At 46.7% G+C, this 124,134-nt stretch overlaps 4 protein-coding genes across 9 annotated transcripts; all 4 read right to left on the reverse strand.

Annotated features, from left to right (window-relative positions):
* Positions 1 to 11,335: 11,335 nt before the first annotated feature.
* On the reverse strand, positions 11,336 to 43,979 carry DHX35 (DEAH-box helicase 35). 4 transcript variants are annotated; one of them, XM_062610089.1, is made up of 23 exons: positions 43,840 to 43,979; positions 41,534 to 41,667; positions 41,077 to 41,169; positions 40,197 to 40,274; positions 37,746 to 37,850; positions 31,684 to 31,745; positions 30,969 to 31,038; positions 30,364 to 30,423; positions 28,184 to 28,296; positions 27,764 to 27,860; positions 26,538 to 26,696; positions 25,112 to 25,298; positions 24,191 to 24,315; positions 23,488 to 23,542; positions 22,161 to 22,307; positions 19,360 to 19,455; positions 18,911 to 19,005; positions 18,272 to 18,349; positions 16,986 to 17,115; positions 16,194 to 16,275; positions 15,573 to 15,644; positions 13,130 to 13,268; positions 11,336 to 11,566 (listed from the first exon to the last, which is right to left on the reverse strand). In XM_062610089.1, exons 1-23 carry the CDS (start codon positions 43,877 to 43,879, stop codon positions 11,522 to 11,524), a joined length of 2,262 nt encoding a protein of 753 aa, XP_062466073.1. In that variant the 5' UTR covers positions 43,880 to 43,979; the 3' UTR covers positions 11,336 to 11,521. The 4 variants fall into 4 exon arrangements, with proteins under 4 accessions (XP_062466073.1, XP_062466072.1, XP_062466071.1 ...); XM_062610088.1 differs by having other exon boundaries at positions 22,161 to 22,292; positions 25,088 to 25,298; XM_062610087.1 differs by having other exon boundaries at positions 25,088 to 25,298.
* Positions 43,980 to 45,456: 1,477 nt separating this feature from the next.
* LOC134159308 (protein FAM83D-A-like) lies at positions 45,457 to 51,671 on the reverse strand. The gene is made up of 4 exons (XM_062610091.1): positions 51,070 to 51,671; positions 48,906 to 49,073; positions 48,199 to 48,323; positions 45,457 to 47,957 (listed from the first exon to the last, which is right to left on the reverse strand). The coding sequence occupies exons 1-4, from the start codon at positions 51,520 to 51,522 to the stop codon at positions 47,582 to 47,584; spliced, it is 1,122 nt and encodes a 373-aa protein (XP_062466075.1). The 5' UTR covers positions 51,523 to 51,671; the 3' UTR covers positions 45,457 to 47,581.
* Positions 51,672 to 53,880: 2,209 nt separating this feature from the next.
* LOC134159309 (protein FAM83D-A-like) lies at positions 53,881 to 60,586 on the reverse strand. Its single transcript, XM_062610092.1, has 4 exons — positions 60,078 to 60,586; positions 56,349 to 56,516; positions 55,376 to 55,500; positions 53,881 to 55,015 (listed from the first exon to the last, which is right to left on the reverse strand). The coding sequence occupies exons 1-4, from the start codon at positions 60,528 to 60,530 to the stop codon at positions 54,055 to 54,057; spliced, it is 1,707 nt and encodes a 568-aa protein (XP_062466076.1). The 5' UTR covers positions 60,531 to 60,586; the 3' UTR covers positions 53,881 to 54,054.
* A 2,259-nt stretch (positions 60,587 to 62,845) lies between these two features.
* PPP1R16B (protein phosphatase 1 regulatory subunit 16B) lies at positions 62,846 to 120,453 on the reverse strand. 3 transcript variants are annotated; one of them, XM_062610100.1, is made up of 11 exons: positions 120,346 to 120,453; positions 100,483 to 100,886; positions 75,821 to 75,891; positions 73,662 to 73,807; positions 72,215 to 72,318; positions 71,771 to 71,895; positions 69,694 to 69,819; positions 69,263 to 69,338; positions 68,092 to 68,221; positions 67,187 to 67,355; positions 62,846 to 66,572 (listed from the first exon to the last, which is right to left on the reverse strand). In XM_062610100.1, the coding sequence occupies exons 2-11, from the start codon at positions 100,727 to 100,729 to the stop codon at positions 66,051 to 66,053; spliced, it is 1,716 nt and encodes a 571-aa protein (XP_062466084.1). In that variant the 5' UTR covers positions 100,730 to 100,886; positions 120,346 to 120,453; the 3' UTR covers positions 62,846 to 66,050. The 3 variants fall into 3 exon arrangements, with proteins under 3 accessions (XP_062466084.1, XP_062466083.1, XP_062466085.1); XM_062610099.1 differs by lacking the exon at positions 120,346 to 120,453 and adding an exon at positions 115,675 to 116,046; XM_062610101.1 differs by lacking the exon at positions 120,346 to 120,453 and adding an exon at positions 102,340 to 102,558.
* Between the last annotated feature and the right edge of the window lie 3,681 nt (positions 120,454 to 124,134).

A 124,134-nucleotide genomic window follows, 5' to 3' on the forward strand; every position in this document is an offset into this window, starting at 1 on the left:
TTTCAGGCACTTCAATACAAATATCCCCAGCTTTCCACTGTAAACTGATTTCAAGCCAGATTTAAGGCTCCTGGGACATCGCTAGCAGATGTGCAACGTTATCACCTCAGGAGTTCAGGCAGACAGGCTGAGACAGGAGCACCCATTTAGTTGTGCAGCCAGACTTTTGGGGTGTGAATCCATGTACGATTGCTGAGCGGAGCAGGTTGGCTCCTGCAGGTGCCCTGGCAGAGCTGGCAGCAGCAGCTTGCAGAGCTGCTGTCCCTCCCCAGCATTACCAACTCTTCTCTCCACTGCAAAATCCACTCAGTTTTCAAACCCCCTTTTAATAACACAGCAAACCTTCATGCATCTCAGCTCTCTGGCTGTGCCTCTCCACAAAGCTGCTTTGTCCTCTTTGCACTTAACAAGACAAAGAAGATGGTTAACAAGAACTTTTGCAGATACATTTTATTTTTAAGACCTTCGGAAGCCAGCTCATCTGCTCTCATGGGCTTCTTGCTGATACGTCTCACTTTATTAGTGACTTTGGCCTTGAGTGTCTCAGCTGTTTGATCAATACAGCAGGGGGTCAGTGATATTTTTTCACTTTTAGTGTCTCTCTGCCTTTAACTTTGTCACCTGATGAACAGCGCTACCCCGCAACACTTATCTCATATCGATTTTCTCCAGACTCCCGCTGCATTTCCCGCTGTCCCACCATCTCCCCTCTGTCACCACATGCCCATTTATTGTTAACTTATCCCTTTCTCCCCCCCACTCCTCGTCCTTTAGGGGTCTTTGGTCCTTCTCCCCCCCAGCAGTAGCACATTGTGGAAAACACAATTTCCTTTTCCCCCCTCCCTCAGTGTTTTCCTTCAGCCGTTTGTTGTTTGCAGTTTGTCAGCCAGCACCCACTGCCCACCACTGCACAGCACCTACCAAAGCACCACCTCCCGCCACATCACCCCGTACGGGATGGATGGGCTCAGGGTCACTGCAGGAGGTAACAGGGACCCCTCCACCACTGCCACATGTTTCATCCCAGCCTAGATCTGGAGCGACCAATGCCTGTTGTAGGCTCCAGAAAGCAGCTTGTCACATTTTGTACCTCTTGATACCGGAGAGGTGACCGACAGCTGCCAAAGTTCCATTTGTAACGGTGATGGTTTTAATACTGCTGGCCATAATCGTACCTGATACAGACTCCTTTGATAGTCGAAAGGGTCACAAATCACAGAATCCCAGCCTGGTTTGTGTTGAAGGGACCTTAAAGCTCCTCCAGTTCCAACCCCTGCCATGGGCAGGGACCCCTTCCACCAGAGCAGCTTGCTCCAAGCCCCTGTGTCCAACCTGCCCTTGAACACTGCCAGGGATGGGGCAGCCACAGCTTCTCTGGGCACCCTGTGCCAGCGCCTCAGCACCCTCACAGGGAAGAGCTTCTGCCTAAGAGCTCATCTCAGTCTCCCCTCTGGCAGGCTCAAGCCATTCCCCTTGACCTGTCCCTGCAGGCCCTTGTCCCAAGCCCCTCTCCAGCTTTCCTGCAGCCCCTTTAGGCACTGGAGCTGCTCTCAGGTCTCCCCTTGAGGAGCCTTCTCTTGTCCAGGCTGACCCATCCCAGCTCTCTCAGCCTGGCTGCAGAGCAGAGCTGCTCCAGCCCTCGCAGCAGCTCTGTGGCTTCCTCTGGAGCAGACGTCTCACCCATGGGTTTACACTGGGCTGGCTGGAAAAGCAGGGAAATGAGTACTGCAGCTTCACAGTAGCAAAAAGAAGATGTGATTTCCCTGTGGATTTTTCCTGACATCAAAACTTTTTCAAAAGATCCCTTGGTACAAACTCTGTCCCCTCAAGTCACACACATTCTCACTATAGAGCTAAGAGGATCGTGAGCACCTTCATCCCCAAAAGTAAAACTTTTCCTCCCATCTCTGTAGCTCAGAAAGCAAAATAAAATGACATTCATATGGCACAGAAAAATGAGCAGTGCTGCCACAGCTTCCACAGCTCTCTGTTTAAAGGACGCCAAACACCAGAGGTGCTTTGGGGAACACTGCAAAGGGCAGCCCTCCTGCAGGCATGGGGTGTTTAATCACCCTGTACCTGCCTAGAGGATGGAGAAGCCAGTCCAGCCATGCCACTGGCAGGAGGTTGCTCGTTTTCAGACTAACAAAATGCAGCCCCAGGGGAGTCAGCTCATTCCATGCTCAATATCTGAGAAACATTCCCAGGTACAGGAAGAGCTGCTCCTCCAACCAGGCTCCCTTTCAGAGCTTTGGCTTTCCCAGCACTCCCGCACGCTTCACCAGCAGTGGGATCTGTTCACATCTTGGGCTGGGAAATGTTTCTGGTGAAGGAACCTTACAATTGTATTTAAATTTGGAATTAACTAACCTGGAATAAGAAACTTGGTAAGACCAAACCCAGTATTTCCAATTTGGCATTCCAATAATAAATACAAGGTAAAAGATTCTTTACTTTGATGCTTAAAATTTAAAAAAAAAATCAACACAGTTCTATTTTCAGTCCCATTAAAGCCACAGAGGTGGGAGTCCATTGATTTCACCAGACCAGAACTGACAGGTTTCCATATTCTTTTCCTGTTGCAAACTCTGATATTTAGCCTTTTGAAATCCTGAGGTGCAGAGATGGTGAAAGGTCTCATCTGCTCCTTTGCTCCTTAAGTGGATGAGAACAATACACATTTCTAGGGCTGCTGGGCAGTTTGTCCCTCTCCTGCCTGTGAGAAGCTTTCAAAACCCCTAGGATCTCACTGTGCCTTCCTCCAAGGCATCCTGGAGGACAGAGCAAGACGGCTGAAGGCCCATCAGAAGCAATCCAGCCCCACACATCCCGACCAACACTGAGCATTTCCCTCAAGCAGCTTTATCGTGTTTCCATTCCTCAGTGAGGTGCAGCAGGGAAGCTGCATGACCAGTGCTGCAGAGCCCTCTCTTAGTCTCCTGGCATTAGACTCCCTGATTTAATGCACATGTGCTCTTTTATTCATCTAACAAGTTTATTCCTTTGTCAGGTGCAGCCTCATATCAGAGGGCTGTGCTGAGATGGGTACACGGGGAATTTACTGCTATAACAGGTTTATTCTTACAATAGCTATTCATTTATGCAGAATCCCCTCTTTGGCATCCCTTTTCATAAGTGGAGGCAGGCAGGCAGGCTCTGCAGCGTGAGCCTGCATTGCCCTCCTGCGGCCAGCCACCAGATCCGAAAGCCCCTACATTAATCATAGCAGCAGGAGTGTAAAATTCAATTTTACCTCTCCATTCATTCTGAGATGAGTTGAAGGCTGGCCTTGTACATATAAACCACACTTTACTTCATCAGAGCCCCAGTAACAAATGAAGTGTCTTCTTCGGGGAGTTTAACCATCAAAAAACACCGCGCCATTTAATTCCGTGTGTGCCTAGGGTCAAAGAAGGAGCTCTTGGCATCAGCAAATGCTTCAGCCCTCAGCTGCGCAGTAAACTATGTTTTAGAGATTGTTCCTCAATACAAAATGATCAGTCCATTTATCTGCTAAAGCAGCCTGTCTCTTTGCTCAGTCTCCCAATATTTTTTTCCACTGACCTGATCTGGACAATAAACCAAAGTCATCTTAAGATATTCACTGTTCAATTTGTTACTTGAGCACCTCTGAGCCCGCCTGTCCCTGCTGTCAGCATCATGGACCCTCCAGCCTTCACCATGGACCTGAGTGCTTGTGCCCAGCTCCCCTGGCTCAGCTCAGTGGGGACGGGTGGTGTGGTCCCAGGTATTGCTGTGCCCCAGAGCCCCAGCAAAGTGTTTTGCCCCGTGTCCCTCTCATGCAGATACAGGGATTTGGATGTCCTTGCTCCCTGGGGAGCTGCTGTTGCAGAGCTGCAGCCACACTCCTTCCCCCAGGCCAATGCAATACTAGTTACCTTTTACAGGAGGTAGCTGGTCTGTACTCAGAGAGTGCACCTTCAGACTCTCTCATGGCAGTGGGGAGTTTACCACCTTCAACTGAAGAGGCCTTAGAAGCCCCACCGTGGTCTCCTAAGTTAAGCACTGCGGCATCACAGAGGGTAGGATTTTACCATTATCTATCTCATCCTATAAATACCAAAATCCTAATTTTAACTGTTTCACAGCAGAGTGGTGCTGAGGTCCCAAGAGCTAAAGCCAGGAACTCAGTATCCTTACAGCTTTGCACTTACTAGCAAAGGTCAAAGAAATGGGGAACTTGGTCCATCTCCCTCATGCAGCTCAAGCACAGCTGAATCACTGCTGGCCATCAGGATCCCACTGACGTCTGAGTTCTGGGTTTCCAGTTTCGGAACTGATTCACCTATGTCTAACATCACCTTTGGGAGGCTTTTAGAAACTCAGTTCTGCGGGAGTTTTTACAGTACCCCAAAGAGCTGAGCTCCCACTGGTACCACCACCTCAAACTCACCATTCCCTGGCTGCCTTATGTGAGTGTCCTATCAAGCAAACTGAAACTTATCCTTTAGCATCAACAGTTCCTTTGCATTGAGTTGAAGATGAAACACCTACACAAGCCTGTGGTGTCCACTGCTGGAGCCAGACGTCCAGGAGTTAGAGCTGGCAGATCCCTGACTCACACCCAGAGCCCTTTCATGCACGTAGCTGTAAATAACTAATGCAAGTTTACACTACAGTGATCGCAGGCTTTAATCTTTAAAGATATTAAAAGACCTTCCAAACCACTGAGCCATACCTGCTACTCAGACAAGAAGCTGCTTGGAAAAGCTGCTCCTCATGATCATTAATTTTGATCCACTTCCCATTTTTCCTTAGGTACTTAACACATGTTGCTCCATTTGGGAGTCCCGTATTGCCTATTCAGCATCATGTAAGCACCAAGATTTGAGCAACAGCCTGTGGGCAGCAGGAGCTTTCTGATTCTTCCCACCCCCATTGCACCACACCAGCACTTCAGCAAACACAACACAGACATGAAGCAGCAAATGAGGAAGGCTGAGGGGGTCTAAAGCACTGACCTTTGATTTCATTATAAAGGCCCCATGAGTTGGAGAGCTGTGATTGTGATTGTGCAGAGCACAGCTTGGAGAGACAAAGCCCAAGTGGCTAGGCAGTTGCAGAGGGGCCTAGAACCCTTCTTCTTTCCCCCACCTCCTGGAAAATTTTTCATTAAAAAGGTTTTTATCTTTTTTTCTAAGGAAGATTCTAAAACTTTATTTATGCTTTGAAGTTTCTCTGTTTCCTTTTTTCCTCAAATAGAAAGAAAGGGAAAGCAACACACGCTTGCAAGGCTGCACCTTTCTGCAGAAGAAAAGCATGGGACGTGGCAGACTGGTTCCTGCCACTCGACTATGTTAGGAAAAAGCAGAGGTAGGAGACTCGCTTTCTTTACTACTTTTCCTTTAGTGACCATAAAGGAGGAATTAAAGGGAGACGAGTGACATAAATAAACCCCAACATATAAAAGAGAAATAGAAGAGAGGAAAACTGTGCAATTCAAATGAAGCACTGAGAGATCAGTGAGCACGGGGAAACATCAGACGTCAGCAATCTGCTAATGCTGGCTTTAGAAAGAAGAGTTTTCCCTCAAAACATTTCAGTCAGTTTTGGTGACAGAACTCCAAACACACAAGCACACTTGCCAAAATCGTTTCTGCCTTCCAGAAAGCATTGTGTTTGTGGGTGTCGATGTATCTGACAGACGTTATTCTCCTACTGCTGTAGGAGGTACAATTTCACTGTGTTTACGATTCAGTGAAATGAACTACAAGTGGATTTACCCAGTGAGAGACAAAGTCAGCAGCAAAATTCAGATGTTCCAGTTCTTTCTGTCTCCAATAGAAAACCCATTCCACAATAAAACACTGGAGGAGGAGGCAGATGCACAATGTTCATCTTCTAACTTTTGTAAACCCAAAGCACAAATACACACACAATGAGCCCACTGCAGAGCAGTCTGTTGTATCCCTGGGCTCCATGAAGGTGCTTCTCCCTGGAGAACCCACGTCAAGAGTCCTGTGCTGGTGCTGAATGCTGGCGCTGTACCTTCCACCACAGCTCCGCTGGGTGCTGTCAGCATGGCTCTGCCCTGCTCAAAGCTCCATTCGGCTCAGCTCAACTCTTCTCTCATTGCACCTGGTGCAGGAATTCTGGCAAAACCTAAAATACTCATCTTGCCAGAAATTATTGCCTGCTGAGGTACAAAGGTTCCTGGAAAGCTTCCAAACCCTAATGGGAACTTCACTCAAATCAGTAAGAACTGAGTAGTGGGTTTGCCATATATCCCAGCTTTACTGGTCCCTAGGATCTCCTCTTACAATACATCTTCCCTCTGTATTCCCTCCTCACACTGACAAGAAAACCCTTAAATAGACTCAAAAGGACTCGGTGACAAAAGGACAAGAATTAGGAGGCATCTATAAACAGCTTTCACATATGGAGAACAGCAGGAGGATGTAGAGCAGGTCCAGAGCAGCAGCTATTCTTATCAGGCATATACCTGCAGCCCTCCTTGCACCACTGTTCCCTTCATTCTTCACTTAATGACAAGTGTTGTCCACTTGGACTTCTTCCCTCATCTTCACAAGTCTTCCCTGTGGTCCAGCACATCCTCAGGAGGCCTTCAAATGGCACTTTAATGGAAAGGTGCAAAGATGGATTACAGTAATGATACACAGACCTACCATAGCGCGCGTTGCAGACATGCTCACATGCCGCAAATCCTGCCTGCAGAACAGCAGCAGTGGGGACATTTTGAATAGTGCCATCCTAGGGGCTCCCTGTGCTCTCAAGGAAGGGGGACAAGCATGCCTTCACCATGGCCATGTCTGTGCCCTGTTGTCCCACGTACCAAACTCTCATGTGCATACCCGCATATATAGAAATAGTCTTTAGCCTCCCGGAGAAGTAACAGGCAAGGGGAAGAATAGGAAGAAGAGAGTATCAACTCTGCCTTACAAACATCCTGCTCTTAGCAGCAGGACTGAACATGAGCCTGGCTCTTTCAGGACCTAGCTCACCTGAAAAGGTTCTTTCCCTGCTCTCGCTTCAGCCTGGCTGTTGCACAGCTCATGGGTCACTTATAAACAACCTGTTTGAGCAACCTGCTCCAGTGCAAGGTGTCTTTGCCCATGGCAGGGCGTTAGAACTGGATGAGTGTCAAGGTCCCTTCCCCAACCCAAACCAGTCTGTGGCTCTGTGAAACCGTGGTTATCTCACCAGATCCTGAAAAGAGAAACAGCACAAGTCCCATGGAGGATGCTTCATGGCATCAAAACATGCCCTGTCCAAAAGGATTATCTCTGTGGCAACAGTCACCTGCAATGAACAACCTATTTCTTGGCCTGAAGGGAGCCAAGAAACCATTGCAAGTTTTTGATCTATGTCCTGCTCTTCCTCCTGGAAGTTTTGACTTTACCCAGCAAAGTAGCACAGGATGGGGTGTACAGGGAGCCAGTGGGCGACCTCCTGGTCAGGTCTGAGACCCACTGACCTTACAGGACCCTTGCAGGCAGAGGCTGCACAAGCAAAGCAGGGAAGTCGTGCCTCTGGCTGCAGGGAAACCAGAGGGGCACACAGCAGTATGGGCTTTTCCACTGATCACCACACTACAAATTATACTTTATCCCACCCTAACGATAGCTTTTTCCTTTACCCTTTCTCATCCCACTTATCACTAAACCAGCCAAATGTGAGAACTGAAGGAGCAGGAAAACCCTTAGGATGAACCGGTCACGTACTTGGTCTCCAAAATAGAACCACTCGAAACCGTCGCCTGCCACCTACCGGCACCTTGCTCAAAGTGCGGTCAGGTTTGAGCCCAAAACTCTCATCTTTGAGAAAGCTTCCAGAAAAAGACGGAGTTTAAACTGACAGAAATAAAACCCCGTCCAATCTCCCAGGGACAAAACCTCTGCAAGTCTGAGAACATCCAGAAACTGGGTACAAGGACAGACTTTCCTGGTGGTTGGGGGTTCCATTACCACGGTCACACAAAGGACACAAGCACAGCAGTACTGGCTCGCTAATTCATTCCCAGTCAGCTTCTGGAAGCTGAGTTTCCCACTGACCAAGCCAGCAGCTCAGTAACTACCTGCTCAGCAGCACCCAGAGCAGTCATCAGCCAATGCCCTGTGTGAGCCACAAGGTGAACCCATGGTGAAGAAATCCTGCCCCTTCCCTGCAGACTCCGCTCTGCTGCTCTGCTCTTCCTTTCCCACCGCCAAGGCTCCCAGCAGAACCAGCGCAGCCCATCCCTCCCTCATAATCAGAAAGAGTTTGTGAAGAATACAGCTGGTTTTAACGAACATTTCTAGGGCTTCACATTCCCTATGCAGTTAACGCTGCTCCAGCGCTCCCACCTCAGCACCTCTGTCCTGTTAACATTTGCTGGGTCAGGAAACTAGTAACTGTCCTTGCCCAGGAGCCAGAAGGGATTTGAACCACCAGAACTAGAATGAGTTACACAGGTACCTGGTTCTGCTAAAGTAGGGGGGGTTGGTAAAAGATACATGCTTACCTCTTTTCCCAATGCCTATCTGTGCTTCTCATAGGACATGTCTAAAATGAACTCAGCTTAAAAATAAGTTACATTACCTTGATGAACCTTTAGAGAACATTGCTGGGTGATCACTCAATTACGTATCATGGAGTCATAGCCCGGTTTGGGGTGGGGAAGGGACATTAAAGCTCACCCAGTTTCAACCCTCTGCCACAGGCAGGGACACCTTCCACTAGAGCAGCTTGCTCCAAGCCCAGTCCAACCTGGCACTGCGTTATACAGGCACTTTTACCATCATGCACCAAGAAGAAACAGCACCTCTCCCTTATTTATTTCCCTTTTTTCATTTTAGTCTTTAGTCAATTGTCTCTGCCTCCAGAGGAACCAGGGAGATTTGTGTCTCTTCTTCCATCAGTATATCAGGATTATTTTTAGTCTACAAGAGGCAAAATACAGTCCAATTAATATTGTCTCAGCCAAATTTTATTCCAATTTAGCTACATCTTATTTTATAACAGACAATACTAAGGTCATGACTAGGAGCACTGAGAGCACTTCCGGATGGATTTGTGGAGTATAGCTTTTTTTTTCCTCCATGGTAATTTGACATTAATGGATTGCAAATTTACTCTTCAAAACAATATATCTCCTTGCCAGTGGTGGCATGACTTCTATTTCATGCCAACATAAGGCTTTTGATTCAAGACCCTTGTATTTTAACCTCACTCTCTAAAAGCCAGGTTTAAAATCTATAATCTGTTTCATAAACTCCTGACAACCATGTTCAAATGACTCTGGCCGCCCCCACAACAGCACAGACTCTTTATGCAGCAAAGAGCCAAGAACAAGGCACAGTTACTCATCTCCTCAGTCAAAGTTATTTAAAGCCTAATGTTATGTATAAATCTAGGTGAGAGACATAGGCCAGCATTTTACAAAGTAAAGAGATTTTCAGGTCTTCTATGTTTTGGGTCTCTGTCTTCAAACACCTTCAAAGAGTCCACATTTCTGATGCAAAGAGTGCTTTCTCTCCAGGGTACTCTCTTTAGACTGCCTCGCTAGTACAAAGTCTGCCTGTTCTGTGTCTGCACCTCTGGCAAAGCCTCAGCAGTTTGTAAAACTGCTGAAGACCCAAGGCTCAGTTTCTGGTCTTGTTTACAAAGACCTATTGCACTTGTTCTAAAAGCACAATTGCTCACAGCATGCCCGAAGCTGTACCTCCCTGGGTCTGAACTCAGCAGGACTCACAATCATTCCAAGAGAAAATCTGGCAGCTGCACAGCCAGGTAAGAGAGCACCCAGAGAAGAGAGTTTTCCAGAACCACCAGAAATGCCCAGAACCAGCAGCGAAGCGGTCATCCACTGCCATCCCAGCCCAGGTCAGACCAGCTCACTACAACTGTCCTGTATGCTGAGGAATCGCCCACTACTCAGGCAGAAGCGATGCACTCTCAAGCTTCCTTGATTCAATGGTTTTATTTTTCATCACAATACTTCCAGAGGACAGAGACATGCACATTTTACGTCTTCATCTTTAGCTCTTTCCCCAGTCCTTTAAGAGAAAAAAAAAACACCTGCAAATTGAATCTTCTTAGTAAGTGCCAACACTGTTCTGGGCTCTGGCTAGGAGATCTTCCCTGCCCCAAAGAGCTTCCACTCTAAGAGACAGAAATCCAAAGATGAGGTTTACAGGGAAACAAGAAGGAAGGTAATGTGGTTTGTCATGCTGCTGGTGCTATACATAGAGACTGGTACAGCTTTTTGTGCTGGCAGTCAGTACAGAGACACTGAGCAGACACACTGCACATGATACATCTTCCCTCTGCAGGTGTTTGGAAGGGAGAGGGTAAAGAAGCTCTCAAGAAAGTTCTAAAGGCAGCCCTGTGATGAGGAAGGCATTTGTTCTATGTAGAAATTTTTGCCTATGTACATCCTTTTTTTAAAAAAGAAATAAAATTCTAGTTGAGATGCCCAAACCCACCCATCACATCAGCTGCCTCACAAAAAGGACATTTTCAAACAATGTGTTTCTAAAATAAATATATGTATCCAAAATGTGCAGTTCCTTACTGAAAAGCAGCCATGGAGTCCGATTAAAGCAGCAACTGTTCAGAACACCTTTCTCTTCAATAACACATGAAGGAGAGTCCCAAGCAACAAAGAACAGATCCTTAATAAAAGAAACATATAGGATTGTGTTCTTTATAGGAAAGGACAGAGCATTTTCCTCTTTGCTAAAAAAACAGTGCTGCATGATAAACCCCTGCTCAAATCTTCTGGGGTTTCCAAGCAGTGAAGCTCCATCTTTTCACTTGCTAGGAAAAAATAATTTAAAAAAAAAAAGCAAAGCACTATCCCCTGACTGAGCAAAAACTTCATCTTTCTAAAAGAAACACTGAGCTGCTCTTTCTTCCTCTCCCCAAGCTGAATTCTTGTGTATGGGAACAAGACACTGTCCTACAGAAGGACTGTCACAGCACAGGGAGCCAGGGGCAGCTCGACCACAGCCAGGAGACTTCTGCTGCACCAGTTTGGGATGGTCCAATGTGGAATCAATGTTTTGCTGTCAGCACCTTGTATTTCAAGGGCTAGTCCATTGCCCTGAGCTCCTGCTGTCAGGAGCCAGGCTCAGTTTGGCCAGTATTAGTCACAGTGCTCTAGGTAATAGGAGGCAGGGTACCCTGTTCCGCATCTCATCAGGCAGCCATACCACTCTAGGAAATCAGTTTCCTTCTTGAAGGTTTCATTCAGGTTTTTGTGGTCTTGTATGTCCTCTTACTTTGTAAATTATTTTTCTACCTATTTAGGAGGAGCAACATGCCCAGATTAACAACAGTGGTCAAGTAGGCAAAGAATAAAATGTGCACAATGCAAGCTCTACATAGGTTTACAATGTGCTGGTCATGCATAAACCCCTACAGATCCTGGCAGGCATTTAAACATTTAAGTTGATGGAAAATCAAATTGCTAATGAACTGACTCCTGAAGGGACTGTAGCCAGCTTCAAATCACTGGTAGGCTCTGCATCTGATGACAGAAGACTTAAGTCATGTCAAATCACTGGTCTCCTACTTTAGCCCGTTTTGCTGTCAAGGAAAGATGCTGCAAGAAAAGAAAAGAAAAACTGATTAGCATATACAGCACAATTGGACTAAAGTTCAACTAGAATGTGTTCAGTCATTTCAAATTAAAGAAATTCTTATACAAGTATTAAAGACAACCCTTCCCAAGCTCTGCTTGTTACTGATATTGCTAAAATAAACCTATGAAATTGAAGACCTACAGTGTGATTCTGGCTTGGTATCACACAGTATCACAGTATGCTGGAGATTGGAAGGGACCTCAAAAGATCATCTAGTCCAATCCCCCTGCCAGAGCAGGAACACCTAGATAATGTTACACAGGAATGTGTCCAGGCGGGCTTTGAATGTCTCCAGGGAAGGAGACTCCACAACCTCCCTGGGCAGCCTGTTCCAGTGTTCCGTCACCCTCACTGAGAAGAAGTTCCTTCTCAAGTTTAAGTATAAAAAAAATGTTATAAAATACAATCTTCTAGTATTTCTGTAAAAATGCAGATAAAGGTGTGTGTGCTCCCAGCAACACAGCTGCACACACACTAGGAGTAGGTGCATGAAGTATAAGACTTTAACTAATGTGTTAACACTGCAGCCATAGTTGCACTGGACCGTTGAGCCTCCAGGCTCTTCAAGGCCTACCAAAGTGCAGAATGAAAGCATGAAGGAAGTCACCCCAAACTTAGCCCATGAAGAGGTCATATCATAAGGGGACATTATGTTGTGTATGGGATGTTGCAACATGTAAATACATGAGCCAAAAGGGAACAGATCTGATATAACTGGAACATGAGCTCATCTCCTTTTTACACCACACTTGCAGAATGCAACAGGACCAGGGGGAATGGCTTTAACCTGCCCGAAGGGAGACTGAGATGAGCTCTTAGGCAGAAGCCCTCCCCTGGGAGGGTGCTGAGGTGCTGGCACAGGGTGCCCAGAGAAGCTGTGGCTGCCCCATCCCTGGCAGTGTTCAAGGCCAGGTTGGACACAGGGGCTTGGAGCAAGCAGCTCTAGTGGAAGGTGTCCCTGCCTGTGGCAGGGGTTGGAGCTGGAGGAGCTTTAAGGTCCCTTCCAACCCAAACCAGTGTGGGATTCTAAAAGGTATGTGCATGCAACGGAATTTGTAATAAAGCCTTGCACAAATAGCAGCTTTCTTTTGTCATTTCAATTTTGAAAAGAGCAGATTTTTATTATTTTTTTTTAGTAAATATAATTAATGCTCAAAAAAAGGCTCTAAATCCACTCAAATTTGCAAAGCATATAAAGACTCTCCTAAATTATTATGTAACCTATAACCACTGCCTACCCATAGTGCTCCTCAGAAAAGTCCTACCAAGTGCCTATGGTGTAAAGTGTAAAATGGTTGAAGGCTTCGTTTACTAGTGATACTCTATTTTGTAAGTTTGAGATCATGTCTGTTGGCCGGATTATAGGGAAAAAGCTTTCATGAATCAATTCAGTATATTCCTTTTTATATTATAACCACTAAAATTAACAAAACCAAATTATTTTTGTACCATTAAATAGACAACAACAAAACACGAACACATTAGAAGTTCAGATGCAAGAGTTGCTAATACAGCAATGGTACCATTTGGGCTTTATGCTGATCCTGTACTGCTACTTGCTGGTAAAAATGAGGTGCCAGTTCCAAGAGCCATGCAGATTCTACAGCAGTCACATCTCTCATGTAATATTTCGCAGTCTGTATGACTTCATTGTAGACTACCCTAGGAGAAGGAAAATAAAATTTAAAAAGTGTTTGCTTTATAGCAATGAGGGAGAGAGATGAGAACAGCATTATGTTGGTGACAACAGCAAAAGAGGGACATGGAGCTGCCAGATCGAGTCCAGAGGGTGTCACAGAGATGCTGCGAGGGCTGGAGCAGCTCTGCTCTGGAGCCAGGCTGAGAGAGCTGGGCTGGGTCAGCCTGGACAAGAGAAGGCTCCTCAAGGGGAGACCTGAGAGCAGCTCCAGTGCCTAAAGGGGCTGCAGGAAAGCTGGAGAGGGGCTTGGGACAAGGGCCTGTAGGGACAGGCCAAGGGGAATGGCTTGAACCTGCCAGAGGGGAGACTGAGATGAGCTCTTAGGCAGAAGCTCTTCCCTGGGAGGGTGCTGAGGCGCTGGCACAGGGTGCCCAGAGAAGCTGTGGCTGCCCCATCCCTGGCAGTGTTCAAGGCCAGGTTGGACACAGGGGCTTGGAGCAAGCTGCTCCAGTGGAAGGGGTCCCTGCCCCTGGCAGGGGTTGGAGCTGGAGGAGCTTTCAGGTCTCTTCCAGCCCAAACCTGTCCGTGATTCTATATTTAGACTCGATATTTATACATATATCTAGTATGTAGTTTCACAGTATATACTGACAGATTAGTACTTACAGAATGACAAGGAAGTCTTTATGTTATCATACAAACTCTTACCTCCTTCCCTCTGGTTTTCAGAATACTTTACATTAATACAACCTTTAGAGTACCACTCAAAACACCTTTGCTTACTATTAGGACATCTGGATGAAAGGTATAGAAGAAAAAATATTTCTTACACTGGAGCCAAGGGGGACTCTTAACAGATACTTTGGAAGAGAGAATATTAGTTACTCTGTGATACCATTAATAAGGATTCAAAAGCACCAAAACCCTGGACCCGTAACAAGTAGGGCACAAACTACAGCATGACTATCTCTGGTGCCTGTTTACAGACAGTCAAGATAAGGATTAGAGGTAGAAAACACCTTTAACTACTACCAGAACATTTCCTGTAAGAGATTTAGAAACAGAAACCCCTGTGGACTCAATCACTGCTGCCAGCATGAACTGCTTGCCAGCATGGACAACCTATTTCTGAAGTCACCCTTCAGCAGGAAAAGAAATTTTTACCAAGGAAGTGCAAAGCCACGTTATCTGCCCTCTACACACAGTAGAGCTGCAAGCCCACAAGGTTTGGGGCCTCTCATTAACTGGCATTTTGCTCCCAAAAGCAAAGAGGAACAAGTCCAAAATTCTCTTCTCTGCCAAATGCAGCCAAGACACACAAACTAATACAACTAAAGAGAAACCTGAGGAAAAAAAAAACAAGAACAAGAACACATTCAATATACACCTGTAACAGAGAGATGAAGCCTTCAGTAGAGGATGGTTGCCCAGGCAGCAGTAGCACAGAAATCAGAGTTCCTGAGCAAGTTAAACTCCTGTGTTACAGGACCAAGGGAGCCAGTAGTGTTTTTCAGTTGGTTGTGGCAATATCACAAGACCTACAGAGCTACACGCTGCTTAACTCAGCCCTGAAGAATCAGTACAATGAGCTGGACTCATTTCTGCTTTGTGAGCCAATGTAATTAGTGGCCAAGTTCCAATCAGTTATACTTCTGTAAATCCAACACACCAGGTGGAGGAGTCCAATTCAAAGATAACAGATGACATTGGCCAAGTTTATCTTTCGAAGTCTCAGCAAGAGGCAAAGAAGGACAAGAGTCCAAACACCTCAGATTGATCATGCTGCCTGATTGTTAGGAATGCATCTATTTGTCATCTGAGCATCTCTGACACACAAAATGAAACTGTAAAATGCTCACTAACACAAAAGTACAACCATTTCTTTCCTCAACCTGCTAAACAGACAGAACTTGTTGCATCAGCCATTTGCAATTACTGCAGCACCTACCTGACAGAATATTTCATAGAATCATATCCCTAATAGGCTTAATAAAAGTAAATTAACCCTAGTTCTATATAGGTACAGAGACTACTCAAAGAGCAGCCTGCAGTGCAAGATATGGTGCCCATTAAAGCAGGGTTACCTGACTCTGCTTCCCAGCCTCTGCAGGTTTTTTTGGCAGCTAAATGTCACTCTATTTCCCTGATTTATTTGGACACTGCCTACACAAAAATTTGCAAAAGAAATAGCAATTGAATTCTCACCGGGGAACCATGACCTTCTACATCTATTCCTCCACTGATGGAGAAAGGTCATTCATGAAAATGTCTGGATGCTGAAATTGTCTTTCCAAGATCACAAAACAAGTGAAAGCAGTTTAACTTACCAGCGTGGAGGTTTCTCTGCATACAACACTGACGTGGGGTGGATATGAAGTTCCTGGTCATCACGGATAGTCCTTGAAAGCAAAACAGCATTTCAGACTGTACATCTATTCATTGTTTAACAGCTGTTTCCTTTCATCCCCAGTAAGAATGTTAATAAAAGGGAACAACAAAAGAGCTGGAGCAAATTAAACCCATTTGTGTTTAATGAACAGATGAAACCAAGCTTAAATCCTGCGCAAAGGAACAATTGACACTTTAATGTCCTAGGAGTTCTACCTATATTAAAATGAAAAAGCAGCATTTCAGGCTTTTATTGAGTGCCCCTGAAGTGCTTACAACACTGCTGCACTACAACTGTACTTGCTTACATTAACACAAACTAATTACCCTTAGAAACAGCTTCCCACTATCAGCAACTTTATTTACATTTGCCAAAGAGAAGAGATAAACACTAAAGCAGTTTGAAAATACAAAACTTCACATATTTAGTAAATCAACTGTCATGTGTTTCTTATTGTAATTGTCTAAAGAAGCATCTGTGTGTTGATTATACTCAGACCTATCCAGTCAAAGGAGCTTTTCAACTAAGCAACAGTTGCAATGAAACTATATATATTTACCTGTAAGCTCCAGTAGAGTGGAATTTAGCTGCGTTTGCAAAGAATCCAGAAACTATGCATCTCAAAACAGGATCTGGATCACCTGAACAGAAAAATTTTCCTCTAAAATGAGTCAATGTATTGGTAAAAATACCTAACATACCACTTAATCATCTCAAACAACTTTTTACAATGCATCATGCTTTAATAATGAAGGCTGGAAGGAAGACAAGCCTTGCAATCTCTTTTGACTTTAATTTTACAGCAAATCAAGATTACCACATAAAAATCTACTGTTGCCACTGGTGTCTCCCTGCAGATAGTTTCACAGTCCTAAAAGCAACCTTGCAGGACAGCTAAAAATCAACCTCTGATTTTTCAGAGCAGTTAAAGACAAGTGCTGAGAACTGTTCGTGGCCTCCCTGCATGCGCAGCGCAGCTGGCAATCAGCTTCCAGTGACTGTACATCATTTTGAACGTACTAGAAATATGGCTTATTGGAAACCCGAAAGAGGGAACAGAGTGATCTATTTATGACTCTTTTGGTAAATCTGTCCATTCAATATATAATCTGTGGCTATAATCTCTTGCTGGAAAACATAACTAATAAAGATCGGACTAAATGTTAATTGCAAAAATTGGCTAAAATGCTCTTCTGTGCTCATTTTTAGGAGAAAAATCTGGGTTTAGTTAACCTTATTTTTTGGCCAGGAAGAAAAGACTTCAAAGGTTACAAGAAAAGCACAAAGAGACTGTCAGTTTGAGAGACTATGATCAATATGTACTGGACAACAGGTTAAAAACAATGTTCACCTTCACTAGACTTCTTTGGCACTTTAAAGCGGACAAGAAGCTTTTTCAGCTGCTCTCTTACAACAGAAGCTCTTACAAGCCCTTTGTAGTTCAGAAAGTGCTCCTGACACCACTGAGAGCTCTTGCTGTGCTGTACAGTAAGAAGAATAAAAAAATCACAATGAGATACAATCAGCAAAACAAAAGCCAATCTCTTTGGATCACATAGCCTTGTTCTGCCTTTCTTCTGACTCCTACAACATATTTATTATTGTTTTCTTGAAAAGTACCTATCTACATAGAAACTAACAAGGATACCTAGCCCAAATAGCTACAAAACATATTTCAAACAACTTCTAAATAGTAGCAGAACAAATACTATGGGATATTTTCAAACAGATGCGCTTGTTTCTTCATATGTGGTGAAAGAACAGCATCAGTCATTCCTTTCTCATACATAAATGCACCATCTCAAACTAGTATGTTTTCAACCTCAAAATGTAAACAACCTTTTTGGTACACAGTTTTCACTGGTCTTCTCTATGCAAAGAACTATTTCTCCAGAAGCCAGCACTTACTCCAAGAGCCTCTCTCTGCATTTGGCTATTTCTAAGACAATTATGCAGATATAAAATTTAAAGGGCAAAAATTCAGTTGGTGCCTGACTGATTGCTTTGGGCCTGGGAAGAGAGAAGTCAAACACCTGTGTGGTTACACCGCAAATATATTAATACAGAAGTGCTTTATACCAGCAAAATATACTTCTCCAAAACAGGTCTAGCACTTCACAACAGTTAAGTAAAACCTGAGTTTACAGAGAAGTACTGAGATGGTGTCAAACCTTTGGGTAAATCCATAGGGTCAATGAAGAAGAGGACACGATTATCAACGAGGCAATTTTTTTACAAAAGACTGCTAGATTTAGATGCAGTTTATAATCAGTAAAACTCAGATATATCCAAAGAAAAGATGAGAGAGTATGAACTTCATTAGGAATCTGGATACCTGTTTTTCCAAGCCCTTTCAAAAATCCCAGTCTCCTTGTAAAAACAGTTGTCTATCCATGAGACTTCTGTGCTGTATCCAAACCAAATTGTTTCTATTCCCTGTTCAGAGGAACTACAGAAGGTCTGTGACAAAATATGACCAGAATATCTTTTAAAGCAGGATTATCACTAAATAAACTTGGTAAATCCTCAGCTTTGAGGAAGCTGTATCCAGAACTTCCAGAATCAGAAGTGAATTCAACCAGAACACTTCAAGTTCTTCCCATTCCTGCAAGTCCACATACACCTGAAGTGACTTACTTTGACAAAGGCTTCATACACATTAAGCATAGTGAGATGATCACCCTCTTCCACAGCAAACTTTCTGTGTCGCCTGGCCTAGAGAAGAGGAAATAGTTTTTAACAAGCAAACTGATTTTTGCAAAAATCGGTTCCCTTAATGTACATATTTTCTGGTGACTGTTGCAGTTCTTACCATACAGGGTAGTTCCTCTAGGCAACAGCAATGTTTTACTAGCCCACCTATATTCAGGAGCACTTCTAAAACTGAAATTAGAAAAATGAACTGAAAACGAACCCCCAAAATCCAAGAGAAGGATGCGTTAAAGTGAGGCTCCAGCTACATCCTAATACTTTGTTCTTAAAAGGAAGTGGTGTTTGGGGAGGTTTGGGTATTTTTAGAAAACCCATATGCTGAGCAATATTGGCTTATAAACTTTCATATCTCTAGTCTTCAGAAGGAGGCTTTTAACATTAGGAAAGATCTGCAACGTTCCCACTGTTACTCAGCTTCTTTTACCTATAACCAACAGGCACAGTTCAATACCTTGTTTTATTTTCATACAAACTTGCAATCTGTAACAGGTTTCAATAAAATACTTGGCAGAATTCCAGAAACATGGAACTAACCAGAAGAAAAGGAGACACAACCGAACTTACAGCCTGAGACTTTTGATTTGGAGGGATCACAAAGATGTTCTGAATCTGCATCATGGCAGCAATTGTCAAAATCTCCTGGGAGCAGCCAAAATTTCCTGAGGAGAAATTCAGTACAGGAAATCACCTTCCATTCAACTTACCCACATACAGAATAAAAAGGAAAAGAAGAATATATTTTATAATACATAAAACCAAAATACCTGAACTCCTGGATTTTTTTAGTATAACAGTGAATGTTTTAATGGAAAACTTTAAAGACAAATGTGTTAGATTTCTTAGAGACAGCCACAAGTTTAACCAATTTTTATCACTAAACACCATACCAAGATGAAGCATACAGTTTGTTTCAAATTTAGCAAATGTCTAGTATTACACTACCATTACAAGTGGCAGTGTCCTCCTCTCCTCATCACAAGACTAAGAATAAAATCTGATTTTTTTCCTCCTACCTGATTCCAGAAGCATCTTTGCAAACATAGGATTCAAAGGAAACTCTGCTATTCTCATTCCAAGAGGCTCTGTTAAACGGCAGTGCATATCCAAACCTGCAGTATATTAATCAATGTAGCAATAATACAGGCAAAAGAGCACAGAAAGTCTTCTTTAAGGATTTAATAAGTACTAAAAAGCAAAAATTACAACCTAAAATATACCAAATGCACCTAAGAGGTGCTGAATGTATATTAAACTAAGCTTTAAGGCACTCCTTAATACCCAAGGCCTTGGGTGATATGATTTAGTGTAAGGTGTCCCTGCCCACGGCAGGGGGGTTGGAACTGGATGATCTTAAGGTCCTTTCCAACCCTAACGATTCTATGATTCTACGATTTACTCTGCTGTGGGACAGTGGGTTGTTCTGGCTTTTTTCAAACGTACTTGAACACAGAAGTTTCTTCATTTTGACCAAGTTCCATTGCTACTGCCAAAGACTTAGCAAACCTACAGTCAATGCAAATCAAAGTCAATGCAATGTCCAGAGTGCCTATTAGCTGTTAGACTTATGCATCCCCTATTTAAGTATTTAGCAACATCTTTGTTCATGCAGATGGGAAGCAGAAGGAGTCCTCATGAGAATGAAAAAAGGCACAGTTATGGAACAGGCACAACTGTAGAAAGAGGAAGCACTGACGGTGTGGTGGGGTAGGGCATCATTTTTCTGAGTCACATCTGCTGAGCTCATGGAGGAAAGTATTTTAACTTTAATATAATCTAAACTAGAGATGTGCATCTGATGAAGACTGCCTACAGTTTAGTCTGCCTCATGTATCAGTAACTGAATTGTCAGCCATGTTCCAACTGTAAGCTTTTTACTGGCATTGGGACAGGAGATAGGTATGACAGCTTGCTTTTTGATTCCCAGCTATCACTGAGCAACCCTGCACATTTATCATTTTAGTTGCGTAGCTTCCTACAGTCAAACACCTGCAGTAAGGTTTACCCACACAAGCCACTAGGTCCTATTCCAACCCAGAGCACTGTGCTGAAATTTCAGGAATGATTTAAATGGAAAGACATTTCCTTTGCAAGAGGACAAAGGAAATAGAATTAATAAAAACAGCAAGAAGAAAAGAGCTCACTACAAAAGGCAGCAAAGAGTAAGAATTGCAAAAGAAAACTGCAAGTCAACCAAGTTGTATGAGGTACAACAAGGAGGCAGAGCACAAGAGAAAACCTAGAGTTGGGATGAACGAGAGCTCATGAATAGGACTTTGGAGCACTGCTGATTGCATAAGTAACCTTAGCAGAGAAGACTGAGGAAACACAACTGTGGCCCATGCATTATATAAACATTATTTGTCAAACCATGGTGCCAAAACCTCCACAGTTTTACTTCAGCTCTGCTTCCCAGAGAGAAGCAAAACCACAAATCAAGTCAAGGAATGCAATCTTTTATAACTCATGTCAGCATATCTAAAACCACACATACCTCTATCAAGTGTTTATTATTTGATATGCTATCATCTCACTTATTATGGCAACGTAGTGATTCACTTGCCACACCCTTACACTGTCCAACCAAACCTAATAGGCCTTTCAGATGTCACAATATTTTCCTCAGAAACAGGTATAAAAGGCAGCTTGTGTGAAATGATGAAGTGATATAAACACCAAGTCACAGACACTGCAAAAATGAAGGTCTGATAGCTTTCACTTAATGAGTGCAATATGAGAGGTTTAAGAGCTACCACAATTACCACCTTAGAATATGCAGTCTTTCATCTACAGAAGGGTAACGGCATTACTACTAGCAAAAAGGATAAATTCCCATCTTTTTAATTTTCTACATGTGCATCAAGCCAAAATCCTTTGGCTTCTGCTTAATCTTACAAATTTCAATGCAGTTTTGCTCATGCACAGATGTCTTTGCAGAGGTAAGCCTGCAATGGATACTAGTTCAGAACAGGTAAAAGTTGCCTTGAAATCATCCTGGAAGCAACCATTTTATTGTATCTATATAGGAAACTGGAGATCTTAGAAAAAGATGCTGCAAAGATTTTTACTGAAGATGCTCGTAAGAAACTATTCACTTACTGTGGCACTAGTATGTTACAGGCTGAGGGATTAAAACTCTATTTTTAGGTAGAGTGGTTGTTTCTGATAGGTGACAACTCACAAACGGATCTTCAACAAAACCTTGGATCTGAAGCGAAGCTAAAAATAAATCCATTTTCTACCTGCTTATTTACTTCCTAAATGATTCTTAAAAACAATAAACTCCAACTGACAATTCAGACTTTCAAAGCATCAAAGGAGAAGGCTGAGAAGAGATACCCCTGACGTAATCTGTATCACTGTAAAAATAATCAGTCTAAAAACAGTGATGTGTTTATTCAACAGAAGTATCTCAACCTGAAGAGCATCTGCTTTTCTGTTGGCACTGCACTGGCACAGTAGGGTCCTGACCCCCATTTGCATGCAATTACAATGCAAGTGTTGAAATACAGGTTCACACTTGCATAAGAGAAATGTAATCCTTACTGCAGCTGCAAACGCTTGGGCAGCTTCACCTCTGCAACTTACAGAAAATCTCCATAATAAACCATCTAACACCTTAAACTTCAGCAATGTTTAAGAGTGAATCTGAACACCACACACATTTCTTTACATCTTCATCAACATCAGCATTCCTCTGCTTTGCTACAAAAGCTGGGCAGCCAAGAGAGTAACAGCTCTGTACTGCTCTGTGAAGTTACCATGAGCATAACACTTTTGCCAAAACATCAAACAGCTAATCAGTAAGTTTTCTGACCTTCCCTCTCCACCTCCCCAGGTGTTTTTGGCTGTGAATTCATCTTTGAAACATGCTTCTGAGCCACTGTGAAGGTCCTTATTCCAAGCTTGGAAAGGTTGCCAAGAACCGAGTGCCTGAAGCAAAACCCTCCTTTGCAAGATGGAGCTGAATCAGCACAGAGCAAAATGACGGCCAAGCAGAGAATAACAGCTCCATGACAATAAGACAGCAGACTGCCACAAGTTACAACACAGCATTTCTAAGTGATGTCAAAATAGTCACAAACCTTTGGATGTTTCCAATGTTTACACAGTCTCCATCACACTACCCTTTTCTTCATGTTTATATTATAGGGCAAATATTGTTAACTTTGAATTAACTACAAACATTGAGTTACAGTCAAATTGTTTCACTTTCACTACTTCTTCTTGTGTCAAGTTGTTTTGTTTAAGTCTGCTGCATTCAAATAGATTAAATAGCTGTCAAATACCCCAACAATATAACAGCCCTTCCTATAAACAAAATCAGGCAGCATTCATTCCACTCACAACAAAAAGGAATCAAAACCTGTGTATAAAAATATTACTACAGTGTGACTTGAGTGTTACAGGTATCCAACAGCAGCATAATGAATAAAACAGAAATTAACACCTTTACAGTCATAGAATACCTCAAATTGGAAGGGACTCAAGAACCACTGAGTTGTGCTCCCTGCTCCTCGCAGGACTACCTAACACCAAACTACATGACTAAGAACATGGTTCCGACTCTCTACTGAATTTGAGAACAAGCTGTGATCAGTAATTCATAGAATCCTAGAACAGTCTGGGTTGAAAGGGACCCTAAAGCTCATCCAGTTCCAACCCCCTTTAAGGTCTGAAGAAACACAGAGGATCTGCCTAAGAGAATCACACCAACATCCTCATCAGCTCAGAGCCCTGTTCCTACCAAAGATAAATAGCTGGTTCTTCCAATGAAGGTGCAAGGAAATACACAGATAATAGCTATAAAATATGCTTGCTCAATCTAAACACTTAATCTGTAGTTTATACTCTATGAAATGGATTTATAGTTGCTCCCAGAAAATTACTGCTGCCTTTTGCTTGCTTACCTGTCTGAAACAACTGGAGGAAAAGAAAGTAAGTTCAGAGGAGACTTAGGTACATTTTAGAAACATGCCAACAGACAGCTTCCACCAGTCAAGGCTGCGTTATCTCTTTGTCAAAGCACAGCTCTCAAATGCAAGTTTGATTAATGTCCATCCAATCACCAAATCCAAATTAACAGGTTTTTTCATAACTCATGTAACTTAACTCTAAATAAAGCAAAGCGTAATATTTCTCACCTCCTAAGGCATACAGCAGTTCTAAAGCTTGCACCATTGACTGGGCAGGAGGTGGCTGTGGAGAAAAGAAAAAAAGCTCATTATTTAAAGCTATCATCACAGAACACAAGCTATCACAGAAATTCTTAGACCTTCCTCTTCTACAAAATCCTGAAGTTCTAATTACCTATCTTTCTACTCCTGTATAGCGAGGAAAGAGGTCTCAGACTCTTGCTTTCACCCTTCCACTGACTGCAATGCTGCGAGTCAAAATCATCTCAACAAGCTTAACTTCTAATGCCACCATGTGAGTTTTCCACATCAATACAAGAGTAGCTAGAAACTTTACAGAAAGCAAATCTAAAACTTGATACTGCTCTTTTTAACAAAACAGACAAGCACTGGTTTAGTTCTATAGGTATCTTTTCCCTTCCCCCCCTTTTTCTTCATAAATTCAATGCAAAGGGACTACAGTTAGTTTGCAGAATCTGTTTGTCTTTCTAGGCTTTTCTTGACTTGCCAGCAATCTCTAGAATACAAAAAGTTGTTGTTTCGAAGTTGTCACACACATTACTTGCACTAGTTGATTCCCAATGCCCAAAGCTGACAACAAGTTATGCTTTCCAAATTAACAGCGCAATGGTTCTGTGTGTTACCAACCAGTCATCTACTGATTTTCCTTCCGAGTAAGGAAAGACGACAGATTTTACAGCCTAGGACTCACTGAAAGAAAGGGGAACCTGAGCACATTGTCGATTCCCAAAGCCTTCAGCTGCAAGATGACGGGTGCAAGGTTACTACGCTGCATCTCGGGAACAGTGGACTTTGGCAACTTTTCAAAGTCCTCCTCTGTAATGGGAGAAAACAAAGCCATTCAGGACTGAGATTCAACTCCACCCTGTATAGTCAAGAACACAGAATCATACCTGTTTCAAGTTAAAATTATCAAGTATGAATTAACAGGTGTTAAAAGAACTCTAACTCAAAGATGATCTTTCTCCAACTACTGCATTTTAAAGATGATTTCTTTTAAACAGAAAATTCAATGGTTTTGGCTACACTGCTGATTCGGCAGCTGCCCCAACTGTACTTCTACTTGAAATGTTCTTCACAGAAATCTGCAGCAGCAGCTCCAGAAGTCCTTATATTAGAAACATAGAATCACAGGCTGGTTTGAAGTGGAAGGGACCTTAAAGCTCCTCCAGCTCCAACCCCTGCCACGGGCAGGGACCCCTTCCACAAGAGCAGCTTGCTCCAAACCCCTGTGTCCAACCTGGCCTTGAACACTGCCAGGGATGGGGCAGCCACAGCTCCTCTGGGCACCCTGTGCCAGTGCCCCTTTAGGCACTGGAGCTGCTCTAAGGTCACCCTTTAAAGAGCCTTCTTTTCTCCAGGCTGACCCAGCCCAGCTGTCTCAGCCTGGCTCCAGAGCAGAGCTGCTCCAGCCCTTGGAGCATCTTTGTGGCCTCCTCTGGACTCGCTTGTGCGTCTTTTATCATTTTCCTATCTACTGCTGAAAGAAAAAACACACTTTTGTTCTTTATCTAACACTAAAACCACTGTAAAGCAAAATGGAAGTCACATCAGCAAGTTCACCTTCCCTACATACCAGATTACTGACCTGTATAAAGCCTGTAACATTTACCAGAGCGGTTCCGTCCTGCACGTCCTGCTCTCTGATTAGCTGAAGCCTTAGAGACTGGAACCACCACAAGACATTCAATGGCTGTTTTGGGGTTATATGCACGAAGCTTCACAAACCCACAATCAATTACGAATACGATTCCGCGAACCGTGATGGAGGTCTCTGCAACGTTGGTGGCAACTACCACCTACAGACAGACACAGTGAGGACATGGTGAACTCCCCAGTCTCAATTGCACCATCAAGGCCTTGCATCTGTGAACCAGGACTCAAATACAAGCCACGTGAAAGATCTCAGTAACAGACAGTTCCAGTAAACACACTCTGGAGTACAGAACAATACAGTAATGCAGCAAACAGAACTGTCAGCTTGAAATAGCCCAGTTTTTACAGTTTCATAATCACTTTCTTATCCAAATTTATTCTCTCTTCGTAGAAGAAGATCTTGGCAGTGTTTGCAGAGGAAAATCATTGCTAAATAAAAACACCTGATTTACAGTCAAACTATGTGAGAACAAGTATTTTCTTTCTTCTCAGTTCTATTGAGCTGTTCCCTGTCACACTGGAGCAAGGCAGGGGATAGGAGGAGAACAGAGTTAAGTGTCCCATGTTCAGTATCCCTGGACAGATACACTTACACTTACTTCCTGAAATATCAAAAAATAATTATTCCCAGATGACAGAGAGAAACCTAGTCCTTATATCACCTGAAATTAAAAAAGTAAATCTTGGAAGTTAATTGACTAATATCATACCCTAGAGAGAAAAGAAGTATTCTGTGGTTCTGTGGTTTATTTATACTCAATGCTCTCCAACACCAGATGAACAAGTCTACTTTTTAGTCTGCAGTATGAACAAAATTATAAGAAGTCACCCTGTGTAATTCTGTGGGCTTATCTCAGCCCCAACACAGGCTCTGTCTAAGCAGAAAGCATTAATCATGACCAATTATATAGTTGACTATATATTTTTTTCTACTAAAACCAGGCAAGTTTTAACTTGTTTCTTAGATGAAAATACAGCACTTACCCACTCTAACACTAATTTTTCCATTAGAGGTAGGAAACAGCCATAGACACTTAGACCACAAAAAGAAATAAAACCAGGTAAAAGACTTAAGAGTATTAAGAAGCTGCAACTGGACATAGAGAAATATGAGGTTGTACAAAGACTCTTGAAAATTGAAAGTTGATGAGGTTAACAGGAAAGTTAGAATAAACGTCTAAGACTGATCAAAGGTGGTAAGGGAATCCAGAGAACATGCTCTTGGTTCAGTTTGAAAACTGATAGGCAGTGTTAGGAGATACAGAAAGACTCCTTCGGTAAGTGTTTGCAATAGTCTCATGATGTGAGCCAGATATATGCAATCTGTGTAATGCAGATACCCCTCTGGGTGGTAGAAATTGAGACATACACGGCAGCCTTACCTTCCTGACATTGTGAGAAACTCTCTCAAACACTTTCATCTGCTCAGGAGAAGGCAGTCCAGCATACATGGGGAGAACACGAAGGTGTCTTTTCATTCCAGTGCGAGAGAGGGCCCGAGCCTGTTCTATGAGCATGGAAACAACAGTCTCCACTTCCTCCTAGAGCCAGAGCATGACAGGGGACAGAATGTGAGAGGTTTCACTTTCATACCACACAGCTGTCACCTACATAAAAAAAATGCACCAAAATACCATAGTTCAAATTGTTCAAATCCTGGGATCTTCTGACTAGCTCAATTTTGTAATATTCTTACATAAATTGCTATTCATAATAAATATGTGTTCACATTAATATTTTTGTTCATTCTTATTTGAGACAATGTCACATCACAAATACATAAGCAAAATCACCAGGAAAGGACTGAACAAAGCTCAGGAGGAAGCAGGCATATTTTCCTCCATCACAACTTGTGAGAGCAAAATGGGAGGCCAATCTATTTTGACAGTGCAGAATGCTGTGGGTCTTGATCAGGAATGAAACAGTAACTTCATTAGCACCTATTGCTCAACCTCACACTTAATCTCATAGATCAACTGTGGCATCTCACTGGTAAACACAGACAACAAAGGATCAGACATTGCCTCCTGAGATACCCAATTCATTCTTCTAAAAATTACATCAATAGTGAAGACGAAGAATTTTTTTTTTTGAAAATATGCAAGATGTTGTTGAAGCTCTTCAAGGTAGCTCTTTACTGGAAAAATGATATGCTACTCCTCAGCTGCAAAGTGAGCTGACAGGCATAAACAGAGAGGAAAAGACAAGTAAATTTGTATCTCACAGAAATTTGTTTGTCTGTCATGTTAATGATGTTAAGCCCAACAAATGTAAATTCCATTTGCCTTAACTATTAGCAATGACTCACTGTCAATTTAACAACTTTGCAGGTGTGACTAGCACCAAAACCCCCCACACTATTCCATTTATTAACAAGGCTGAAAGTATTAAATGGGAAAAACTGTTCATCACTAGCTTTGACAAATTCAGGCCATACATTTTCTACGAGTCTTTGTGACTGGCCTAATTCAGCTCCCATCAATGTAAAAACGTCTGTCATCTTTAATGTGACTAAAAGAAGCACAGCTAAGGAAAGCAGGAGACTCAGGGCACTTTGCAAAGTCAACAATTCAGTGTTGTAACGCAAAAATATTGCTTATGTCTGTACCTGCCCAGTTAAAAATGCCAGTATATCACCATCATTCTCCATCTGGTGAATTTTCATTGCAGTTTCCACAGTTGATTTTACATAATCTGGAACAGGACTACAAGGAGAAAATAGGAGAGACATTAGCAGAAAAACAGGTAGAGCCTCCTCATTTCCATAAGGAACAAAAAGCAAGCTAGCTTTTGGAAACTACACAACAGCCATACCACATTTAGCTCATGATGAATCCTTGGGAATAAGCAATTAATTTGTTTCCTTTCCACTACAGCAAGCCTAAAAACATGTCAGCTGCTATAAGTTATATCCAAATGTTTGCCAGATTGAAGGTTACACCTTCTGGGAACATCTAAGCTCTAACATAGATCAAATGATACCACAGTTGCATACCATCCTAAGCACCATTGACAAGATCAAACACACCTCTGTATGTAAAAGATGTCCACTGGAAACGTTCTCCCTTCCACAGTAAGTATCACGCTGGTATCTTTGCTGGGGTCACCAGTATCATTTTGATTAAAGAAATTCTTGAATTTCTACATTAAAATAAAAAGAAATACTTTCAGTTTGATATTTCAAAGAATGAAGGGAGAAACCTCAAGACATGAAGAAGTTCAATTACTGCAATTTGGGTGTTTTATTCATAAATTTGACAGTGTCAATTTAAAAATTTTAGATTTAGGGTTTGTTGCCTTCTCTCCTGTCCGGGATAAGGCACTTGACACACACAGAGTCTTGCATGTTTATTGTTTTTGAGAAGCAAAGATCAAAAAGAGGTAATAAAGTTACTTAGAAGAACTGATGACTGCTGGAGAAAGCAGATATATAAACTTCATAATGGATCTATAACAGTAGCAAAGTCAAAGCTAAGAAGAACTTGATTGGTCCTCAAAGTTTTGGGTAGGGCTTGCATATTCTCCATTTCTGGATGAGCAAGTATATTTTACAGCTCTTACTGAACGCCACCATCTCACTTGGTAAAAGCATAGGCTAATTTAGGTTTTTGTCTTCTGCATTGCAAGACACCTTCATAAATTCAGTTTTATTGCCACAAAGTATTTTAAATGTGCAATAGCAAAAGAATGACAGTTAGGAACCCAAATAATCGATCTTGACTTTCATGACCATTATAGAGATACCATAAACTTTCTGTATTTAAACAAACGTTAATATAGTCATACTAACCATTTTGTTATTATTTTTACATTACCTGTAAGCTATTTGAAACATGCTATTTTTGGCAGTTAAAATTTTGCAAAGGCACAGTACTGTAGCATTATCTAATGTACAGAATACACAGCAGTGCAAGTGCTACCAGAGCTTACAATCAAAAATTTATGGCATATGATATTTGCCACTAAAGGAAATCTCAGTACACCCACACTTTCAGTGCTGCACACAAGCTCTCAACATCGCATCTCATGAAGGACACAGGGGAGTTAGGAAAAGTACAGAGAAACGCAAAGAACACAATAAAGGAAATGGAGCAGCTGCCTTATGAGAGACTGAAAAGGCTGGGGCTCTGCCTGGGGAGCAGCAGTTTGAAAACCCACACAGCTGAGGTGCACAGAATCAAAGGTGACAAAGTAAGTAAATGTAAAACTGGTGCTGGTTATTGTTGTGTTAAAAAAAAAAATGCGAATCCCATACTAACAGAACCAGGAGGTCCTTGATGAAACGAGCAGAAAAGGAAGAAATTAAATAAAGTACTGCATTACACAGCAGGTGGCAAACTCCTGAAAATTGCTCTCACATGATGTCCTGAAGACTTACAGATCTGAAGACAGATTAACAAACAGCAGGCCCATAAACACATACTAGAAGGAAATTGCAGGAATGCACTGTGTAATGTCCCTATTGCAACCACTGCAGGTGCTGAGGCAGCTCACAGAGAACAGACCCACAGCAGCTGCATGGGCTCCCACACTCCCTAACCAGCATGTCCTACTGCTGCTGCTGCTCCAGAAAGAAGACTGGGCTGGATGAAACACTTCTCTGATCTAGAAGAGCATGTTTTCTGTTCCTACTCAAAATTAAATTAACATTTTTAGTAAGTTACATAAGTTTCCACAGGCCACAAGTCAATCAAGGGAACTAGTAGGATCTCACTGCAATTGAATCTACTCATTTATCACTCATTTTTCCTGGTCTGTGGTTGTCTCAAATTACTGCCATCAGCAAAACAGAGATAAACCAATGTCTCTTACTAGACTAGATTAAGCCAAGGGAACATCTTTTCATGCAACAATACCAATGGGGGGCTGGAAGGAGTGGGGGAAGGAGGGGGAAGAAAAACAGACATCAGTATATGAGAAGCAGATTCATATTTATATTCATTTCCAAAAAAAAAGTTTGCTAATACAAAATGAAAACCAAATGCAGCAACCTAACTACTGCAGACTTTTTCCTGCATTCTTTCCTCTCTTCTTTGCCACTCAAACAGCAGTAATGTTTCACAAGAAGCAAGCCCCACAGAGAATATATATATATACACATATATATATTCATATACATATATATATATATATATATATATATATATATATATATAAGTGGAGTTTCCACTTAAGGTCAATTTATTTCAAACCACACTGGAGCTATACCTCTGCATCCAAGGTGGCTGAAGCCACAATCAGTCGAAGATCCCCACGCTTCTTCTGAATCTAGGATAGAGACCAAGAACACCCAGAGTAAAAACTGTTTTCTGAGATATAAGGCTACAACCAAGATTACCAATAACTGCTCTTTAAAAATACTTTGACAATACAAAACAGCTCAGGAACTGAAGCACACTCATCACTCCACAGATCTAACAGCCTAATGGCTGGAGGTTTATATATTCATTTTAAGGGCATTCAGCCTGTAATCATTATTGTTTACTCTTAATTTCTGGTAGGAGTCAGATCTTCACCAGGCTGAAAGTCAACAATAACCCCCTATGAGATCACTTCACATGATCAGCAGCAACAGAATGAAGAACACCTTTTTGCTAATAAGGAGACATTTCAGCACTGGGGGGAGGAAACACGAGGATCCTGAGTGACAGATGTCTACAGTAAATAGTTGGGCATGTACAACAGGCTGTAGGATAATAAGGAATCAGAAATCACCCTCTCTCAAATGGATTCACTAATCAGCCATCAGGATCAGAGGTTTAACAAAAAGGATGAAAATGAAAATGATTACAGAGAACATTAAAATAAATAACCTTTCTCAGTAAGCCAATGGCAATATCTGTATAAAGAGTCCTTTCATGGGCTTCATCCAGCATGAGGACACTGTGAACAAAGCAGAAAGATTAAGATTTCAAAAATGGCTTGACGATTGACACTAGAATCAGTGTCTTCCCATCTTCCAGAAATATCATTATTTTAAGTCTGCTACTGGACTATTACTGTGCACATCCACTTAGAAAACTGTGAAAGTTAAAAAAATAAAAATAAAAAAAATCACAAAACAAGGTAGGGAGAAAAATGTAGATAACGTGGCCCATACACACTCTTCTTTATTCATGCTAGCTTTTGGAAAAGAGTAGAAAAAAAGGGTCTGGCTTTACTGCACTGCACGGCTTGTCTGCATACTGGAATATGCCTGCTTTTGTTGTGATTATTTTTAATTTGATTGGCATCAGAAAGAAAGTTAATTTAAAACTAGTAAATTAAACAGTTCTTCTAAAACCCACTTAGCTTTTGTTCCAAAACCACAGCAGCAAATCTTGCCGAGTTTGGTGTTGCAATGATCAACTGATTTTCTTTGTCTTTACAACAGCAAGTAGTCAAACTCCTAAAGTAATTTTCAGATCTTTTGGTATTTAATATATAATAACTACACCTCAGCCTAAAAAAAAAAAAAAAAAAAAAAAAAAAAAAATCACTTATTTATCAAATTACAATTCAGCAAGCATTCATTCCACGGTTCCTTACCTATATCTTGTTAATAAAGGATCAGCCATCATCTCCCTCACCAGCATACCATCAGTTAGAAACTAAAAGTGAATACAAATTAAAATTTAAACAAAATCCACCAACTAGTCTGAATTAGCCACATGATTTTTATAGATTACCGTTGTGGTTGAAGCCCAGCTGGTACCTCAGAACCACCCAGCCATGCACTCACTTCCCCTCTTGTTCCCTCCCCACTCCTGAGGGATGGGGAGGAGAATCCAAAGAATGTAAACCCCACAGGTTGAGATAAGAACAGACCAGTAACTAAACTATAATGCAAAAATACTACTATTACCGCTAATAAAAATAGTGGTAAGAGAAAAAACAAGGGGAGAGAATATGAAACTAAAAGAGGAAAGGAAAAAAAAAAAAAACAGTAAACACAAGTGATGCCGAATACAATTGCTCAGCACCCAGCAACTGATACCCAGGCCTTGCGGGTGACTCCCCCCAGTTTCTATACCAGGCATGATGTGCTGTGGCATGGAATACCCCTTTGGTTAGTTTGGGTCAGGTGTCCTGTCTCTGTTTCCTTCCTGCTGTCTGTATTTCTGAATGCTAACCCAGAGGTGATCAGACTGACTGGTTTCTAATCAGTATTTAAGCTATTTTTATATTAAAAAATAAAATAACAGGTTGGCAGCACTGGAATGTGGCAATAGAAGTTTCTTCACTGTTGTCTGTAACATAGCTAAATCAGCTCTACCAGTAACATCCCGCATGTCAATGCAATGCTGACCCTCTCAAAGTAGACCACGTAATATCTGACCAGTACACAAACCTTCACATGTCAACAAAATGCAACATATAAATTTAATACTTCCTACTAGCCCATGGAAACCCAACCAACTTTATGTAGTCATCAATAGTTTGATCTGGGATTCCAAATGTGGCCTTGACCTAGGCAAGAACTGGTGTGCAAGGTGAAAACCTCCAGATTTCCAACTCCAAATGATTAATCATCACAATCAAAAAACAAAAAACTAAACCCAAATCCCAAAAAAAACTCTGAAGATTTCAGCTGCATTTAATGAACAAGCATCTCCAGTTCTTCCGCTTTTAAAAGGGCTACTAGCCTCAGTAATCAAAAATCTAACTAAACTGTCTCACTCATCATCATTGCTGTTCCAGCATAAGCAGACTCTCATCTGTACCAACACAAGCAACATTAATATTGCTCACAGTACTGAAGAACAGCTGCAAAACTTACTATTGAATCCACATCACATTGCACTCAGTCAGCCTACTCATCTCATGTTTTATCTGTGCTTTTAACCAAAATCTATTTTTAGGGTGGCAAGGATACTTCAGCTGTGATTCACTGCAGCCTTTCCCTATGACTTTGTGTGACGCATCAGGTCACACCAGCACCGTACCAATATCTGGTCACATCTCCCTTGAAAATACCCTTTAATTTCACAGTGTGGCTGCCAGTCTAGCAGAAAAGAACACGTACACACTTTAGTAAGGTTTGGATAGCCACAGCCTTTCCAAGCACACTTTCGGGATACCCACCTGGAAAACTGCAATCACAGTATCACAGTATCACAGTATGCTAGAGATTGGAAGGGACCTCAAAAGATCATCTAGTCCAATCCCCCTGCCAGAGCAGGAACACCTAGATAATGTTACACAGGCATGTGTCCAGGCGGGCTTTGAAAGTCTCCAGGGAAGGAGACTCCACAACCTCCCTGGGCAGCCTGTTCCAGTGTTCCGTCACCCTCACTGAGAAGAAGTTCCTTCTCAAGTTTAAGTGGAACCTCTTGTGTTCCAGTTTGTACCCATTACCCCTTGTCTTATCATTGTTTGCCACTGAGTAGAGCCTGCCTCCATCCTCATGACATTCCCCCTTTATATATTTATAGACACTAATAAGGCCACCCCTCAGTCTCCTCTTCTCCAAACTATAGAGACCCAGCTCCCTCAGTCTTTCCTCATAAGGGAGATGCTCCACTCCCTTAATCATCTTCGTTGCCCTGCGCTGGACTCTCTCCAGCAGCTCCCTGTCCTTCTTGAACTGAGGGGCCCAGAACTGGACACAATATTCCAGATGCGGTCTCACCAGGGCAGAGTAGAGGGGAAGGAGGACCTCTCTCGACCTACTAACCACCCCCCTTCTAATACACCCCAGGATGCCATTGGCCTTCTGGGCCACAAGGGCACAGTGTTGGCTCATGGTCATCCTGTCGTCCGCTAGGACCCCCAGGTCCCTCTCCCCTACACTGCCCTCTAACAGGTCGTTCCCCAACCTATACTGGAACCTGGGGTTGTTCCTGCCCAGATGCAGGACTCTACACCTTCCCTTGTTATATTTCATCCAGTTATTCCCTGCCCAACTCTCCAGCCTGTCCAGGTCTCGCTGGATGCCAGCACAGCCTTCTGGCGTGTCAGCCACTCCTCCCAGCTTAGTGTCATCAGCAAACTTGCTGATAGTACACTCAATTCCCTCATCTAAATCGTTGATGAATATATTAAATAATACTGGTCCCAGTACTGACCCTTGAGGCACTCCACTAGTTACAGGCCTCCAACTAGACTCCGCCCCATAGACTACAACTCTCTGGCTTCTCTCCTTCAGCCAGTTCACAGTCCAACTCACTACCTGATCACCCAGACCACACTTCCTCAATTTAGCTGTGAGGATGCTGTGGGAGACTGTGTCAAATGCTTTGCTGAAGTCAAGGTAGACCACATCCACCGCTCTGCCATCATCCATCCATCATGTTATTTCCTCATAAAAGGCTAAGAGATTGGTCAAACCTGATTTCCCCCTGGTGAAGCCATGTTGACTGCCCCTCATAACCCTCTTATCCTTGATATGCCTTAAGATGGCACCAAGGACAAGGTGTTCCATCACTTTCCCAGGGATGGAGGTGAGGCTGACCGGTCTATAGTTACCCGGGTCCTCCTTCTTGCCCTTTTTGAAGACTGCAGTGACATTTGCCTTCCTCCAGTCCTCAGGCACCTCTCCCGTTTCCCAAGACTTGGTAAAGATGATGGCGAGTGGTCTAGCAATGACTTCCGCCAGTTCCCTCAGCACCCGCGGGTGCATCCCATCCGGACCCATGGGTTTATGGACGTCCAGATTGCTCAACTGATCTCTAACCCATTCCTCATCGACTAAGGCAAACCGTTCCGTCGACCTGACTTCATCTAAGGTCTCAGGGGTACAGGGCTCTTCAGGACTGCCCGCAGCAGAATAGACAAAGAAGGCATTCAGTAACTCTGCCATCTCTGCATCTTCTGTCACCAGGGCACCCATCCCGTTCATCAGTGGGCCTACATTGCCTCCGGTGTTAGTTTTGTCTGCCATGTACTTGAAAAAGCTCTTTTTGCTGTCCTTGACCCTTCTTGCCAGGTTTAATTCTAAGGATGCCTTACTCCTCCTAGCTGCCTTCCTACATCCCCTAGCAGCAGCCTTATATTCCTCCCAAGTGGCCAGCCCCTCCTTCCATGACCTGTAAACTCTCCTCTTCCACTTGAGCATATCCAGCAATTCCCAGTTTAGCCACGCAGGTCTCTTGGCCCTCTTCCTTGACTTCCTACGTGTCGGGATGCTCCGATCTTGAGCTCGGAAAAAGCAGTCCTTGACTATCAACCAACTATCTTGGGCCCCTTTTCCTTCAAGCAGCCTTGCCCATGGGATTTCCCCTAGCAATTGCTTGAAAAGGCCAAAGTTTGCCCTGCTGAAGTCCAGGGTTGCAATTCTACTTCCTATTCTACTGGTCCTACCACACAAGATCCTGAACTTCACCATCTCGTGGTCGCTGCAACCAAGGCAGCTCTCAACCCTTACTGCTTCGACCAGATCCTCCTTGTTAGTGAGGATGAGATCCAGCAGCGCTTCTCTCCTGGTCGGCTCATCCACCATTTGCAGGAGGAAGTTATCATCCACACACTGGAGGAACCTCCTGGACTGTGGCTGGGTTGCCGAGTGGTCCTTCCAGCAAACATCAGGGAAGTTAAAATCCCCCACGACGACCACGGCCTGTGGCTGTGAGGCCGCTCTCAGCTGCCTGTAGAAGGCCTCGTCAACTTCCTCACCCTGATCCGGTGGTCTGTAAGAGACACCCGCAACAGTATCCCCCCTGCCAGCCTGCCCCTTCATTCTCACCCACAGACTCTCAACTCGCTCGTCATCTGTCCCCGGACAGAACTCGGTGCATTGTAGTTGCTCCCGCACATAAAGAGCAACCCCACCACCCCTCCTGGCTGGCCTGTCTTTCCTGAAGAGGACATAGCCCTCCATGACTATATTCCAGTCATGTGAGCTGTCCCACCACGTCTCTGTAATTGCCACCAGATCACAGTCTCCTGACTTAACACAGGTTTCCAACTCCTCCTGCTTATTTCCCATGCTGCGCGCATTGGTGTACAGACATGTCAGGGAGCGAGCTGAGCACACCGATTTCACCCGAGGATTATAGGAGGCCTCCCAGTCTTCATTAATTCTGGAGCGCTGCTCCATTGGGGCAAGCCCAGCAACAACCCCATCCCCCTTCGAATCTAGTTTAAAGCTCTCCAAATGAGCCCTGCTAATTCGTGCCCCAGCATCCTTTTGCCTCTGTGAGACAAACCTTTCTCACTTGACATTGTCCAGACTGGTGCCCTATAAAACCAGCTGTTATCAAAGAATCCAAAGCCCTGACTGCAGCACCAGTCTCGTAGCCAATTGTTCATGAACTGAATCTTCCCATTCCTTCCACATCATCAGTGGAAGATGGAAGGAGTGAGGAGAAGATCACTTGAGCCCCAGACTCTTTCACCATCCGCCCCAAGGCCCTGTAGTCTTTCTTCATCCCCCTCAGACTGCGGGAAGCAGCTTCTTCCCCACCTGTCTGGAAGACCAGCAGCGGGTAGTAGTCTGTCGGGTGCACCAGGTTGGGGAGCGCCCTGGTGATATCCCTGATCCGGGCTCCAGGCAGACTACACACTTCCCTATGATGAGGGTCAACTCTGCATATCGGGCCCTCTGTTCCTCTCAGAAGGGAATCCCCTACTACAATGACCCTTCTTTCTTTCTTAACAGAGGCAGTCTTGAGGTGCAAAGTCGACCCCCTTTTCCTATGCGGCCTTGTGGGCTGGCCTTGCACCACATTCTCACCTACCTCTCCTTCAAGATCCAGGGCCTCGAACCTATTACGGAGGGACACCTGGGGAAGCAGGGCAGGAAGGGGGGAGGGTTTCCCACGACGTCGAACTGGAACTCGCTTCCAACCCTCGTCGTCTTTTTGGTCCCCTACCTCTGCGCAACAGCTACAGGGCAGGGGCTGTCTCGGGCCATCCCCCTCTGTGTGAGAGGGCAGGGGGTCCTTCCCCTTTTGGGGGGTATCTCCCTGGAACCGTTCCAACTGGCACGCCAGGGAGTTACTCCACCAGTCGATCTCCCTTTCACACTCCCTGATAGTCCTCAGCGTTTCAACCTCCTCCTTAAGTCTTGCCACCAGGCTAAGCAGATCTTCTACCTGCTCACACCTCACGCAGGTGGAATGCTGTCCTCCCTCCCCCGGCAGCAGCAGGCTCTGGCACTCCCTGCATCCAGAGACCTGAACAGCCACGGTCTGGGACGGGGTCTCCGTCTGAGTTGCTGCAGTCACCTTACTGCAAGCTCGCTTTCTGGAGGCGACCATATTGGTCCGCAGCCTGGGACACCAGCAACACGACCAGCTTGTTCCTCCCTGCACCCGGCGGGCAGCGACCGGTCGCTGCCCTCTCTGAGGCTTTTTCAAGGCAAGCAGCAGGGAGTGGTCACCGTCACCGTGGGAACGCCCCCGCCACGTGAGCCTCTCTCTCGCAAGGGCTGCTGTGGCTTCGGGGATCGGAAGATGTCGGGAATCGCGATGTCTCTGCGCTCTCCTCTCTGATTTTCCTAATCTCCGTTGACCCTCGCGGTCGCTGAAGCGTGCCGGCTGTGGCTCTAGCTAGGCTAGCTCGATCAGCTGACTTTACTGGGCATCATAAGGTTCTCATTAATTTTGTAAAAGTACTTGGAGAGTTTCAGCTAACCCTTTCAGAGTAACCACACGCTGTTCATATTTCACCTTAATTCTTGTAGCTTGTGGATCCGTGCAGTCATCAAACCGAATACAATATCCAACTTCATGCCCCAGCACTGCACCTCTTTCATCAGCAACTCTGCTTGCAATCTGAGAAAAAAAAAGATTTTTACAAACAATAGACAGCTCACAGCACATTTCTTCACTGTATCATTATTTTTGTAGAGAATTGGCATCAAAACAGGAAATAGAGCTGATGCTTCCAAACAATTATTTGTTCTCATTCTAACAAAAAATTCTGTTTGACATAAACAGTGCATACTGAACATACAACTGGTAAATGCTTTTAAATATTTTAGTGTAACTTAGTAAATGTTTTAAGCTGCTTCTAATCAGGAAAGCCATGGAGATACCTTTCTGTGATAAGCACTCTGACAGACCTACAAAGGCAGTTACTCCACCAGTCACAATGCTGAGAAAGGACCTCCTCGCAAGCAGTTGTGGGAGTGCAGTTTAAGAACAGTCGGTATGCAAAAAGGGAATGAATGCAGGGATTTGGCACACAGAAAGAAGTTACCAGGTAAGCTGATCTGTCCCTGAACTTACTCAGACTTCCTTTTAGTTTTGTTTTGGGTTTTTTTGAATAAAGATGCTACTGTACTGTATAAAGATAATACAGAACCTTCTATGCAGAAAACATGACAGAAAAGATGACAAACTGGCAGAATAATTAAAACAAGCAACAGTACTACCCTGGACCAGTTTTAAGCCAATAGCTCCTTTAGCTAAAAATCTTGAGTTATTTAGACTTATTCTACGGATTATTAGATATTATCAGGCCATGGTTTCAGCAAGCTACAAGGACATTTAATACCTAACAGCACAATAAAACCCCACAATACATACATTAGTCCTAGTAGAATTCCAAGGGCAAGCTACTTTCAGTCATTTGAGTGACATTATAAACCATACCCACAGGCAGTGAATTCATGATTTCACTTAGTATCTTATCACTCGGCCACTTTCAGCCCAAGCGTTCAGGATAATTATCAGCCTGGGTAATCGAAGCAGAAGTTCAGGAATTTCTAAACAGTGCCTTATGCCTCTGCAACAACTTGCCTTTACTTCTGACACTCCCCCCCCCCCCCGCCCCATACTCTAGATGAGAAAGCAGATTAGCACACCTCTTAAAATAAAAGATCACTTTCAATTCAAGACAAAGCAATCATCAACTATATCTCTCATCTCCCTGTAAAAGCCATACAGTCCACACAGTTTGCAACAGCATTGCAAAGGAAAATCCTACTGTGTCTATCTATTAAGCCCTGCTTAAGTAATCGTTTTATTTTAGGCTTAAAAATAATGTATTAAGACATGAAAAAGAAATGAGAACCAAGTTTGTTGTGAGAAAACATTGCAGCATACACAACATCCCCTGTAGAACTATGCAGTGTCAGCTGGATGTTCTGTGAAGGAGAAAAGGGAGGACGCTGCAGGCAGACTGTCCAAAGCACAAGATGCAGATCACTGCTGTTTCCCTCTCCATGTTGGATACAATCAGAGAATACCGGATGAGATGAAAGGGCAAGCTGCACAGCAGCTCAGTCTACTACATTTTCATGGGAGGCATAAGCTGATTTGCTGCAGGTACACTTTAATACATTATAAAGAACAAGCAAAATGAGATTTACAAAACTGCACCACAGTTTTCTGTAAAAGGAACGCTGCAGCAGAAACTTCAGCCCACCGAGTCAGTGTTTGGCAGCAGTTATGAAAACAAGGAGTACTGGATGTTTTCCATACAGACTTTTTTTATACTTATTCTTTATTACCAGAGAGCACAATTTGTTTCCTTTGGCATCCCCTCTTCTTCTTCTTGTAGTACATCTAGCTGACATTATGCTTTCTCAGACCTCCTATGTATATATGTCTATATAGGAAAAGATATATATATATTTATACAGTAAAAGACTTCTCACAACAAACTTGTTTCTTTTCCATGACATTCTTACAAGGCAAAAAACAAACCAAAACAAACATGCAAATTAAAACCTACAACAAAAAAATAATACAGAAAAGAGATTCAAAAAGCTTTGGTGTGAATTGCTAGAAAGAGGTACACAACCTCCTCTTTCTTTCAACAGCTATGTTACTGTACACAGATTTACCATCACTACTTTACTTTGTGAAAAAGTTAAGGTTCACGCACAGTTCTTGTCCAGAATCAATCACAGCCCTGCACAGGTCTAACTTTCATACCCAGTTCTGCCGATTCCACCCAATTTTTTTTTTTCCAAAGCTTCTACACCTGCAATTCTGGACTTGGAATTTTTGGCAAGACCTACTAATCTAGTTGAATTCAGCATATAGTACCAGCAATTCCGTGAGGAAGGAAATATCTGCTCATTCAGGAGCACATGCCAACACCATTCCTGCTAATAAACTGGAAGTTATAATGACATTGAACTGGAAAAATAAGGACATGGAGAAACTCACTGAAACAGCAGCAACCCGACGAGGCTGCGTCACTCCAACAACTCTTCCTTCAGCTGCCCAGCCAGCTTCTGCTAGGTACTGCAAACAAATATTGAGTGCAAGAAATGAACTGGTCATGCTGTGACTGCAGTGAGGTGTTAGTTCTCCACACTGTGCTTTTTGCCGGTTGTGACACCATCTGATGCACATCCTCAGACAAAACAGTTACTTAAGAGATTTTGTGCGTTTATTAATCTCACCATTACAAGTAATACAGCATAATACAGTCTCTCCTAAACACATACTATCAGAAAGCACCTACGAGCAGTTCTTTCAGTTTTAAGTATTTTTTAACTTCTTAATTTTTCTCTTCTTTATTTTATTACCCCTTGAAGAAAAAAAGCTAAGCAGCACAAGCCCTGATGCAGATGACATTCATCACTGGTCTGCAATTTTCCAAGTTACTCAAGAACCAACTTCAAAACATTCTCAGACTTTCTACATTCCCTTCACAAATGAGAAAATTTTGCAAACCCGTGAAAAATACAACATTCCAAAAATTTCCAACAGGAAAGCTCCTAAAAAAAGTGTACTTTATTTCCCTACTTAAAAACATATTTTCAGCAAAATTTTAAACATTACTGATTATCAACACCTACTGCTGCACAGTAACTACTATTTGTACCAGAATAAACTACGTGTTGTCTCCGGTCCTTTCCTGTAGAGGAGGGAGGTTTTACATTACAGACATACCAGCTGCTTCTATTTCTCTCCTCTCGGTCGCACACACAAGCACAGGGGACTTCCCTTCTCACAGTACAGATCCGGGTTGCTGGTTTAACATTTCATGTAAAATACCCCAAGGGAGTACCTGATTTCACCAAGTTAAACAGACACTTACTTGTGGAATCTGGGTTGATTTCCCACAGCCTGTTTCCCCAACAAGCACCAGAGTTTGATAGTTCTCCACTAGATACAGAATGTGATTTCTTAACTGAAACAGAAGATGACATTCAAGTATCAAAACCAGACGTGTACAAAAATAAGAGACTAATTAATGACAACACTTACATATCAGGCAGAGACAGTAAATTCATTTTACATGGATTTACTGCCAAAAGCTAAACAGCCCTTTAGAAATCCATAAGTGACATATAGAACATATAGTAAATAACACAACCTGTTACTGACAGTTTTACAGCTGTCAACCAGGACAATCAATTCCAATAAATAAAGAGATCAAGGTAATAAAATTTTTACTTTATGTTGTAAAGTGATTCTATATTGCTCTTTCAAAAAAAGGCATAAGAGACAAACATCATACAACAGATCTAATATACCCAAAAGAACTTCTTTACCTTAAAAATAGGCAGCTTTTGTCTTTGTTGTTCAATAGAAAGGGAAGCATAAGGATTATAGATGACAGATATGCTACTGCTCTCAGCAGGATTCTGTCTCTCCTCTGAGACACTGACACCAGGACCTTCCGTGCCTAGATAACATAAGTCAGTTTTAACTGGAAGAACACACTTCTGTGTACCACAGTACAACCAAAATAATATATTCCTGATGAGTAGGAATAATGGGTAGCAGCATATATCAAAAGACTAACTTTCCTATTAAAATAGTCAAAATATCAACTACAGTAAACAAATGCTTTCAAATGAAATCTGTGTCTTCTGCTGGTTAAATAGAAATCTAATGTGAATAAGTATTTGGAATTTAAAAGGATGATAATTCAGGGGAAAACTACATAGGAAAAATATACAGCAAGATCTTGGGAACTTTCTTTTTCTGTGCAACAGTTCAGATACAACTTCAATACCCTTCCCAGAAGTATATCCATGAATTTTAAGCCACCCATTCAAACAGGTAACAGAACTTCCCTTAACTAATAACAACCATATAAACATTCAACCTTGCATGCTTACGAGATACACCAGTTGTTTCACATCTGAATTTACCTCAGTAAATTAAACTTAATTTATTCCTGCGGCAGGTTACCATAAAACTACTGACAATCAAAAATGCTGAATCATGCAAATTAACTAGAAACAAACCCTCAACTCAGTAAGAGAATGTACCACATCTCTAGCTACAGATTCAACTGGGAAGGTATGAGGGCAAGAGAAAATTCCCATGTTTTGCAGGATTTGCTTGTTTGGGCTTTTCCTATTTCTCCCACTGCTTAAAAACAGTTAGTCTTTATTCAAGTTTTATAGCAAACTGATTGAATTAGAAGAGTGATTAGCAATGATTCCAGGAACTATACACTCCCCAGGCACCCTGGTTTCCGCTGGGATAGTTAATTTACTTCCTAGTAGCTTACAGATGGAAAAGTTCAGAATCAGGGACTTGACTATCTGGATCTTGACAAATCAGCAGAATTAATGAACATTGCTGCTCATCACGTAACAATTTTCTTTCACAGCATTTTCTAGGTTTTTTTTTAATACACTATTGCCATCATGTTGCATACATATACATGTTGTATCTACAACATATTACTATGATATTCAAATGATTAAGAAGCTCTTTGCTAAACTAACCTTGCCTATGAAATACCTTTGCAAGTCACAGCATACCACAACACAGTGGGCAACGTTTTAAAACTGCCAAACTCACACCCACGAAGCTCCCCTTGGGGCAAGCAAATGGGAAGGTACCGAACTGCCCAAACCACAGGGGAACCATCACTGAGCCACAGCACAGCCGAGTCTCACAGGGAGCTCTGGAGGACTTCTAGATGAACACTGCTTACCACAGAGTCACTTACAGGGGTTGCTCAGGTCCTCAGCTGGATGGAGACCCCACAACCTGACTGACTGCTTGTTCCACAGCCTGACCACCCACAGAGCAGAAAAGGGTTTTCTTGTGTTTAAGCTGACTTTATCACATTTCAGCTTGTGCCCACTGCCTCTGGTACTGTCTGTAGGCACTACCAAGAAGAGTCTGGCTCCATCTTCTTTACCCTCCCCTACAAGGTACTTACATACATTGAAAGGATCCTCCTGAGACCCCTACAAGCTGCACAGTCCCAGCTCTCTGAGCATCCCCCGTCACATCACATGCTCCAAATTCTCAACCACACTCACGGCCCTTCACTTAGTGGACCTCCTTCAGTAAGTCCCCGTCGTGGTGCTGGGGAGCTCACAGATCACCCAGTGCTGAAGGGAGGGATCACCTCCCTCAGCCCAACAGCAACGCTTTTCCTCACCCAGCCTGGGATGCAGGCCACCTTCTCTGCTGTCAGCGAGCACCAAAGGCCCGCACTCAGCTCACGGCCCACAGGGCTCCGTGAGCTCCTTCCTGCTGAGGGGCTCTCCCTGCCTGTGGCAACTCCCAGGACCTCGCACCTGCCTTTAACTTCCTGAGGTTCCCCTGTGCACTTCCCGGAACCCGCGAGGGGCAGCGACCCCACCGAACCATCACCCCCCCAGGCTGAAGAGGGGCTGCACCCCGCCACCCCCGCTAAAGGGCAACGCCGGGCTGGAGCCACACAGACCCCGCCGCTCTGCAGCCCCGGCGGCAGAGAAGCAGCACGGTTATCCGCTGCCCTCGGGGCCTAAACGCCGTGCGACCCCCAGAAGCCGCGGGGGGCAGCGCTGCGGCCTCGGCTCAGGCCGGGGGGGACCCGCCCGCAGAGCCCCACTCAGCCCCTCACCCGGCTTCCAAAACTTCACGGGTCCCACGGGCGCCGCCATCTTGGGGTGAGAGGGTAACCGGAAGCGGTAGAGCGGGGCCTACGTGACGCGCCGTGCGTTGCCATGGTGCGGGCACCCCGCGGGGCTTGTCCCCGGCCCGAGGCGGCCCCGGGGCCTCAGGAGCCAATTGCTTTTGTTGGGGGAACCACAGAACCCCAGCCTGGTTTGTGTTGAAGGGACCTTAAAGCTCACCCAGCTCCACCCCCTGCCACGGGCAGGGACACCTTCCACCAGAGCAGCTTGCTCCAAGCCCCTGTGTCCAACCTGCCCTCGAACACTGCCAGGGATGGGGCAGCCACAGCTTCTCTGGGCACCCTGTGCCAGCGCCTCAGCACCCTCACAGGGAAGAGCTTCTGCCTTGTTTCTAACCTGAACTTCCCCTGTTTCAGTTTGAACCTGTTGCAGAATGACTCTAAGAGCAGGACCATAGAGCCCTGGAGGACTGTGCGAGCAAGGCAGGGGGTGGCCCCCACAGGTAACCGGGAACCGGACATGGGAGGAGAATGTGGAGGAAGCTGTGTGGGGCTGACCAATACTGTTGTGCCAAGGAGGAGTGGCTGAATACCACTCCTATATGTGAACTGCGTCACAAATAAAGTAGAAGTTTGCTTATCACCCATATTGGGTTGGCCTGTCTGCTTCTCCTCGCCGTTTACATGAACCCCTTGTCCTGTCACTGCAGTCCCTAACGAAGAGTCCCTCCCCGGCATCCTTGTAGCCCCCTTCAGATGCTGGAAGCTGCTCTGAGGCCTCCCCGCAGCCGCCTCTTCTCCAGGCTGAGCAGCCCCAGTGTTCTCAGTGTGTCTCCATACGGGAGGTGCTTCAGTCCCTCATCATCCTCGTGGCCTCCTCTGGACTTGTTCCAACAGTTCCATGTCCTTTTTATGTTGGGGACACCAGAACTGCACACAGTGCTGCAAGAGGGGTCTCACCAGAGCAGAGCAGAGGGGCAGGATCACCCCCATGACCTACTGCTCACCTGCTGTTGATGCAGCCCAGGATGTGAAAGCCAGCTCCTGTGGGAGCCTCGCTGGTGCAGGCAGGGAGCGGAGCGCTGCCCCAGCTCTCTGCAGGCAGGCAAAAGGCCCTGTCAGCTGCCACCCCTGCGTGTGATGGGGAAACCATGAAATGCTTTGGGCATTTCCCTGTTTTACCGGCAAGAAGGGCTCCGGGTTTGTAGCACCATGTCCAAGCCCCATGCTGGTAGTTCCACACGCAGAAACGGTGTTGCTGAGGACCACCCTTCCCCTCCAAGCCCAGAGGAAAACAGTAAAACAAATACTGCAGGACCAGGGCAAGTCTGAGCCAAGCCCTCCAGATGTGACTAAAACGTATAACCTGGGGGAGAAGCTAGGATTTAACAGAATTGAGAGATTGCCTAAAAAAGTCCTTGTCTTGTTGATCAAGTAAAACTAATCACCTCCCTGCTCCACATGAAGGATGACTCCACACTACACTAAAGTGCACCACAGCTGTGGCACTTTACACCAGGAAGCTGAAGGACTAGAAAGAAAACAGTTAACAGTCATTAATAGATCCAGTGGTGCCCTACCGCTGGCTCATTACAGCCCGTGACAGTGGCTGGTGGATCAAATTGAATGTAAATTTTGAGTTAATTAAGTATAGGCTGGAGTAAAAAAAAAGAAAGAAACGGCTTCCAGTAAGTTTAGTAATGCTGTCAAAATTAATGCTCATGGAAAATAAACACATTTTGTATACTTATTAATCACTCGCCTTCTTCGAGAATGACTGGACACAGTAGCAGTGCAGTTGTGGATTAACACAAAACCACACTTCCCAATGCTGTACCTCCACCGCCACTTTTTAAGTCAAGTCTAGGTATCACTTGAGAAAGAGGTTATTCAGTTAGAATTAAAGACATTCTTAAAATTCTGAAAAAACACATTGAAATTTATAGCTAGATTAAGTCCACTCTATCAGAAATAAACACAACTTATCACACTATTTTGTATCATCAAGATATTAAGCAACTATTGAGAAAAAGTCCTACTAATGGCACGTGGAGTTACCTGTTAAATGATGAGATGAATGATAAAAACTTACAGTTGAGAAAACATATACAGGTAATTATTGTGAAAATAGGATTGCAAAAACAATATTCTGCATAGAGTACAACATTGTATAGGTTTGGTTTGTGAAAAACACAGTTAAGAATAAAAATACATATATTTCAAACTTCTTTACATCTGGATGAAAGTCAAGACTATTGAACTATAAACTATTGAACATTTACAAATTAGGAGAGTCAGAACTATTACATTTCCATGAGCATTAAGTGCAGAAGAAAAGGGGTGCAGATTAGTCATAACCTAACCAGTACATCATTGCAGTGTCCAAAAAACCGTTTCTGTGAGCTCAACGTTTCCAGTTTAACGTTATCCTGGTGAGATTTAGCAGAGTTGCGTATGAAGTGCCCCAGCTAAGTTTTAACCTTCCCTTTTGAAGCTTAGAACCCACACAACACTTATGCAAGCATATACCTGAGTTTTTTGCAGTAGCAAGAGCCTCAAGAGCAACCTGAGGAACAGTGTGCCTTTGCTTTTGCTACAGCTGCCACTCGTTAGTTGGACTGACAAGTTTCTGCACTAGCAGGCTGCTGGGACTTCAGTGCCTGCATGCACAGCTGCCTGGGAGGATACAGATAGCCTATTCATTTGGGATTTTTGGTTTTCTCTACAAACTGATTAAAAAAAAAAAAAAAAACCGAACTTGCATGAAACCTTGAGAATAAATGGTTCTATTGCTGATTTTTACATTATTGCATGTCTGGTTGAAGTAAGGCTTTTGAGAAGCAGCAGCAGCTTCACAAATTTCAGGTCTACTCAACTAATAAATACTTTAGATATTCATTTATTGATTTTTATCTAAATTTTTCTAAATATCTATTTAGGTAGACTAGATATTGACTAGAAGTCAATAATGGCTTTCCAGGTGTTAAGAAAGGGTTTGGTGGTTTTTTTTCTAAAAATATGTGTCCATTTAGATAGATATTTATTGCAGGATGTCCAGCAAGCCAAGCATTCTTATAATTAAGAAAAGGTCATTTGGAATTCAATCAAAACCCTTGTTCACCTGTGTTACCTCATCCCGCCAGGCAGCACAGCCTCGCATAAAGATAATGTAACATTTGAGGACCAGTAACATGGTACTGATTTACCTGTTTCTAGGCTATGGTTACTCTGCTTCAGTTCTGTGTCATTAAAACATTCATAGGGAGCTTGTGCCACACAGGACTGATTCCAGTGCCGTGCAGCAGTCCTGCTATTCATCTTTGGAAGACTTTTAAGCAACATATTTCCTACACCTAAATTACTTTAAAAAAAGATTTGAGTTACTGAGCTAAGCCACTGGTAACCCATCAGCTGAATACATGTGAGAATGGCTGAAAAATTAAAATCTGACAGAAGACAGATACTAGAAGTCAATAATGGCTTTCCAGGTGTTAAGAGGGGTTTTGTTTCTTTTCCAAAAACACATCTGAGCTGAAGACAATACCCTAACTGCATGTGTTGATCTGCATTATAGTGGTCTTTGAACGAACCCACAATGCCAGGATCACTTCTCTCAGTTCAAGGTTTGTTTCCCAGCTGCTCTCACGGACATTCTGTGAGACAGCACTGGACATGGACAACTGGATGTGGTTCCTGAGGTTCTGCTTCTCCCACTGAGTGAACGTGCAATTCATCTCTCTATGATCCAGTGTGGCCTCATAACTAGGGAACCATTCCTCTTAGTCAGTGGAGGAGAGGCATGCATTGCATTATTTGACACGTAGACGGCCTCCCTCGAGGCATGCAGCCAGTTTCGCTTCCTTTTGAGATTCCCTACAAATGCTCTAAGATACAAAAACTCCATTCTGGTCAAGTCTCTGGAAGCCACTGTTATACTGACCACCTGGTCCAACACCTTATTCTTCCTGCAGCTGGATAACTCTTTGAGGTTGATAGGCTTTGACCGTGCATAAAGAATCCGAAATTCCAGGTCAAAGTGTGCAACTGCAGGACCTGACAGGATCAAAATGTTACTGCTGTTCAGCTTCCCATCTGTCCACGTGAAACTAGCAAAGGAAGGATGAGAAAAATTTGAGTTAATTCAAAATGAATGGTAGTATTAACTGAAAATTCTCTTTCATCATATTAAGTTAAATCATTCCTATAATCCAAATGATAGGCAGCGTGCACTTTTTAGGACAAACTTTACACATTTACTCTGACAAGGAAAGCAGTTTTGCAACACGGCTGATTTTCCTTTCCATGTAAAGAAATCATGCTAAGCAACATAAAGAAATTGGCACTTGCCTGTAGGAGCCTGTTGTCACTCTAATGCCATCAATTAACATGAACTTCTCACGGACTTTTCCAACAATTTTGGCACCCGACCTTGTGTAGTATATATTCCCCGTGATATTTCGAATTCTCATCAACTGTTAAAGATAGGTGTCATGTGGATTTCAAAGTAAACGATTGTGTTTAAAGGAGTAACACACAACAGTGATCACTGAGGAACTAGCAAAGGCTGCTCACAATGGCACAAGATCCACCCTCTACAAACCAAATGATAATTTTGTCTTTAGTAGGCAAAGAGATGGCATTAAGGGGCAAACCCATAAGCTGGTTGTGCAAAATCTGGCTGTAAAAACTCCTGTCACTTAACCTCAGAGGGAACAAGTTCCACAGAGCCCCAAGAACCTGCTTCTCCACCAACCTGCAAAGTCTCAGTGAGCCTGACCAACTCCACTCATGCTTTAGGAACTGGACATTCCTCCTGCATTGCCTTTAATATTCAATTAGTATTTGTGCTCAGAAAGCACCTGTAACATCCATTTACAAAGATTTCAGTTTCTCTATTCATTTCCTTCTTATGCTTAAATCTTCAAGAAAGAGCTATAGCTACATAAACCCCATTTAAATTGTGGCAGCAGATACAACAGTTTCTTCTTGTGATACCTCAAAGATCACAGCCATAAGAGGATCAAGTCTGTCCCTATGAATATGACAAGGCTCACCTTTTCCTGTTCAAGGTCAACTCCCAGATCCTTGCACATTTTTAGAAAGTGGGAAAATGAAGACTGATCTAGAAGGATATAGGCTTTAACTTGCCGCTGGCTACAAGCTTCCAAGAGATCTTTGAAGATATCAGTGTCTGTGAAGGAATCCATCACCAGGGCAATCATCTGCAACAAGTTTCAGAAGAGATCATTAGGCTGGTTCCACAGCACCCCAAGGCAGATGGCACAGGAGGCATTTGACCTTCAACTTAAATATCCCCCTATCTGTGTCTTCCCCCCCCCTTTTTTTTTATTGGTGGTTATGAAACATGGGGCAGACTTCTGTGATCTGATATATCCATTTGTTGTTCACAGGACCGCTGGAACATTTACAGATGTAATAGAAAGGAAAAAAGCTGATTAGAATAAATTTCTGCAAAGAGAAGGATGTTTTAGTAAAGGTGATGACTGAGTATAGTACACTGAGGTACGGGAGATACAATATACATCGCCCTTCACTATGATCCTGTCCCTGTATAAATCAGAAAAAAAAAACTGAGCTTATGGGCAGAAATTGTTGCTAAAGATTCTTTGCCCCAATTTTGCTATCACTTAACTGATTTATCATAGAATCATAGAATGGTTTGGGTTGGAAAGGACCTTAAGATTATCCTGTAATTTCAACAGTGGACATTGAAGCTTCTTTTGTTTCTGTTTTGGTTCCATAGTTACAGATAATCTACCCTGAAAGCCTATTGCGGAAAGACACCTTTTCTGTCTTTAAAAATCAGAGTTCATCATGAATTAGCAGCAGTCAGAGCTCCTGCATCTAGTCAGTTGCTCACGGGTTTTAATTAAGGTCATTCTAAAGCATTCCCTTTTTTACTACGTAACTTCACCTTCCAGGAAAAATTACAGAAAACTGAGTGTTTGCTCCTTTCCCCCCAACTCCAGAGCACTGCCAAGACCTACACAGGCAGAGAGACACTTGACACCTCTCCAAAACCTTAAGTGAGCTCATAAACAAGTATTTCACATGAGAAAAAGAAAGACATTTTGCTGCCAGTCTTCTTCACCCACATTAATAACTTGGGTGTAACAGGAGCACCGAGTTCAATGTGGATATGTTTGGGGTGATGGAATATCTTGGAAGAAGCACAACAGTAACAAAATAAGTGCATCATTGCTTCAAGTTTCTTCCTAACCCTGACTTCTGGCAAAACCACGCGTCTGCTTCTGTGGGAGGCAAATCTGGTCTCCGATTCCTTGGCAAGAGAGATTTTTTTCCCCCAGGAACAGATATTTTCTTCAAAAGCACTGCCAGAAGAAAATGATGAGCTGATTTCCAAAGTGTTCGTTCTCCAGAGTCTATCAAACTTTTCAAGTGAGAAAACAGTATAAGAAAAACCTAAACCAACAACAAAACACATAGACTGAACGCAAACGTTTGCCTGTACCCGGTGCAGGACATGGACACAAGAAGTGATTAAGAGAGCCAGGAATATGTCACTCTCAGGTGTCAAGTCCCTGAATGAGCTTTGTAATGCCTGTACTTTCATCAGTGTGGGAGAAAACCTTGATAAGAATAATAGAATCCCGGACTGGTTTGGGTTAGAAGGGACTTTAAAGCTCCTCCAGCTCCAACCCCTGCCACGGGCAGGGACCCCTTCCACCAGAGCAGCTTGCTCCAAGCCCCTGCGTCCAACCTGGCCTTGAACACTGCCAGGGATGGGGCAGCCACAGCTTCTCTGGGCACCCTGTGCCAGCGCCTCAGCACCCTCACAGGGAAGAGCTTCTGCCTAAGAGCTCATCTCAGTCTCCCCTCTGGCAGGTTCAAGCCATTCCCCTTGGCCTGGCTCTACGGGCCCTTGTCCCAACCCCCTCTCCAGCTTTCCTGCAGCCCCTTTAGGCACTGGAGCTGCTCTCAGGTCTCCCCTTGAGGAGCCTTCTCTTGTGCAGGCTGACCCAGCCCAGCTCTCTCAGCCTGGCTCCAGAGCAGAGCTGCTCCAACGAAGCGTTCTTTGCCCGACGGCGGTTCTAAAGCCGCTCGGCCCCGCTGAGCGCCACCCGAAGGGGACGCCCGTCGATGCCGTCGCCGATCCCCGTCCCGGGTCGCAGCCCCGCTGGAGCAGGGCCCCAGGCGCATCCGAGCACGCAGCAGCCCCGCCGCGCCCGCACTGACCTGCCGCGCGGAGCGGATCTGGCGCCGCACCGCCTCCTTGCAGCCGTAGATGCTGTCCCCGCAGCCGGGCTGGAAGTGCGCCTCGACCCGCGTGAGCCCGCGGAAGGCGCCGCTGGCGAAGCCCGGCCAGCCCAGCTCCAGGGCGGGCGGCTCCACGTCCGAGCGCTCGGGGAAGTAGGTGAGCGACGAGGCGTCGAGGGAGGCGCCGGCGAAGGGCTCGGCCGCCGGCTCCGGGGCCGCGGCAGGCGGCAGCGCGCCCCGCGCGATCGCCTGCACCTCGGGCTCCGAGAGGAACGGCGGCAGCTGCTCCCGCCGCAGGAAGGCGCGCAGCGCCTCGGGGCCGCCCGCCACCAGCTCCTCCAGCGCCAGCCGCTGCGCCTCGCTGTACGGCCCGGGCGGCCGCGGCGACCAGCGCCCGGCGCCCTCCTCCAGCCACCGCGACGGGCTCGCCATCGCGCGGGGCGCCGACCGGCTCAGCTCGGCCCCGGCCGCCGCTTTATAGCGGCTCCGCGGGCGGGCCCCACGCTCCGTGGCTCTTCTCCGCCCCCCCGCCCGGCCCCGCGGCAGCAGCGGGCGGTCGAGCAGGCTCCGCTCCCCCCGGCGGCTGGGATCAGCAGCCCAGGGAGAAGCATCCGCAAGCACACGGAGCTCGCATTAAGCGGGGAGAGTTAAGTACAGCCCTGGCGCTGCTGCCCCGGTGATCAAAGACCTGGTCCCCAGGTTGAGGAGGGCCAAGTCCCTCCCCCGGGCAGGCGCCCCAGCGCAGCCTGCTCTGCGAGGCCCGGGTAGCCGGAGGACGCCAAGCCCACGGACGTGCTTAAGAAACATCTGGGTCCAAAACAGCAGGCAGCAAACGCAGCTCTGCAACGATCAGGTGAAAACCCTCACGGCAGAATGAGTTGATTTGTAAACTGCTGCTTGTTCGTGTGAGAGCACCGTAACCGCCGCACAATGTAATAAAGGTACATAGCACGCAGGTTGATTTTACATACACAGAAGCACTGCTGAGCACAGGCACTCGAAATTGGCCTTGACAGTGTATCTCAACTCCCTTTCTGCTACTTACTTCACTCCCCGTGTTCCAGCTCATAGGACCAGTTTCTTACCTCTTTGAGCAGACAGAAATTTTCCTCCTCAGCCTGCACCTCTCGGTACATCTGCCCCCCTCCTCACGGAAGGAGTGGTTGCTTTGAAATCCAAGCAATAAAAGTAGCTAAACCTCTTTATCCTACATAGATATCTATATGATTTCAGAGGTGGGAACACCTAAGTTAGTAGAAAAAAGCATTTCTCTGTACACTGGAGTTGCAGCCTTTTTGTGGTTTGGATATTTTTCTTTATTCCCCCATTCTTTGCTGTTTACGGGAATATTAAAGACAACAGCTTAAATGTGCCATCTACTGGACACAAGTGTGGATAAACAGGAAAATACACAACCCAGACTCCAGTTTGACTTGGCTGAATAGGCCGGTTGGTCACTCACATGCAGGGCCAGTGGAGAACAGCACAGGTCAGGTCTTAACAGAACCTCCACGCTGCTCAGACCAGTAATCCAGCGAGCGCAGACACATGCACAGACTGCTGCTGGCAGAGCCACATCGTGTCCCTGCAAAGCAACTTAACCTAGGATGCATTTAATACTGAAAACAGAATATATTGAAAAACTAGAGCAACAGTGCAGCTCCTTAACCCAAGTTAGTAGTGGGGAAAGGATAAGCAGAGCAGGAAAGAGAGTTTTTATTTTCCTCACTCATACTTGTACAACATCACAAAACATAACCCATAACATTTTGTAGTGCATAATAGTTTGCTTTTAAGCAGGGGCCTTCAGTCATTGTCTCACCTCTACATTTTGTACAGGTCTCTTTATAGAAAAAAGATGGCTCATATGTTCCTAGACTGAGCCAGAGCTGGAAGCTGGTTTTACAGTGCTACAACTGAAACTGTTTACTCTGTGTAACAAGCTGTACAAGAGACAAAGTTCCCTGAAGTCATTCCAAAAGAGGAGTCTGACAGGTGTGGAACAGCAAGGTACAGTAAGATACCATAAGGATACAGCTGAGATACCATATCAGCTCCTCTCACAAGCACAAAACCCAACACTTCAGCAACACCTTCCCATCAGTAGTCATATAGGTCCAGCAGATCCATCTTTTAGTTCCAAATACTGAAAACATTTACATCAGGACTGTCTCTAAAATAGGTAACAGCTACAACAGTGTTAAGTTGCTACTTCCCCGTCCTGGTTTTAAAGTAATGCTCTTCTGAGAATGTGTGCATATATATATATATACACACAAACACACACATATATGTATATATGCACAAAAGTGTGTGGGTATACCTACACAAAAACATGAGGGGATGATCAAGCTGAAGAGCTAAATTAGTTCAGGCCATTTCAGGTTTGAACAATGGGCAAGGGACACAGTTGAAGATAAGAACCTGCAGCAGCTCCATTAGACCCTTCACAACTTTAATGGATGAGTAATGTATATATTGCTGAAGTCAGAATAAAATCAGCTTTATGGCTCTTTATAAAGGTTGTTTCCCCTCATGCTGAAGATTTTATCATGAAGATAAAATAGGTAAAAAAGCCAGTACTGAAAAAAAAAAAAAAAAAAAGGAGCATTTCTTGATGTCACTGAATCTGCCTCCAGGCAGGACCCCTCTGACTGCAGTTCTGCCAAATATACACAAAGCCAGAGCATTAGCAATCCTAGGACACAGTAATCAGTTTACTTTCCAGGTTGTACATCCAAAATTAAAATGAACCTTCACCACTAACACATAAGAGGAACAGGCAAGTACTTATCATACAAATAAACACCTCTTTTTTTATTGCTTAAACTGCATAGTATAAAACAAAGTACTGAAGGGGTATGCACATGTGTATTAAGAAAAGTCCTGGAAGGAAGTGGAATCAGCAGGAACAGAGTGACTGAAGTTTGAGACTGGTGATTGTGTGTTCTGCATCGAGTGGAGTCATCGTTTATTCTGAGAATAGAGGGAAAGGTCCCGGAGGCTGCGCAAGCTGGCACTGATGTCACGCCTCTGTTTCAAATGGCATCTTCCCACGTACTGGGACACGTAGCTTTCAGGCTCACGGCCCCTCCGGGATAGGATATGCACCATGTGGCTCAGCTTCGACCTGATAGTGGAGTAGTGGAACTGCCTCTCTTTGTGCAGCTTTTGGAAATACTCTGCCCTGTGATGGACAGGATATTCAAAGGACCGAAGAGAAGATGCCGAGCCAGTAGAGCTGGCAAGAGAGCACTGGGATGAGGACGAAGACAGTGACCACAGACTAGAACTTGATACAACCTTTCCAGACAGAGAAGATCCTTCTTTTGACAACTTTCTGTGAAGCAGCGGTGTTTCTGTGTACTCACTTTCCCTTGTCTGTGTCACTGCAGTTTTCAACAAGACTGAAGTCTGAGTGCCCGTCATTCTAGCAGTGACTGATGCCTGCGTGCCAGTTTCTGCTGTCACAAAATAGGTCTGCGTGGCAGCATTACACACAGTCACTGCCTGCTTCTCTTCCCATGGGCCAGTTTGAGTCGATGTGCTTCTCCGATCCACAGTGGCCACTCGATTGCTGAACTCGATTGCCTCTTCAGAGAGGCAAGAATGCCCCAGGTTACAGGAGTTTTCTCCAGAACTATCTTCAGCCTGATCTGGTTCTTTCAATAGTTTCTTTGGAGTACTGGACAATCTGGCAAATTCTGCTCTCAAGTTGCCTTCCACAGTATATTCTTTAGAGGACTCTATTCTGCTCACCAGGTGATTGAATATCCCGCTGTTCCTGCAGCTGGACAGACACTTAGGGCTGATGGGCATTGACTGGGCATAAAGAATCCTGAACTGGAGGTCAAAGTGTTCAACCACTTGCCCTGACAATAGCAGCAAGTTACTGCTGTTCAGCTTCCCATCGGACCATGTGAAACTATCAGGAACAAACCAAGAGCCACAGTTAATCTCCAGTGCATTTCAACACATACAGTTACAGATAGCAAGACTTAGCTTAGAACTGCTGTGCATAAAGGAGGGTATAAAGTTCATAAACTATTCATTCTCCTTCAGGAAGGACTCTATTTAGCCATGGCCAGGTGCTTTGCTAGCAACAAGTTGTGCAAAAGAGTTTTCCAAAGCTGTTTCCAGTTTTGCATTAGCCCCACGTAGGCTCAGCCAGTCCGCTTGCCATTGGCCTTCATTAATACCAGGCAAACAGCAAAGGTCATACATTCTTCTTGCAGAACCCCCACTTTCTGTAGCTTCACTAGCACCATCAGACCCCAATACTTGCCTGTAGGAACCTGTTGTCACTCTAATGCCATCAATTAACATGAACTTCTCGTGGGCTTTCCCAACAATTTTGGCACCTGATCTCAGGTAGTACGTGCTCCCCGTGAGGGCTCGAATTCTCAGCAGCTGTTTCAGAAAAGGGAAAACATAATATCAGATCTAAGTAACTTTCAAAAAGTTTTAGTTAGCAATTCCACCTAAAAGCAGCCATGCACACTATGGAAGGCAGCAACAAAATGAGCTTCCTCACACTGTCTGCACACGTTAATAGTTAAATTTCTGTTAGATTAGGAGAGTCTGTAAAGAGAACAGCCAGTTCTGATTCATTAGTGCCCAGGAGGCTAGAAGTGTTCCCCGTCCAGAGAAGCTCTCACTGAAGTGAACATAAGCCATACCAAGCCATGCTGTAACAGTTATGTCAGCCTATATTCCTCTGAATTAATAAATCACCCGGGTCACATAATCTAAACCTTTTCAAAAGAAAGTAACTGTGTATTAGGAAAGAAATGAGATGTTACCAGAGCTATACTACCCTTGAGCTGTGTTTCTGCTTCTTCAGCAAGCAGTTCCTTGAGCCAAAGAACAAAGCTACTTACATCTTCCAAAACTAATTGCTTCCTCAGGATGCGGATCACAGTGCACACCCAACCCAGCACAGGGTAGGCTGCAGCTCCTGCACACAGGGAGCATAGTGCAGGACATGTGCCTTTTCTGCGTGGCTTTTGCCAAGTTTGTGAGCAGTTTCACATGTTGTGTTAGAGACTGAAATAGTGAGATATTGAGCCTTGATCTTCAGAAGTTGAGAAACATGTCAGAAAATCTGCTTTCACATCAGTTACCAAACAGACAGGATGCTGTAATCTTCCAAGGGAGTCTGCTGGTTTACAGAAGCGTAACTTGGACATCCATAACCATAAACTGTAGCACAAAAAATAAAGCCAAACCACTCCCAGGCACCCACAGTCAGTACTTACTCTTTCCTGCTCAGGACAGACTCCCAGATTGTCGCACATTTCCAAGAAATGTCGTAGAGAGTCCTGGTCAAGAAGGATGTAGACAGGGACTTTGCGGTTGTTAAAGGCATCCTGAAGGTCACTGAAGATATCGGTATCTGTGAAGGCGTCCATCACAAGGGCAATCACCTGCAAGAGAAGTGACAACGTTTGTTTCAGGGCTTTACTTTACAGAAGGCCAGATCACTGCCTCCCCAGCCATCTTCTGCTTCCACCATTAAGGCCAGATGCACATTTCTTTGTCCTGCTGTGCAGGCCCTGGCAACTTATTGAAGATTTCTATATTCCCACAATGTTTCTGCAAATTCCTTGCGCCCTGGATAGCAAAGAATAAGCCTAAAGAGCTTTTTCCTCACCTCTGCTGCGGCTTTTGTACACTTTCACATCCTGCTTGCATACATAATCTCCTCTTCTAATGTGGCCTTTCAGTAACACTGTGGAAGCCATCACAGCAGAATCAAATTCCAGACCAGCCACCTCCACCTCCTGTTCTCCCAGGGTGCCATACCTCCTACAGGGAGCCACTGCCTGCAGGAGAATCAGCTCGAGTGACCTCCTCACTGTCACCACTGAGCATCTCACAACCCCCGACTGATTCCTTTATTTGGTAGGAAGGGAATGCTGTCCCTAAATAAGCTACCAAGACATAAGCTAGTTCTGTGACAACATACAAACTGAACACAGTTTCCAGACTTGGTGTGCTCCTGTTGACGCGGGAGTCACGGACAACGCAGAGACGATCAATGTGATCAAGCGATTGCCAAATTTATGACAAAGCCTTAACCCCTTATATACTATTTCTTACATGCACGTACAGTGATTTGGCATATTATGATTGGATACATGTCTTGAAGACCCTTAGTGACTAACATATAATTGCTTAAGCACAGGTGTGAGAACTTGACCTCGAAAGCTTGCCAACAGTCCACAGTTCTCGTTAACTCAGTGAACTCCAGCTTCTTATCTTGCTTGCTTAAGCTTCTTCGGGCCTCTCATGGCCTTGCTGTATCTTTCAGGATTATTCAGAGTTTATGTACTAATTATGCATTCTCCCGTGAGAACACTGTCTCCACATGCTCCAAGTTTCCATCGCACACCTTCACGAGAAATCTTCCCACTCACTCAACCATTCTCTACAGGAGGCAAGTCCTAAGATGTTCTTTCAGCAGGCCAAAGACAAGATGACAGTCCTGTGTTTATGAACCCCCTTCTCTAGAAAATTCAGAGCCAGATTGAACATCATTTTGGTGCAAGAATTCTCACCCTTCAAAATCAGGAGCACACATCGCTGTGGGACCCAAAGATGGGATTTCATGACTTTCCTATTCTCTGTCTATAAGAGCAGCATCGGGAACAATCACTGCTGGTACCCAGTGCCTGCCCTTGTCAGATCCGTAAGGCATCTGCACAAGGTGTGCCTGCTCACAACGCAGCTGCTCTGTGGGTGGCATTGCCTGTACTTCCCACAAGAACTGGCTAAGCTTTGCATTCCCACCTGCGTCATACGCCCTAAGGGATTGGCTCCATATGGATGGGTTCCTGGGCATAACATACACAGTCACATTGGTATTAGTTTATGCTTGTGCTTCTTGCATCTCTCCTGTGGCTTTCTCCACCCAATCACTTGTCTAAGTACCAAGGACGATAAAGAAAAATAAGATGGTTTCACAAGATCAGATGAGTAAGAAAATAACCCCTGAACACAGAAAAATTCACACTAAACTCCTTGGAAGCACTAATGCCTTCAAATGACTGTTCAATTAATGGTATACTTGGGTTCTAATCCTAGAATCAGCTGAAAAGAAATACACTTTTATTCAAAACGTGCAAAAATACAGTTATGTTTAGAGGAGGGAGAGAAAACCCTTTTCTCTACACTCATCCATTCAGGACTGCAGACGCAAGATAGCAACAGGGTCCCCTTTAATCACTTGAACTGACTGCATTTGAGTGAATTGAGAAGAACCTGTACAGCATCTGAAAGTCTTCCCATTTCTCAAGTTCACCCAAAGTATTCAGACATGACTGCGCAATATCACTCTGCAGCTGACAGCCAAAATTTCTCTCCATTCCATGTCTACAAAAAGCCTTCATGTATCAGACACGTACACGGCAGCAGCAGGAACAGTTTCCCTGGCTTTTGGTTTGGAGCAAGGGAAAGCGTTTGGCAGGATACTACATGCAAGAACAGCTTTTTGGATAAACAGGTATTTCCATGGAGTTTCCTGAGTCACCAGACCAGTCTCATCCACCTGACAAGATCCCTTGAGAACAGCCCTCCCTCTGTGACCGTTTCTGGCGAGAAGCCCATCGTTCACGTCATCCTCATACACACCCTAAGCTCCTGCACTCAGAAGGGGGCTAGGACCAAGCTCAGTTGCTGTGCAGGGTGTGCCATGTGCACACACGTTATGCAGAGCCAGGGCTTGCTTCACCTGGCCACTGAAGAGGAAGCTGTACATTTAAATTCTAGCTAAGCCCATTGAGTGGCTGCTCACCAGAAGGGTGGTTCCCTCTCGCGGGTTACAGTTGGAGGCTATAAACTCAGGTAACATTATGAGTTACAGAGAACAGTTAGAAGTCAGTACGCTGCATGACCTTCAAGCCATACTCTGCACCAGATCAAAACAATCCACTCCTGTAGGAGGGAAATCCTGCTAAGAGCAGCTCTGCACATTACTTAAAAACAGCCAAAGAGATGAAGAAGGGAAGAGGTAAAGAAAGAAGATATAATCAGAGGGTTATCTCTTAGTAAATAAAGTTTTTTAAGAAAGGCCTTTTTTTTGTGCCATCCCCTTTTATAACAGCAGGAGGTTTCTGCATGCAAATCCATTTTGCATAGCACATTGGTAAGGAACACAGAAAAGGAAACCTTCCACTTTGAACACGAGCAAAATAAGCATGTAAGCAATGGGTGGTTTGACCATGAACAGCAGCAGGGGATCTACAGGTCGTACTGGGGACAGAGAACACTTGGCCCAAGCCTTCTAGAGTGACAATAAGGAGGACAGCAAGATATCATGGGTATAGCACATCCACAAACACGGAGGAATGAGCACCAGTCGTGTATTTATAAGATTGTCACAGAATCACATCATAGAATCCCAGCCTGGTTTGTGTTGGAAGGGCCCTTAAAGCTCCTCCAGCTCCAACCCCTGCCACAGGCAGGGACCTCTTCCACTAGAGCAGCTTGCTCCAAGCCCCTGTGTCCAACCTGCCCTTGAACACTGCCAGGGATGGGGCAGCCACAGCTTCTCTGGCCACCCTGTGCCAGCGCCTCAGCACCCTCCCAGGGAAGAGCTTCTGCCTAAGAGCTCATCTCAGTCTCCCCTCTGGCAGGTTCAAGCCATTCCCCTTGGCCTGTCCCTGCAGGCCCTTGTCCCAAGCCCCTCTCCAGCTTTCCTGCAGCCCCTTTAGGCACTGGAGCTGCTCTCAGGTCTCCCCTTGAGGAGCCTTCTCTTGTCCAGGCTGACCCAGCCCAGCTCTCTCAGCCTGGCTCCAGAGCAGAGCTGCTCCAACGAAGCGTTCTTTGCCCGACGGCGGTTCTAAAGCCGCTCGGCCCCGCTGAGCGCCACCCGAAGGGGACGCCCGTCGATGCCGTCGCCGATCCCCGTCCCGGGTCGCAGCCCCGCTGGAGCAGGGCCCCAGGCGCATCCGAGCACGCAGCAGCCCCGCCGCGGCCGCACTGACCTGCCGCGCGGAGCGGATCTGGCGCCGCACCGCCTCCTTGCAGCCGTAGATGCTGTCCCCGCAGCCGGGCTGGAAGTGCGCCTCGACCCGCGTGAGCCCGCGGAAGGCGCCGCTGGCGAAGCCCGGCCAGCCCAGCTCCAGGGCGGGCGGCTCCACGTCCGAGCGCTCGGGGAAGTAGGTGAGCGACGAGGCGTCGAGGGAGGCGCCGGCGAAGGGCTCGGCCGCCGGCTCCGGGGCCGCGGCAGGCGGCAGCGCGCCCCGCGCGATCGCCTGCACCTCGGGCTCCGAGAGGAACGGCGGCAGCTGCTCCCGCCGCAGGAAGGCGCGCAGCGCCTCGGGGCCGCCCGCCACCAGCTCCTCCAGCGCCAGCCGCTGCGCCTCGCTGTACGGCCCGGGCGGCCGCGGCGACCAGCGCCCGGCGCCCTCCTCCAGCCACCGCGACGGGCTCGCCATCGCGCGGGGCGCCGACCGGCTCAGCTCGGCCCCGGCCGCCGCTTTATAGCGGGTTTGAATCCAAACAGCGCCGCGCCGCCAGTGGGGGCTCCGCGCCCTGCCCCGCGCCCCGGTTGGCTGCGGCGGAGCTGGCCCCGCCCCTCGGGCCCCGCTCGCTGAGGCCGCGGGAAGCGGCGGCACCGGCGGGGTCGTTCCCGCAGCCTCCGGGCCGCGCAGCCCCGGCAGTGCCCGGCTCGGGGCGCCCGGTCCCGGTCCCCTTCACCCACGAGGTGCTGCGGGCCCCCTGCCTTCCCCCGAGCCCAGCCCCCGCTAAGGACCCCCGTTTGGAGCGCTCTGACGAGCGCCTGATGTCTCGGAGAGGACGAGACCCGGGACACGCAGCCCCGGCGCCATCACTGCTGCTCGCCCCCATCCCACGCTGCCGCTGCCGGCTGAAAACTGAATGTTCTACCTACCCCCGCCTGGGTTTATTCTTCCAGACAAGTCCTGGAGCTGAGGGGGCGGCACAGACATTTAAGCAGAGTCCCCAAATGTAAACCCAGGAAATAAAACTCGGTGGCGTTTCTGTATTATTAAAACGAATTTAATATAATCTTTAAATTAAAAAAATCAATCTATTAAAGACATGGAGTCAGGTGCTAATACTGTCAGATATACCCTTTTGGCATGAGTTTTACATCAAGTTTACGATTTTATGCATTGCTTCAATATGTTAAGAAACCATCTTCATACAGTAGCAACAGTGTCAATTCCATACAATATCAAATATCCTTTTTTAAAAAAAAAAGTTTTAAATATATTAGACTCTGATTGCCAAAATGCCATTTTATACACAAAGCTGCTAATATCATGTACACTTCTTACATTTTTTTTTTTTCACATAAAATACATGTAATCAAGTTTTATTGGTACATCATTTACTACTGATCACCGGAATCACGCATTATTGCAGAGGGCTCACTGTCATCTGTGGCTACCCCAGACATGCAGCAGCACCAGGGCCACTGACACTCCCGCAGCCCGCTCGCACGCTGCAGTCTCACGGCTGAAGTCGCAGAGCTGACAGCGCTGAGGCTGCACCTGCACTAGTTAAAAACCCGTATCTGTGCCCCGGCTGCGGGTGGAGATAATTGCATTGGTGTAGGGTTGGGAACAGGTATGTTGAGCGGAGTCTCCTCAACCATTCAAACTGCTTCAGCGGTTGAAATACAGCAGAATATTCCAGTTCAGAACTGTGCGGCAAGTGCTGCCTGAAGAATCCAGCAGTACTCGAGCTGGGAAGTCCATTGCCAGTTTGGCCAACATGAGTACAGCAGAATAAAGCTGAAGAACAACCAGGGACCACAAGCTCTGTGGTACAGCCACAGGCAAAACAAAACAAAACAATGTACATATTAGCTGTGCTTTGTAGTAAGAGGCGAGACTGTTGCTACAAGCGTATTCTGGATTCTGCCTGCAGAGAACTGCTATAACAAAGTAGGTCAATGTGATTTGGTGAATTAGAATGAAGACCCTGTGCAGTTAATTTCTGTATATTTAGGAAGAGAGAGGAGGTTATCATGAAAGAAACAGAAAAAGCAAATGAAAACTTCAAAATCTGGTATGCTCTGAACTGTTCCCTTCCAATCTCTAGCATACTGTGATACTGTGAAAACATTCTTCTGTACAGGCACCACAAACCAACCCAAACTTCAGTGACTTCCAGCTACCGAGTCACCTTTAGCAAGTATGATAAGGCACAGAAATATCCAGACGCAGGGAGAACCCCTTCCAGCAGATGGACACCAGTTCATCTATGGCTCACTGCAGACCAGTGCTATTGCCATTTCAGTTAAGGTATTCCTATTTCATGGTATTGCTGATTTAGTTTCCGCAGAGAAGATTTGGGTAAACAGAGCTCTGACATTAAAGCAAAAGGACACAGAGCAAGTTGTAATGCCATTTGGGAGCTTGTAACTTCTTCAACCCTGTGAAGTAAGACTGCTCAATAAACTACAGAACTCGCCACCTCCGCTGAGTATTGCAGCACTTATTCCTTATTGCTATTGCCCTACAATGCTCTTCTCCTTCCCAACCAGGCGTTCCTCATCCATGTGTTTCTTCAGCCACTGTCTTCGAGATTGTATAGAATCACACCATCATTCCCAAGACTGGGAGGGTTTGATGATTTTGGAGCACCACAGAGACTAAGTAATCACATCACTTGGTATGTGAAATACAGAGCCAGGTCTGACATGAAACAGACCCCAATTATGGTACTTCAGCCCTTATTTAACATTCTGGGATTGGTTTGAACTCAATAAAGTAGAAAAACAATTTTGAGAGACACCTTTTATTTTCCATCTAAAACAAAGTCTTTCAAAATGAAAATAAAGCTGCTCTCATTAACCAGTGAGCCTGCTAGAAACAGTGTGACTGCAGCATAAAACAAGAGTTTGCAAGAAGGGTTATTGTTATGTGCAGCTCTGCCTGCAATAGACCCAGCAATACACCCACATTCTAATCTTTGTGTTTGAACAACTACAGCCTTTGGCTTACTGCTAACAGAAGTGGGCCTCTAATCTGATCTTGAATCTAAGTACAACTTCAATGTTTATTGAGCCTAAAGCCATGGAGTATAGCATAACTCTCCCCCCTCTTCCTCCCAGTCTTCCTCTAATAAGCCAAGTGGTCTTGGCAGTCCTGGGGTAGTGGTTGGACTTGATGTGTTAAAGGTCTTTTCCAACCCAGCTGGTTCTGTGATTCTATGTGCTAGATACACCAGTTACAGCATGATTTCTAGTTTCTACAGCTTTTTAGCAATGCTAATGAATGAAACAGCCAAGTGCCTTGTGCTATGTACCTCAGAGCTTTCCACTGGGTCAGCCTTTAAAACACTTAGATATTAAAAAACCACTACTGTTGTAACACGGCTAAATTTCATAATAAAAAGCCCTGTTCCCAGAGGCAGGCTCCTACAATGCACATATGAGAGTATCTGTGTGCTTGTTATTCCCGCAAAAGCCTGTTTGTCTCTACAAAATAGTTCACCAAAATCCGGTTAAATACCCACTTCACAGAATTGCTCATCCCATACCTACAACCAACAACTCTGCACGTGGCATGAACTGCCAGCTCCTTCCCTGAGCATATCTGCCAGTGCCCTACAGGCAGCGGCTGTTACATCCCAAGCATCACCAACACATAAGCATGAATCCATACTAGGTCACTCTTCAACTGCCTTCCAAGTCCCAGTCTGATGCAACTTCAACCCAAAGCCAGTGGCAAATAGGTGGCATGGCTGTGAAACATACCCTGGAAGAGTTATTGATTACTGACTCTCATCTGAATAAGAATTGATCATCAAAGAATTGATGACATTTGATCAGACACCACTGGACTTCAGTGAGCCCATTAGCTCACAGTGACAGAGCCAAAAGAGCTGTATTACAGCCAATTTTACAATTACAATACAATGTCCAATTAGGGGGATGTTTTCTAATCTAGAACCTGTAATATCTTTCTCCTGATAGAAAATTAATTGTTGGTTTGCTCAAGATCACAGCTGGAATAATTTAGGGGTCAAAAGAGTAAATTGTCAGCCTGGTAATAAACTCACAGGTCCAAAAGAGTTTCCTGCACCTCTGCAGCTTCCAGGAGCTGAGAATGAGAAGCCCAGAGCCTTGTATCATCATATATCCAGTCCCACTGATGGGCTCTGTTTGCTGGGGTAGCCCTTGACAGTCACTGGCAGCTTAAGTCATCTTTGTATAGTCTAGAAAAAAGGCAAGGCTGTGAGGATTCCCACGTGTGAAGTGGGAATTGATGTCTAATAGCTGCCAGCTAGAAGGAAGATGGGTGGAAGCTGCATTCACAGTTGCCTGGCTGAAACACAACTATGTGAGCTGGATTTAATCCACTGATGATTTACAGAGACCCAAACAGGCATCTGTTTTCAGAGCTTGAAATTTGAACTGCTCAAGAAAACATATACTCATGCAGGCAAGCAGTTATGTGTGCAACAGCCCCTCTGTGCAGAAAAAGGGTTGCAGATTTCAGTCAATTCTGTCGATACAACTTGTTAACCGTGGCCAGTCCCTCAGAGCTGTGCGGCCCAGGGCACTCTCTTCACACCTCCCCAGGTACGTAAAGACTTAACTGAGCCGGTGCCAGCGCCCCAGCTCATACCATGCTGGTGTCCCTCAGGCAGCCTGTCACAGCTCACATGAACCAAACTAAATCACTGGTGTTGGCAGGCCAACTGCTCAAGAGCAGAAACTTTGCTAAGTATTGCATGGTGCTAGGCAACTCCCTTATGCAGAGGCATTTAAGTCTTCTTCTGACAGCTATTAACCACTACTGATGACTTCAGAATGGGAGCTGGAAAACAGACCAAAAGAAACAAACCTCGTGCCCTGCTGCAGCGTTCAACTACCAAAGCAATGCTTTTACAGTTATTTATCAGCCAAAGGCTGCAGGTTAACGAAAGTGCTGTAACCCTAGGGGGATCAGAAATGCTTTCATGGTCCTTCTGGATTAGTGTCACAAACCGTTCCTCCTCATCCCTCCCAAGCCCTGTGGTTCTGGAAACCCAGAAGAAATCAGAACACAAAGCGTACTGCCCCTAGTATCTGTGCTGAGCAGAGAGTAAACAAACAGAATCAACAGGAATGTGGGATCACCAAAAGTCTTTTCAGTTTTAAACAAATTAAGAGTCTAAATAGTACAAATAAGCTTAAATTGCTTATCCCAATATAGACCTTTGTCAGTATTTTATTGCAGTAAAATTCTATTGCCAGGGCCCTGTATTGCAATATCAGTTTCAAAGCCTGTGGAGTGAAGCCTGTTCAGGAAGAGTTCTGCTTCAAACCTGATGGCAGTCTGCAGTGATGACTGTACTGCAGTGATGAGCAGAACGGGACCCAGCCAGTGCACAGTTTTTGTTGGTGAGCTGTCACTGCAAGGAGATAGCACCTTGCAAACTTCCTAAGGCAAGTGCAGCACCGGTGCTTGCTCATTGCTCAGGCTGTAAGTGCTGGATCCAGCTGTATGGAACACAGCTCTGTCCTTTCCTGCAAACCCATGCTGGGGTTGATCTCTCCTCCAGGATATATGCATCACCCAGAAGTGAACACTCAGGTCTGAACTGTCACCTTCCTTGGTGATTAACAGCAAGAGGCTCCAATGCAAAGATTTTCATTCAGATCCTTTCTTTGTTCCACGGCATCTCATGACTTCCCAAGGACAGGGAGGCAGAGCACCATACCTTCTTCCCTAGGGAGGAAGAGTAGGGCAACTCTTTTTACATCATATCAGTGTGCATCCCTTCCTCTCCTAAGAGCCTTGCACCACCTGCATTACTCATTCTACTGCAATGAAAGTAATTGGCAGGGTAAAGTACAATTTGAGATGAACGTGCTCGCCACAGTCAGGATGTCCATAACCAGATTCTCCCTTTGGAATGCAAACAACCTGGCCTCTGTGATAGATCCAACCAGCCTACCCACGCCCTGTTTCCTCTGGGGTGAGAAGCAGATGAGACTAGGAAATCCTGCAGCACCCATGCACCTTCTCTTCCATTTCCTCCATGGGAGCTTTGAATTTCAAGAGGGGTGGATCACCACTGGACACTGTGTAATACACTGAGGTCCCATTGGAGCTGTAGGGAGAAGTCCTGGATTCGATTAGGTGCGACTTGGCCTCACCCACATTCTCGGCAACACCTCCCATGCCGCTGCCAAAGTGGGTGCTGAGGAAAGGGTGGTTGAGGAGTTTGGCTGCAGCCCGCTGCCGCTTCAGTTCAGAGAGCGTCTGATGGTTGTGCTCCTTGTAGACACCCCAGAACTGCTCCGTGTCAGGGAGCCCGGGGTTGCTGTAGGGCAGCATGTGGCCTGGATTGCTCTCAGGGTCAGCATGCATGCTCCAAACGTCCCCATTGGAAAAGGTGTACTGGTAAGTGCTGGCAGATGCCATGAGTCCGTTCTGGAGGGGGATTTCAGAGTCACACTGGGTACTTTTGTTTGCTAGCTCCGGAAGGAGGGAAGAGTTCTCCAGCAGTGAATTCTGTAACAAGAAGACATGAAAGAAGAGCATCTTCTCCCATCCCCCCTAGCACAGTTAATCCTTGTGACAACTTCCTAAACCTGCTCACACTCAGCCTTTCCACCAGACAGGTACTGCAGCACAGACACTGAATTCACCCACTTAACAGGACCCTGTAACGCTGTGAGCCCCAGCCAGGAGCTGCTTCCCCACTAGGAACATGGAACATTAACTCAGAAGGACTCACTTTGGAAAAACCCAAATACAGTTAAATAAGCATATTAATTAACATGACAATAACCAAATTAAATGAATAACTGCAGAACAAGGTTACAGTTCTTTTGTGATTACCAGTTTGTTACCTATAAAGAGAAATGCACACGGCATTTTTCCTGAACTTCCAGGTTCCCTAGGGCCTTATCTCAAAACCAGACAGCTGTAAATCCAGCACCATCTTTCCACTTTTAATGGGCTGTGCCAGTTCATCCCAAATGAGGATTTGGTCTTCAGCTTACATCTGATGGATGAGATTTACAGATTTTTCAGCCACCTCCAATCCCAGGGCACTCACTGCTACTGAACCTGTGCTCCCTGCCCTCCTTGGTGACTCCCAGAATAGAGAAGAGATTCCTTACGGGGTCTGTATTCTCCTGGTCAGGCCGAATCTCCCCAATTTCTCCAATTAGGCCCGAGTTTCTTCCTTCTTCTGCTGCCCCCAGTTGCTGCCAGACAATGGCCTCTTTCTCACATTCCTTCCTGTAAAGGTTTGTTCGGTCCGAAAGGCTGGCCCTCCTCACCACCTTCCTGTGGGACAGGGGAGAGGGGCATCGAAGCCGTGAGCAGGACATGACAGTTCCTCTTACCCCATAGATCTTCTCACCACCTCCTCATGCTTTACAGCCTCTTCCACTGCAGTGGAATGTGAAGTTAGCTTCCTGGCACCCACGCAAAGCAAAGGCACTGGTGTGGATATTAAAAGTGGGAGGAATTTTAAGGAGCTTTAAAGTAGTAATTGCAAATTTGTGTTAGATCTGAGACAGCTCACCCAATGATCTACTCTGCAACCAGTGGAGGAAATGTAGAGGGAAACAGGCCATGAGCTCTTTAGAGAGCTTGTGGTCTGCAGGACTGCTTTGGTGTCTAGTAAACATCTTCTAAAAACCTGTATCTGAGCACAGATCTTGGCCACGAGACATATTATTGAGAAGCTCAAGTTAATCCATGTGAAGCACTGATTCTCCTACACCAGTATCAGTGGTTTAACAGGGTAAATTCTCACCACTTGCTCCTCTGCTTGGAGCAGTTCTTAAACCACGACAGTGCAAAGCCATTTTCCCCCAAGAAATAACACCTCTTTCTAGTGAAAGAACCACCCTTCAAAGGAGCTCTGCCCTCAGCAACCAAAGTCAGCTTCTGCCTTTCAGAGTTCATTCAGGAAGGACAGACAAGTTTTTCTCACACCGACCCCAGGGTGTTCTGGAGTCACATCTGGGTGGCCAAGCTGCTGCCCTCGGTACCCTGTGGGATACAACACACTTACCCCCGGCTGCCAGTGCTGGACGTCCTTCGGCTCAGGGAGGATTTATGCCTCATCTGAGACTTCATGATCACATCATGTTTGTGTTTCAGCTCCAGAAGTAATACTTTGAATTCCTCCTCTTCACACAGATCTATGGCACACACAAACCAAGTTGTTAATCAGACAGTTCAAATGTGGTACCATTAACACTGGTCTGCCTTTCTAGTATATACAACTACAAATGCTAGAAGGAAGAGAAGGGAGATTTAAGCAGAATATGCTTAAGCACATTAATTTCTAAACAAATTAGGCAAGACAGAATGGCTTGGACACCTTAACAGGAGCAGAAAACAAGAGCTGCTGATTGTGACAGGGGCTCAGCTTTGCAATGATCCAGCTATTCAGCTGGATCCAGCTATTCAGCTGGATCATTTGTCCCATTCCTACAGGATGTTATGCCTTTACCCATGAAACATGTGAGTTCACCACTGTACCAATGCTTCAGGATGGGAGTACAAGAAATTTCTGTAATTAACAGAGTGCAGTTCCCCTGAATACAGCACTTTTTTACTTAAGCCTCCAAAACAACAACAACAAAAAAACCCTAAACTAGAGCAGGACAGAAGACAAGAACTTCCAACCTTCCAAATGAGATGCACAGATTTTTCAATAAAGACTCAAAAAGCAAAACTAGCACAAGGTTACAATACACAAGGCCAGATGCTAGCATTTGAACTTCCAATCTGTTCCAACACCTGTGTGTGCTTTCCCCTTCCTCTCCAACCCCTCAGAGCTTAGCACACTTCACTGCACCAAGGCAAAGTTAGACACCCAAGTATTAGGGCTGCACTCAACAGCTGCTCAGATCAAAGACTGCAATGGAAGAGCAGGTACCTGTACCTAGCACAGGTACAGAGGGATAACATGAGTGGAAACACATGGGAGAAAGACTTGGTGCTTGAGAAATGCATTCTCTTTTGGGTTTATGAGCAGAAAGAAGCATTTTCAGAAGGACCAGAGTAGGTGCCTTAAAACTTCGGTCCCACTTAAATAACAGCAACTTTGATTCTAAAGACACCTGGAAAATTACATTAATGCTTCTGAAAGCACCATGTGAAGACTCCAGCATGCTCAGGGGGAAAAGGGCTTTTTTGTCTTTTTTGTCTTTTTTTTTTAAGCTAAATAAACTCACCTATTGGCATCTCATCCAAAGATGTCCTGGCACTCAAACTGGCCCCATGGGACACAAGCAACTCAGCCATCTGCATCTAAAGGAAGGAAAAGAAAGCCAAGCTGATAGAGGTATTTTAGGCAATCACTTTCTTTCTCAAAGCTGAAAAGTTGGAATAAGATAAAAAGCAATGGCCTGCATGCTCAGCTCGCCTCACATTATTCTGGCACATGTATGGACATACTTCCCCACATGTATGGCCACTGCATGGACATACTTCCCCTGAACTTTCTCAGCAGCAGGTTCTTTTCGACACCCCAAGGACCTCATCTGATGCTGTCCAGAGAGTGCAGCCCTAGTACAGGTTTCTTCTCCGTGCAGAGTACTTTATAGCTTGCCCAGGCAAAAAGAAACGTTACCCTTATACATGACACTTGCCACAAAATCATTACCTGTCCCCAGAAAGCAGCAGCATGAAGAGGTTCCCAGCCGTCCCAGTCCTTAATATCCAGGCTTGCCCCCTGGTCAAGGAGGACTTCAGCTGCATGCAGATAACCATTGGCTGCAGCTATATGCAGCTAGGAGATAAGGAACAGAGCATGAACCACCTGCAAGGACCACGAATGGTTTTATACACCAAGTTTCAGTGGAATTTCTTGGATAATGTCTGTGTCTAGATCTGGACAGGCAGCACATTCCACATTTGGCAGACGCCATCAGGTCAAAAGCAGGTTGTTCCTGTTACTAAAACTCAGTATTACCTGCATTAAACATGGGCTTTTAAATGCTGCCCAATTTGTAAGGAAACAGCACCATTAAAATGCAAGCCTGCAATGGGGAACATCACCCACTGTAAACTGCATTTCTCATGGCAGAGGAACGTCTCCTCTGCCCCATTTAAGTGCCATAGATGTCATTTTTTTTTTATCACATTTTCAGCCTGCTTTGGTCCCGATTCTCTCTGTGCAATTGCGCTTCCACTCATACTATAATTATTTTCACCATTTCAAAACCAAATCCATTTTAATCCTTGGCTACTTTTACTTAATGAAATACGATTTTTCAGATATTGGCTTCCAGCTACAACCACCACTTTGGAGACACCAATAACAGACTCCTTTAGTCCCCCACAACACTTCATGTCTCTGATGGTTTTCATAACTGTGGTCTGCTGTTGCATCTCTGAGCAAAATACTAACCTAAGCCTTAATCTGAACTCCAGTCAGCACCCATCCTGCTTCAGCCGTGCTGAAGAGGAGAACGAAAGCTTCTTCTCAAGAATTCCCCTGTGGATCCCACCACCCAAAGCTGAACCCTTGAGTGGAGATGAACTGTGATGCTTACTGTAATTCAATTAATTTCTACATAAATTTGATAGCACTGGGTCATACCCTCTAGAGGCCACGTGAATTAACAAGGAATCACTTGGGGGTGATATTAAAAGGGAGGCCAAGAGGTCTGCTTAAATTTATGTATATAATCCATGTTAAAGGGGAAAGCATGCTAAAAAATAAGCTGGGAAAAAAGCTTCAGTCATCCAAGTTTATCTTGGAACGAGCCTGTGCTCCCCTTACACTTCTGGTATATGCTACAGGTGACAATTTAGATTAAGAAACCTGAATACACTGCCATAGTCTGACCATCAAGCAGATGTTCACATGTGGTCTGTGTATCAGTTATGTCTGCACCCAAGTATCCAATGACCAAGGTTGCATGCAAGTCCGAACACATACGGTAGCACTACTGAACTTTCCCTGGGTTGGGACTTCCATAAGCAAGGATTTAAGAGACACTTTTTCAGCTGAAAAAGGAGGGAACAGGACTAGGATTGTTCAGCATTCTTGGTCCCTGGATGACAGCATCCAGTCAAATCAGATGCCAGCTTGCTTTCTGCTGTACATTTGTCCTGGTCGCTCTCCTTGCCCAGGGACAGGTGCCATCCTATATGAATAAACATCGCAGTCCACCAACTGTGCATGAGGCAGATGCTGTGCAAAGCAGAAAGAAGAGGCAGAAAGTCTTCAGATTGCCCAACACCAGATCCTGCTCTCACGAAAACCAGAGGACTCACGTCTGCTCCACAGGAGTCAGATCAGACTACACGACTAGTGAGAAGCAAGAGGTCACCAGAACATCTTTCAGTCCTATCTCCCCACGGGTTAAGTACGAGTGCTGCAGTCTGCAACTCCTCACTGTGGGATTTCTTGCACCTTTTTTTTGAAGCTGCTGCTATCGGCCACTGTCAGACAGGAGCCTTGCTGTGGGACCTGAGCTGCTGCACAACTGGCAGAGCTCACATAGACAAGGGATTTGCTTCAAGAAGCGCAGGGTTAGACACTAGGTTATGCCAGCTGTACTCATGGACAGCTATGTGACAATAAACTAAAGCATGGAACAAGATCCAAACAGCTTCCTCGCTCCTCCCAGTGACCTGCACATGTTGATTTTGTGTAGCTCCTGCCACAGGGCAGGTTTCATAACCTCCAGGCTGAAGGAAGGCAAAAGTGAAGCCGCCAGAGTTTTACTCACCAGTGTGGCACCTTGGGCATCAGTCCTGTTCAGGTCCTGTCCCGTCGCAAGTATGTCATGAATGTCACAGATCATGACCTGCTCCGGAGCAGCCCGCATCTCATTGATTCTTTCCTGTGTAATCCCTGTTAAAATTCCAGTTAGAGAGAGGAGAGTTGGAAAGGCCTGTCCTTCTACTACTTAAGAAGAATTAGATTTATGATTCCTGGTTGATGTGACCTCACATCGTTTTCAGAGGCTTTGTAGGTGAGGGGACTGTCCACTGTCCTTCACCCTCATCATTATTTAGGAATCAGAGAAACGAGATGGAGTCAGGCTTAAGAAATTGTGCCAGGCAGCAGCATCCTGCTTTTCTCTAGAGGCAAATCATGAGCTGAGAAACAAGGTAATTTTTAGTACTTCATTGACCCATTTTTGTATTTTACATGAACTCAGTCTCCTTACCTTGGTAGGCCATGCAAGTCTCAATGACATCCAGAGTTGGCTCATCTTCACAGAGGTCGTACGGCATATTGCCATCAGCATTCACTGCCAGCAAGTCTGCTCCACTGCAAGGACAGAACTGAGTTACACAAGAAAGGACCTCAGACATCCTAGAGCAGACAATGCCAAACACTGTGATAAATGCTTATGAAAAACTAACTGGGGTTTAATAGTTGCCCAAATGCCACCAAGGACAACTTTGGTTGTAGCAAAACAAATTAAATCTCCCCCATTCCTCAAAAGGCCCAGGGAAGACTGTTTCTGAGCTTGGGATCATGACATTAGGCTACCAGAGCCTGAATTTGATGGCAACTACTCAATACAGGGCAACCTACAACAATTAAGTCCATAAGCTCTAGTTCCTCACCTGTCAGCCATCCCTGTGACACTCCCTTACCTTCATTCAAGACTCAGGAATGCACTTTGTTGTTCCACATTTATTTCCTCTGGTTTTATGCCCCCCATTCAAAAATTGTCTAACCCAAGTAGGAACATCCTCCAAGGGATGACTGTTGGCATCTTCTGCTCCACTTCCATCATTATACTGCCAAAGAAGGGGCAAATTGTCAATGCCAGTGTCCCTAATGACAGCATCACAGGGAAAAGTCTCCCTTTGCAAAGGAGGAGCAGCAGGCACTGCTGTGCAAGGCAGTGGGTTAACACTCTGCTCTCTACACCACCACTCCAGGAAATGGGGGAGAGGGCTCCATTACAGAGCCAGGACTACCTACTCCTTGCAGGAGTCACAGCAGGTGCCCATTAAATGCTGAGCACGGTACAGCTCAAAGCACATCTGGTTTCTTCCTCTTTACTGACAGGCCTAGAAGAGGTTTGAGGCTTTGGTCAAGTCAAGTGGAAGGTCCAATGCAAAAACCTCATGTCCACACCCTGGGAAACAAACATTACAAGAAGCTAACAGGTTACTAATGAAGAGCCAGTAAGACAGGTCACAAAGTTCACTCAAGATTTTGAGCTACGCAAACATGCTGCTCTCCTACCTCAGTGTCTCTCTGACTACAGCTGGAAGACCTGAAGTCGTGTTTAAGAGCTTGAGGGTGCATTCTGCTGCCTGCTCCTATTTCTACCTATCCAGCATGGTTCAACAAGCACAAACACAGACACAGCAGAATACAGGTCAATTGTGGCAAATTTTGGCCCAGTCTCCAGAAGCTTCATGAAACAAAGTCAAGTCACCTAGGGTTTTACTGTGTGTCCTCAACCTTTCTGCTCTTCCTCCTCCACCCTCTTTTCCCCCAAGCAGGAAGGAGTCCAATGAATAGCTTGAAAGCACGGAATAATCACCACTGCTGCAATCTGGCAAGGCACTAAGCAGTCTCAGTTTCCATCCACAGAAGCTGTGGGTAGAATCAGATCTGTAGAAAGGGACAGACACAGAAAAGCCACCTACTGCTGGATGAGGATCTTCACCAAGTTGATATGACCACATGTAGCTGCTGCATGCAATGGAGTCCACAGCTCGTTGTCCTTCGCATTGACATCAGCCCCGTGGCTTAGGAGAAGCTTGACTATCTCTTCATAGTTATCTATGCAGCACTGGTGAGGAAGAGGTACAGACAGATAGGGTTTTTTAAACCTTGGGAAGATAAGGGCGCACACCTGCTCACTTATACCAGGGCACCCAGACATGGCAACCTGCAGTGCTTGGCAACAAGCATCTCCAACAGTTAAACACCAAATCAAGCACAAGTGGTGAGAAAGGTACCATGCAGAACACCTATGCTGAGCACACTGAAGGTCACTGGTGTTTTACAGGGCCTTCTGGTTTGGGGACAGAACCAATAAGAAATAATAGCAAATGTGCACACAGCTTCTGTTTCGGCTAGGTCTTCCATATTCAGGAGCAAACATAGCAGAAATTCACCGTAACCAGTATAACCACATACCAAGGGATGAACTGACAAGCTGACATTCCCTTTTCTTAGGGAAAATTCCACACACTGGCATGTGATGAGTAAATATCTTCTCAGCAGCTCACACTACCTACCATGGTTATCTCAAGAGATGTAAGTTGGATTCTCAGATTATGAGGTACTTCAAAGGGCAACTTTTATTTCCTGAAATAAATCAGCATCCTTGATGCATCTACACCACAGTCCCAGGGGCAGCCAGCAAAGAGGAGCTCAGTCGCTCTCCTTCAGGGAAGGTGGAATCTGCTTTCTGATCCATCTTGCGCTCACTTCTTGACATGAAGTGAGTATGCTAAAGACACTAAAATAAGATTAACTCTTCTGCAAGGAGCCTGTTTGTGGCCTACACATTAGTGCAGACCCCCACAGCAGACTCACAGCTCAGCACTGCAGGATGGGCTTGTCCTGGGGCTGAATTACAATCCACAACAAGCATTTTTGTAGCTGAGTGTCAAGGACCCTTTATGCATTTCTATTTCTTATTTGGATATGGAGGTGAGGTTAAAATCATGCCTGTTACACAGCCAAGTTACCACAGGAGTATAACTGCATCTTTCAGTGGGAGCAACTGCTTATGGGCAATAACGTTCACTTAGGAGCTTCCCTCTCTTCAGCGATTCAGTTAATTCTTGTGGATGCAAAATCCCCACCTCAGCTCCCAAATGCACCTTTACAATAACTTAATGTTCAGTGGGCAAGGTGTGATTCTCCATGGATTCAGTACCTAGAGGGGAAAGTGATGAGGCTGTCAGCATTTCTCCATATGCAGAACAACATCTCTTAGGAGAGGTGGTGCTGGTGGTGGGGAACTTTTATTCTTCCAGAAGCCAGTTTGCATTTTTAAGCAAACATCCATCCAGCTTTGAAGAGAGCAAGTGACTTGCAGAAGAATTCAAAACCCAGAGTTCACAGGAGCATTTACAGAAGGGACAAATGGCAAGAAACCCGTGAGTCCCTGTCCTGCACTCAGAGCAAGTGTGACAGCTGCACTTCTGTTTCCAATGGCAGTGGAGGTGGCTGTTCTGGGCACAGCAAGTCCCATGGGCCTTCTGCAGCTACTGAGAATGAGGACACATGAGGAGGGGTGGGGATGGGGGCCTTAAGAAGACCAGAACAACCCTTATGGGATCAGTGGAGAGCCCTGAGGAAGGACAGACACACACCACTACAGCAAGTCTGTATTTTACTGCTGATACACAGACTTTGGGGAGTCCCTGAGCCTACAGAGGTCATCAGCCAGCTCTCCAAGCACCCTGGGCATCACTTATTTAAACCAGTTTCAAAACTCATCAGTTGCCAAAATCTCTAAATGTGAGCCAATCTGCTTTGAGAGTTTATAACCCAGCCCTGCAAGAACTAAAGGGTGGGAGAAATGTTGTTCATGTCTGAAATCCAGCCCTGCTCCCTGAGCATTTATTACGATCGAACAAAGTCTGGGATATAGCAGCAGCAGGGTCCAATCTCAGTTTGCTCCCCAGGAAACGGCATCACCAGCACAACACAGTGAAGTTTCACTGCTGTGACTGAGCAAAACAATGAAACCCAAGAGCTCTCTCCTTTTACCCTGCAGGTCTGCTCAAAGGACAGTGAGAAGGTACACAATAGGAGCAGCAGGGACCTGTGTCCTCCTCCTCCTCACCTGATGCAGCGCAGTTAATCCGTCTTCATTGCACAGGTCTGGGCTGATGTTGCTCTTCAGCAAGTAACACACTGCAAGGGAAGGAAACAGGAGGAAAGGAGAGTCAGATCACTAATCCTAACACATCTCTCAGTCTCAGCTAGCCCTGGCCAGCTCAAGGCAAAGGCAATCCACACCATCAGGGTATTCCAGTGTGTTCAGAGCTGGAGGAGACCTCGCACCCAGGGCTGATGTCAGCCTGCAGCCACTACAGTGCCAACCAGAAAAATGCCTTCTTGGTTTTATCCATGTCCTTGGTTCAGCAGTAGCAGTCATTTTCCTCCTTCTTAGTAGCTGGTGCAGTGCTGTGTTTTTGATTTTCAGCCTGGGAACAGTGCTGATAACACCGATGGTTTTAGTTGCTGCTCAGTGATGTTTAGTCTGATGAAGGACTTTGTGAGCCTCATGCTCTGCCAGGGAGGAGGGGAAGCCGGGAGGAAGCAGAGACAGGACACCTGACCCAAACTAGCCAAAGGGTGTTCCATACCACAGCACGTCATGTGCAGTATATAAACTGGGGGCAGTTACTCGGAAGGGTTAGATCACTGCTCGGGTCGGGCTGGGTATCGGTCAGCAGGTGGTGAGCGGTTGTATTCTCTTCCCTTGTTATTTCCCTTATCATTATTGGCGGTAGCAGTAGTGATTTGTGTTATACCTTAGTTACTGGGCTGTTCTGATCTCAACCGTTGGGAGTTACATTCTTTCCATTCTCTTCCCATCCCTCCAGAAGTGGGGAGAAGAAGGCGGGGGGAGTGAGTGAGCAGCTGCCTGGTTCTGGGTTACCTGGGCTTAAACCACGACAATCCAGAAGAGAGCATCAGCACACAAGCTTCCCCAAGCTCCCCTCTGCACAGACTGCTGTCACAGCCAGCATTGTCACAGGGTTGTGCTGGAACAGTCTACATTTTGATCTTGTGCTTGCAACACCTGAGCACAGCCCCCGCACACTGCAGCCCGGCAGAGCTCAAGGGTAACCGGTGGTTTGGGCATCTGAATGAAAACAGTAAGAGAAATCTCACAGAGGGAAGGCCGAGGTCTTCCCTCAAGAAGTTATCAGTCTGGAAGTTCAGGGACCTGCCACACCTCAGGCTCACAGGGGTTGCTTTGGACAGTGCACATAAACTGTTGGGTATTTGAAGAAAGCTTCACAGAGGCTTTATTTTGAAACTCCTCCTTTGAGGGGAAAAGATAAGATTTGTTCCGTCAAAATGTACATTTCTGAAACATGTGAGAAGTCACCTGAGGTGAGAAATAAGGTTTGCTCTGAGGCACAGATCTTGCACCAACAAGCCTGGCATAGGGCATAAATAGCAATGGGAACTGTTCAAATTCAACACTGCTGGCAGATCTGGATGATCTATACCCATCTTCTATTGTTTACTTCTTCATTCCCTGCTTTTCCTCCAGAGATTTCCCTACCTTATGCTTTTCCCACCTCAAATGTCACTGACAGCACAGTGGCATTGATTATGAACCAGCCAGAGGTAATGGCACAAGCCAGAAGTTCATAATCATCTCCCTGGGCCATAGTAGCAACAGATATCCAAGTCCCATCTCATTCGATGGCAAGGATGCAGCCATTAAGTGAAACCAGAGCTGCAAAGTAAGGAACACTGGCAAAGCTGGAAGGGCAATAACCATCTTCAGAGCTGGCAATCCAAAGAGCTGCAGGGCTGGTGACTCCCAAAGCCTCCTGCAGCCTCTGCTTCTGTAGACATGCTGTTAGAGGGAGCTCTTTCCCCAGCATATCCATAGGGAAACCCATTGGCAGGGCTGTCCCTGGGCACAGAGCACCTCTGGCATCCAAAGGGGACCATGGAAAACATCTCCACAACGACATCATTGTTGATTTATGAAGCTTTGTTTAAAAGAGCCGGAAAACACACTCACAAGGAAAGCAAACCGAAAGCAAAGTGGAATTCTGTCTGGAAGCCGCCAGTCTGACGTTATCAAGCCAGCAGCAAAGCCCAGAGGAGGGAAACAAACCAACTGCCACGCATCCCAAACCAACCACACTGCATCACAGGCTGTTCCATCCTGCTCGGAACGACTGCTGGCATGCATGTTTGCTGGCAATCGTACCAAAGCTTTGACACGTGCTCGAGGAAACCGACACAAAACAGCAGGAAACAACAAAGAGCAGAACTCACCCCCCACAGGAGCCCAAACTGCCTGACGTGCTCCAGCTCAGAGGCTGGGGCTGGAAGCCCACACCTCCGCCCAGCTGGCACCCCAGCACTGCGTGCCCTACAGGAACAGCAGCACTGATCCCATTTCATGACTGTGCTTCTACTGTTTCTGGCCAGCCCCAAGCTCCTGCTCTCCTCATCCAAGCCGACTGATAGAAGAGTCATTCACCAGTGGGTCAGTTGTCTCTTATTTACTTCGGATCCTCTGCCATCAGGTTTTAATTGAATCTCAGTCATTTAAAAGCCATTATGTACTAATGATGTACAGCTCCATAATCATGCTTTGCCTGATTATGGAACTTTGGACAAGTTGATGCTGGCAGATTAACCTTACAAGTGCTGTCTCTCCATGGGAAGAAGCAGCATAAATCTCAGCTTGCTCTGGAATATGGGGGTTTGAAGGCTTTGCAATCATGGCTTGACAGAGCTTGTAAGAGTTCTTGAAGGGTTAAGATTCAAAGAAGGATTTTTGAAGCCTAAAAAATTGGGGCTGTTCAGCCTGGAGAAGAGAAGGCTGCATGGAGACCTTCAGTGCCTGAAGGGGGCTACAAGGATGCTGGAGAGGTGCTTTTCATCAGGGACTGCAGTGACAGGACAAGGGCTGATGGGTTCAAACTGAAACAAGGGAGGTTTAGGTTGGATACAAGGCAGAAGCTCTTCCCTGGGAGGGTGCTGAGGCGCTGGCACAGGGTGCCCAGAGAAGCTGTGGCTGCCCCATCCCTGGCAGTGTTCAAGGCCAGGTTGGACACAGGGGCTTGGAGCAAGCTGCTCTGGTGGAAGGTGTCCCTGCCCGTGGCAGGGGGTTGGGACTGGATGAGCTTTAAGGTCCCTCCAAACCAAACCATTCTATGAAAAGCACATTTGTGAGTTTCCCATTGCCTTAGGAATAGGAAAGGGAGGTCACAAGTGTGACAATTTGCAGTGCTGGGAGCTAGACCCACCAACTGACTCCACTGCCTACAGCATGAAACAACATAAGGGAAAGGGACCTGAGCAAGCAAAGTGCTTCTCCTCAAGCCAGCTGGTGCCGTGTGCCTCACTGTGCAGCCCAACACCTCCTCCAGGCCCAAATGATGCCAGGCAGGTAGGAAATGAACACTTCAGCTCACGAGGCCACAACAAACTTGTCACCTTCTGTCAGGTCAAGCCTCAGCACAGCACTTGTGAAAGGAAGTTCCACACACACCATAGACACAAGGCAGAGCACGGAAACAGGTCTTCTGCGAGCTCAGGTCACCCCAAGCCAAACAGAATAGGCTTTTATGGGTCACATTAGCAACTACAGCAGACAGCAGCCTCCCTTTTAACACTTACCATTGACTTCTGAAAGAGAGCTCAGTGCTTAAAATACCAAGCTCAAAATCTGTCCTCTGCATGTAGGCGAGGGGCAGGTGGGCAGAAGGGGCTGGATGCGTGGATATACTTTATTACATGTCAAGCACAAGTGGTGGGAAGCAGTTTCAAATGTATAGCAAATGAAGGAATGAAAATGATTACAATAGGAGCTCAGTGAACAAATTGTTGTGAATAATTCATTGCAAATTATATTAACTGAGCAATCACTCACATGTATTTTCCATTATTCTGCTTGCTCTGCCTATAATTGAACCTCTCACATGCCATGATGGTGCACATTAGTCTTCAGTTTATAGTTTATAATTTACATCTGTGCTGTGTTAAATGGAAAAAACTCCCACAGCAGCTGTGAAAATACAGCCCTGGTTTTCAGTCATCCTCCGTCATGTGTCCTGGGGCAGCCTCAGACAGATTCTCCTCCCTGGACACAAGCAGTGCCCGTCTCAGGAGCTCCCTCTCCTCCCAGGCATGTCCAAGCCTCACTTGTCTTCCACAAAACCTATAAATCAGGGGTAAGAAAAAACCCCAACAATGCTCAGGCCCTAAGGAAAATCGAGAATGGGGTAACCAGCTCTCACCTGACAAGACGCAACAGCACCATTGCTTTTCATTGATGTTACTTCCTGATGAAGTTTGCACTAGAAAAAGCTTTCCCAGAAAAGTTCCTGAACCAGATGAAGATTTTTCCATGGAGAAAAAAACACCTTTGCTAGTGCACTTCATCCTAAGTCAATAAGCTACACCGTAAAATTCTGGACACTGTTACACTCCCATCTATACCCAGCATTTGCATACCACAAATACTAGTATCTCATAAGAGAAAAAAACAACTGAAATGGATACAGATACCACAGAGGGAAAAATACCAGCAACCAACCGCCTTTCTGATAGGAGGTCCTGATTCATCCCAGAACTGTACAGTGGCCAACTGTCCATGCTGGGAAGCAGGCTGCCCTGAGTGCTCAGAGCATACATACACACAGCCCTCTGGTTTCACAAATTCAGGCTGATTTTGTCTTTTTCATTTGCTGATTGCTTCCTGAAAGTATTTAAACTCTTCTCATTCACTTCCCCATTCTCAGAGCACGTTTAAAAGCTACAATTACACTGATGCTCTGTGGCACTAGAGTAATTCCTGTATGTTTATACCTGTTACACACTCAGTAATATGAAGTGTCACCTGGATTAAGAAGGGTGCTTTTACACACTGCTGGAAGCCACTTCCTCTCAAATGTAGCTTTAGTGAAAATCCCAGCGTGGTGGTTGCTACTCTTCCCAGCATTACAGTGAGACACTGGCGGTGTCTGTGCCCCATCAGTGTTGGCAGAGGTGTCAGAGGCTGATCCTAGCCGGCGAGGCACGGTCCTGCAGATGGACTCAGCTACTTCAAAGCTGTATTTTTACTGCTATGGTTTTGCAGAGATATTTATTACACAGGAGAAACATTGCCAGGAAAACAACACTGAAGGTATGAGCACCCTGCCAGGAAAGCATCCAGCTTCCTAACTCCATGTACTAGGGTACTGATATTTAAAAGCGTATCTAAACCCTGAGCAATAACAGGATGAATTTACTCAGCTTTAATCCTCCAGTCACTGCAAAGTACAACTGAGAGCCCATCCTGGCCCCTTGTTAAACTCTGCATCTTCCTAAAGCTTTTTGAAAGACAAAAGTCCCCTCTGCAAACAGAACCGCACACTCTGGGGCTCAAACATTTAGTACACCTCAAAACAAATACAGCCCAGTTTGCCTGCTGGACCAGCAACTGAGACATCCCCTCCACCGTGACCACCATGCTTGCTCTGGAAGGTTCAACGCCTGTTAAGACTCTTTGCACCTAGTTTATATGCCTACAAAACCTGGAAAGCTTGGAAAGAGACCAGCAGAGCCCCATCTGCTTTGTGCCATGTTCATACAGGCAGGGATGTTTCATGCAGCTACACTCAGCCCAGGTGCTGCTTCTCGCAAAGAAAAGCTATTTCTGGTTTTGATGCTTTTTGCCTACAGAGGCATTCACCTCCTGAGCCCCAGGGAGTTGGGAAGCTTTTCCTGCGGAGCCTGGGCCCAGTTCAGCCATATTTTATTCCAGCAGGTAAGAGCTGTCAACAACTCCTATGTTTAGTTAATGCAGAGTCCAATTCTTTCTACCCTCTTTGTGTCTGTTTCAGTCAATTTTTGCTTTATGTTTTACCCCTATCCACAGCACAAGAAGAATGCTATAAAGGGATAACCACCTACGGCAGTGCCTTGGATGAATGGCCAGGTGTCCAGCCCTACTGCATCCCACATTTCTCCTGCCCTGCATCTATAGGACTTCACACTCTTTCTTCAATGGCTGCCATCTACCTGGGATTGCTCAGATTAGTAACAGTGCGCAAGTTACCCATCGGCAACCAGCAATGCTCAATGGATGCAACAGATACAAAGCCAAATTCATTTCAATAGGGAAAATAAAAGTTAGAGGATGATGCCATCTGACAAGCCTTTCTAAATATCATGTTCAAAAGCATCATCATCCTTTCCTCCTGCTCAGACTAACAGTAAAATTGGTCCATGCAGGAGATACCAAACACGAAAGGAAAAAAGTGGTCAGAGATTATTTTCTGGGTTTTCCATTCCTCATCTGTTATTGGAAGAATAACTAAATTATGTCAGTGTGGTTTTTAAACAGAGGATGGGCTTTAGAAGGGATGAGTGCTTTATACAACCTTCGGGCTCAGCTGCCTTCAGCAGGATTTCTGTGGGCAGGGAGCCAGGAAAGCAGATTCCCAACATCATTGTGACAGGGACACCTGGGCTGCCAAAAAGCCTCTTCTCTCTTTAGAGCAGGTATGTGAGTGGTGTCAATTTAGAGTACATAGAAAGCAAAAATTAAGTCAGACTTATGGATGTACGGATCAAGGAGACCAAGGCCAATTTTCCCAAGGATGACTTGGAAGCTGTAGCGATGAGCAGGGCAATACTGCCTTTTAGGGTGCAGTGGTGCTCGGCAGAAAGCACTGACCAGGCACAGAGGGAAGCGTCCCACTTCGAGCAGAGCCACACGAGTCAGTGTCCTGAGCAAGGAACACCAACAGAGAGAGAGAGGGAGGAGGGACAGCCACGTCCGCCAGGAGCAGCTTGATAGCAACTTACACACGAGTCTGCACCGGAAACGGTGGGTGCAGGCAGGCAAGCAACACTCTTGCTTCTCTTTGTGTTTCAGGCAGAGTTAGCTGAAGGTCACCTACAGAGTCAGTAAAGGCTCAACAAGGACCTCCGGTTCTTCTACTGCTCTGGCTACTGCCAGCTTTCTTCCTGCAGAAAAGCTCTTCTTGGAAGTCACAACAACACACACAAATGCACCCAGACAACACAACATCAAAGCCTTTTATCTGAGGAGCACAGAGGATCCTGCTTACATACCTGTTCAGAGACTACTTTTGATGTAGTAGACCAAAATCTACCTACTGAGACATGCAGCAGTCTTCACCTGTGATATCTGTACTAAGCTTATTAGAAAACAAATCAAAAAAAGGTACCAAAAAGGAAATGCAGAAAAAAAAAAAAAAAAAAAAGAGAGAGAAGTCTTTAATAGAAATCACAGCTTCAGAAGTGTTCAGATAAAAGAGAGAAGTGGTGTCAGGAGGTAAACTTCTGCAGTTGTCTGAGTACAAGAAGAGCTTCCCCAGTCACATTAACACAACAACAGATGATCTGAGGAGCAGCACTGCAATAACTCCCAAGCTCCAAGCAAAGCCAGTTGGCCAGTGTTTGCAAGAGGATACTCTAATACGCTCTGTGCAGCAGGAAATAGTTCATATTGCCATCTGAAAGTGTTACTGGGTTCCAGAGTCAACAGCCTCTGCCCCAGCTCGTATTTCAGGCACCGTGCGGCCTCAGCTGAGCAGCTGTGTGTTGACCTGAGCCACATGAATGTTTTTAAGAGTCTCAATTATAAAGCAGGAAACTTTCTATTTAGAGTAAGGGAAGAGGTGCTGGTGGCAGGGTGGGAAGCACACATCTGCCTTCCAAGCCGCCATGAATTAATGCCAAACAATTCCCGCAGCAGCAGCCTGCTAACCACAGCCCAGGAGCTCGCCCAGAAGACCGGGCTCACCCCTTTGCTGCTCCTCAGGTCCCACTTCAGAGACCCCTTTTCTCTGTTAGACTCACAGAATCATGTAGGTTGGAAAAGATCTTTAAGATCACAGAACAGAAGGGTTTGGGTTGGAAAGGATCTTCAAAGCTCTCTCCTCGCTCTTGGCAGCCAACAAACCCTTGTCAGAGAAGTCGAGAGAATTCATTCGTGAACATCATCCTGTAAGGCACCCAGCACTGCATGGAAGCCAGTTTGTACATTTAAGAACTGAATCAGAACTTAGCATCTGAGCTTGGCAGAAATGCAGATTCTTCACAGTTACGATACTCACAATGTATGAGACAGGCCAGAGAGAAGGTACAGGAGAAATCTGTGTGACAGCTGCTGTGCACAGAGGACACTCATCCCCCAAGCCAGGGGCTGAAGCTGGAGACCATCCAGGGCCTTGGGCCTGATCCAGCTGAGAAGGGTCTACTCAATAAAGACCATGGCATAAGTTTGCTGCAGGTTGTTTGTTGTGCAACCCAAATTTAACACAGTTATCTTGAGCATCCAAGTTTAAAAAAAAAATAGTAAACAAAAAATTAAATTCTGTAATATTTCTTAATTTCATTGAAGAAGGTTTGAAATCCCATTCCATGAGTCCTCAGGGACTGCATATCAGCCCTTTAAATTAGGTCAAAACAACTTGGCACGCAGGGACATGACCTGGGTTGGTGGACACCCTGATTCTCAAGTGCTCTGCATGCAGACCTTGTTTAATCTTACCTGCTTCATCACACACACGTGACAAATCACTCAGACTTCTCCTGTCACAAGTTCTACATGACTTCTGCTTCCCACCACCTCAGGTAGGAGGTTCTGAGTGCTCCCAGGCTGGATGATGCAGTCTGTGTGATGCTGGGAGGTAAGCCCATGGGAAGCAGCTTCAAAGCTCGACAGCTCATTTTGACTTTTCAGAAGGAAAAAAACAGTCCAGCCTGTTGCCTTCCCCCATCCCTGCCATTCCTACAGACACCAAAGCATCGACCTTGTGCAAGCTCACAATGACACAGCTTGTGCTGCCAGCTCTGCTCTGCTGAGCTTTACTGCAGCACAGCATAAGGAGAAAGAAGCTGTGCACAGGGTCAGGAGCAATTTCCTTTTTAATGAGTGGCTCCTTCACTTTCAAAGCCACCTCAGTCAGCTTAAACCTTTCATTTGCGGAATATGACTTGAATTGGGCAAAACCCTTCAGATCTGAGCTGGTTGGAGAGAGAAAACCAGCTCCCCTTCACAAAGCACTGAGGAGTCATAATGATCTTGAGGTTCTTTCCAATTATCATCATCCTATGATTCTGTGTACATCATGGCAGAGGAAGAAGGATGCTCCCTGAGGGGAAGTCTGGGGTCCAAACCGACAGGCACAGCTCACACCAGGGATGTCAGATCAGGACCCCCAAACATTTACCCACAACAACGTTTGGGGTCAGCTGAGGAGTCTTTTACTTAATGTAAAGAGGAAAAGAGCTAAAATTCTCTGCCTTAGTGCTTCAGACCAGGTTACTGAGCACAGGATGGTTTGTGTTGGAAGTGACCTTAAAGCTCATCCAGTTCCAACCCCCTGCCACGGGTAGGGACACCTGGTTGCTCAAAGCCCCATCCAACCTGGCCTTGAATGGTTCATGCTGTTTGAGATGAGCACTTTCACCTCAGCACAGAGAGGGATTTGGGTTTTTTATTCTTTTTTTGTGTGTGTGTGTGTATTTTCACACTGAGCTCATTGATACTGATACAATACATGGGTTACACCACCACATTAAAAGACTCCTACAGCTCTTATGCAGGTTTAAAGCATCCCATTTATCACACTTCGAACGTTAAGGCAAGAAGAAGAGCCAGGCTTGAGCTTTGCATCCTCTCCCATCAATTCCACAGTATAATATTTTGACTTAAAAACACAGTAACAACAAAATGCTTCAGTACCTACCACAACCTCAATAAGTTCATTACCACCACCTTAATAAGTTCATTAATTGGCTGCTTACACTGCTCTGCTGACAGCAGTTACAGGCTGCAGAGGTGGGTCCCAGTGACAGCACAGGGAACCAGGAGCTGGTCCTGGGATGATGTGCAGTCCCCATGCAACCAACTGCTTGGGCCAGATCCAGCACTCCCTGCCTTTTTCCTGCTACCAAACCTGAAATTCAGTATCTCCAGTGTGACTGCCCACTTCAGCAGCTTATGGTGAGAGAACACATATTTTTCTGCTGACCAGCCTCCAGCTGAAGAAGCCTGCAGCATCTTGCTCAATGCCCTTCTCAACAACAAGTTGCTCAAGAGCAGGAGTGGGGGTGGCTAGCTGTGGTACAGAGCCCTTGCAGACCATCATGAGGACAAGATTCAAAGCACTCTGGTCCATGGAGATGCCATGGACCACTTTATTCCCCATGAAATAAATTGGGAGGGTTGCACTCTCATTCACTAAGCCAGAGGTACAACCTTCCTCACACACAACAGTCCTGTCCTTCAGACACAGGCAGAGATCCACATGCTCAGTGCACTTCATGCCAAGAGCACAAGTACCTGTTTTGGAGATACAGGAGATCTGATCCTCGTTACTACATCTGTGACCAGTTATAAGATCCCTCCTCAATTGTTTTTGGCCCTACCTTTGTCTGTAAAAAACACAGTCTTAAAAAAATTCCTTCCTCCCAAGCAGCTGTTTGTGACAAGTACTTCCGAGAAGTTTCCCGCATTTCACAGACTGAAGCAAATCCCAATCCAAGCTGCCATTACCACCCAAGGTAGTGTTACAACAGAGAGAACCTGTTTCTTTCTGTACATCTCATCATAAAGAATAACTCCCAGGGAAAGAAGTCAACTAGAACAGGAGCTCCCAATGAGGTCTGGATCTCACACAAGCAGCTGCAACCAGTACAGTTATATAATGGAAACCTGACCTACGAACTTTGAACCAAATTCTAGCTATTCCCCTTTGAAAAGCGAGCACATGAAGGCTGAACACTGCTTCTGGCCAGCTCTTATAGCTGTAACCTCTGGCTTGGCTCCATGGACAGGACCATCACCGTTCTTCTATCCAGCACACCTGGAAAGAAGGGGATCACCATCAAAAGGAGAGTTAAAATGGGCCTTGGTTGTGTAAATTGCATAATCTGTGCAACCTATTAGTAGGGAACAGAGCGCATTTTGCCGGCCAAGACCTCCATGCGTCATCACCTACTTAAGACACAAGAAGGCTCTGGCTCTACCTCTTCCACCTAACAGGGCACTAGAAGCACCGAAGGAAGGGACAGTTTCCCAACAAACATTCACCCCTTGTAGATCAAATGGTCGCATGTGGTGCTCTGGGGACAGAACAACTGCGGGGCCTAAAAGGAGCAAGATGACAATTAAGGCTTGGCATGAGGCACAGATAGATTTCCATTAACCTCTTCACTGCTGAAGCCTTGCTCCTCAGCGGAGCTGTTCTCCAAGAGGGTTGTTTCTCTAGGCAGACCCACTAAACCAAACTGGTTTCAGGTGTTCTGTGCCTGTCATGCACAACAGCATCAAAGAGACTAAAATTGGGCAGTCACACCACGGATCAGAAACCCAAACAATCATAAAAGCAAAGACGAAGGCTCAGCACGCAGAGGAGAGACCATCCTCACCACAGGGAGAGGAACAAATCACAGCAGCTGGGATCTGCAGAGGCATCCTGGGAAGGGGACAAGGCATAGGGCAAAGCCACTTCCTCCACCACAGCACGAAGCCCCGCAGAGGTGGGAATTCAGACAGACCTGAGCCCCAGGGCAGCCAGGTGAGATGTGCAACCCCCTTTGGATTCCTGTTCTGCAGTGAAATTCCAAGAGCATTACAGAGGTTCTTCAAGGAACTGTGGGAGGAGCAGGAGGAGCTCTTACAAGGAACTCCTTGCATTGTTAGCAGTTTCAAGATGCTTCGTAACTGTCTGGTCCCTCCTCCCTCCACCCAGAGTATTTAAATCACGGAGTTTCTTCAGACAGTGGACTAGATGTGAGTGACAAGACTTCTCCAACTTCTTGGCTGGCAATGCCTTCCTTTCCAATATTCTCACCTGAAATAAGGAGAAATTTGCTGTTGAAACGAAGCACGTCCCCTAGGACTAAAACAGCAGCGAGACACAGGGGCCAGGCTACACTGACCCACTGACGGGTCTCATTTGGCCACATTTCTGGATCAGCTGCATGTGTCCACAACACGCAGGACACTGCAGCACCCCTCACACAGAACACTTCCCTTCCACCAGAAGCATAGCTTGATAAAAGCTGCTGACCCCAGTTCGACTTCTCACAGGAGCCAGACGAGCCCGGGGTCAGGAAGGGGCTATGTGAGCCTCTTTGGAAGATGCCCCTTCGCCTGCAGCCGCCTCTCCAGGCAGGCAGTCCGCACGTGGCAAAGCCGGCAGGGGCACAGCCAGGTACATGCTGGGCATGGCACGGGACTGCAGTAACTCTCCCCAACCCCGATTCACCCCACGGCCGCAGCGGCAGAGCCGGAGGAAGCCGGTGCCGGGCGGCCGCTCCATGCGACAGGAAGCGCAGAGGCAGCAGGTGCACCGAGATTTCCCCCAACTATTCTTATCTTGTCTCGCAGTAACTCGAGGCTCCTTTCAGAACTGAGGCCTATTCAGCACAAACAAACAAGCTGCTGCATTCACTAACCCCTGCTGTGTCCGGGAAAGCGCTGTAAATCACACGCACAGACGGGGTTTACATGCAGAAAAGACAAGGAGCACACATCTGCCGTGATTTTATGCCATACCGGCACACTGAATGGTTTTATGCTCCTAAAAACCAGGGAGTTAAATTCCAGGCTCTCACACATTTTAATCCTGAGCTAATTTTTCTCTCTTCTATGCTGTAGCATATATCACCATCATCGAAAGAGCAGAACTCACCAAAACCAGATTTCCTGAAGATAAGAGTACAAGAAAATGATGTTTTCTACCGCAAATCAGTTCAGCAGAGGCTCACTAAAACATAATTGACAATTGTTTTCTTTTTGACAGCTAGTAGCAATTGTCTTCTCCTTAAATCCAGTGCACTTGCCAATTTAAAACTAATCTGTCCAAACAGGAAAGAAAACATCGGGCAAAAAAATTCCCAGTGAATATTGGCTAAGATTTACAAAGTTATACACCAGAGCATCAGCAGCTACAGCACCAGACAACTCAACAGCAATCAGGGTAAATCCAAGATAGCCTTGTGGAAAGAGACATCAGGCAAATGGAAAACGAATAGGAATAACTAAACCAGTTTAGATTACCCTGACAGAAGTAGATCAGAAGAAAACTAACTCGATTAGAAGGGAGAGAGACACTGCTCCAGATTCATCAAGAAACGCAGAACAGCTATGAAGTGACATTTATGGTCTCTTTCCTTCCCAGGGTGGCAGAAAGCAACCAGCACGTACCGGTGAATCTGGCCCAGATTTACAGGCTAAGGGTAGACCCTTTTTAAATAAGGCCAGCTTGCCAACCCAGCATCTTCCAGGTTAAACAGCTTCCAAAACAAAACAAAAAAAAAAAACAAAAAAAAAAAGGCCATAAAAAAAAGCAGACCCACACCCCCTGCCCCAATTTAATTCGATCAAGTGATGCTGGTTGCTTGCTGGCACTGGGCAGGCCCGAGCCGTATTGCCAGACCAAGGCTTTTGGCACAGCTCATTTCAGCCTCTGGGAAGAGGACGGTTTTGTTCCAGCACTGGCTGTGCCCACACACGAGTCCCAAGCAGCCTGCCTCCAGGATGCCACCATGGTGGTGCAGTCCCTGACAGAAGCCAGCACTTGGACTAAGGCAGGACATGCTGGTGTTCCCCTCGGGACGCTTGAAGTGCTGAACCTTGCAGGAACAGGGAAGCCCAAAACACATCATGGATACTGGTACCTGGACCAGCTGAGGCAACTAGAAGCCACCAACTTCTCCATCTCCCCCATGAGACTAGCTCATGCACAGCTACCACCACTGCTTACAAGTGTCTACTGTGCACTAAGTGTGGCCACCCAGCGACTTGCTGGGTACCTGTGCTCCTGCTCCACTGATCACCCATAAAAGGGTTTGGGTTGGAAGGCACCTTCAAAGCTCATCTAGTCCAACCCCCTGCAATGAGCACAGGGACATCTTCAACTAGATCATGTTGCCCAGAACCACATCCAGCCAGGCCTGGAATGTCTCCAGGAGACAGGGAGACAGTGTATTACAAGGAGAGGTTTTAAACAGATGTGAGCAGCTCAGTGGGATCCCTATTTCTTTCCTGTTCCGTGGCTGGAAAACCCACAGGCCCTTCCACATCTAGCTGCAATTAAGGCTGTCAATCCCACATCACATGAGGAAGTCAATCAACAAATGCTGCCCTTCAACTAGAAGACAAGTCTTTGAATATAAGTGAAGGAAGAATATTTCCTGTTCTCTTGTTCTCCTTAGGATAACTGGACAGATCAACACTGCAAACATTCCTGTTACTAAACACTTGAGAAATCTTAGAGCAGTGGGTGATACAGTGCAACGATGACCCAAACCTTGAATCCAACACTACAGATTCAGTACTGCCCAAACCTCAGATGAGTTTGCCTTGCTCTGAAGAGTGATAGAAAACTGGCACCGATGAGAATAATTTGGGTCAGGGGGTAGAGCAGCAGCTTCTTCACAGCTATTTCACAGCCTCATGATTAAAGTGATGCAAAATAAATCTACTACGAAAGCACACTTCAAATCCTACTTAGATGCCCTTTAAGATCAAATTTAAAACTCACTGGCCCTTCTAATAAAAGCAAAATGGATTTCCAGCATCTCTCCATGACCCGCTGTCACCTACCAACCCAGATACATTGTGGTTTTGGCACAGCATCCAGCAGCAGGTTGGAAGTTGACTGGTTATGGCTTAGACTGGAGCTTCATATCACATTCAGGACTCGCATCATTGTTTTGACAGCAACAGCTTTAGGAGGAAAGAAAACCCTGTAATCAAGTGCCTGACAGCCAGGAGGATGTCACTGCAGATCCACAGGGACTGGCTGGAGCTCTGGCTCTTTCTAATGTCTGCTATTTCAGGTTACCAAACACAGATTTTAATTAAAAGAAGAGTCCCATTTAAGCTCCTGTGGAGCCCTGCTCTTGCCTTGCAAATACAAACTGACAGGATCTGAAGTGAAAAAAAACCCAGGTCTGAACAGTTCAAGAGTCACGGAAAGGGTCTGAGCTCCTAAGGAGGTTGGAACTTGTTCTCTGTGCTGTCCAGCTCCAGGTCTCTAAGTTAGGTCCTTGTCTCTAGAGCTGACAACCTCTCCAGAGGGTTAATCACACACCCCAGTTCATATCTCACCTGTCTCCTCTGACAACACATGAGAATTGAACCCAACACTGGTAGACAGATGGAGAAAGTGCTCTTCTTTCCACATCCTTAACATGAGTGAGATATCTGTCTTCTGCTGCAGGATCATTGCTCATTTCCAGCTCCAAAAGGCTGAGAGCTGGGATGGATTTCCTGGCGACTTCCTTCTCACAAGATGCTGGGCAGACTGTAGACGCTGTAGATGTCCCACATCAATGAAACTTTTGTGCAGCAGAGCTGTTTATGCCTGTGCAAGGACTTCATGATTTTCATTCAATAATATTCTGACATTAAAATTTTGCTTTTATTGAACTAGGTCATTTTGATACAGGGAATCCTTCAGATTGGATAATTTGAAAGACTTGAAATCTTGTCTCGCTACATTCAAGCCTTATCATCATCAACCAGAACCATGTAAGTATCAGCAGTTAACCTCCAACGTTCGCTGCTCTGAATCAGACCAGACTGGAAATATTTTGAAGGTCCTAGAATCGATCCCGCCCACTCAAAAGGTGGCCGTTTCCAGGCAGATGTAGGTGCAACACAGGACAATGTACAAGCTGTGTGCAGATAACGCTCCTCTACTGTGGAAACCATCAGCTGCCAGCCATGGAAAACAGGGCTTGGTGCCTGTCAGGGTAATTCCTGCTCTGGAATCCCCTTTTTAGAGGTGGACACTGTAGGAGTAGCTCTAAGGAGGAAATAAATAAATAAATAAATAGTTGGTTTTGGTTTTGTTTCCATGGGGGAGGTGTTGGTTGGTTTTTATAATTAACAGGATTTCACTTGTCAGCCCAGGTAAAGGCATACAAAGATAAATGAGACTTTGGAAGTTTCCTATTGCAATTCAGAGCTTGGTGCTCTTACACTCAAGGCAGGGACCCCTCCTCTGTGCCACTGTGAAAGCAAAGCTAGGCAGAGCAGATGAGACCACCAGGAAAAAAGGAACTGAGACCTCCCCTGAGATCCTTGGACAAACTGACAGATGCTGCAGATTACAAAACGCATACGGAGCACGAGAAACACAACAGAGCAACCAAATCCTGTTTCCTACATGAGTAACCTTTACAGGCAGTCTCTACCTCACTTCCTGGGGAATCCAGAAGCCAAATTCAGCAATAAGCAGTTGCAAATTGCAGGGACCTCAGTGGAAACTGCATCTGCTTGCAAGTAGCTGCACATGGGCTCTTGTTCCCTGAATTCAAAGGAGCGCAGGTTGCTTGATTGCATCTTGGCTCTTGATTGCAAATGCATCAGCAGACAGAATTAAACAGTTCGCTTCCTGGCCTCGCAGCATGCTCTGAGTGACGGGCTGGAGGGTAGGCAGGGCTCAGAAGAGGTTTCTAACAGTTGGGCCAGAATCTGACTTTTTTGATTTCCTTTTATTTTCTGTCAGTCACTAACAGTGGGTGATGAGGTTCCTCAGAGCTCTGGCCAGGCTCCAGGGGAAAAACAAGCAGGGAAAGTGGATGTAAAAGCAGCTCTGCACTAGGTTATAAGGCACCACCTGAAGCAGCTGCCATAGAAACTGCGATTAAAGAAAGAATTAGAGCATTCTCCACAGAAGTAGGAAAACTCGCAGTCAGTAAGTGTGAGGATGGGATGTAAAGAAAACAGGAAGATAAATATAAGCAAGTAGGAAAAATATGCAGAACTGAATGAGAAGCAGGGCCACTCACACAGGTAAATGTGCTCGTGTTGTGGACATGCCTATAAATACACTAAGATACCTAACTCCAGCCTCATTAGCAAGCATTTTAGTTACAGTTGATCCTGCCTTGGGGCAGGAGGTGGATTACATCCCAAGGCCCTCTCAACCTCTATTTTCCATGATTCTAGGAGGAAGAAATCTATACCAGCTGAACTGAGCTGGCCTAAATCCAGAAAGGCAGGAATTTAAATCAGGGAGGGAGGAAAAGATGTAATACACTCTTCAAGTTCTCCCTGACCAGAAGTGGCAGAAAGCAAAGCCTGCAACCACAGTTCACAGCCAAGTTCTCCCTGCCTGGAAACATGTTTTCAGCTGTGTCAGGGTAAAGCAGACAAGTGAGGTCTAGCTCTGCAGGAAGCTTCACCTGCAAAAATATTAATTTCCCCACCAAAATTCATTGCAAAGAAGAGTTATGTGCTCAGCTGCAGAGCTCTGACTTTGGGAGGAGGTTGGGTTTGGAGTTTTGGGGTTTCTTTTTTGACGAAATACACCTGAAAACAGAATGATGCTGCAAAATGCCAGGTACCAGTAAGCCCTCACGAGTGATCAGGCTCGTGTCGTGCATCCTTTTGCCAGAATTGTGTTAAATATCGTAACACAGCACCACAGCAAGACAGAGCCTTGGCTATGGGAGGTCACAGCCAAGGTGGGAAGACACACAATATTTTACTCCAGGTTCCTACTGCTTATTACCCACAAGATACCAGAGGTCTCCAACTGAGCTACTATTTATACTTTCTAGTTTCTCATTATTGGAGTGGGACAAAAGACATGGCTAATTGGAGCACAGGAAAAAGCACACACCTGGAGGGCAGCCAGGCAGGCAAGAAACACGGTGCCTGCAAGAAACCCCATGTCACAGCCCCTGAGCGAGGAGCTGGTGGGGCTGTAGCATCAGAATCTCTGCTCTGGAGCCAGGCTGAGAGAGCTGGGCTGGGGCAGCCTGGACAAGAGAAGGCTCCTCAAGGGGAGACCTGAGAGCAGCTCCAGTGCCTGAAGGGGCTGCAGGAAAGCTGGAGAGGGGCTTGGGACAAGGGATGGAGGGACAGGTCAAGGGGAATGGCTTGAACCTGCCAGAGGGGAGACTGAGATGAGCTCTTAGGCAGAAGCTCTTCCCTGGGAGGGTGCTGAGGCGCTGGCACAGGGTGCCCAGAGAAGCTGTGGCTGCCCCATCCCTGGCAGTGCTCAAGGCCAGGTTGGACACAGGGCTTGGAGCAAGCTGCTCGAGTAGAAGGGGTCCCTGCTCGTGGCAGGGGCTGGAGCTGGAGGAGCTTTAAGGTCCCTTCCAACCCAAACCAGTCTGGGATTCTGTGATCAGCCCTTCCATGGCATTACCCTAGCAAGCAGGCAGTCAGGCGCAGTGCTTTTTGTGCTTGATCCAACCCATACCTATCTCCACACTCACATGCCTTGGTCCCCTTCATGCAGATGGCAGGCATTGATGCCACTGGAACACCACAAAGACAGCCAAGCTGGGAAGTTACTGGCTAGAAAAAGCTACCAGTAAGCATTATCAGGTTCGGACTGGGAAGTTCTAGTTTTGACATTTGGCAGCCTGTAGTTATCAGAAAATAAGCAGCCATATAATGCTGCCTCCACACCCTTGGAAGCAGAGCAGCCAGGCCAGGGAAGGGAAAGGTTAAACACCTTGGTTGTATGCAGGAACATCTCCTGGCTGAATTAAGGTTCTGTTGATAATCTGCCCTTGGCTGACCATATCCTGACGTTCCCGGTGAAGGCAGCAATTGTGTCCTGAGCTCTCCCTGCTGTGATTTGGCCCGGCAGGGTTTGTAGAGCAGATGGTGACCTTACATATCCTACCTGCTGCACCTTGCACACACAACCCTAAGAGTTCCAGCCTTTGCTCCCCATTGCACAGACATCATTTCAAAAGGGAATACTCCTTACTCACCAAGGAGCAGCCACTGAAAATATTAACAAACCAAAAAAAAAGCTCCATTTGCATTTAGGTTCCAAAGTTTCCCCTCCTGAGCACATTGCAGCCACATTTTGGAAGCCAACTAAGTTATTTAAGCCTCTTCCAGTAAAAAAGAAAATCTATGATTGGCAACAGTCATTGGCCAATTCCTGTTTGATTTTAAAGCACCTTGAGTCCAAACAGACTGTCTTTACTGGAGGGACAAGTCATTGAATGCAATATTTATGCGCTCTTGTAATGCTACTACAAGGAACATAAGAAGCATTTTCAGTGGTATCAGAACCAGTGGAAGCTGGTACATGTGTAAAAGCCAGAAACCGAAGCAATGTGAAACCAACCCAGTTGCATCTCACACACACTGAGAACGCATGCTCTGCCCAAACAAGGTGCACACAGAGAGATGTGCCCATGGAGGTGTGGGCTGCTGCTTAAGTTTTGATCAAAATAGTTCCAGGCAGGATCCCCACATCACCATTTCTCAGCAAGGACATTCGTGTACACGTTTTCTAGCCTTGTTTTAGTCAAGGAAAGCAACTGCTGACTGTGTGGGGGATGAAGGGAGACTGCTTGCACTATGACACTTGCTGGGAGTCGAGAAACTCAAAAGGTGCACAATTTCTAGTCTGGAATGAGTCTGTTTCTCAACTCACACATCTTGAAACAGCAAGCAGCAATGCTTAGTGCATGTGGCAGCCAGTGCCCAAGAACAGACACCTCAAAAGGGATTATGAAGACACTTAGCAGAGACCAAAGCTCTTCTACAGCAGCTGGTGTCACACTTTATAAACCACATTCTGAAGTTCAGGAATGTGTTTTATCTCATTTTGTTATTTATTTTTTTAAGTATTTCTGATCAAACTTTTTTGATTAAAGAAAGTGTTTGAAAAAGAATGTTTGGTTTGGGGAGGGCAAGGGCCTCATCCCAGGTAAACCCAAGATGGACTTTCAGCATTAATTTCCAAACAGAAATCTTGGCATTTCAAGCTCTTACAGAAATGGGAATAATCATCCCACGGGACTGAAATCCCACTATGCCAGGAAAAAAAAAAAAAAGAAAAGAAAAAGATCATTTACTTGTTATGACAACAGAGAAAGTTGCATTTTCAATATCGCTCGTGCTCCCAGATGCCAGCTAGTTAGTGCCATATGCAAGCAACCCCAGGTTGGCATCGTCTCCAGATTGCAGGAAAAAGCCAAGTTAAATGTGGCCAAATATGTGAATCTGCTTTTGGAAAACATACCAACCCCCATTAACAAAATTAGCAAGATCCATCATTGCCAAGGGCTCCCACATCCAGCTTTCCAAGGACCACAGCCTTCATTTCCACACCTATGGAGTTTAAAGCTCAAGAAGCACCCTTGTTATTGAACTGAAACTTTTCATTTCTGATTCAAGGCATTCCCCAAACACCCAGATACACTCAGGCTGCTCACAAGAAAGAGAAAAATTTTGGGTCCCCCCCTGAGCCCTTCAAAGGGCACCAAAGCCAGGAGAAAAATCTCAGACAGAAAATCTCTCTATGCACTTGCTCATAGATTTGGACATAGGAACCCCATGTAAAAAGCTTCAGGAGACTAATAATGTGGGTGGAAAATTAAAGCACCTCATAAAAGGTTTTTAGTAACAAGGGAACAGATCACGTCACCTTGTAAAGGTTAAAGACAGCAATTTATAGACACTAATTAGGGCCTCTTTTTAAAGTGCCTTTCCAAATGACAAGGTTGGATTTATTCCAGAAGGGTGCAAAGGGAGCACGGAAGGAGGTGCCTGGGGATGGCTCCTAAAAGGCTTACCATGCTCATCATTACCGCAAATGTACAGTACACTTAAGGGTCTGCAAGAAGTGAAACATGGGGCTGTACTGCTATGAACAAGCTGTGCAATGCTTGTAACCCTCCCCAGGAAATCCTCCCCATGCCAGTGCAGAACACAGCCAGCCCCAAGCTTGAGCCTGCTGCTCTGCTAACAGGGCCCATTCTGCTGGATGCCAAGTCCAAGGCCAAACCCGAGTCTTCATTCACGTTCTGTTCACCACCCCAAACGACCAGCGTGTACACAGTTGAACTGCTGCAGAAATGCTGCTTTATGCAACGCTCTGGCACTGAGAGTTTTGCAGGATGAAGTGCCAGAAGGTGGGAGCTGAAGGACTTTGCAGCGATGCTTCCCAGAGCCACGGCTGGGAGGAAGCAACTCTCACCTAAGAGCAGGAGAAAGGGCACTTCCAGTGCTGCTGAAGGTGAACCAGTCCTTCAGGGGCTTTATTTCACTGTTGGCTAGCAGAAGGGAACGCAGTTAACCCACCAGCCAACACCAGCACCACCAGCTTCTGCAGGCAGCAAATCACACAACAGCAGATCGTAGCTTCTGCCTAAGAGCTCATCTCAGTCTCCCCTCTGGCAGCTTAAAGCCATTCCCCTTGGCCTGCCCCTACAGGCCCTTGTCCAAAGCCCCTCTCCAGGTTTGTTGTTAAACCCCTTTAGGTCTTGGAAGGCTGTTACAAGGTCTCCCTGGAGCCACACGTCTGTAATGGCAGCCACTTTACCCACCTCTGAGATGTCAATGTATGAAACACCAGTTCCTTTTCCCCTGCTCTGGAGTTGCTTTTACAGGAGCTCAGTGATGCAGAAAGACCTGGACACAACAGCTCTGCAGCCACCAAGGCTGCTTTTGGGGCCGCCATGCTTCCAGGGAACAGCCTCCTCACCATGGTTTCAGTCCTTGCAGGACAGCTTGAAGGGCCACAGCCTTCATCAGCTCTCACAGCTCCTTTGCAAAACCACCCGGACACATTCCTGCTCTGGGGGTTGGACTGGAAGGGTCCTTCTGACTCTAATGGTTCTGTGATACTCTCCAGGATCTCTTGCCTTCACTCCTGCTTTGCCACCATGCTGAGAAACAGCATGTTCTGAGACACACCAGTCACCCATGGACCTTGTTGGACACAGGGGCTTGGAGCAAGCTGCTCTAGTGGAAGGTGTCCCTGCCCGTGGCAGGGGTTGGAGCTGGGTGAGCTTTAAGGTCCCTTCAACACAAACCGAGGTGGAATTCAAAGAAACCTGCATTTCTTATATGGGAAAGATGCCCTCTCCCTCAAGGCTGTCACGTTTGCCACAGGCTCGGTGGGAAGCTGGAGTGGCCCAGCACAGTGGCTGTGCCATTGATGGCAGAAGGAAATGGGGGCTGGGATAGCTCTGGGTGCACAGGAGCTGCTCTTTCAATAGCATCTTGGCAAGGCACAGGCAAAGGACAGTGAAGTGAGGATGTCCAGGTCCTGAGGGACACAGGGCTGCTTCCTGGAGGGCAGGGCAGGGTTGTGCAGCAGGGACTCCATCTCACAGGGCTCAACCCACTGCCTTCATCAGGAGGTTACATCGCAGCACAAGACACCTCCTGGACAAAGAGCCAACCCACTAACTAACTTCATTGTCTCTTCCTCAGCTTCACTGCAGACCCCCTCTGCCACTGCAGGAGTGAGAGAGTTCCAATTAAACAGACAAGTACACAATCACACAGGATGGAAACACAGAGCCGGAGCGGAGACACGTGCCCGCTGCACCCCCAGCTCTCCAGCCTGCCTCACGCCAACTCCTCAACTTCTTCATCATTTATACTTCACCTCCCCCTCCGCTTCCCACACCCAAGAAAAGATGATTCATCCACCAAAACAATTACCTGGGACCTCCAAGAGCCCACAGATTCCCCCACTTTGGCCTCACGCACTGGATAAGGAATATTCCCAGTCTGGGATCTTTGTTTGGCTCTGTCCCCTCCTCCCCTTCACACTGGTTCCACGGCACAGGGGGGATGGAGCAGGGACAGAAACTGGCCACACACTCTTTGTAAATGACCACAAAACAAATCAAATTTAAAAATGTGAGGCATCTGAAAAACCCAGCTCCAGACTCCTGCCCTCCCCACTGTGTGGAGAGGTTGATTTTGCACCAACAGGGAAGTGCCTTTATCACATTTAGTGTAACCAGCATCACTTCAAAGAACAGCCGATGGTTAAAGCCAGCTACATGGGCTTGCCTATGGAAAGAGGTCAAGTGTGAGCAGCAGGTCAAGGGAGGGGATCTGGATGAGCTTTAGGGTCCCTTCCAACACAAACCATCCCGTGATTCTGCCATTACAGTACCAAGAGACCTGCAGCAACGGATTTTGCCTTACAGGAAGAAAGGAATGAAGCTGTGAGCTGAAAGCTCAACTCTTGCATGCCCAACAGCCAAGTGTCCATGTCCACACGTGATGCAAGACCGTTGTCCACAAGACCTGACACCAGTCCATTAGCACACCAGCCCTGCTCACTGTCACCAGCGTGCACAGCCAACCTCCTCCAGTGCCATGTTTGCACACGCCTCTGCCATTTGTGCATCTCTCACAAAATACAAAAGACAGACAACGAAGGAGCTTCCCCACCTCCAAACTGTCCAGATCCAGAGCCAGAAAGCACAGAAAGCAAAACTACATGGTCGGGCCTCTCAAAAACCCATGGCCCCATCACACCCTCCAGCCCAAGCACTGAGCAGGGGCAACATCACCACATGAAGAGGATGATGAAACACTTGTTATCCACTCCAATGCTGTGAGCTGTCATTTACAGGCAAGCAGCTGGGTACCAAACCCAAAGCCATACCCTGCCAAGTATCTACCAGCACAGGCAGAGTTGGAACAAGTCCTAAATCTGTCATCTCAGGCAACATTTACAGACACAATTTCACAGTAGGGCTCTCGGGGGCTTCGCTGCCGGAGCTCTCCTAGAAGACTACAACAGCTCAGAATACAGGTTCACTGGAGCAAAGAGCCGGAAACAACTGTTAAACCTTTATAGCAAGGAAGAGACAAATAAAACGCTGCAATTTCCAGGACATTACCCCAGGTCTGCTCTCTCAGAGAGGCTACAAATACACCAAAACCATGGACATGCAGCAGGGTTTGTCAAACACACTGCCCAGGCCATCAGTGTCCACCACCACAGTGCTCCAGTCCCAAACTGCTGCAAACACGCACACAAGCACAGGTTACAGTGCACAAAAGGCCTTCTCAGAAACAGGGACATGACTTTGGGGAGATTCCTCACAAGAAAAGACAAGGTTCTTGCCTTCCATCCACCTATCAGGGAACTATATAGTGCTTCCTGCAAAAGATGCTGGAAACTAGAGCAACGTTCCCCACCAGAGATGCAGCTCAACTGGCCGCATTTCCTTGGCATCTCCCTTGTCTCCACCATGGCAAAGGATCAGGTAGATCACACCGATAATAGCACCTGGCAGAGCAGCAACCCCAAAGGCTGCTCCCAATGTCCTCTAAGAAAGACTTATACTTCTCTGCAAAGAAGTAAGCTCCAGCTCCGCAGCGCTTACAGGTTTCCCCCACACTTTGCTGAGGTTAATGGAGATCAACTTCTAGACTTTCTTCCCTTCCTCACTTCAGATTTTGAAGCAAAAGCAAAGCACTTTGAAGTGGTGCAATTAAACCAAATTGTGAACAATTTGCAGTTCTCTTCTATAGGAAGCATTAAACAAATCTGTGCTATTTTGAATGAGGAGGGAAAAATCATACATCCCTGTAGCTCTCATTCCACCCCCCCAAGCAGGGAAGCTGAAGAGATTTACACTGACATGTAAAACTCTGTGACAGACTTCCATAAAAACCACTAAAAGAGGCACACCCAGAAGGCAAAGAAATGTTTCACACCTTCTGTAAGCAGAAAGTGTGAAAGGGAAGATGAAAGCTGCCTCCTCTTCCCCAAAACCTCGGCCATAACCCCTGCCCTATCCTGGCATTCATGTGCCCACTCCTGATGTCAACCTAGGTAATGCTGGTGTCACACAGTGTTTTGAGCACTGCACAGCTATATCAGAGATGGCAACACTCTAGAGACCAACACCACGTCAAGGGTAGTCCAGTGCACGGATGCCAATGCAGATGCCTCTGAACACCAGAGCACAACACAGACCTCACAAACAAAGCAATTCCAGACACAAGTGTCATACCTTCCTCCAAGTCATTCCTCAGAGAAGCCTCCAGCAGAGCAACGCTGGCTTCAAACGACACTTTCTTTCGGTTAACAGCATTCCTCTTCTTCTCATGCTTCCGCTTCTTATGCTGCATCTCCTTCTCATACTGCGCCCACTTCTTCAGCTGCTGAGCCCTCCGCTTCTGCGCTGCCCGGAGCCTTTCCAGCGTGGGCATCTTATCCAGCAGCTGCAGCTCTGTCAGGAGGTCCACATGGGCATCCATGGCTTCTGCTAAGAGAGGGAGCAGGGCGAAGGATGTCCCAGTGGGAAACGATGCTCACCGCAAGCCTTCTGGATCGCAGCTGCCCACTGCTATACCATCATCCTGGGGTCAGGCAGGGAAAGGCCCATCACAGTGACCAGTGTAATGTGCTGGAAACCTGGAACAAGGAGGAAGGCATGAGGCATCAACTCATCATCCCCTGCGAGGAGCAACCAAGACCAGCCTGCTGGAACACAGACAGGCAGCACCTACCAGTTGAAAAGGCAGCTCATGTAACTGCACTTTAACTGCTTGAATTGAGCAGCAATACAGAGAGCAGAGGGGACCAAGGCTGCAGTGGCAGAGCCCAGAGCAGACACAAGCACAAGATGGGGCCATCCCAGCACAAATAACCCAGAAGGAAGAGGCTGCAGATAAATGGGGATCCTGGCGCACCAAGGCCTAGCAGGTTTTCCCACAGGAGTTCTACCCACCAGGAGCATCACCTGTGCTCTTCTACACCTGCCACCAGAGCAGCTTGCTCCAAGCCCCTGTCTCCAACCTGTCCTTGAACACTGCCAGGGATGGGGCAGCCACAGCTTCTCTGGGCACCCTGTGCCAGCGCCTCAGCACCCTCACAGGGAAGAGCTTCTGCCTAAGAGCTCATCTCAGTCTCCCCTCTGGCAGGTTCAAGCCATTCCCCTTGGCCTGTCCCTGCAGGCCCTTGTCCCAAGCCCCTCTCCAGCTTTCCTGCAGCCCCTTTAGGCACTGGAGCTGCTCTCAGGTCTCCCCTTGAGGAGCCTTCTCTTGTCCAGGCTGACCCAGCCCAGCTCTCTCAGCCTGGCTCCAAGAGCAGAGCTGCTCCAGCCCTCGCAGCATCTCGGTGGCCTCCTCTGGACTCGCTCCAACAGCCCCTTCTCACCCCAGCCAAGGGCAGACGGACAGCACATGGCTCTCAGGGAGGCATTACTAACACTTAAACCACCTCAAATACTTACAAACACAGGGGCTTGTGTTCATTTCTCCCTTCAGGTTTGTTATTTACGAAATGCCAGCTCATTCTGGCTCCACTGTACAGACTCCATAAGTGCATCAACAAGAGCAGCTAAATCACAGCCCCAGACTCTCTGTGACCAGAACACCAGAGACCTCTGAGCAGCACTATTCACAGAGCCATCAACTGGGTGACTCATGGGCAGCATCCTCTGCTGCACAGGAGGAAACATGCCCCAGATTTAAGAAGCAGCAAGGAAAGGTGCATTTGAAGTGAAGCAATATCATGAGCAAATTGTATGAGTCCTTTCCAAATTGACCTGCACAAAGCAGGCTGAATGGCCAGGTGAGCATGCCTGTGAGCTGAACTGTAAATAACCATGTAAGAGAATAGAGATGTTGTGGTTCAGCCAGCTTGAAGGAAGGGAAGGGGGGGAAGAGAGACCATGGAGAGCTTAAATATTCACAAGCACCTGAGAAAGCACCAACAGGGCAGCTGAAGCCATTACTTTGTCAACTATCCTGCTCCAAAGGGGAGGAAGAAACAGTCTCTCAAGCAGTGAATACAAAGCATCTATGGGTAAAATAGCAGCAGAAGAGGGGTAGCTAGAACAAGATGAGAGACATGGTGAGGATACAGACCTTACTCCACCCAGGAAAAGCCACCGTTCACCCCCTTTCAGAGGGCGAAGCAGCCCAGTCGGAGAGGCTTTACCCTGGGGAGCTGCAGGGAAATGTCCATGCCATGCAGCACATCCACCACGTCCCAGTAAATTCACAAGGTTGAGACATCCACTCCTTGCAAACACCGCTACAGACCTTTCACAGTGGTTTGACCTTACCTATAAATATCCCAGCTGACTGACAGCAAGACACACCATTTCCTCTGGAGATAATTGGTTTGAGAATTGAAAACAAACAAACTCAGCCGGAGCACACACAGGCAGGTCTGAGCAGTCTCTTTAGCCAGTAAGTTACAGAATCCTAGAATCAGCCAGGCTGGAAAAGACCTTTAAGACCCAACTGTTCCCCAGCACTGCCAAGGGCACCACTAACCCATGGCACCTTGGGCCTTGTCTCCATGCTGTGTGAACACTTGCAGGGACGGTGACTGCAGCCCTGCCCTGGGAAGCCTGTTCCAATGCCCGAGCACCCTCTGGGGCAGGAATTGTTCCTCAGCTCCATCTAAACCTGCCCTGGTGCAGCTTGAAGCCGTTTCCTCTTGTCCCATCCCTTATTCCTTGGGAGCAGAGCCCAGCCCCTCCTGGCTCCATCCTCCTGTCAAGTTGCTATAAAGAGCAAGAAGGTCAATAGAAGGCCAAGGGCAGCTTCAGCAGCACCTCTAAGCCATGTTTTGAGGGTTTCAGGATAAACTCAAATAAAAAACCACAGCAACTGTGTTCCATCCCATAAGAACTTAAGATTGCTAAAAAAATAAAAAAAAAAAAAAAAATGCTTTATGCTTTAGTTCCTCATAGCAACAAACCCAAATCCTTGCAAAGCTTTTTATAAGAGAGATACTAACCTAGAAATCAAACACTTGCTTGAGATGGAAAATACCAGCTCATGACTGGGAATGTCAGGACACAAGGAAAGCGTTCCAGGGCTGCTCCATGGCACGAGAGCCCCGCACAGCTCTGCCTGCCCACAGGGATTCACAACAGCCCCCAGACACCCTGCCCACATGAGCGGTGGAAACGCAGCTTTCCAAAACACTTTCCTTTTGGGGCAGGCACGGTTTCCAAGCACAAGCACTTGGCTGGAAAGTTCTTCAGCACCCCCGTGAGCTCTGCCCCTCACAGGCATTCCTGGGGAGGTATCTGCCTTGGCGATCTCCGCTCCAGTAACACAGGCTGCAGATCTGAAGCCCTGTTCACAATACCTCGAAGGAGGGGAGATAAGGGCAGGAAATGCCTCTCAGCATAAAACATGCGGCACTCCCACCCTGCTCCTTTTCCAGGCCACTTCTGCCATTGTTTGCTGAAAGATGAACAAATATTTTCCAAAACACACCTGAAGCAGAAACAAGGACCTACTTCTGCAGGGCTGGGTTTTCCTAATAGCAAAGAAACCTTATTTCAGCATTTCCTTGTTTACTCAAAAAAGGCTGGAGTATTTCTTGGTGGTATTAGGACTGCACCTTACAAAGAGCAACAGGACATTGATTTATAAAGAAAGGAGAAGTGTGGCTTGTTCTGCTTGCCCGTGTTTCAGCTTTCCTGCACACACCTTGTCCTCTAGCAGCTCTTCTGCTCTCACACCAGAACAAAAGGGAGATTCGAGTGGCCTACAGAGGGGAATAACCTGGAGAGATCGGCAGACACCAAGAGATTTCTGAAGTACCAGCCCCCAGCGTCTCTTCAGCCCAAGCAGCAATTGGATCTCTAAAGGATGAGAGAGTTCACCCTGCAGAAGACACCGCTCAGCTTCTTCCAGACTGAGGTACAAATCCCTTCACCATCCATGGGCCCCAGAGCCTCAGAGAGGCTTTGGCTCCATCACTCCAGCTGCCTGTTTCCAGGGACCTAGTTTCTTCCTGTACCAAACAAATGGCGCATTGACTTCGTACGGCACAAACTGGTGGGTGTAACTATAGCCTAGTTTCAGGCCCCAGCATTCGTTTACCTGCAGAGCGACACAGAAGCTGGCTGTGTCGCTGTGTGGGTGCCTGTGGTTTGCAAGGCATCACATTTTGGTTCCTGCTTTATTCAAAGGTGGGGGAGGGAAGAACAGCGATGTTCCTCATGTGTGACAGCCACGTTTCCATGAGCTCAGCGGATCCGAGCTGCCATGCCGCGCACATCCTGCCAGGCTCACACAGCCCCGAAGCGACAACGGACCATGCCTTCAGGGGCCAAGAGGGAGGCCAGATGCTCACAACTGTATTGTGCTTGTGCCATCGCCACCCTCTGGGTGCTGTGGCAGAGCAAGACCCACTCCAACCATGTCAAAGATCAGCCCCTACAAAGGGCATGCAAGGGAAGGCAAACACCTTAGTATGAGATTCATCTCACTGAGCTCAAGAGGACTTTCGGGGCACTGGTTACTCGCAGTACAAGAAGAGATGGCAATGCTGCGAAGTGAGAGTTTACAAAGCCAGTGGTTGCTACAAGCTCCTCACCACCAGCCCTGCCTGGAGCAGTCCTTCAGCTCCTCTGCACATACTTCTCTCCATGTGGCATTTAGAGGCTGGCATTTGCCTCCCACAAAGGAGAAAACCGAGTGCACTCATCTTCGTGTTCCAGCACGCACTCAGAGCTGCCTCCCTTGACCTTCCTACAAAGCTTTCAACTTGCAGACACTTTGCCATAACATTGCCAAGGTTGGAGCTGGATCCATGAAAACAGCCACACTGCTGAGGGATGCTGGGGAGACTCCTCATCTCCCCATCAGACAGTGAAGCTGGAGCAAAGACCTCCCATCTCCCCAGGGCACTACTTAAAACACAGCATGACACTGAAGCAGAACACAAACACTTCAGGAGTCCTTCACTTAAGTGTCATCAATTGATTTTGGTTTTATTCCACTTAAGAATGAATACAAACCATGGAAGAGCAACCCTTGAATGAGACACCTTGAAATGAAATAGTTTAGCAACTAAACAATTCTTTTGGGTCATGCATCTTTCAAACAAAGATACAATTCAAGATCCAGATATGTGAGCAGGCACTTCTGAAGTCAAGGAAATTGTTCCTACTCCCTGGATTGCTTGTGGAAAGGCACCTGCAGGATTGGGCCCAGCCAATTAGGTGAAGCATCTGCCTTCGCAGCATAAAGTCAAGTGAGTGGCACAAAGAGCAACACCCCAAGCTAATTTTCTCTCACTGGAGTAGTTCGAAGCCAAGAATGAAAGCCTACAGCAAGGATAGGAGCACATAAGCAGCCTGCAGAAGAGGTGGCTGCCCCATTTATTTGTTTCACCAAGAGTCAACTCCTGCCCCATGGCATGGTGAGGACCTGCCAGATTTACCCCTTCTGATTCCTACGAGGGCAAAGGCCAGCCTGTTCTATTCCTGCCCCATGACATGCTAACTGACAGCCCACTGCAGCCTTTTGCTGAACCCATCCTCCAGGCTTCTCTGTCTGGCGTCACATCCAGGATTGTCACTGGTGACACAAAGCAGCCAAAGACCCATGTTCTGCGTTGTTGTTTCTGCTGTTGGCCAGGATCACCCGGAGGTCTGGAGGAAGCAGCAGGGCAGCTCTTCGCTGCTTGATCCCCCATGAATGGAAGAGCTCAGTGGCAGCTCAGCAGCCGTCACACTGTCCAGAGACAGCCAGAAAGCCAGCGAGAGGAGGAGGTGACAGAAGGAGTGACAGGCACGAGCAACAGGGAAAGGCAGGCACAGGAGTTCAACTGTTCCCCAACAGAGAACAAGGTAGAGGACACAGGGGGGCTGCTCAAAGCATGGATGTGCCATGGGGCTGGTCATGCACAAAGAACTGAGGTCCATCCCCTCCCTCCCTGCAGCCAGACCAAGGCTGAGAAGGGCAGCAGTGTCCCCCCGCCCTCCCGAGAGGAACACACTCCAAGTCATTCCCTGACCCATATCCCGGCTGAGCACGTAACAGTGCTGGCTCTGCCAAGGCACTCCCCACGCTCACAAGCTGCTCCCTGCAGCATCCTGCAATACCTTTGGGAAGACAGGAAGCCAAAGCTGCCCTCTGACTTGTGGTGAGAAGAGCCAGCCCTGCTCTGGAGTCAGAGCTCTGGGGTTTGTAGGTGTTTTGGTTTGGGCTGTTTGTGCCCAAGAGGGTCTTTCATGCCAAGACAACTATAGCCCAGAACCAGGGTTTCCTTCCTTACTACAACTGCTCCTCTCATCTCCTGCCTTGTGGAAAAACATTTCACTAGAGCATTGCCCACAAGGACACTGCATCAAGCCCTAGCACCCAACTACCCAAACTGTTACAGCCTTATATACCCACAGCAGGGGACTCAGCCACTGGGTCTTCCAAATGAAGAGAGACAGTCAGATACCAACAGCAACCATACAGTAGACTGTGAAGGGGAGTTCAACTCACAAGAGGCATACCTGCCCCTCTGAGGAATAATGGTCCCAAAACACTTGTTTTCACCTGCAGTGCTCCAGGACAGCCATGTTTCCTACAGAGCCCAGTGAAGGAGGAGAGGATGCTCGAGGTGAGAGGCTGTAGGGGTGAGCACTTCAAAGCACTGCATTTCCAACCTCCTGAGGGGTTTGCTTTTTTTTCTGAAATGGATTCCGTGATTCTCTAATATCACATGCTGCCAGACAGGTTGTGCCACATCCTCTGTCTGGCAGCGGGCACTGACCACCATCTCCTCCAGAATGCCAGGGCTGGCAGCAAAGCTGAAGTGGGAAACTGGTAACACACACCCTGAGAGCACAGCCCAGGGCTGGGCACTAAACCACAGCCTGACAATACAGCTACACCACTACCTTCAAAATAATATGCAACAAAGCCTCCTCCAGAGCTCAGGAGCATCCAGTGATGAACAGATGAATGCAGAACAGGGCCACCTGTCTGACTCCAGGCAGCAAACTACTGCAAGAGCTCCACTCCCACCTCAGGATTATTACTTGTAGTCCTGTGCTGCAGCCATGAGTGAAACTTTACTTGTCCCTTGGTGCAACTCTAACAGCTCTGACTGTTGCTTCTGGTAGCAAATTCTTGCACGCTGCATGCGACGCTCCCTGCACCATGCTGCAAGCCCTACAGCACCCACAGGTTAACCACATGGAGGAGTGAAAATGATCAGGACTGTCACTGCACGATTCAGTTGTGCTGGTATCTCAGAAGCAAACAGCTCCTTCCCTCACTCAGGGCTTCTGCAGCATTTCAAGCAGCAGATGCTCAGCACTGCCAGACGAATGGTTCCTCCTGAAGGAACAAAGAGGAAAGTGTCAGGAGCCATCACTTTCATGAAAAAAGAAATACAAGATATTTCAGCCAAGAGCCCTGAGGGGCTCCTTCAGTCTGCCTGTGGAGCTGGTGAGGAGGAGCAGGGCAAGAAAGATCTCATCAGAAATCAGGAGTTTCAGGAGAGATTCTTGGCTTTCCCACAGGTTTCATGCATGCAAAGTAAGGAACCTCATCTATGCCCCAATTACCTTCTTGAAGTGAAGTTACTGTTTCACCTGTCTGCAGCAAAGGAAGTTTCAGTGTTTCACTGTCACTTTGGTGCTGGAGGTGCATCGACATTCACTTGTGTTTCCAGCTTCATGGAAAGCTCAATATTTAAAGCTAAATTCTTCTCCAGAGAATTAAAAACATTTTGGCCTGGCTGCTTTATCTCTATTTCTGATGATCTCTCCCTCCTCAATGAGCTCCTTCCCAGCAGTGGGAATTAAATACAAGCACAGGGAAAAAAGCAAAACAGGAAGGAAAAAAGCCCTCTCTTTGGAGCCAGTGCAGCAGCAGAACATGTGAAGTGCCTCATTCCTTCCTTCTCCCAACTGTCCCACTTGTAACAACACTGGTAGTTGTCTGAGGAAAGCTCCTCAGTATTTTCACTCTATATTTCCTGTCAACACCCCACACAGCACAATATACATTCTTTTTCCTATCAATATTTCAATGTGGGCTTCCTTGAGAAAAGACCTTCTGTGCCAAGCAGTCCTCCCCCTCATGAGCGTGCTAGAAACACGCTGCTCCTTCCAGTGGCACCTCAGTGACGAGCAGAACAGATCTGCTCATCACTGGTCCCCAGATACATATACCTCCTGTCAGAGAGCTGGGTCTTTGCTCAGTGGACACAGCCACCATGGCTTTGCTTCAGCAGGACACAAGCGCAGGCACAGACCACACACGTGATTTAGCAGCACACCTGAGCATTAAAACCACCCAAATGCAGCGCTTGCTTCCCTCCACGTGGCTCCTGTGCAAAGCTGCTCCTTGAGCAAAACTCCCAGTGAGAGGCAGTGGGACTCGGAGGTGTTTCAGAAAACCTTCATCTAGAAGCTCTGCAGAGGAAAGTCTCTTCTATCCATCTGCCCCATGCGGTGCTGTTGAGGCTGCCACTGTTCTGCACAGAACTGTCCTTGCCCAGGTAGATTTTCAAATCCAGAAATTTCATGTGGATAGTTTTTATGTTCACTACAAGTTCCGGGTTTTTCCTCCCCATCCATTTTTCTTCACAGAATCCTGGACTGGTTTGGGTTGGAAGGGAGCTTAAAGCTCCTCCAGCTCCAGCCCCTGCCATGGGCAGGGACCCCTTCCACTCGAGCAGCTTGCTCCAAGCCCCTGTGTCCAACCTGGCCTTGAACACTGCCAGGGATGGGGCAGCCACAGCTTCTCTGGGCACCCTGTGCCAGCGCCTCAGCACCCTCACAGGGAAGAGCTTCTGCCTAAGAGCTCATCTCAGTCTCCCCTCAGGCAGGTTCAAGCCATTCCCCTTGACCTGTCCCTGCAGGCCCTTGTCCCAAGCCCCTCTCCAGCTTTCCTGCAGCCCCTTCAGGCACTGGAGCTGCTCTCAGGTCTCCCCTTGAGGAGCCTTCTCTTGTCCAGGCTGACCCAGCCCAGCTCTCTCAGCCTGGCTCCAGAGCAGAGCTGCTCCAGCCCTCGCAGCAGCCCCGTGGCCTCCTCTGCACTTGCTCCAACAGCTCCACATCCCTCTTGTGCAGCTGCCCCAGAGCTTCCCCAGAACCCTCCTGACCACAGGCTCCCGAGGCACAGTGGCCAAGCTCCACTCTCTCTGGCTCTCCCTCCACATCGATGGGCACAGTAGGCTCTGCTGGCCCACAGGTTGAGGGGTAGCTCCGGGTGGGTGCTGGGTGCACTTTTGAGGGTACCCTGGAGCTGCAGGAACTGCTCAGCTCCCTTTTGCTTCACAAGGGTGAAGCCTTGGGTTTGCCTCCTGCTTTCTGGTCCACCAGTGAATCATTAAAACCAGATATCCTGGGCTCTTAGCCACTGCCTTGCTACTCAAGGCAGGCAGAGGGACACTGCAGTTACTTTGAACTTGAAAATCTAACTGCGATTTTGAAGTGAGTTAAAAAATCAGAAACTAAGTTGGGGCTCAATTTCAAAGTACACCCGAAAAGAAACCATCCCCTTCTAACCTAGTGCAATAGAGAAAACCATTCAACAGCCTGTACATCTGCAGGGAACATGCACTAATTGTACTCATTCATTCTTTCCACAGATGAGGACTGCACAAATGAAGCCACGAGCAGAGCTCTCCCCTCTACTCCCCAGTGACTGCACCCGAGGCAGCACAGACACAGGCTTGAGGCAGCGCAGAGGACTGCAGAAAAGACAATGCTTGAAGACCAGGAAATCTTAGTCCTTTGAGATTTCATTACATACCTCTCCCCCTTTGCTCTCCTTAGCAGAAAAGCATCTGCTAACAAAATTTATCTCTAGCATCAGAGAAGCAGCGGGATTCCTGCCCTTAGGCAAAGAAAGACAGATCAGAACAGGATTTCTGTGCAAACACGAACTGAATCTCAACTTCCCTTGCATGAGAGCAGCCCCATCTTCTGTGTCAGGCAGTTAAATATTGAAGGAAAGGCATGCAGCAGTTCCAATTATGTGGAACAAAAATTAATTGAGGGCATAAGTCTCCGATTCAGCTTTCCATTTATTTTTTCCACAGCACATTATGTGTGAGCATGGCTTGTAATGCAGGCACCTGCAGGGAAAGCAGCCCAATCATCTGCAACACTGATATTACCTCCTTTTCTTTGGTTTTGGTTTTTTTTTTTTCCTGGTTAAAGATTCTGGGTTTTATCAACCCTGCAACACAAGATGTGTGGAGTCTTCCCCTTCCTGACATTTTAAACTACACATTTAGAGAAATATCACTTGAAAAACAACAAATTTCCCCCTAAAACAGGCTTTAAAATAAAACAGAGGCAAAAAAAAAGCTAATTTCCAAGCGAACCACAAAAACACCATTGCAAGAGCCCACACCCTTCCCCTAAGATACAAATTAAAGCCCGGCTCGCCCGCACCCCAGGCTTTATAACAGAAGTCCTTCCATTGTTTAAAGTCACTTACACACGTTATGGCCCATGGGAAAAGAAAAAAAATCCTGGGAACAGCCCTATTCTGGCACAGCACCGAGGCAGATAAGTGCCTGGATTTTCCATCTACAGCTTCTAGGCACCTCAGCAGTGCCAACACGGGACGTGTCAGCAGCAGGCCTTCTGCAGGCTCAGACTACCAGACCACAGACACGAATACCACATAGCCTGCTAGCACCAGGTGTTTGCCCCTGGCCACAGGACAGATGTCACCAGCTGGGCACAACCATCACCCAACCCAGAGCACCCGAGTGCCAGAGTCAAACACACCAAACAGCCGCCACAGCACCAAGAGAGGTGTGGAGAGGCTCATAAGAAGCACTGCTGGTAGAATGTTGTGGTGATTCATGGTGGACTTGGATACAACTGGCAAGATTTGGAAGAGTTTGCTACACACCTCACAGGAGGAATATCGATTCTGTGGGAGATTTAAGAGAGGATCCTCTTCCCAACAATCTCATTTATCCTTTTTAAATAGCATTTGTAGTCAGTTATTGCTAAAAAAAAATGCTTTCAACTCTAATGCTTATGGGTACTCTTGAGCATATCCATAACCATTCCAATAATCCTCAACAGATCTTTACCAAATAACACAAAAATATCCCCTCTAACCCACCCTGCATCCATCAAGAAGCCTGTATGTCTACTCAGGATGGTGTTGCTCACCTTCCTCTGCTGTGCAGGGACCAGTGGGGCTCCCACAGGCTCTGCTGGGACAGAGATTTGGGTGAGATTTGGGGGGAAAATTAATTAGCCATGCTATGGTGCAGGACGCTTTGCTCCATATGGCTCAAACATCCAGATTTGTTTTCTAAGACACAGCCCTTATACCTTGGTGAAGCCTCCCATGACCCGGCCGCATGCGCTTGCAACCCAGAACCCCCCTCGTGTGCCATTCTTTCACCCCCAGAGTGTGAACAGCAGGTCGAGGGAGGGATTCTTCCCTGTGAGGGTGCTGAGGCGCTGGCACAGGGTGCCCAGAGAAGCTGTGGCTGCCCCATCCCTTGCAGTGTTCAAGGCCAGGTTGGACACAGGGGCTTGGAGCAAGCTGCTCTGGTGGAAGGGGTCCCTGCCCGTGGCAGGGGTTGGAGCTGGATGAGCTTTAAGGTCCCTTCCAACCCAAACCAGCCTGGGATTCTATGACTGTTCCACTGCTAAACCATGCACATTTCACCCTTCCACTCCAAAGGGCTCATCCTCCTGTACACCTAGCATTTGTAGGTCAAAGTCCAGCATGTAAGAAAGGGGCTTTCCCTGAGGATGCTTATCCAACACTAAGAAACCTTCAGCACAGCAGGTCAGAGTACCCTGCACGTGCCAACAATCAACATGGTACCATGGCTACAGGGTATCAGCATCAGTCCATTCACACAGCAGGAAAGATCAGCACTACCAGATGCTGTTACTGCAGAGCAATCAAGACCATTTTCCTTGAAGCCTGGAGGAACATGGTAAGTGCATCTGTTAGAAAGTTCAGCCATAACACTTCAAGGGGACAAAGGCTTCTGAAAATGCAGATCAGCAGAAACCCCAGCCGCAGGAAGCAGGCTGTGGCTGCCAGGGCTTGGCTGAGGAAAAGCATCTCCACCAACAGCCCCTTGCTTTCACCTCTGCCCAAGCACAGCTCCAAAGTAACTTGCCTTATGTTAGACAAGGGTCATCAGATTGAAACAACACGTTTTGCTAGCAAAATGCTAACAAAATATTAGCACAGCTCTCTGCAGTGCCAACATCGCCAATTTCAGTCTCAAATCAGACACTCAGAGCAGCTTGCCACTGCCTTGCTGGCAAGGCAGATTTTATGTTTCTAAAGTACCTTATTTTTAGGCACAGTTATCAACCTGCACATCACCATACATGCCCTACTTTCTGTGTTTTCTGTATCTACTCTTGCCCACAGTCCATAGATGGTACACTTCCTTGGCTTGCTGCTCTGACCATACAGTTGCTCTGAAATTCAGTTTCAAATATTTACCACTTCTCAGTTTGAAAAGATGATTCTGGATGCTGTAAGTTAACTTCACTATGACCATGGTACCAGAATTGCTGGTAATGCTCTTCTCCTCCTCAGTCTAGATCTTACTTTGCTTCTGCCATTTCTGAGATTACAAGCACTAGGGCTTTGCTGCCACAGGCTAAGAAGAACCAAAGAGAACCTCATGATCCATGAGCACAAGGTTCAGCCATCCTTCTCTGCTGTCTTAATATGCAGCCATGCTGGGTGCAGACAGCCAGACCTGCCCAGGGCAGAGACTGTTTCCAAAGATACGGAGATTTAAGGGCCAGAACTCAGCTGGGAAGAATGGCTGCTCTTAAGGAAGACTTTCTGGCGGGCATCCTGAGCACAGGTGCACACCTGCCACTCGGGATGTACCTCAGTTGAGTATTTGGTCCGAGATGCAGTTTTAATTGGATAGCAGAAACATCAGTGTTCTGGCAATGAAAATGCAGGTCAGGTAGCAGGGGCATCTTAAAAGGCAGAGATCTGATCTCAGCATGAAGATGGTGGAGATGGCCCTTCTGTATGTCAGATCCACAGCACAGCTCCCACCAGCTGCTCTGGTGGGTTAAGGAATTCAGCAAGCAAAGCCTACCTAGTACAAAGCCCCTCTTAATTTAACACACCAGATGAGCTCTTGCTCAAGACCTCACTAATAAAAAGCCAAGTCCTACACAAATTCCCAAATCTAGGCTTAGTGCCTTACAGTAGAGAAAACAATGGTGCATATTAGCAGACACTTCAGAGCCAGCATGGGGCTCACACCTTCCTTGGTCTTTATCCTCTGATGGGCATCTACCTTTGAGCTGCTGAGCACTTGCAGCAGAACTTGTGCCTGTGAAGTGCTGCCAACATCCAGCATTGCCACTGTAGAGCAATGCCTCATACTTGGGGTTTTCCCATATAGATCATTAGAGATGCCATGACTACACCGTAATGGCCATGGAGCAGTTGGGACAAAAATCAAGGGAACTGGCATAGATGAGTGAAGCTGTGCATTTCCAGCCTTCCCTCCTAGGCTGTTCCCTTTCTCCCCTTCAGAAATACCCAACCTGCAACTCCTGCACCCTCCAGCTCAAGGGCAAAGCATCGAGATGTGGCTGAGAAGCCCCTCAGCTATAGAGCAGAGACCAGAGCTGATGAGCAGACTCACAAGGAAAGTCTCTTGGTAACGCAGGGTGAGAAAAAAGGAGGAGAAAATTGCTGCCAGCTTGTTTGTGTGCACTTAAGGTGGCATTTCCAACCCTGTAATTGCTGCATAATGAATTTAGCAATGGAGTTCAAGAGCTATGATTCATTCAGGCCAAAAAACCATGAGTCAGCCCCTAAAGAATCATGAGATGTTAAAATTATATACATTGAACTTGAGCTTGTCAAATCCGAAGGAGCAGCGTAACAGCAGAGTGCCTCAGCACAACCCAAAACACTGTGCAAACATCCCCCTCCTCCTCCCAGCCCAGGCAGGACAAGAGCAGCCCAGCCACAGCACATCGTCTGCAGCTGCCACCTGTGCCCAGCTCAGGTCGTTGGCTCCAGCTCACATGAAGGCACCTGATGCTGTCTCTCACCCAGAGCTCACACTGTCTCACACAGAAAGGGAGTAAGGTCCCATCCAGCCTAAGATCTTTGTGCAACCCTGCATGGTCCTCAGGGGAGATGAGCACTCAGGATGCTCATGCCACTGTGCAGGACCAGCACAGAAGCCGTACAGAGGAGGTGAGCAGATGTGGCTGTGGAAAGCTCCAGCCAGGGTGCTAGAGCAAACCAGGGAGGAGGGGGTGGGACAGGAGTGCAGATCTCTCCATGGGATGGACCAAGAAACAGGGCAGATTTCCTACAGAAAAGGATGCAAGTGTCAAGGAGCGCGTGTGGATTGCCAGGAGGCAATGCAGAGAACACCTCAGGAAAAGTAAGAATTTTTTCCTGCCTCTGCTGGGTGATCTTGCTTAATTCATGCCCTGTATTCTGTGCTTACAGAGCTTGCATATAGGGAAAGTTATTTTGAAGTGAGATAGGGTGCGAATTCAAAGCAGAACAACTATTCTGGGTTAACTCCCCAGGTAACTTCTTATTCTAGAATGGCAGGATCTTTTCCTAGTTTAACTCACTTGAAAAATAGATTAGGCCAATGGTTCTCATCTGCAAAGCCCTGGCAGCTGGCCTGCTGCTTTGAGAGCATCTTTAATTAGAGCCTGGATACGGGGACATGGGGGCTGCAGGATGCCCACAGTCCAATCTGGAAACATATTAAGGTAACCCAGGAAAGAAACAACCGCCTGCCGGAGGGCTTGCATGGGCCCGGCTTGGGCAGGACCTGCTGCACAGCAGTTCTTCCTGCAGCAGGCACACGGGGACACACTTCGGTGGGGGGCAGCTCATGCAACATGCTCTGACAGCCATAAACGAAACAGTGCTTGTGAAACCCATGAGCTGCACTTTGCACCAACCAAATCCCTTCTCATAAAGCCATTTTTGTTTGAGGCTCATTTGAATTTACCATTTATCAAGCTTCCCTTTAGCCTCATTAATCACAACCTATCAAAGCTCTTTCAAATGCAAACACAGAGAAGTACCCGGCAACTGCACTTCTCCTTTATCCTTCTCCTGCTGGAATTATGGAAGGCTAAGGAGCAGGAACTGCCTCCTGCTTTTCAACTGCTTCCCCCGGGATGAAATCAGCTGACTATCCCGAAAAAAAAACCACACTGATCTCTTTCCCTGCCAGCCAGCAACATACACGGGCAGCAAACATGTTGGGCAGGAGAAAAAGCATCCCTGGGAAAGTCGAGGGGAGACAGAGAGGTGGCTCCCAGCAGCGCTGGTAGCTCCCAGCAGCACGCGGATGCTGTCTCTGGAACCAGGGACAGCCAAGACACCTTTGGCAAAGGTTTGGCATTCCCTGCCCAGGCTTCTAGAGCCAGAAATCTCACAGCTCAGATAATCCAGGTCAAACCATACACCACTTGTTTGCTTTGTCGGGGTATTAAGGCTCAGCCTTCCTCAAGCTATTCTTTTCTTTCCCTTGGTGCCTACACGGCTGCTAACCCCAGTACTGACACACGTCTGGAAGACCTGCAAGGAAAAGGTCCATTAGGAAAAATGGCATTACTCTGAAAGTAACACCAGCTCATGGAGGCGCTGAGGGGTGCTGACAAGTTCAGACCCGGTCCAGTATCACCAGTTCAAACTGATGAACCCTTTCCCACTTTGCCGTGAGACTGGGGGTGCACTGTTCATTCCTCTCACCTCCCAGAGTTCACCAGTTTTTTCCACGGCCATTCATCCATGCTCCTTGCCCTATCCAAGTGCAGGACTGGTCCCCGAAGTGGGAACTGTCCTGACTGCCAGGGGGAAGGTGCCAGCAGCCAGCGATTCACGTCCACTGTTAACAGTCCCTCGAGCTGTGTCCCACCCTACGCCAGCTGCCGAGCAGGACCTGGCAGAGCAGTGGGCTTTGGCTTACTCAGAGCTGCAGTCTGCTCCTGGGTACTGGGGTTCTCCTGCACCTCCACCCCAGCCAGCAAAGCGCCAGGGCTCTGCTGTCCTTTCAGGAGTCCTAGAAGCAACCAGATTGGAAAACACCTTTAAGATGACCAAGTCCAACCGTTTCCCAGCACTGCCAAGGCCACCACTGCCCCATGGCACTGAGGCCTCATCTCCACAGTGTGTGAACACTTGCAGGGACAGTGACTCCAGCCCTGCCCTGGGCAGCCTGTTCCAACGCCTGAGCACCCTCTGGGGAAGGAATTGCTCTGAATACTCAGTGTAAACCTCTGCTGGCACAGCTTGAGCGTCACCATCAAAGAAAAATAATTTAAAATTTAGGATATATATATATAGAGAGAGAAACAACGTTGGACAGCAAGAAATGACAGTCCACAAAATAAAATGCCCTAAAACAAGACTTGGACAAGTGACACAGCTGGTGCCAACCAGCAGCAACACAGGCAGAACAGTGCTGTCAAGATGAATGAGCAAGGGGAGAGGAGATGAGGAGAGGCAAGGAGATTAATAGAAGACGACAGATTTCTAGTAAGATTGAGATAAGCCTCTTTAAACTTCGCTAACGGATGAGCCAGCCGGCAGGGCCGTCCCGGGAGGTGGTGTAACCTGACTAACAGCCTTGCACAGAGCCGCCAGCTGACCCCTTTCACACATCCCCACTCACTCCTGCGGCTCTTCCAGCAAGAAGAGCTGACAGCGCCGTGCCTGGATGCTTCTACATCAGCACCTGCCTGCCAGTACAGCCCTCCTTGCCAAGGAGCCACCAGCCCCAACTGCTTTCCACAGCAACCAGGCAGCGTGGCCGGGCTGGCAGCGGGCACAGTGCACCCCGTCCTGCGCTGCTCCCCCGGCCAGCCACTCAGCAGCTCTGGCTGCCCACACCGGGGCTAATCCTGACCCACGTTGCCAGCACCCAGCCACAAGCTGCCAGGCGCGTCTGAGGGGCACATCACTCTGGAATAGGGCTTTGCTGAAGCACGGATGGGGATGACAAGGTGATGAGCGGGGCCCCTGAACCACACTTCAGCTTCCTTAAATTCAGCTCTGCTGGGATCCCTGCCAGAGCCAAGTCCCCCAAAACCATTACACCCCAGTGAGCAGTTTCACATCCTGAGGAGGAGGAGAGGGTTATCCACGGAGGAGGGACAGCTTGGAGTGTTACGATTTTTAAGATTCCCCCCACACACACACTGCACTCTGGGGAGACCCCCGCTGCAGTCCCAGATCCAGCTCTGGGGCAACGGCGCAAGAGGGACATGGAGCTGACAGATCAAGTCTAGAGGAGGCCACAGAGCTGCTGCGAGGGCTGGAGCAGCTCTGCTCTGGAGCCAGGCTGAGAGAGCTGGGCTGGGTCAGCCTGGACAAGAGAAGGCTCCTCAAGGGGAGACCTGAGAGCAGCTCCAGTGCCTAAAGGGGCTGCAGGAAAGCTGGAGAGGGGCTTGGGACAAGGGCCTGTAGGGACAGGCCAAGGGGAATGGCTTGAACCTGCCAGAGGGGAGACTGAGATGAGCTCTTAGGCAGAAGCTCTTCCCTGTGAGGGTGCTGAGGCGCTGGCACAGGGTGCCCAGAGAAGCTGTGGCTGCCCCATTCCTGGCAGTGTTCAAGGGCAGGTTGGACACAGGGGCTTGGAGCAAGCTGCTCGAGTGGAAGGGGTCCCTGCCCGTGGCAGGGGTTGGAACTGGGTGAGCTTTAAGGACACTTCCAACCCAAACCAGGCTGGGATTACATGATTCTATGATTTCTTATACTTTCAGGAACAATGCCTTCAAAACCCAATGGAGGTGGAGTGAATACCATGCACAAATATGACTGAGTTTAGTATGTCTCCTTTTCAGTGCCACAACAAAAGCCCCTAAGTGTCTGAAACTGGAGGTATCACTTGGGGCAGCAAAAGGTTTCAGAATGCCAGTTTGTTTGATATCAGGCAAGTTTTTCTTCTTAGGCAAATTAGCTGGTGATATAATTTGCCCACTAAGGTCACTGAATCATCCCCTAGCAGTTTCAAAGGAGACAAGATGATCTGCAAGCCAATTTTCCCCCTCCAGCCCTATGAGTGATTCGAAACGCAGTTAATGATAATGGCTCATAAGCATCTGGCAAAGGACTTGAGAGTGCAATGTGTTGCCCAAGAAGAGACTGACTTCTTTCATACCAACAGAACTAAGCCTGTGAAGAGATAGGACCTGATTTTGCTATCTTACTTTACAATCATTAAATACCCAAGAGCTCCCAAACTTGAGTCAGACATAGGTAAAAGCAAAAAGGAGAAGCAGATCCAAAACCACCTTAAGGAAGGTCACACTTTGCCACCAGTGAGCAAGAGGCCTTTTTAAGAATGGGGATAAGAAAGGAGCAACATCCCCAGAAGACTTAGCACGAGCCCTGTATTTTCCCCTTTATGTAAGATAAAATTCAGACATGCCCTCAGCCACAAAAGCTTCATTATTTGTCAATCTCAGGCTCTGTGACCAGTAAACACCGGTTGATGTTTTTCTTCTTACTGGATGAAACGTGCCTAGAGGCAACAGGCATTTTATAAATTATTAAACCAAGGGAAAATGAGGTTCCAGCAAAGTGGCTGCAGAAGCACCAAGGAGCTCGTACAATTGGTACCAGCAACTCACACAGAGTCATTTTTCATGCAACAACAGACTCAACAACAAGACATTGTTAGGAACAGGGAGCACAGACACGTGGTCTTGATGGCAAGAAGGCGACGCAGTATCTCAGCATTTCATTCCATCCACCACAGATATCTGAAGTCCAACACTTTAAACCTGGGTTTTCTCATGAGATACACACATTTTCCAATCAGAAGGAAAACAAAGCTCTTTGCCTTTTGGGGGGCTTTTTCCGACCTCATGAGACATCTCAAGACATGAAGTAAAACCCATAAAAATAATGTAATAAGTGTATCTTCAATATCATCCATTGATCCAACCCTTAGCGTAGAGATTAAAAAAGGGAAATCATAAATTAAATCATGTTCTGCATGTTCAGGATCTAATACGTTACATCTTTCACAACAAACGCAAACCCCTTCCAGGCTCGGTTCAATTCCAGCCAGAAAATTCGCCTCTTCTCAACCCCTTCCACCTCGGAAAAAGCACAGAGGAGTGGTGGCAGGGCTCAGGGGCAAGGTGGAAGGCAGGGCAGGCAGGAGCCCGAGGCTTTCTGTGGGTTTGTTAGGAGGACTCAGGCTTCATTCAGGGTTTTGTCCTGGTTTGTGATCCCTCTCCTTTCCCCAGCCATTTGTGAAAAGCCACTTTTCCTGTGATGCTATTGCAGCTTGAAGCATCCTCCATCCTACCCCTCGAGTGGTTATCACAACGCAGAAAAGATCTTTTCAGAGTAAGTAAGCAAAGATCTAAACATGAACTTGTTGGCTTGTGAAGTCAACCAAAAGCATCTCTGGCAGCACTGCCACCTCAACCGCGGAGCCTGAGAAGGGGCTGAAGTTCACGGTAAAGTTTGCCTGGTCTGCCTGTATCTGAACGTGACTGTCTCCAAGAAAGACCTTCATTTCCCACAGAAACCAGCAATTGCAACCCTGGTGCCATTTCAGGAATTACGGTTGCTTGTATTTCTGCTATCTCCAGTGTGTTTCTTCCACACCGAAATCATGCCAAAAGGGACAGGGTTTCCAGAGGCAATAAGCAAAACCCACCCACTAGCAAACGCAAGAAATTAACGTCCTGGGCGCTGCAGAATGCCCCTCGATACAAACACGTACTCCAGCGCCAGCGAAACCCTCCCGAGGAATAAAAACCGCTTCCAAAGGTACGCGCGCCCTCGCCACGAGCTGCGCTGCGGTACCGCTGCCCACACGGACCGAGGTGACCCCGGTGAGGCGGCTCCGGCCAGCCCGGGCCAGGACCGCGCGGGGCCGCAGTTACCCTGACTCCGGGCCGCGGTGGAGACCCCACGGAGCAGCCGGGGCGGGGAGCACGGGCCGGGAACACACCCGAACAGCCGGACCCGCGCGAGGGGCTCACGGACACCTCCCCCGTGCCGGGAGGCCCGCACCGCGCCCACCGCATCCCGCTCGGCAGCTGCCCCCCCCCGCGACCGAACCGAACGGAACCGCGCCGGGCCCGCCCGGCTCCGCCGCCACCCGGCCCCGCACTCACCCGCAGCGGCTCCCTGCGGCGCAGCGGGCCCGGCGCGGCAGGCAGCGAGCAACGGCGCCGCGCAGCCCCGGCCCCCGCCCGGCTCCGGCTCCGGCCGCAACTCCGCCCCGGGGCGGGGCCGGGGGGGCCGCGGGGCCCGCAGGTGGCTGAAGCGCGGGGCGGGGAGCGGCAGCCCCGGGGGTGCGGGCTGGGGCTCGTTGGGGTTGCGGGGGTAGAAACTGTGGCTGCCCCATCCCTGGCAGTGCTCAAGGCCAGGTTGGACACAGGGGCTTGGAGCAAGCTGCTCTGGTGGAAGGGGTCCCTGCCCGTGGCAGGGGGTGGAACTGGAGGAGCTTTAAGGTCCCTTCCAACCCAAACCAGGCTGGGATTCTGTGATGATTCTATAAATAAAGACCTAAAGGAAGGTCCCCAAGCTGCGGTGGAAGGCAGCCATCACACCTCGGCCCTCCTGCGGCTGCCGAGTGTGGCTGTAGCTGAGATTTGCCCTGGCTGCTGGCTGAGCACAAGCTGTGGGATGCTCTTGCCTGCACTGACAGTGGAAGGGCTGGGGAGGGATCTGGGCTAGAAACTGGTTTGCCCTTGTTTCAGTGTAGCCAAGCACAGCAGCAGGCTCCTGGATGCCACAGAGTGAATCGATGCTAGGGATGAAGTCCCAGAGCACTTTTGAGGAGAAACTACATCCCCAATGCAGGTAACCAGTGTAATATTCACGTCAGGCTGTAAAAACACAGTGACTGAGGCTGGCAACAAACACCATTCCTGAAGTATGCCTCATGCCCATTTTATAGACGAACAAAGAGAGGCAGATAAGAGTCTTTGCCAGGAGCCAAACCTGTCTCCAGAGCTCGGAGAGAAGCCAGAAAGCCTCCTGGGCCAGGGAGCGGCACTGGGAGCCCACGCTTACCCTGTGCGGGCTGGGAGCCGTGCAGAGAGAATTCCTGATGCTGCTGTCAGGTCGTGTGTCTGGGACGGGCTGCCTTTCCAGGGTGAAAGAGGTTTCAGGAGGTTTGGAGGATTAATCACCACCAGCTCTACTCCTCCTTGAGAAAGGGCCTCCACCCAGACCTAACAGATGAGCAGGGAGAAAGCTCTGACCATTGAGCAGCAAGGTTTCATTCAAACGTTCTTGCTCAACAAATGCCTTTTGGTTTAAAATGCAACTCACTCCTTTGAACAAGACAACATAAGGGGAAGTGTTTATGGGTAATAAACCTGGACTTTGCAATTGATTCTACAGAAGTGTGAGAGAGCATCCAGAGCGTGAAAGTCTGCTGAAGGTGGGAGTTTTCTCCAAGGAGTGTCTGGGAGCTCTGTCAGGATTCATATATTACTGATGCAACATGGCAGAACCGTGTTTTAAGAGTCACCAAGTGACACATGGAGACATGTCTTACTGTGTACAAGCTTGTTTTATCGCTGTATTTGTACATGCAAAAACCTGGAAAACAAAGCTGATGAGAAGAATGCCCATGTCCTCCTCTTCACTGGATTCACAGAGGTGTAGGTGCAGAATGAGACGAGAGGAGAAATTTTTATCCAAGTTACAGTTTAGTTACAGATCATGTAATCCCAGACTGGTTTGGGTTGGAAGTGTCCTTAAAGCTCCTCCAGTTCCAACCCCTGCCACGGGCAGGGACCCCTTCCACTAGAGCAGCTTGCTCCAAGCCCCCGTGTCCAACCTGGCCTTGAACACTGCCAGGGATGGGGCAGCCACAGCTTCTCTGGGCACCCTGTGCCAGCGCCTCAGCACCCTCCCAGGGAAGAGCTTCTGCCTAAGAGCTCATCTCAGTCTCCCCTCTAGATCTCAGACAAGACTTAGATCCTCACCAGCCAAAGACCTTGGCAGCCATGGGCTGCACAGGGCAGAGGCAGGTTTCCAAAGCCCAAGTCTGGCAGCTGGAGCCTCAGCCCAGGGCACTGGAGAGCCGAGCAACGCTGGACCAGTCTCTGAAGTCCATGATTCAGTTGTTTGTTTATGTAAAATGTGTTGTAAGCACAGCTGCTTTCTGAGGCATGTATAGTAATGATGGGGCAGTCACACAAACTGGCTCCACTCCAAACCTGTGAGTCAATGCAAAGACCTGAAATGCATCTGAACAGCTAGAGGATCAAAACCAAACACCAAAACCAACTCGTTTGCTATTCAGATCTGGATATGAGCATTGTCATTGGGAAGATAAGTAACAGCTACCACATAATCGGGCCCTTGTGGTGCCCAGAGCTCAGGAATGGAGAAGGTGGAGATCCAGGGCAGAGGGAGGGGTGCACATGTCAGAGTGCCTGCAGGCATCCTCAGCACCCTCAGCTTTGCTGGCAAGTCAAATTTCTTGCTTCTGTTGCCAGCACAAAGCTTTGAAACTAGAGTAGAAATACAGTTTATTGCTCTTTAATACAGTCAAGATTCTTTGTTTTGTTTTTTTTTTTCCTTTTTTTGGGGGGTACGAATTTAAAAGATTAGAGATCCAGGTTAAGAAAAAAGATATTTCAAAAGTAAAGTTTCATAAAAAGCACTAGTAAACATCCAGCATTTTCAGAGGCACAGTTCCTAGCACCTCCTTCCTTATCCAGTGTTCAATGCAATTTCACAGGCAGTTCTGTTTCTTTAGCAAGTTCACTATTTGCTGGAGAGGTTTCACCTGGGCCCAAGAAGAGGTTTCTTCTCTTGTGCTTTTGTAAAACATGAGTTACTCAGCTGTCACACTAGGTGCTGGCCACCAAATTGCTTCTTCTGGATTAAAATCATAGATGGAAACCTGCAGCAACTGAAGGACACTCAGCAGACCCTGTAGCTCAGATGCACAAAGAGCTGCCAGTCTTGGGCTGTGCTGGGAGCTTAGTAATGTAGAAGTGAGGGGACAGTAAAATTCACATCCTTGTTCTGTAGAGCGCGTGCCTGTCACTCGCACGGTGGCAACTTGTCAAAACAGCAGGGTTGAGCGTGGGCAGGCTGCAGGGGAGTCAGGTGCCGCAGGAGGAGCTGTGACAGCAGTGCCATGCATGGGCTGAAGCTGCTGCCCCATTTCCCCTCTTGTTTCCTCAATTTACATTTCCATCTCTGCAGGCTTAACTCCATGGCAAAGTTTTCTTTTCATGATCTTTCAAGGTCTCCCAGTGTATTTTATCCCAGCTAAGAGTTACCATCACTAAGAAGCGATGTGGATTGTAAGGAAATAGACCATATCCATACTTAAACCTACTGCAAATGAGCATGAGCATGAGCCTCTGCAAAGCAGAAGAGCAACCTACGCTCTGGTGTCCTATGCAACAGCACGGCACAGCTGGGCAGTGCTCATGGGCAACATCTGGCAGCACACTAAGGGCTTGGGATAAGAAGCAGCAAGCCATGACACGAGAAGTGAAGGCAGAAGTTGGTGAACATGGGCTGCTTCAAGCACTGGGGCTTGCCCAGCGCAGGAGGTAAAGTCGACTGGGCAGGGGAGGTTTGGAAAACACCAGGAGAGTGCAGGAGATGAGAAAACAGAAGTGTTAACCTTACAGTCTTAATGGTGAGGGCAAGAGGGTTCAAACAGAGAGAGCAGGAGGAAATGAGCAGTGCAACACAAGGGGAATTGCGGAGTGGTGGCAGGAGAGGAGCGATTCAGCTGTGGATTGGGGCTGGTATGAAGGAAGCAGCAAGGGACAAGAAAAGGAAATTATGCTCAAACCAAGGGGTGCCAGTGGTGAAACATGATCTACAGAAAGATACATGAGTCAGAACACTGACATTGGTTATTCTCTGTAAAAGGGCAAGCAAGGGAACAAACAACAGACACAAGGTCTTGGAAAGTG

The sequence above is a fragment of the Pezoporus occidentalis genome, unplaced genomic scaffold, assembly GCF_034315485.1.
Source record: "Pezoporus occidentalis ecotype Australia unplaced genomic scaffold, CSIRO_AGI_Poc_V1 ctg144, whole genome shotgun sequence".
NCBI lineage: Eukaryota > Metazoa > Chordata > Aves > Psittaciformes > Psittacidae > Pezoporus > Pezoporus occidentalis.

Coding starts and splice junctions, on each gene's coding strand:
- DHX35 (XM_062610087.1), bottom strand. CDS start 43,879: ATGGCGGCGCCCGTGGGACCCGTGAAGTTTTGGAAGCCGG. Junction 31,039..31,683: donor CCTTTATTAACAAGATATAG/GTAAGGAACCGT, acceptor CTTTGTTCACAG/TGTCCTCATGCTGGATGAAG. Junction 16,276..16,985: donor GCCAAAGAAGTCTAGTGAAG/GTGAACATTGTT, acceptor TTTTCTGTTCAG/GTGATCCAGATCCTGTTTTG.
- LOC134159308 (XM_062610091.1), bottom strand. CDS start 51,522: ATGGCGAGCCCGTCGCGGTGGCTGGAGGAGGGCGCCGGGCGCTGGTCG. Junction 48,324..48,905: donor TTGACCTTGAACAGGAAAAG/GTGAGCCTTGTC, acceptor TATCTTTAACAG/TTGATGAGAATTCGAAATAT. Junction 47,958..48,198: donor GTGACAACAGGCTCCTACAG/GCAAGTGCCAAT, acceptor TTCCTTTGCTAG/TTTCACGTGGACAGATGGGA.
- LOC134159309 (XM_062610092.1), bottom strand. CDS start 60,530: ATGGCGAGCCCGTCGCGGTGGCTGGAGGAGGGCGCCGGGCGCTGGTCG. Junction 56,517..60,077: donor AGATCCGCTCCGCGCGGCAG/GTCAGTGCGGCC, acceptor CTTCTCTTGCAG/GTGATTGCCCTTGTGATGGA. Junction 55,016..55,375: donor GTGACAACAGGTTCCTACAG/GCAAGTATTGGG, acceptor TGTTCCTGATAG/TTTCACATGGTCCGATGGGA.
- PPP1R16B (XM_062610100.1), bottom strand. CDS start 100,729: ATGGATGCCCATGTGGACCTCCTGACAGAGCTGCAGCTGCTGGATAAG. Junction 72,319..73,661: donor GTGAAGATCCTCATCCAGCA/GTAGGTGGCTTT, acceptor CTGTCCTTGCAG/TGGAGCAGACTTGCTGGCAG. Junction 68,222..69,262: donor TTTGGATGAGATGCCAATAG/GTGAGTTTATTT, acceptor TGTGTGCCATAG/ATCTGTGTGAAGAGGAGGAA.